Genomic DNA, 144179 nt, shown 5'->3' with positions numbered 1-144179 from the left:
TGGTGTAGCCTTTTCTCAGCCAGAGGATCTCTCAGTCCTATGATCCCAGACCTGGTCAAAGTGAAACAAACAATCCAGATGAAGTTGTTTAATGGACAGAGAGCTCAGCTTATGTTCTGTGTGATTTTAGCAGGGTGAGCAACTATGACCCTTGTAGTACTGTACACTTACCATTCTTCAAGCTGCTTTAAGACCTTTTGAGAAGCTTTTTCTCTGAAGACAATTTACCACATCCTCTTCTTTCACTCCTTTCAAGAGCATCACTTGGTCAAAACCCCTCATTTGGCTGATGAGATCCTGACTTCTCTCACAAATGTGTTTTAGTCTGTGCAGTGTAAGGCCTGGCTTCAAACCAATCAACTATCAATTCACAATTTATAACATAACATTTACAAAACAATGAGATAATGTCAATTGATGTTTATATCAACTAAACCAATTTCATGATACTTGTCTACTTTTAAAACAGGTGGTGTGTTTTTAAAAACATAATATTAAAAATGTCCAGTCACACTTTGCTAACATGCTGTAATTGTAATAGTATAAAACGAAATCAAGGCTGACATGACCAGCTCTGTGAGAGATCATCATAAAATGTTGTATAACACAGCATTGCTTCAACACACACATACCAGAGGACTTCTGTTTGTTTGAGCACAAGATGGCCATCTTCATTCCTCATCCTGAGCAAATCATTTCCTTGGTCTTCCTTCTCTTCTGTGAAACAAGATAATCTCTACTTACTCTGTGTGCAATTAATATTGCTCATTAAACATAATTGAGTTAATTTAAAGTAAGATTCAGACCAGAGCATTTGATGAGTAAATGTTGATTAAAAAATATTCTAAACAAATGTACCTGAGAAGAGCTGATCATGGCGAGATTCGCTGAGACTCAGTAATAGCTCTTTTAGTTTTTAGGAAGGTTTGTGAGGGTTGGCTCTTAAAATAGCTGTTGAGCTCGATATTTTAGACCTGAAAAAGAAGAACAGCATTATCTGCAAAAAATCCTGTAAGACAGAAAGAAGGAAATCTTATTAATTACGTGCAACTTGTACATTACACCTCTGTAAAGATGCTGTATAATTAAATGTTAAATGCATCCATTATTGAAACAAGTAATTAATAGCAAGCTATAGTCATATGAATTCTTTTGATAGTGTCAGATGAGACCGTCCTGGGGCTTGTACAATATCATACAAGTGTTAAACTGGATTATTAAGACTGTGATGTGCGACTGTGTTTAGGGATCATTTTTAAGACTTTGACCCTGTCCAGATACCCACACTTGCAGTCTTGGCCACTTGAGAGAGTGTGTACGTGACAGTGTGTGAACGAGACTGTCCCCGGTCTTAATAATGCAAAGAACAGCGTCCTTAACACACACTAAACCTCTCCAATACTGCTCCGGAGCGCTATACAAAGCTTAGTGTATCCCATCATGCATCATGTTTTGGAATGAATTGTCAGACTTTTTGCCGAGATCTCACAAGATGTCACGGAAAGCTGTCCAATGTACAGTATGTGAAATATTGATAATTAGATATTAAAAATCTCTGTAAACACATAAGTATCCCATAAGGTAGTAGCTCCCAATCCTGGTCCCGGAGAACCCCAAAACTGCACATTAGAGATGTCTCCCTGATCAAACACACCTGATTCAACTCATCAGCTCATCAGTGAAGACTCCAAGGCAGATAAGAGAGACACCAAAACAGTGCAGTGCTGGGGTTCTCCAGGATCGGGATTGGGAAACACAGTCATCAGGTCATGAAAAGTTCGACACACACTTGTGGTCATAATGCTCACTTGAACACTAGGCCAAATACAGGAAAGATGTCAAATAAGTAATCAAGTGGTCAAGTGCAAAAATGGCAAGTGTGGGTATTTGGACAGTGCAACAGTTTAAGAAACAACAAATGCTGTACAAATTATAACAGCAGGAATGTTTGGGACAAAGGGACAAACTATCACAGACTTACTGCTGCAAATGTCTGCCTCCGCAGCTTTCTGTCTTCTCCATTTCTGAAGGAATCCCTCTCCAGAAACACCACTGGGCTTCCTTTACGTCTTTTCAGCTAAAAATAAAAATAAAAATAATAAAAAAGGGGAGAGAAAATAAAATTGAATTATATAAAGAATGTTAATAATGATCTGTGAGCAAAATATTTAGATATAATAAATATATATATAAATATAAACTAGGGGTGTCACGATTCTCCAAATCCTCGATTCGATTGAATTTTCGATTCTAAGGTCACGGTTTGATTCGATTCTCGATTTTTACATTTATTCTTTTTAAAGCACAGATTGTCATTTTTAAAACTAGACTTTTATGTAATATAATATCTGACCTTTGTTTGCAATGTACCACATTACACTGTCAAATTTAAAACTTTTATTAACAACATAATGTAACAATAACTTATATCTTTAGTCAATTGAAAACTTAAAATAACTGCCATCCAGTTTCTTTTTTGTAAGTGCAGTCTTCTTCACAAAAGATGACATTCAAGTTCATAACAAAAAAAAAAAAAAAAAAAAAATGACTAAACTAACCTTCAAATATTACGATGTATCTATTTTAAAGATTAAAGATAAAACACTGGTTAAACACTTCACTGTCATTCATTTAGATTTATATATATATATATATATATATATATATATATATATATATATATATATATGTATATGTATATGTATGGGTGTATGTGTGTGTGTGTGTGTGCATCATAACAGTCTGTAAAATATGTGTATCTCTTATTACAAGACTGAAATCACTAGCAATCAGAAGAATTCCAGTTAATCAAGTATCTACAAAAGATCTACTCTATAAACAATGCATTAAATTACATTAAAGACAAAAATAAATTAAACAAGCAAAAGAAATGATTACATGTATCTGGTCCACTGATGAAGTCATGGGTCAAGTCAAGTGAATTATTAATCATTTTCTAACAGGCGTCGAATACTGACTTTAGGAAAAGGGGAATAACCAATGACATTTGAGATAACAACTAAAACAGCAAGCCCCGCCCCACGACTGACAAAAATAAAATTGTTCGCGCGAGCAGAGGTGAGATGATCGAGCACGAGGATATGGGGAATGAGCATGAGCATGCGCGCGAGGGCTTTTATTGCACGCAGAGTACATGTCACGCGCGTGCGAGAGTTTGAAATGAGCACGCGGGCTCCCGTTTCTTCGCATCCGATTCAGTTTTCCTCTCGCGGAAGCCATATAGCCATATAATTAAAAAAAAAAAAAAAAGTCTTGCAGTTAACAATTTATTTTTGCAACTGATTGGTCATAGTCCTCAGTGGATATTGTCAATATTGAATGATTAAATGATCTAACTAAAAAACACATGAGGTGCATGAGTTTTAAAAGTTTAAAAGTTTTAAATCAGTTCCAAAAAGAAAGAAAAACCTGTGCTAATTGGAAAATAAATTCAGGGATTCAAACAGATTCAAACAGAGTATTTTTTATATAATTAGGGAAATGCAAACAGATGATTTCAATCAGCAGAAGAAAAAAAATACCGGTTTATGTGAGAGATAAAAAAATGCAAAAAAAGAGGAAGAGACAAAAACTTGTCCGCCCTTGTCTATCATTTAAAAAAAAAAAAGAAAATTAAATGAAATAAGCAGAAGTGCAGCAAAAGACATTAGGAAGTTTAACCATGAGTTGAATGAAATGCCGGTATAGGAAGGCATGCTGGGCTGTGATAGCCTTCACATTCACTGCACATCCTGTTTGTTCAGCTACTCCGACTTAGTGACTTATTGCCTTTTTGTTCCTCAGAGGCATATAATGTAGATTTTACATTTTTATTATAATTTGTATTTTATTTATTTATTTATTATGTATTGGATGTTTGCCATTCATGTGGACAGCAAAGAAACTGAGAAGAGAAGGTATCTGAACTGGTATTCAAATTTTGTGCTTCTGCATGACTTAAATTCATTAGATGTCATTATGTAACAGATATGCATTTTTTTGCCTTTAATTTTTTGATAAATTTTTATTTTAAACAGTACTTGTGACTTATTGCAAATTAGAGATTATGCCCTCTGTCATTCCTCTCTGTATTGTCTACAGGTTCCCTAAAATATAGGAACAATTAAGATTAAACTGTATTTTTAAGCATTTCCGTCCTTCTACAACTAACCAGGCTAATTTCTGCTGTTCATTAGTGATGAATGGCTCCTGGGCCAGGGCCCTTTAGAGTGGGAGCCCTGGATCAGTGCACAAAACCTGAGGAGAGCTGAGAGATGCTGTGTGAAAAGCATCAGCCAAGTGGTTGGCTTTATTAGGGACTTCACTTTTCTAACAACACTCCTGACCAATGATGGTTAGACAATAGCACAGTACTGCACTGTCTGGGATCTGAGCCTTGACGTCAAGTGCATCTAGCCTGTCTAAAAATAATAATGCACCACAATCAGCAGATCCTTTGTAGAGATATATTATGCTCCGTTTCATCTTTCAGAGACTTTAACCAAAAATAAGAGTGATTTGCTAATGGTATACACACACACACACACACACACACATATATATATATATATATATATATATATATATATATATATATATGTACACAAACATACTGATGGTCCTTGAAATATTAAATTAAACCACCCAAGTTGAACTTTTGTATAATAGTCACAAATTAACAATTAAATAGTTTTTTTATTTTTATTTTGGTGAGCAGTGTGAAAAAGCAGCGGTACATGTTCAAAATATTTACATCAAGCCATTTTTCCACTTAGAATGTTTTTTGTTGTTGTTGTCTTCTTTTCTTTTACAACAGTTTGAAATGCAACATTTAGCAGTTGGAAGCAAATTTGAGGAATCTCAGATCAGCCATGCAAATGCTCTTATTTGCCAGCTTTACTTCCTGGGAGATTTGAGGTTTCATCATAGAGTCCTTCTAATTCCGCTTCAGTTATTCAAATGCTTTAAACAGATTACAGAGGCAATTGTTCGTTTATGTATAAGTGTGTGTGTGGCTGTGATGTGCTGGAGATTATTATATTAGCAAGCTTTGCATTATGCTAAGAAATTTTCAAATCAGTCTCATCTAAAATGATGACAACGTATTGCTCAGCCAATTAACTAAAAATGTTCACAAATATTGCCTGCTATGAACATATTTATTTCTCTAACTTCAGATAAATGTATTGTCCTATTTAAATTGGGTTTACATTTTATATATCTATATATATATATTTTTTTTTTAAGGTGTCATTATTACAGTGTAATTACATATCTAAGTACTTAGTAATTACTTAAGACTTTGACTTTCAAATTAATCTACAAAAATCAAAACTAAGAAATTAGCCGTTGTAAGAAAAACAAGTCAAATGACATTCTTACCACAAAATGCAATAAAGTACATAATTTAAAGTGACAATGTTTGACAAATCACCAGTGCACAATGTTTAACATTGTTATAGGACAATACTAGACATAAAACACTAGTGAGTGCGTAAAAAGTTTCTAAAAGCCTACAGAAGTAAAAAAAATCCCCCCATTTGAAGAGACACTCATACACAGATATGTCTTAATTTGTCACAAATCAACCACCTCCTATTACTTTCCCAAGGTCGGTGTAGCAATTAGCAATTTAAATGTCCCTTGTTAAACTAAATGTTGAGAGATTCCAATATTTCAATTCCAATATAAAATGCAAACCAGGTATTACCTGTTGTCAAAAAGGAGACCACCATTTCTTTTGGACAAGGTTACCTTTTGAAATGGAAGAGGAAATGATCAGGACAATAGCTTGAAAGTTCACCCTAAACTTCCAACTTCTACACCCGTCGAACCCCCATTGCCATGGCGCCCCAGCAGGACCTCTAAAGTGAATCTCAAGGAGCAAGAAGACCACCCTGCGGGCCTCATAATGTAGAAGCTCGCATTCCATTGGCAAGCTATTGAAACACAAACAGTTCATTTAAATTTGCTCCTTGATATGACCCGGACGGGTCCCCTTTTCAATCCAGACAGAGTTGGCTCATTAGGGTTAAGACGGGGGAACCGGTGGTGTTGTGCAGATTGGGGGGATGGTGCTGGTCTGAGGGAGGGGTGGACGGGAGGTGCACCATCTGGAGCACTGATAGGAGAACCTGATGGCATATGCGTATGCATGGATGTTTTCTCATTTTCGTGAACAGAGCACCAATCCCACAAACACTGGCTAATTGTTGAGTGTGTAATTGAGACAATGCGGGCTGAAGCATGCTTGCTGTTTAACAGTTCTGAAGGCCTGGGGTATTCAGGTATTTGAAACGTTTTAACCAAGTGTTGTCCCATTTAACGTCAGGCAGCCTCTTTGCATTCATTTGCACACTCTTTACTTACACATACTTATTACAATCAACACCACCAAACAGGGGATCTTTAGGCAAACGTGAGGATTTGTCTAAACCAGTGGTGTCCAAACTCTGTCCTAGAGGGCATAGTCCTGCAGAGTTTAGCTCCAACTTGCCTCAACACACCTGAATGGAAATTTCTAGTACGCCTTAGAGCTTGATTAGCTGTTCCAGGTGTGTTTAATTATGGTTAGAGCTAAACTCTGCAGGACACCGGCCCTCCATGACTGAGTTTGGACACCCCTGGTCTAAACCCTTGATAAAATCCTGTATGCATGCAGCCTTACCTTTGTTGTTGCTAATGAGTGTGAATTTCCTCATTTAAACAATCAATGGTCATTTGACAATGCAAATAAATCAGGATTTAGACAGCTTTAAAACATTCAGTCAAGCTCTTAAGTAAAAAGACTTCTATCTATCTGTTATATCTGCACTATGTGTAACAGAGCTTGGTAGTCTGTGTTAGCTTGTTAGAATTTTCAGCATCATTACTCCAGCCTTCAGAGTCAAATGTAACATCCAGTCTATCACATTTAGAAATCATTCTAATTCTAATATTCTGATTTATTATGAGTGTTGGAAAAAGTCACTTTTTATCAATTAAACACATCCTTGCTGAATAAAAGTATTGATTTTATTTAAAAAGAAGAATTACTGACCAGTAGTGTATATTGTTATTACAAAATATTTATATTTAAAAACATAGCTTCTTTTTTTTCACGTTCTGAAAAAATATTAAGTAGCAGAACTGTTTCCAACTTTGATAATGAATCGTAATATTAGAATGATTTCTAAAGGATCATGTGATAATGATACTAAAAACTCAGCTTTGCATCCCAGAAATAAATGATAATTTAAAGTATAATAAATTTCAAAACAATTATTATATACAGATTATTATATATCACAATATTATTATTTTTTTCTGTATTTTTGATCAAATAAATGCAGGCTTGATGAGCAGAAGAAACTTCTTTCACAAACATTAAAAATAGCGCAGTGGATAAGATGCATGCCTTTGGTGTGAGAGACTCGGGTTCGAATCCACTGTGAGGCACCAATGGTGTCCCTGAGCAAGACACTTAACCCCTAGTTGCGCCAGAGGCGTGTGACCTCTGACATATATAGCAATTGTAAGTCACTTTGGATATGATCTTGATCAAATATTGGACAAAATAATACCTTTAATTAGATAAAATGACTTTCTGTTAATACTAAACAGTAGACTTACAGTCTACTGTAAGTTCTTTATATCCAAAGAATGGAAATTTGAACTTCAGCCATCACCTACAGGTACTGGTTCATATGAATCATATGCCATTACTGTAACCCACCCTGTTAAAATTCACTTTGTGGTCATTTATCGTCCTCCAGGTCAACTGGGAAACTTCTTGGAGGAGTTGGATGTGCTGCTATCAAACTTTCCTGAAGATTGTACTCCTCTGGTACTGCTTGGTGACTTCAACATCCACTTAGATAAACCCCAGGCTGCTTACTTCAAAACTCTGCTCACCTCATCTGATCTCAAGCTAGTGTCCTCTACAGCGACTCACAAATCGGGCAACCAACTTGACCTCATCTACACGCGCTGTTGCTCTGTGGACACCTCTTCAGTTGCTCCACTGCACACCTCTGATCACTTCCTCATTACTGCTAACCTAGCACTTACTCCTGAAGTGGCGCACACTCCAACGCAGGTCACCTTTCGACGGAACCTACGCTCACTCTCTCCATCTCGCCTATCTGCTGTGGTTTCATCCTCTCTTCCACCATTCTCTCAGTTTTCTGCTCTGGACACAAACAGCGCTACGGACACTCTTTGCTCCACTTTAACATCTTGCTTAGACAACTTTTGCCCACTGTTGTCTAGACCATCTGCGCCCTGGCTGTCCGAGGTTCTCCGTGAACATCGCTCTAAACTCAGGGCTGCAGAGAGGAAATGGCAGAAATAAAAAAACTCTACTGACCTCAGTGTGTATCAATCTCTTCTCTCTTCCTTCTCTGCAAATGTCTTCACGGCTAAAACATCCTACTACCACAACAAAATTAACACCTGCTGTGACGCTCGGACACTCTTCAAGACTTTCTTTTCTCTTCTTAATGTGCCGCCTCCACCTCCTCCATCGACTCTTACAGCGGACGACTTTGCAGTTTTCTTCACAAATAAGACAAGATCCATCAGTGACCAATTCTCCACACCGCAGACTGAGGACAACTTCACAATGACCGACGCACACTCTTTATCCTCCTTCTCCCCACTCTCAGAGATGGACGCCTCCAAAATTCTCCTGTCCAATCATCCTACTACTTGTCCACTTGATCCGATCCCTACTCACCTCCTTCAAGCGATCTCTTCTTCAGTTATACCTTCGCTTACTCACATTATCAACTCCTCTCTTCACTCTGGAACATTTCCCTCAGCATTCAAGCAGGCTCGGGTAAGCCCACTGCTCAAGAAACCATCTCTAAATCCAGCGCTTCTTGAAAACTACAGACCGGTATCCCTTCTTCCATTCATTGCAAAGACACTTGAGCGAGCTGTGTACAACCAGCTTTCTATGTTCCTTGTACAGAACAACCTCCTGGACAGCAACCAATCTGGCTTCAAAAGTGGCCACTCAACTGAGACTGCTCTGCTCTCGGTTACTGAAGCCCTGCGACTAGCAAGAGCAGTTTCAAAATCCTCGGTGCTCATCTTAATGGACCTGTCTGCTGCTTTTGACACTGTTAATCACGAGATTCTCCTGTCCACCCTCAGAAAGATGGGCATCTCTGGAACTGCACTCCTGTGGGTTAAGTCCTACCTCTCTGACAGATCCTTCAGTGTGTCTTGGAGGGGTGATGTTTCAAAGTCACACCACCTTGCTACTGGGGTTCCTCAAGGCTCACTACTTGGACCACTTCTCTTCTCCATCTACATGACATCTTTAGGATCTGTCATTCAGAAGCATGGCTTTTCTTATCACTGGTATGCTGATGACACCCAACTCTACTTCTCATTCCAACCAGATGACCCGACAGTAGCTGCTTGCATTTCAGCCTGTCTGAGTGACATTTCTAGCTGGATGAATGACCATCACCTTCAGCTTAACCTTACGAAGACAGAACTCCTGGTGATTCCAGCTAACCCATTGCTTCATCACAACTTCTCTAAACAGCTGGGCTCGTCAACCATAACTCCTTTGAGGACAGCCAGAAACCTAGGAGTCATGATGGATCCGTTAAGCTTCACAGACCACATTGCTACAACGACCCGGTCCTGCAGGTTTGCCTTATACAACATTAGGAAGGTTAGACCCTTCCTGTCAGAGCAAGCAACCCAACTTCTTGCCAAGCTCTTGTTCTCTCCAGACTGGACTATTGTAATGGTCTCCTGGTGGGCCTTCCTGCATGTACTGTCAAGCCTCTGCAAATGATTCAGAATGCAGCAGCGAGGGTTGTCTTCAGTGAGCCAAAAAAGCTCACATTACTCCTCTCCTCATCAGGTTACACTGTCTACCAGTAGCCGCTGGCATCAAATTCAAGGTACTGATGCTTACCTACAAGATGACCACTGGCACGGCACCAACTTACCTAAACTCACTGGTAAAATCTTATGTGCCCTCCAGAAGTTTGCACTCTGCAAGTGAACGACGCCTTGTGGTGCCATCCCAAAGAAGTTCAAAATCACTCTCACGGACCTTTTTCCTGGACTGTGCCCAGCTCATTTTCAAGAAACATCTAAAGACTCATCTTTTTCTCCTGCACTTAACCAACTAACACTAGCACTTTTCCTTTTCTTGTCTTTTAATTTATAAAAAAAAAAAAAACCTGGCTATGCGTTCTATACTAGACTAACTGAGACTTGTCATGGCACTTGTATACTGTTGTTGTTCTCTTGTTGACCTGACAAGCTTTGGATAAAAGCGTCTGCTAAATGATTAAATGTAAATGCAAGTCTGTCTGCATACAGTATGCAGTTCACATTTTGATGCAAGATTAAAAGCCACCATAAAAATGTCCTTAAAGCAACACTATGTAAAAATTTTGACCTTAAAATAATGTTTCCAAAATCGTTTCAGTGGTTCATCAAGTTGTAACAGGGTGAAAGGCACTTGGAATGATACTAAGTCATTAACACAATGTTGCTTACCTTCTTCACTGGGACTCATCTGTTGTCAAGTCTGCTAAAAGGGGCATGGACAGTGATTTCATATGAATATCTTGCTAAACGTTTCCCTGCACTGATTAAATGTTGACAAAATTATTTTTATTTATAATTTTTTTTAAAGAAGCTTAATAAGACAAATACAATGGACATACAAATTAAACTACATTTTCAGATACTGTAGGTTTTTTCTTAACATGTATACATTTATTTAAAGTTTTTTTATTGGTTAAAATTAATGACATGAATTTAATTTGGAATGTTGTCCTTTTAAGACGGAAGGCATGCATTAAATACTGACACACGTTCAGTTAATCCATAACCTACTGTATTTACGTGAGATACTCTAGTCTACACAATAAACACTTGGAGTGTTGTGTTTGTATTTGAGCGCTGAGTGAGAACTGATCGCGCACTGTATGTGAGAACGGAGGAAGTGGAGCATGCGCGCACACTTCTATCCGCGTGATTCCGCTTATCCAGCCTTCACTAACTTTGTTAATCGACAACTAATTGTGACTCCCAGGAAACACGGGATGTCTTGCCACCTCATCCCTACCCCTTCGGGTGCTGAGGCCATTGTTTCATATCGCGTTATCTTATGCTGACTAGGTATGCAAACTGCCCTTAACCGTTCGCAATCCAATGACAGGTACGCACATTTAGAAAGACAATAGACTATAGGATGCATTTTGAATGTCAATAGTCCTCAAATAACATTATAGTCCAGTCTTGTTGAGATATTGAAAAGGCTGCACAAATTTCGTCATAATTTCGTCATCAGATATTATTTTCAACGTCTAGTCTTGTCTTAGTCACATAAAAAAATTTCATTAACAAATATTTTTCGTTGTTGTCTTCAGATAATTTTTATTTAAAGATTAACATTGCTAGCGCGCCTAGCATTGATTGACTGTCTGCAATTAACTAAACATCGTCACCAGTAGCGTAGCCAGAAAAGAGACTCTGGGTGTGCATATGAAAATCTGGGTGTGCCACATTTATTGTCAGATTACTGTGCATAATTATGGGATAGTATATTTGTTGCACTGCTTCTGTCCAACCATACTCCTAGTGGTAATTTGCAGGCCTTGTCAAAATGTAGTTAATTGTTAAATGATTCACTCACAGTCAGCTGCTGTTTGCTGATTGGTTGGCAGTCCAAATGTCGGCAGATATATTTTAACAAATATAATTTAAAATGTAAATTACATTTTAACATTTTGAGCATTATGGTACCATATATTGGATTCTTATTTCTGTGTCCCTGAGAGTATGATTTAGAATGTTCAGTTACGTCACAGAACTGTCGCGCGTTGGCTGGCACTGAGCCAGAGACGGACGCGCTCAGCGCTTGTCATATATCACAACTAATATGCAGTGTTTTCAACCACATAATGTTTATTTTAGGTTTCATACATTTAAATATACATAATCACTAGTAAAACAATACATAGTTTGTAAAATGCACACTGATGTCTATGGAAGCAGCAAAAACTATCTAATCAAATGTAATTTGCAGGCGTGTTTTATTCATATAGCCTATCAGACACATAGCAGAACAATAAAGTTTACTCTATTCTTCTTCCGGTTCAACAGCACTTACTTTCATGTATTTCGGGAGAAACTGTGGAATTCAAGTGCTGTTCGTTAAATCCGGCTGACAGGACTCTGAACTGCAGCGCTCATCTCGTTATAGATCAAGATAATTTATAAAGGTTTTTAAACGAAGAATCAGAATATCAGATAGTTGACATGGTAAGCAAGTTTTGTTTAATAAAAAAATGAAAAAATAAAATGAATACCGATACATCTGTTAGTGGCTGCGGTGTGTCACGTGACAATTATGATGCGTCGCCATTGAAACAAGTGCTCAGTTAAAAATATTTGTAATTTACGCGTGAAAAGGGTTGATTTAAATATATATATATATATATATATATATATATATTCTAAGTAAACAACAATAGCCCAAGTTTAGTAAACATTTTTTGAGACTATAAAAAATAATTCTGCATCTATTTTTAGGTGTGCCAGATGCCACTTTGGGTGGCACAGGCACACCCTGGCACACCTGTGGCTACGCCACTGATTGTCACTGATCATAGTAAAAAAAAGTAAAAAAAATGGATACAGCGACCCCATTGGATTCAACGGAGAAAAATGAAGTCAATTAAAAACATGCACTTCCTGGGGGTCGGGGTGTATTGTGCAGACTCAAACTGAGCTTGATGACGTGGTTTCATGTGAGCAACCTGTAAGTCTTCTAATCGCTGTGCCAAGAGAAACCTGAATCACCCACTGAATCTTGCAGAGAAGGCGAGCGTGAACAGGAGCAAATTTTGGTAAGTATTCTGAATAATTATCTCCCTTGACTTTATGCCTCCACGTCCCCCCGATAGCCTCATAGGAAGTAAAAGATTGCCTGCGAGCTTCTCCTCCTGTCCATATGGTAATTTCTCTACTGTTCGAGAGAGTCGCTGGTTATGACACAATCGTTAGCCTATTTTTTACAAAAACTGCTTCTACAGGACCATAACATAAGTTACATAACATAAATTTTCGTGTTTCTTTAGAAATAATTAATAGACAAATGGAGTCTTTAAACGCCTCAGATGTAAAGTTATTCACTGTCAAAGTGATGCCAATATGAATGGGAGTCAATGGAATGCTAACAGCAGGTGGGGGTCCGCTAGCCAATGGCAGCCCAGGTTGTGCATCAAAAAAATATGAAAGCCTGCCCCCGCAACTGATGAGTTCGCTAAGGCAAGACCAAACCATTTAATTCAGATACAGGGGGGCGGTCGTTCAATATGGATGTTTTATTTTCAGAATCAGAATGAGCTTTACTGAAAGGTATGTTCACACGAGGAATTTGTTTTCGTGACAGAAGCTCCGCAGTACAACATAATGACGGTCTGTCTAAGTGTTGCAGAACATAATGTAGTTCTATATTTACTGCATCGTCCACAGACCTGTTTGCTCTGTGGGCAAACTGAAAAGGATCCAGCAAGGGCACAGTGATGTCCTTCAGGTGGGCCAGCACCAGTTTTTCAAATGACTTCATGACTATGGATGTTAAAGCCACAGGCCTGTAGTCATTTGGTCCTGTAATTTTGGGTTTCTTTGGGATGGGGATGATGGTGGGACGCTTGAAGCATGAAGGGACTTTGCACAGCTCCAGGGATCTGTTGAAGATTTGTGTGAAGCTGGGGGCCAGCTGGTCAGCACAGGATTTCAGACAGGCTGGTGTAACACAATCTGGGCCTGGTGCTTTTTCCTTTTCTGCTTCCGGAAGATCCTGGTGCACCGCATCCTGATCTGGTGCACCGCATCCTGATCTGTATTGCAGGTGTGGGGGAGAGGGGGGATGCAGGAGGTGTGAATGGTGAGAGTGCTTGATTGGAGAGGTGTTCAGGATGGGTTGCAGGAGTTGTTAATGGTGTGAACGGTTGTTTGAAGAGGTGTTCAGGGCGGGTTGCAGGAGTTGTTATCGGTGTGAACGGTTGCCTTGAGAGGTGTCCAGGGCAGGTGATGGGTGTTCTTTTAAACCTGCAGTAAAACTCGTTCAGATCGTCTGCCAATTGTTGATTCTCCACAGTGCTGGGGGGATGTGTTCTGTAGTTGGTAATCTCTTTCAGACTTTTCCACACTGATGCCGAGTCGTTGGAAGTGCACAGAGTCCTTATTTTTCCAGAATAATTCCTCTTTTCCAGTCTGATCTCCTTTTCCAGTGTGTATTTAGCCTGTTTATACAAGACATTGTCCCCCTTCCTGTAAGCATCTTCTTTGGCCTGACAGAGCTGTCTCAGTTTTGCAGTGAACCACGGTTTGTCGTTGTAATTTAGTTGAGTCTTGGTAGGAATACACATATCCTCACAGAAACTGATATACAGTATTGTTCAAAATAATAGCAGTACAATGTGACTAACCAGAATAATCAAGGTTTTTAGTATATTTTTTATTGCTACGTGGCAAACAAGTTACCAGTAGGTTCAGTAGATTGTCAGAAAACAAACAAGACCCAGCATTCATGATATGCACGCTCTTAAGGCTGTGCAATTGGGCAATTAGTTGAAAGGGGTGTGTTCAAAAAAATAGCAGTGTCTACCTTTGACTGTACAAACTCAAAACTATTTTGTACAAACATTTTTTTTTTCTGGGATTTAGCAATCCTGTGAATCACTAAACTAATATTTAGTTGTATGACCACAGTTTTTTAAAACTGCTTGACATCTGTGTGGCATGGAGTCAACCAACTTGTGGCACCTCTCAGCTGTTATTCCACTCCATGATTCTTTAACAACATTCCACAATTCATTCACATTTCTTGGTTTTGCTTCAGAAACAGCATTTTTGATATCACCCCACAAGTTCTCAATTGGATTAAGGTCTGGAGATTGGGCTGGCCACTCCATAACATTAATTTTGTTGGTTTGGAACCAAGACTTTGCCCGTTTACTAGTGTGTTTTGGGTCATTGTCTTGTTGAAACAACCATTTCAAGGGCATGTCCTCTTCAGCATAGGGCAACATGACCTCTTCAAGTATTTTAACATATGCAAACTGATCCATGATCCCTGGTATGCGATAAATAGGCCCAACACCATAGTAGGAGAAACATGCCCAAATCATGATGCTTGCACCTCCATGCTTCACTGTCTTCACTGTGTACTGTGGCTTGAATTCAGAGTTTGGGGGTCGTCTCACAAACTGCCTGTGGCCCTTGGACCCAAAAAGAACAATTTTACTCTCATCAGTCCACAAAATGTTCCTCCATTTCTCTTTAGGCCAGTTGATGTGTTCTTTGGCAAATTGTAACCTCTTCTGCACATGCCTTTTTTTTAACAGAGGGACTTTGCGGGGGATTCTTGAAAATAGATTAGCTTCACACAGACGTCTTCTAACTGTCACAGTACTTACAGGTAACTCCAGACTGTCTTTGATCATCCTGGAGGTGATCATTGGCTGAGCCTTTGCCATTCTGGTTATTCTTCTATCCATTTTGATGGTTGTCTTCCGTTTTCTTCCACGTCTCTCTGGTTTTGCTCTCCATTTTAAGGCATTGGAGATCATTTTAGCTGAACAGCCTATCATTTTTTGCACCTCTTTATAGGTTTTCCCCTCTCTAATCAACTTTTTAATCAAAGTACGCTGTTCTTCGGAACAATGTCTTGAACGACCCATTTTCCTCAGCTTTCAAATGCATGTTCAACAAGTGTTGGCTTCATCCTTAAATAGGGGCCACCTGATTCACACCTGTTTCTTCACAAAATTGATGACCTCAGTGATTGAATGCCACACTGCTATTTTTTTGAACACACCCCTTTCAACTAATTCAACTAATTGCCCAATTGCACAGCCTTAAGAGCGTGCATATCATGAATGCTGGGTCTCATTTGTTTTCTGAGAATCTACTGAACCTACTGGTAACTTGTTTGCCACGTAGCAATAAAAAAATATACGAAAAACCTTGATTATTCTGGTTAGTCACATTGTACTGCTATTATTTTGAACAATACTGTAAGATGTTACGGTCTCTGTGAGTTCATCCAGATCGGTGGCAGCAGCTTCAAAAACACTCCAATCAGTGAGGTCAAAACAAGATTGTAATGAGCGCTCCCACTCACTTTCCCCGTTTGTGTGTCCTGAAGCGTTTGATTAGCACCGCTGCTCCTCCGATAACAACGTTCATTAAAACTTCTGAATAATTGAAATCTGGAAAAATATCTAATGGTGCGTCCTGCCGAATGTTCAGCAGTTAATCCCTGGTGAAACTGATTGCAGGAATATAACTAAAAACAGGACAAACTAACAAACACACAAAAGCAAAAGCAGAACACGTCACGGTGGCAGCCACCCTGTAACGTTTATTGCAGAAATAAGTAAAATCAAAGACATAATTAATTTTATTATTATTTGAAATATGCTCCATGATGATGGTTTATATAGTGTATAATATAATAAAAAAAAAAATTAGTTTTTACCTATTTGTTGGGGCCCCTACACTCTAAATATAAATAGACTAACGCACCAATAAAAACAAGTTTTTTAAAACAAATTTTTAATTAAGATGGGGATTTGGCAGTAACGAAATTAAGATAAAGCCTCCGCCGGATTTGCTTCGCCACCATCAGCTGAAATTTAATAAAAGAATAATGCCAACGTAAATACCCTGTCAACATTATGCATTTACTCAATGCATATTTACTTATCATTTGAAAAATCTCTACTTACAGAGATTAGACTAGCCTATATGTTTTTTTTAGGAAAATTATTGAATCCACTGTAGATGGCTTCAGCTCGTTACTGCGCTCACTGATGGTGCGTCATTATTCACTCATTATTTTCACTATAAACATGGTAAAAACTTTTCCACACCTCAGACTTTGCTTTAGTTGCTGGTGCAATCAAAACGTAATCTCCAGAGGCAAGCCTCTGTTTCAGCATCCATTTTCGCATCTTTCTCGTGCTAATCAAAACACATCACATGACCGCTCGTTCACAAACCGGAGCGCGAGCCCAGGCCCGGCCCGAGGCCGCGTAAGATGATATAAATTAAGCCCGAACCCATCGGGTCCCGTTGGGTTCAGGCAAAGATCTTCAGCTCTACTCTTTATTGGTTGATTTGTTCTTAATAAAAATAAATAGAAAAACTAATGCAATACGTTTTTTTTATTGCACAGTTACACGATGTGTGGGTTTTAAGTCTGATTTTCTATTCAGTTTAATGTACTTTATTGGCATAGATTGTGTATACATTAAAGCAAGTCACAAAATGAATAATTGTGATCATAGTCCTATACAAGGTAATAATATGAAATATTAAAGTTCCCAGACAGCAATATAGTGTTGGCCCAGATCCGGCCCACATCTGGCCTGCATGAAATTCATTCGGGCCAGATCTGGGCCGACACTGCTTGCTGTCTGGGTTGGGTCTGGGCTATATAAGGCTCAGGTGTGGCTCAAATTTGGGGATTCTGGTTTACTTAAGGCTGAGAATTGGCACCAAAAAATAAAACCTGTTTTGGCCCAGATCAGGGCCAGCTAAGGCTGATTAACTGGCTGAGATTTGTCCCAGTTATGGCCCATGTGTGGCCCGAGTCATTAATCCAGTTCTGGGCCACTTCCAGACCATCGTTCTTTGGGGTCTCAAGACCCTGCCAAAAAACGCCTTGACCCCCACTTGACCCAACCCCCCACTTGACCCAACCCCCCACCCTCTTTCTGATTAAAAAATATATACAGTACAAACCAAAAGTTTGGACACACCTTCTCATTCAAAGAGTTTTCTTAACAAAAAACTGAAGAAAAACTGAAATTATGTCATATTGTAGGCTCTTCAAAGTAGCCACCTTTTGCTTTGATTACTGCTTTGCACACTCTTGGCATTCTCTTGATGAGCTTCAAGAGGGAGTCACCTGAAATGGTTTTCCCTTCACAGGCGTGCCCTGTCAGGTTTAATAAGTGTGATTTCTTGCCTTAAAAATGGGGTTGGGACCATCAGTTGTGTTGTGCAGAAGTCAGTTGGATACACAGCTGATAGTCCTACTGAATAGACTGTTAGAATTTGTATTATGGCAAGAAAAAAGCAGCTAAGTACAGGAAAACAAGTGGCAATCATTACTTTAAGAAATGAAGGTCAGTCAGTCCGAAAAATTGGGAAACTTTGAAAGTGTCCACAAATGCAATCACAAAAACCATCAAGCGCTACAAAGAAACTGGCTCACATGCGGACCGCCTCAGGAAAGGAAGACCAAGAGTCACCTCTGCTGCGGAGGATAAGTTCATCCGAGTCACCAGGGTCAGAAATCGCAGGTTAACATCAGCTCAGATTAGAGACCAGGTCTAGCAGCAGACGCATCTCTAGAACAACTGTTAAGAGGAGACTGTGTGAATCAGGCCTTCATGGTAGAATATCTGCTAGGAAACCACTGCTAAAGAAAGGCAACAAGCATAAGAGACTTGTTTGGGCTAAAGAACACAAGGAATGGACATTGGACCAGTGGAAATCTGTGCTCTGGTCTGATGAGTCCAAATTTGAGATCTTTGGTCCCAACCACTGTCTTTGTGCGAAGCAGAAAAGGTTAATGGATGGACTCTACATGCCTGGTTCCCACTGTGAAGCATGGGGGAGGAGGTGTGATGGTGTCGGGCTGCTTTGCTGGTGACACTATTGGGGATTTATTCAAAATTGAAGACATACTGAACCAGCATGGCTACCACAGCAGCTTGCAGCGGCATGCTATTCCATCCGATTTGCGTTTAGTTGGACCATCATTTATTTCTCAACAGGACAATGACCACAAACACACCTCCAGGCTGTGTAAGGGCTATTTGACCAAGAAGGAGTGATGGGTGCTGCCCCAGATGACCTGGCCTCCACAGTCACCGGACCTGAACCCAATTCGAAATGGTTTGGGGTGAGCTGGACCGCAGAGTGTAGGCAAAAGGGCCAACAAGTGCTAAGCATCTCTGGGAACTCCTTCAAGACTGTTGGAAGACCATTTCAGGTGACTACCTCTAGAAGAGAATGCCAAGAGTGTGCAAAGCAGTAATCAAATCAAAAGGTGGCTACTTTGAATAACCTAAAATATGACATTTTCAGTTGTTTCACACTTTATGTATATAATTCCAGATGTGTTAATTCATAGTTTTGATGCCTTCAGTTTGAATCTACAATTTTCATAGTCATGAAAATAAAGAAGACTATTTCAATGAGAAGGTGTATCCAAACTTTTGGTCTGTACTGTATATCTAGGATAAATAAAAAAAATGTTTATTATGTAAATGTTAACCTGTTTATTGAATCGAACTGTCTGAAAGAACCGGTTCCCATCACTACTGGAGATCCGAAAACCGATGCAACTGGTTCTTGACTCGAGAACGGAGTCCATCGTTCATTCGTTATCTACACTGTTGGGAATGTTACTTTAAAAAAAGTAATTAGTTATAGTTATTCACTACTTGTTTCAAAAAGTAACTGAGTTAGTAACTGAATTACTCTATAATAAAAGTAACTCGTTACCAGGGAAAGTAACTATTTGCGTTACTGTAAAAAAAAAAAAAAGTTGCTATATGTCAGAAGAATTTGTACTTTTTTTTTGCAGTTTTCACAAGTCAGTTGAAATGAGTAGAACAGACAGGTGTTCGTACATAACTTTCGCTATTTATTGAACGTTAACAGACAGCAAGAGTTTTTTCCTGCACTTCAAGTATTATCTTTGTAAGAAAAGTGTTTTGGGCCACTAGCTTTGTAGATGCGTGTCACACATTACATGTACACATTACATGCACGTTCTTGCCTTTGACCTCAATGAATTTGAAGTAGTGGTTATATCTCCACCTTGAAAATCCCACTTTTCATCGGATTGCTCCTGACTCGCCATTTCTGCTGCTGCTGCGAATCTCTGTATAGCTGATTGTTGCGTGTGTGTGTGTTTTTGGCGCAGCTGGCGCTGCTGCGTGTGCCGACATGTGTGCAAAAACACTGGCTCTGATTGGCTACCATGAAACACATGACTCTGCCTTAGCCAATCATAATCGCTTATCTCGTCATTAACCCACCTGCTCACTCGCTGTGTTTTCTAATTACTCTGGGAGATTGGTTTATTTTAACTCAGAGGGAGTGTCAACCACATTAAAAAAAGTTAACAGCTTAAACACCGGCGGGGGGGTCTTGGGGGGTCTCAAGACCAGGCCAAAAAATGCCTTGACCCCCCCATCCTCTTCCTGATTAACAAAAAAAAATTAAAAAAAATAAAAGATTAAAAAATGTTTCTCTTCAAACTACACAGAACAATAATAAATAATTATTTAGACATTTATTCGTACAATGAACCGGGAACTGTTTCTGTCGAACGTGTCCGATTCGAGAAACGAGGAGCTGATGATACTGTGCATGTGTGATTCAGCCTGAAGCAGATCACAGCGCGTCTGTACCGAACTGGTTATTTTGGTGATTGATTCTGAACTGATTCTGTGCTAATGTTATAAGCCAATGACATTACATCGAGCGCAAAAGAACTGGTGAACCGTTATTTTTTTTTCAACTGGTTTATTGAATCGAACTGTCCGAAAGAACCGGTTCGCTTGAGCACCTGCCCCTTTGCCCCTTAAGTCCCCTTTTGTCAAAGCAAAATTTCCTCAAATTTTTTTTGTAATAACATGCCCTTTTGTGAATGCCTGCCCACGCCCAATATTAATATTATTACAATTAATTAATAATAATTTAGCCGTAAATAAAATGACCCACATGATGACCTTTCACCTGACGATGACGACCTCATCTGACCAGGACGATTCCTCACGCCGTACACAAATTTTTTAATTGCTAGAGGATATTTTCAACACCGCGGCAGCTGGTAGGTGGTGTTTCATTCTCAGCGAAGGGATTTTGATGTTTATTTACTTGTTATTATTTTACAAGAATGATGTGTTGTGAGAACATGCAGATATGTTGTTTATATTGCTGTGTGTGTAGCATGTAGTGTAGAAGTAACACTAGTGTGCTGTTTGAGGGAGAAAAGTTTCACAGCATCGAAGGGTCTGGTCTTTATGTTATTTGACTAAACTATTATTATATTAAAGTACTTATTTATTTTTTTAAATGTAGAGTGCCTTAAAATAATTATCATAACACTGGTAAGGCTTATTCAGATTTTCCCATTATCATTATAAAAATAAAAACAATTCAGAAATGAATTTAAATATATATGTGCAAATAAATTTTTTTTTTCTACAATAGCAACTATGTTGACAACAGCACGGCCCCTTTAGCCTGTAAACTCAATAATATCTCTCTGGAAATAAATGTAAAAATATCAGTGTCAATAAAAAATATACCTGACATCAAAGTACAGTGTGAAGGATATGAATAACAAATGTAGCCTGTCATTTGTTTACAATGCAAAGGTGTTCAATTTTAGACTACTACAAAGTAATAATAATATTAATCACTATATTCCTGTGAATAAGTTTTTTTTTTATGTTTTGTATCAATATTTAAGGTGGACTTATTGATTAGGTGCAAGAGTAGTAGTGATGGTTAAAATAATAGATTAATGCTGAAATAGTAAATTGAGCCTTGTTCATAGATGGACAGAGTGGAAAGTAATAGATCAAATGAGGAGATGGAGATAGAGGAAGAAAAAGAGGGAAATGTAAAGGCACAAATGACAGAAAGAGCAGGTAACAGCAAGCCAGGAGACCAGAGGCTCGTGAGAAAGAGGAAAATGTAGAGGAATGAGTGTTTTCTATAGTTTTTACTATAACCGCTGTTCTTAAATATTCTGTAGAACAGAGGGTAAAAAAAAAGCCACCAGGTTGGGACAATTTAAGACATTTCAGTTTCTAATCCAAGAGCTATATTATTATTTCAAACTTAAAATTGTCTTCTCTATTGTTTCTTTTTCAAAACTGCATCAAAGCATTTGCTGCTGTATCAATACATACTCATCAATATCGATAAGCGAATCAGCAAGGAATGCATCACAATATATTGCTGTATTGATATTTTGAACAGCGCCATTTAAAGCCTTGTTTCATGTGCCCCTTTTATACTTTGAGCACCTGCCCCTCCAAAGGTCCCTGCATGGCCCTGTACAGAGGGAGTGTCAGCCACATTAAAAAAGTTAACCGCTTAAGTCATTTGTGGATAAATGCTTATTGGAGACACAAACTGTTTCAAATGATTCAGTTCGATTTGGTGAACTGGTTCAAGAAGATCCGGTTAAATCAAATGATTCGTTCGCAAACCGGTGCAGTGCTGTGAACATGCTCATAACAGACACGGAAGAGAAGACAATGCTGAATAAAGTCGTAGTTTTTGCTATTTTTGGACCAAAATGTAATTCTAACTGACCCTCTGATGTCACATGGACTACTTTGAAGATGTTATTACTACCTTTCTGGACATGGACAGTATACCGTACGCACAGTTTCAATGGAGGGACTGAGAGCTCTCGGACTAAATCTAAAATATCTTAAACTGTGTTAAACTGAAGATGAACGGAGGTCTTATGAACGACAACAAGGTCATTAATGACATAATTTTAATTTTTGGTTGAACCAACCCTTTAAAGTTTGAGCATATTGTTTGCAAACTGCAACTGATTGATTAATTAAAAACAAAGTAGTTGATATGCTGTTGTTTTTGTTATTTAGTAGCAGTAATATGCAGTTATTAGCCGTGTCCACTGTATTTTTTGTTGGTTTTCATGAGACCCCCCTTGAAATGACCAAGACCCCCCATTGCCCCCCCAATCAAAATTGTCTGGAGCCGCCACTGAGCTTAAGTCATTTGTGGATTAATGTGTATTGGAGATGCGAACCGTTTCAAACGATTCAGTTCGATTCGGTGAACTGGTTCAAGAAGAACTGGTTAAATCGAAAGATTTGTACACGAAAACAAAGTAGTTGATATGCTGTGTTGTTTTTGTTGTTTAGTAGCAGTAATATGCACTTATTAGTCGTGTCCACTTTATTTTTTGTTGGTTTTCATGAGACCCCCTTTGATCAAAATTGTCTGGAGCCGTCACTGGGAGGAAGTAGTAAGAGCAATGCAAACACAGTCGTGCATATATAATTTTTAAACTCAGTATGATATAAAATCTACTGCCCGGTTTGCTCACTGAACCTTTTTCCAAAATTTTTAAATGTAACTTTTATGTTTCAATAGGGAAGAGATAACCTGAATGGAACCAAACCAGAAGATATACCCATCCCTCTTAAAGAAGTTCAAAATCCCTGCAGGACAGACTTTGGTTATCAAGATACATCCAGATCAACATGCAACCAGTCTATCCACTAGTCTTGGTTCTGACACTACTAAAGAAGTTATTATAATCAACCCCTTCGTAGACTGTCTAGTCATGTAGCACTGTTTTGGGGTATGCAAATTACATTTATAAAGAGCTGGCCTGTAGAGAAATTCTGTAAGAAAACACATTTGAGAGATTTTAGTTCAGAATTAGTGTTTTCAGAACTGTTGACTAAAAAAAGAAAGAAATAAAGGCATTTAATAATTGAAAAAAATACCACTTTTCTGCACAGTGCCATACTGTTCAGTCAAATGTATACAAATAAAAAATATTACATACATATAAATTCCATTCATTTAAACTGCATCATATTTAAAAGAGAGTATTTAATTGCATTAGAATTGTATTTATTTACAACATGTTTGCTTTATAGCTGTATGTAATATACATTTTACATTAATTTACTGAATATTCTGTTATAAAATGCAGTTTATAAATGCATGTCGGTTATAAAACTCTGTGTCATACTATAACACTGATGCTTTATTTGTATGTCTTTAAGCTGACGCTTGTGAAGATTGTAGTCAATGACCTCCTATCTAAAATCTCAGATACTTTAATTACTTTGTTTGTGGTTGATTTGTTTCTTTAGGATAAATCTGAACTGTGTAATTATTACTGTGGATGAGAGAGAGAGACAATGCAGAATTGTGTATAGCCAGGATACATTTTTTTTTAAGTATGCTTGACTTTCAACACATTGGGTTCTTCGCAATTCTTTTGTGCATCTTCATTTTCTTTCCTCTCTTCCTTTACTGGATGGAAGACTTGAATCAAAGAAATCAGTTAAATGATAACCACCTTTTTCTTCCCGTAAAAATTTATGCAACCATTTGGCAACCATATCAGGAAAAGACGATTATAATGACATACAAGAGCTGTAAATTTTTAGACACGTGTGTTATTATTAATGTAAAACAGTTGTGCAAATAAGCCTCTTGGTTACTGTAACAATATAAAAGCTTCATAATAACGGGAAGAAGGAGGCAGGAAACTGGCGAACATTATAATCAAACTTTAATAATAAAATAAATACAAAACAGCGCGACAGCCACTCATTTCCAATCACTCCACCGGCCTTGACCCGTTCCCACAGCTCTCTGCCCCGCCCCACTCATCACATACCCCCATCACCCCTCGCACCCTCCAGTGGGAACCGCTCTCAGTGGCCACGGGTACCTGGGGGTAAGGACAGACAGACAAGGTGAGAGAAAAAGAGACGGAACAATGAGGAGCGACAGAGATGAGAGAGGGGAGGGAGGAGAAAAAAATTGTTCTGGTTCCCAGACACACTGCTCCTCGGCCCTCCACCAGCTGGGTGAACTCTTACACGGTGCCTGGCGGCGGCACTGGATAGCCCTTGGTGGACGGCATGACACTCCTTCACCACCCATCAGGAGTCCCCTGTTCCCTGCTCCTCCCCATCATGGTGGACGGCAGCAGGCTCCGGCCAAACTACTGGGTGACAGGGATGCTGGAGTCTATCCCAGAGTCTCAGGCTGAATGCCATCATATCACTGAATAAATCAGTGATGACTTGAGATCATCATATTCATATATAACAGCATAAATCAGTGTTCACAGATTATTACAGTAATAGATCAGTAATAAATCTGTTCTACATGGATCTCGCAGCAAATCGCAGTACTGTCTGATGGTGGACCGCGCTGAATGGTCCGTGCGGAGAGCAAACTAGCGCTTTTTTGTTCCGCATTTCAGCCGTTTGTCTTTGAATGCAACTGGACACAACGAAACGCAAATGGGCAATGGCACAGTGATGTATATGCTAACAACAGAAATATTATGAAAATTTGTGGTGGCGGCAGTCCGAGCGCTAAACCGGCAGAAAATAAGCTCGCAATACGGCCACTATTTAATCGCAGCCTTTTTATAGTTTGGCAAACTATAAAATATAAAATAAATGGAAAAACAACATTTATTAGATTGTTTTAACTGGAGCCAGAAAGTTAACAGTGAGGTACGTTACATCTGTCTGGACTAGTTGGAACGGCTATTTAGGCTAACTTTCCAATGATGTTAAAACTTTGGTGGTGAAAATAACACAAATCTAAAAACAAATATGTACTATCATTAATAAAATAATATAAATTTATAGGATACATGAAAAAAGTTGTGGTCTTACCTTTTTACCTGCGATCTTCACTGGTATCACAGTGCTTGCAGCTGCTGTTTTTTTTTTTTTTTTAATTTGTAAGGGGTGTTACTGTTATTTTGGCGGACTCTGCAGGGTGCACATAGTGATGACATCATAAACGTTGATTGGCTGAGGCAGTTGTTGTCCCAGGGTCATCATAAAAAAATATTGGTCTCAGGCAGGTGGCAAGGAAGTCGACCGGAAGTTGAAGTCGGCTGCGTGCTGCCATCTTGTAGCAAAACTTCACTTGCGTTAGCATTCCCATTGACTCCCATTCATTTTGGCATCACTTTGACAGCGAATAACTTTACATCTGAGGCATTTAAAGACTCCGATTGTCCATTATTTATTTCTAAAGATACAAGACAATGTATAAAGGGCTCCATTACCTTCTATGTTACATTATGGCCCCGTAGAAACAGTTTTTGTAAAAAATAGGCTAACGATTGCTTCATAACCACTCGACTCTCTGTCGCATTAACGTACAGACAGGAGGAGAAGCTCGCAGGCAATTAACTTAGTATGGTGTACTGGCGTTACATTTTTAAAAACTATACAAAATAATGAATCAGAATACTTACTCCTGCTCACTCACGACAAAGAACTCCCCGCTCAAGCTCGCCGTCTCTGCAAGATTAACGATGGCAGTTTGCACGCACAGCCACTTAGAAGATTTACATCTGTCAGACAGGTTGCTGACGTCGTCAAGCTTCGTTTGAGTCTGCGCGTCAGAAACGGAAGTGCTAAAAAACGCAAAAAATGGGCTTCAATTGTCTCCGTTGAGTTCCAATGGGGTCGCTGTGTCCATTTCTTTTACTGTCTATGGTCTCAGGACAACAAGGACTTGGCAAAATCAGGATGTGCCAAGGGGCCCCTCACAAGTGTAGGCCTGTGGATTAATAGAGCATCACAGTCCCGCCCACAGCTGGTGCCGGAAGTAAAAATTCAATGCAATTTATGCATTGACATTTGGGAAATAAACCATAAAAACGTAACCATACATGGTAGACTTAAAAACAGCTACAGCTGTACTAAGCGATAGTATATGCTTATATAAACGCCAAAAGTTCATGGGGCACTAACCTTGTTTTGAGATAAATGCCTTTTATTCGCGATGTCTTGGATAAGTACTTCATTACCCAGAATCCTGAACAATCCCACAATCCCACAGTGATGCATCTGATTGGTGGAGCTCGTGTAACCGTCTGGTTAAACCCCGCGAATGACCATGAAGTGTTGGGTCCCGTGCGAGACAAGTGCAGTTCTCCCTTTTTCACGGAGTGAACACTGAAGATCATTAATAAAAAATAAAAAAAGTAAAATAAAAACCTGTGTTGCGTTTTTTGCATGGTAGACTTATCAGTGCAATCGTGGGCTCCTTGGGTGCCATGATGGCTTTTTCAAGGAGGAAAACAAGTGTTCAAATGGGTGAAAATCACTTTAGATAGGGTCATGTAACGGTAGTTGAGTGTAGCGTGTCCGAGGGTCAGCTTGTGGGTTTTGTAAGGGCCAGCATGAGGGACAAGACCTACAATGTTTTGGTGAGTTTTGCAGGGAGGTTGGTAACGTTAGTTAGCATTATCGTCCACTTTAGCTAGGCTACTGTAGCCTTCATATGGTATGAATCATATCAAGCATTTTATGATGCCACTGGCAAAACAATATTTAGACATACCGTTATGAGCATTTACTGAACATTTGTGTAATGGCAACGACGTGTTGACTACTGAGCGGTGATTGCAGTCAGGTACAAAGCACTGCACCATGTTGCTGACGTTATTGTTAACCACTTTCACACACGCACACAATATATAAAATACACGATGATAAATATACAAATCAATACACAATACCTATATAAAACACTATTTATTTACACGATTAATACTGAAAGAACTGCTATTACTGCACATTCACTATAAAAAATTTAATTCACTGGAGGAAAAAGTTCGCGCGGGCAGCCGCTATCAGATTTGGAAGTCGCTCAAAAGGCTCGCGGCTGTGGGCTTCAGTCGAATACAATGAGGCGCGGTGGTTTATGGATGAGTAGTTCCTTCGCTCGAAATGAAAATATGTACACAGTCTTGTACCTTTGACTTTTTTTTGGATTTTCTCGTACTTTTTTTCACTCAAAATGATATTTTATATGGTTATGAGTTCAGCCGTAGCTGGTTATTTTCAGACATGCTCTATAACTCTTTAGATACGGATTTTTCCGAAAGTCAATGGGAAAAATGAATGGGAAATTTACTTCCGGCACCAGAGCTCTCTCGGGCTGTGGGCGGGACTGTGATGCTCTATGTGCCCCTGATTATTAGCAAGGATGCAAACTAGTCAGCTTTCGCCAAAATTGCAGCTTTGAATTCAAAGTAGACCATATGTGTTAAGTTTTTAAAAACTCTTGCTACTTCATTCTTCAGTACTTTGACAAAAAAAAAATTATAGACTTTAAAATAATAGTGATATAATAGTGATTTTATTAAAAAATAAAATAAAAAAACTATATTATAAGTGGAACTGGTAAATGAGAAAATGAGTGCAGATCCTTCTCAAATCCTTCTGTATTACATTAACCAGTAGGGCCATCTACTGGTTAATGTGGGAATATCATGACATTTTCATTCTAATAGTGTTTATTTTCCACTAAGTGGTAGAAATATTCCTCTTAAGCATGGGAATAATAAGTATTATTATTTTTTTGAAATATATATATTTTTTACACATTTTATTGTTTTTTTTTTTCAAAGCTTTTAAATAATAGTATTTTGCATTTCACATACATATATCTGAAATACAGCCCATGCCTGTTAGCATATGACTTACTCTTTTACTTTTTGTGCCAAAGGATTTGTGTATCAACCATATAGCATTCTGCTCTATTTGTGTTAAGCTGTAGTAATATGAATGATAATATGATAATAGAACACGTGACTATAGGTGTGTCTTTTGAAACACCAGTAGCAGATTAGCATATTTGTTTTGTCTTTGACAACCACAGAAGAATACCAGATTACAATGTTTTCAGTGTAAACATGGTATTGTTCTCAGAGTCACAAATGAAAAAAAATAATCACGATGAACCCCTGGAGAGAGACGTGTTTTTAACATGTTCATGCACATAACACTAATAAGCAGTAGAATTTATTCTGCTTTCAAAATATCTTAGCATGACCTCATTATTTTTAATCACTATACTAACTTCATATGCTAGTTTTTAAGTCAATGAATGGCTTAGTGTAATTCAGATGATCTTCACAAATGTTTGAGGCGTATGTCATAAAAGTCACCATTGTTTCCTTGTTGAGGCAGTAAAGGGGTGGGACAGGTTATGTAAAAAAAAAAAAAAAAAGGTTTAACTCACTGTGTGCTTGATAATGCATATGAAGGTCTGTTAACAGCGGAAATATGGTGGAAGACTGTAAAAAACAAAGGTAAAGTACCAATGCTTCTGTTTTAATTTGTATAATATAGCTACTACCCCACCTTTTAGGACCTTTTAAGTTAATGTCTTTTTAGAAGTGGCATACAGATTAAGATAAGTCCAATTTGTTTCTATCCATCTGGTGCATGAGTTGCAAAACATATAACAGAAAATTTTAGATGTTTTTATTGGAACGGTTGTACTTTGACATTTATTCCTTGTACAGCACCACAGTGCGTAGTAATGATAACAAAGGTTTATTTAGCTAAATGTATCGATACATGTTATGACAAAAGACAGATCTAACATGGTTTCTCTTTTTAGTCAACACCAGTCAAAAAGTGGATGCATATCTCTTCGTTCATGTGTCACATTCACGGCTTTCCTGGTCCTGTTCCTGTGCTACTACATTGTCCCCAATGAATTCTCAGCATCTTGGGCTTTAACAGTTGGATTATTTCTTCCAGAGAAATATACAAGTCTAGCAATCAACTTTTCACTGAAAAGAGTGTCGGCAATATCTGCAGAATCATGGAAGACCCTGGAACCATATTATGTGGCTTACCCATACAAGTATAATTTTGTTTTGAATGAACCAGAGAAGTGCCAGAAGGAAAATTCATTTATTGTATTAATTGTACCAGTAGCTCCAGGCAATACAGCTGCTCGGGACGTCATTCGTTCAACTTGGGGATCACAGAGGTTAGTTGGTGACAAGACTGTGAGCACATTATTTATGTTGGGTCTACCCACTTCAGAAGAAAGAGAAACGATTCAAAGAGATTTGCTACAGGAAAGTACAAAGTATCGTGACCTTATACAAAGTGATTTCTGGGACAGTTACAAAAATCTCACAATTAAGACCATGGTAATGCTAGAATGGTTGACTGGTTACTGTCAGTATGCCTCCTACGCAATGAAAGTTGATTCAGATGTGTTTCTCAATGTGGAAAACTTAGTGAATATGCTTCTTTCTGCACCAAAGCATAACTATATGTCTGGACTTGTGGTTAGGAAAGCATTAGTACAGAGAGACCCCCAATCTAAATGGTATATTCCAAAAGATGTTTACGACCAACCTTTATATCCACCCTACGCTCTGGGTTTGGGATATGTTTTCTCTTTAGACTTGCCAGTGAAACTTGTTAAAACAGCACAACTTATCAAAGTGGTTTACCTAGAGGATGTATTTCTAGGTCTGTGTATGACACATTTAGGGATTGCTCTAACTGATCCACCTGATGGGAACTTGTTCAGTGTCTTTCCTGTAGAATACAACCGCTGCCGCTATTCAAAACTCATTGCCACAACAACACAAAGCTTGAGAGACCAAGTGGAGTTTTGGAAGGATTTACAGAGACCTGGTCCATATTGTTAAAAACAAACAGGTCACATGACTTACAGGAAACAAAGCTTGCCATAAATGTTTTGGTACAACCAAATAAGTGATTGAAGGCCAAGATTATTATTATTATTTTTTTAAACAGTTTCATAAAGTAAATAACTTGAACTAGACTAGCAACAGTTTTGAAGTAGAGACTCCATCTCTCCACCACCTAAGTTTGTTCTGCTGATTTCTGTATATACAAAGAAGGCTGACTTTCAGAAGCTTCTAAATCATCATCAAAAAATGTCATGGAGCTTTTATCCTTGAATGAACAGTTCTCTCTTCCACCCTCAATACCCCTTGGCTGAAGTGCCCTTGAGCAAGGCACCGAACCCCCAGTTGTTCTTTGGGCATGGTGTGTTCACTTCTCACTGCCTTGTGTGTGCACTTGGATGGGTTAAATGCAGAGCACCAATTCTGAGTATGGGTAACCATATTTGGAAAATGTCACAACTTTCACTTTCTAATGTTTTACAGTTAGTCATGCTCATGAAGAGCAGACACACGATTGTTTGGAACAGACACAGCAACAGCCAGATTGTCCTGCATGTGTTCCCCTGCTCTTGCTTCAAGGCTGTGTGGTTCAGAGAGCCGTTATCAAGTTCTTCCTCATCCTGTTGCTCAACAACATCCCCGTTGAGAAGAGTGAGTTTGTGAAGCACAGTGCACCAACCGAATCAGCACAGCTGTGTTGAGATGGCAGCAGGATGTTGGGTTCACCATCTGTAAATACTAGGGATGCACGATATTGGATTTTGGCCGATATTCGATATGCCGATATTTTCTAAATAATTTTGGCCGGTGCCGATACCGATATCGATATATATACAAATATATACTGATATATTTAAACTTTAATTTTACTGAAGAGAAATCCATGTATCTCTTCTGTACTGATTCTACCATCAATTTATTATTTTACAAATGTAGACAGACATTCACATCTGAAAAACAGGTCAATTATTTCACTTGGAGAATATCGGTTTGGCTCATCGGCAGAAATATTCATATCGGCCGATACCGATAAATGTCATTTTAAGCTTTTATCGGCCGATACCGATGTTGTGCCGATATTATCGTGCATCCCTAGTAAATACATGATTGTTAGAACAATATGAATATGAATTCTGAATGAAGCTTTGTTTCATGTGTTGTTGACTTGTACAGTATATGTATTTATTGTGATGCTAACTTTTATACATTATTTTAATCATTTATTCATGTTTCTTGTTGTCAGTAAATAAAATACAAATAATTTATTCATTCATGTATTAATTGCTTGACTGAAAATGTATCTATTCACATAGACCTCATTTGTTCAACTAGTGTATATTCATTTAATACTATGTCACAACAAAAATTTTAGTTTGCTTCTTTGACTAAATTGCCATTTAAAAAAAAAAGCAAATATTGGTTGCCATTTATCGTTATTATTGCATGTACTGTAAGTGTTGGAGTGGGCAAAATATTATGTGGTAATCTTAATTTTAAGTAGTAATGCTTACATTTTTAGAGTATAAATTCAACAGTCTTCTCCAAAGGCGAGATCTTCTAGCAGCTGATCGAAGTATCCTTTGTGTAGACATTGCAAAGTTGCTGAGGGAAACTGTACTAACTGTTGAGTTAGTGATGCGATAAGGTGTTAGTGCACCTGTTTCTCTTTTTTATTATTATTGCCGAACTTATAATTACATAAAAGTTCAGGGTAAGATGGTTGTATCAAGAACAATGAACAATCATAATGGCATAAAACAGTAAATAAAAATTTAATGTATTCATGATAGTATGAGATAATATATACAAAAACCATAGTGACAAGGTTAAATATCTTTGAATAATTCATCATGATGCTTTTTTAGAGCTCTGAGTGATGAAACAAAAATGTCAAACCACTGGACTCATTGTGTTTTGTTTATCCTCCCCATGTGTGCCATGTACCCTTTTAATTAGTCATTCCTAGTACCTGTATTTTTACCAGTTGTCCTGTGTTTATAAGCCCTAGTCCATTCAGTTTATGTTTGTTGGAGATTATACATCAACCTGTGTGTGTCCTGTGCACCTGTTGGCCCTGTGTATTCCCCTGAAGGTTTGATTAAAGTATTATTGTTCAGTGTATCCCTGGTTTCCTCATTCATCACTCCTCGCTTTAAATAGTGTATTAGCTACAGTATCTTTAAAACATTTGTCATTATGTGTAGAAAATGTAAATAAACAGATACATTTAATGGAAACTAAAATATTTTAAGGTTCATTCTTGAGTTAAATTCCTATTTAATGCTAATTGTAGACCAACATGCTTTCACAGGATGTAATGACTGACTGACCTTCACTTTTGACATTAACTGACATGGCATTAGCAGTTTCACTTTCAAGTGCATGCACATTGCTTACCATGGGTAATGGCTGTTCTCTATTTCTGTCCTTGTCATAGCTGTAATCATGAAGGCATATGGGATTTCATAATATGCATATATCACATGTGTCAACGACGACACTCTTTAGCACAGTGACCTAGTACCTAGTTTTAAACACTCTTAACAGAGTTTGTTATCTTTGACATAAACCCTTCTGTCTTTCAGAGACTTTTCCATGAGTTTTGGCACTTATGAAGTTGATGATTGTTATCAGTTGCTCTTCTAAGGTTCTTATTTTTTCCTTTTGTTGCCTTACTGTTTGCATCATCTTGTATTCAGCCTCTTTTGTACCCAGCTCTTGCATCATCTGCATGTTTGCTTGCTGTACATCAGAATTCTTTCTCTTTCTGCATCAAACTCACCATCTACAGTTGCCATTCTTTCATGCATCAACTTTTGAATGAAACTACAACAGTCCACTTTGAAAATAAAAAACTAACTGCGTAGCCTCTAACACTGGCCTATCATTGGCCATCCTCATCCTCATCCTCATCCCTCTCTCAAAACAATTTGCCCCCACTGTCATGTAACACACCGGGAAACTGCTTCGTGCGGTCTTTTGCGCTTATTTTTGTTGGCAAATGAGAGTGATTTGCGTGCTTCACCCGGGTTTCACCGCGGGGTTCACAGATGATGTTCACGTCACGTAATTACGTCACTTCATAAGGTTCCCATTGGGAAATAATGGCGATTTAGTCGTGTGAAGTAAATGCAACATTTTTCAACTTTCTGCTAATATATATGTGACTTATTTTGCAACGAAAATACAGGGATTATGAAATCATGCTACCCCCGCATATTTTGCTTCCTGAAATCAGTAATTTATGCAGCGAAAGTGCGGCGTATTTGAAAAAATGCGACCCCCACATAAATATGCGGCCTTTGGCTGATATTACAGCTCTTTCACTTGTGCGTAGGCTGCTTCGATGGGGTTTCAGACATTGGACAACAGAGAAGACATTTCTTTGCAGTAACTCAACATGTCATGCTCACACCCCTCTTTTTCTTCAACAACATCTGTGATAAAAGCTATTTAGTTAGTTAGTTAGTTAGTAAGTATCCCACTGTACACTGCAGAGCTGTGGTCTTGTCTCATGTTTTTCTCTCCAAATCACAACACTTTTTTTAGCTTTTTTTTGTCTCACAAGATAGCTTTCTACCCTTTGTCACTTCTAATTCCTATCATTGGTGTTTACTGGAATACTTCAATGGTGGAAAATACAACATTTATGTGTTAAATGAGGGAAAACACTTTGAAATATGAAATTTTGACGGAAATTTTTATAAAATAAAGCAATACCATGACTTAGGTGTCCTTGAGCAAGGCATCAAATCCCCAACTGCTCCCCGGGCGATGCAGCATAAATGGCTGCCCACTGCTCTGAGTGTGTGTTCACAGTGTGTGTGTGTGTTCACTGCTCTGTGTGTGTGCACTTCGGATGGGTCACATGCAGAGCACGAATTCTAAGTATGGGTCACCATACTTGGCTGAATGTCACGTCACTTTCTTCTTAGATGGCAGCTGTTGTTTACCCCCTTCCATTCCCATGAATGGTGGTTTACCAAAAAGAATTTCAAAAGGGCTCAGGTTCACTCTGAAGCGCTTTCTCATTCTCATGTACATGAGAATGATGGGGAGCACCTTAACCCATGTGAATCCAGTTTCCCAACAAACTGGATTTTTTTTTTTTATTATAGCATTCTCTCGTTTGTAAGGGAAACAGGTCAATTTAGCTCAAAGGGAATCATTTTAAAGGGAATTTGAACAGAATCACTGTTTCACGGCTGATCACTGAGACGCCCTGCGATTCAGTGAACTAGCCGTTTAACATCAAATCTGCGCTGGATATTAATATCCAAAGTATAGTGAAAACACTTTCAATTAGCACAGTAACAAGATCGGCAGTTTAAGACATTTACTTGTAAGCAAAAACACAAGATACTTCTCTTTTCAATATGAATAAGGCTTTATTAGATAAATCTAAGACATATAAACCAATCTAACACATAAACGCATGCACTCACACATTCACACAAGTTGCAGGAAGATCGAAAGTTAGGGAAAGATGAGTTTAAGAGAATGGCAATATGGAATCCCAAGTTTACAGCAATAGGTTAAATTGCATTGACATGAACAACCATCAATCACTTAATTAACCCTCGCATGGAGTTACTCAATGAGGTTAAAATTGTATTAGATACACCAGTACAAATCAGAGTCTGGAGGTAAGTACTTCCGTCTCCTGTGTAAAGAGAGTCCCCTTTGTTGTCGTTGAAAGGGGATTTTCCCGATGTCGCTGATTGGCTGGAAGTTCAGTAGTCGTTGAAGTGACGTCTTGGGAAGCCCTGGCTGGGCATTGGCTGAAGACGGAGATATGTGCAGGTTGAAGTTGAAACTCTACGTTACAAAACTTAACTCAGAACACGAAACTCTCAAACGGACAAGAAAAGAAGTAACGTTTGACGAGACTAGGTTGTGTTTCTTCTCATCATGGCTAAGTAGCAGCAGGCGTGCAGGCTGAAGCATGCTGAAACTGCGCTCAAAGAACAGAGATGACTAACAGCATGGCTAAAAGCTAAAGCTAAGAAGCAGGCATGACTGATAGCAAAAGCATAGCTAAAGACTAAGAGCAGACATGACTAATAGCAGAAGCATAGCTAGAGACTAAAAGCAAGATTTTAGGGTGTCCTAAGTATTTAAACTGGCCTGTTGGCCACAGATCAAATGTTGTCTTGACCAATCAGATATTGTCTTGGCTCGGGGGTATCATAAATCATATGTTTATCTTACCAAGCATGTGGTCCGAATTTTCCCGCTCTTGCAGGGTCTAATTTTGTACATGATTCCTATAACACGAATATGATATATTTGACAAATAATTGATTGTCTGGACTATTTCAAGCAAGCAGATTCAATTACATAGTTACTAGAAATGAATATGTATCCTTAAGCTATCCCATAGTTATTAAAAGACATACACAATAAGTGATTATAACATGATAGTCAAATGTGTGGGTTACACACAAATGAATATGGAGTTAAGTGATGGACTGATATTCATTTAGAAGTCATTTTGGAGTTCAAATTGGTCCATATATATGTACAAAAGACAGTTTCTTTGTAATTCTCTTGACAAACCAAAGTCTGGTTCTGCTTGGTGGGGGAAGTCAAGGGATCTGGTGTATAACTCTCATGGGTTTACATGTGATGTCCGACGTTGCTTATCAGTTACGAACAACAAATTTGACAAATCTCTTCTCCGAATTGAAATTGTCAATAATTGTTCTAGTGATGTTAATGTTGAAAGCTGTTCTGTGAAAGCGTTGGTTGGTTGGTTATCTTGCTTGGGACTTGTGGCACTAGAACTGATTAATGACTTCCTGAGGAATTCGGCTTGTGTTTCAAACACAGCCCTGATCGACTCTTTAATTTGTCTGGTTCGAGTCATTTCTGCTACACGTTACATGCTTCCGCCGGAAGCTGCTTGATAACTGCAATGCGTTATTATATAAATTCCCAGAAACTTCCCACTTGTTTTATTGGCTCATTTACAAAATGTGTTCCATTGTCTGAACTGATTTTTCATGGAATCCCCCATCTCGGGACTATTTCAGTCAGCAGAGCCTTTGCTCCTGCTGCTGCTTCTTGTTTGGATGTTGGGAAGACCTCTACCCAATTGGACCACATGTCCACAAATACCAAATAATTTTTTCTTCCCTTCACATGGGGAGAGTTCAATGAAGTCCATTTGCAGATATTTAAAAGGTCCTGTCGCGGCAGGCTGGGGATACCATAGACATTTTTATGCGTCTTGCATAAACATTATGTGTTTTACAAATGACACTACAAATGACACATCTTTTACAAAAATTTTCTGCCTAAATTTTGAACCCCTTTGTAAACCACAATTCTTTCATCTTGCATAATCATTCCCCCTTTCGATGCTTGGTCTTTCCCATGCATTGACTTTGCATAGTGAGGAAAGAAGTGTTTGGGTAAACAAGGGTTGCCATCTCTGTTCATCCATACTCTATTGGAGTACCTTAAGGCTCAGTACTAGGGCCGCAACTCTTCACGCTTTATATGTTACCCTTGGGAGATATCATCAGGAAACATGGTGTTACCTTTCACTGTTATGCTGATGATACTCAGCTCTATATTTCTTCACGGCCCGGTGAAACACGCCAATTTGAAAAACTAATGGAATGCATAGTCGATATAAAAAACTGGATGACGAGTAATTTCTTCCTGCTAAATTCTGAAAAAACAGAGGTGTTAATTATAGGACCTAAAAACTCTGCTTGTAATAACCTAGAACACTGTCTAAGACTTGATGGTTGCTCTGTCAATTCTTCGTCATCAGTTATGAATCTAGGTGTGCTATTCGATCGCAATCTTTTCTCAAAATGCTAAGTTTCTCCTTTTTCTCCCTCAAACCAGTCTTTTTCATACTGGTCATCTTGTTCCACTAAGACATGTGACGTGCAATGCAATTTGTCAGGCAACATAATTTCTCTGTCAAATGGTTTTGTTTGATTTTTAGTCAGTTCACACATAATTTCAGCCCAAACAGAATTTATGATGTGCCATTCATATGCCCATTTTGATTCTGCTTGCAGACAGGAAAAACTGCTCTCTCTCTGCTATTCGGACACCCCCAGAGTCTGCAACCAGTGTCAAATTTAGTTTGCATAATAAATCTATCCTCATTAAAGCCACTAGACATGCTGAAGTGTAAAGAAAAGCATGTCTCAGCACCTCACCCCCTTTTTTTACACAATTCAGAGGCACTGTGAATCTAACCTTCTTTGCAAAGAATAAAAGCTTTCTTTTTAATTATAACTGAGAGTGAGCCTTTCTCTTATGGTGATGAGAGTTGATTTAATTTTGCCCCAACAGAGGAGAGATGGCTAACAAGATCATACTGCAGGATTTGTTCCTCAACATATCCTGAGCTCATTTATCAAATATCTGATCTTCATTTACACAGCATGTCTGTGATCACAAAATCTAAATTTAAATTGGAATGCGAGCGCTAATTCAACATAGATTTAAATACTCTGTATATATTGATACTCCCTGATGCGAATAAGAAAACAGTCTGGCGCAGGGCTCAAAAAAAAAATCCCAGCTGGATGCATTTTTCAAAAAGAGGAAATATCTGGGAAAAAGAGGATTGGAGCGAGCGGCCATCCTCCCCCATTTCTTCAGACAGACTTGCCGATGAGTGATGGGCCTTTCACACAGGACGCAGCGGTGCGCATCGTTTGCGTGCTTGCGCGCACGCCGCGGTCAAAGTTCAAAATAGTTCAACTTTTGCCACTGCGCTCTGTGACGATTACCAGCACGACCAATAGAATCGGGGGATCCAAACAAGCACGGAAATCAAAATGGATGAACGGCTAGTACTGTGTGTGTCAGAATTTCCTGAGCTGTACGATACAAGTTTGAGGTCGTACCCACATAGCCTCTTCTTCCTTGCTTCTCTCTTAATTCTCATCAGCAGGACTAGCTCTATCGCTCGCTTCTTACAACGGGACAGATACATTTTTGCTGCTGACCGAAAGGAGGAACAACAGACTATGAAAGAGCTCCCTCTAAAAGTTTTTAAAACTCCGCCTACGCCATAGCGCAGCACAGCGCAAATCGCGTTGTATTTGAAGGGCAATACTGAACCCAGCGGCAAGCGGCGCGCAGACCACGTCCTGTGTGAAAGGCCCATGACACATCCAAACTTTCCTCCAAAAGTAGCATGTCCATAACTCACATGCTAGCTTTAGCTCTTGTTTTTTTTAGAAAGGCTAATCCCACCACCACACCTCTAACCAATCAGAAGAGATTGTGTGGTTCAGAGCCAGCTGTTTCGGTGGAATGACAGATTTTAATTGAAATTAATAGCTGAGCCAGCAGAACAACAACAACAACTATGAACTACACATTTCATTTACCCATTTTTTTTTTCAAATTGACTGCACTAATGCCAGTGACAAAAAACATCTTATTCATTAAATATAGTTTATATAAATATGTACATATGTAAATAAGTTACATTTAGTAATTTATGAGCTGAAAAAAGGAAATATAAATATAGCCCAAGCAGCCGCCGCTTAGTTCGATTATGCCTCGGGCCGGCCCTGTTGATCAGTATTTATTTATTTCTCTGTTGAACTGTGAGCTGAACTATATTCTCTTATCTCTTATCTTAAACATCAATCCTCTGAATTTTATTTTAAAAAATTAGAAATGGATTCCTATGTATTTGAGACATCACATTTTCTGCTGTTTCTTTCTCTAAAATTTATATTGTCCTGTGTTATTTGCGGTGTTATGTTTCCTTCTGTGCAATGTGCAATAGGACCTATTTTTCAGAACTTAGGTCTGTAGATTATAGGATCCTTTATTCTATTTCTTTCTGCTATTTCACTATAATGACAGCTGGTAACTATTCCCCTTTGATTAATGCTAATCAAACTAACGCTGAAGTTACGGTGCCAATGAACACAGACATAATGGAAGCAATTGCGAAATTAAGCAGATCCTTTGACAGAAAGTTTGATGGCATTTCATCTACTTTAGTAGAGCTGAACGCATCTATTGCAAACATTTCTTTCCGAGTGACAGCAACTGAAGAGGTGCACGAAAGCTCATGAAACCCACACTGAGTCACTGGAGAAACGAGGTGCGTTCCATTCGGCCGTGGAAGTGGACTTCACAGGGTATTCCACCATCTTAAGTGAGATTCCAATCCGAAGGGAGCAAACATGTTTATGTCACGGGGCAGGCCAATCAGGCTGCACCCACCCCTAAGACCCGTACCTCCCTTGGGGAGTCGGACAGAGGCCAGGCGAGGAAGACAGACAAGGCTTCAAGTAACACAGTATTTTATTAAATATAAAAAGGGAATCTAAAATGGTGTGTCTTCTGGGCAGGGTCGTTCCGTCCTGCGGACCCGCCGGAGGCACACAGAGTGTGATATCAGGGGGTGCTCTGGTAAGTGGCTTTGCTGTCTTCCAATGAGAAGTCAGGACTCACAACTGGGAGGAGGCTACTGTGGGACCGTTCAGCTGCGTATTTCGGGTGATGTACTCCCTTCTTCTACAGATGACAGGCAGAGGACTGACGGCTGAGGAGCTCCATTACCAAGCAGTCCGGTAAGTATTCAGGTATGAAATCCTCTGGAAGGGGCTGGCAGACACAGTGCTTACAAGAGGAGAAGTTCACTGCAAAGCAGACAGGTGAATACACAGATACGTAATCCTCTTCTTCAGCAATGACAGACAAAGAACTTACAGCTGGAGGAGCTTCACTGCAAAGCAGTCAGGTGAGTATTCCAGTAGGAAATCCTCTTGAAGGGCTGGCAGACACAGAGCTTACAATAGGAGGGGTTCACTGCAAAGCAGACAGGTGAATACACAGATACGTAATCCTCTTCTTCCGCAATGACCGACAGAGAACTTACAGCTGGAGGAGCTTCACTGCAAAGCAGCCAGGTGAGTATTCCAGTATGAAATCCTCTTGAAGGGCTGTCAGATAGTACACTCAAATATCTGTAGATTACAACAGTGTTAGCCTCTTCTTACGTCTTAGAACGTGACAGAAAACTCAGGTAAGTAGTGGACGTCCGGCGGGTTTAAGTTCACACTTCACACATCAAAACAGTGCATCACATCACTTCATCACTGCAATTCAACACTCAGTGGGAAATACATATATAGATGGCCGTCGCCCATTTTCTGACCTGGCATTCATGTCAGGGAGTCCCATAAACAAGAGCGAGGATGGAGATCGATTGAACTAACGTTACTCACAGTCTCTCACAAACGATCTTACTGTCCAGCAATTTCCTCCTTCCGGTTGAGTCGGCGTGCTCTTTCTCCCAAACTCACAATGCCGTGCCCGTTTGCCAGCCCCACTTCCTCTTCTCCACCGTTCACGCTTCCTCCGAGATTCTCAGTGCCCAAACACAGCCTCTCTTTGGTGCATCCTCTCTCCTTTTATCCTACCCTAATGGCAACGTGTCCCAACGTGCACAGCTGCCGGCGATTTCCGCTGATCATCTCATTCGTGGGGATTTTGCGCTAACCCGGAACTAGCCCGGTGTTCCATTGTTATTGGTCCGGCGGGAGGCAATCACGGCGAACATTATTTCCGCCTTGACAGTTGGAATTTTGTCACCTCGTGACATTTAGTTCGAAGGGCACTGCACACGGCTAAGGGAAGAAGGGAACATCGATACATCACTTCACAGGAAGTGTAGAGCGATTATCCCCCAACTGTCATTGCACACAGCACGTCATAACCAGTCAAAACAGTAAACTAATGATGGACAAGTTTATAAATATTTATATAGTTTAATCCCTTACGAGAATTAACCAAAATTTTACTACAAATAAAACCAAAAAAAACATTAATTAAAACCACAAATTAACCATGTTTTTGCTAAATAAACCATAGTTTAACTATGGTATTTGTAGTTAATACCATGCGTAGGGTCCCTGTCGAATGGAACGCACCTACGGTGTGCACACCTGGAGGCCAAATGTGGAAAAACATAAGGAAAAAACCTGCGACTTAGAGTCAAGATCTCGGTGACAAAATATTCTAATTTTCAGAATAAAAGAAGGCACTGAAAGCTGTAAACCTACTGAGTTTGTGACAAGTCTTCTGGCGTATGTGCTGGGCAAAGAGAACTTTGACTGTCCAATTCAGATGGACATGGCACTCCGTTCACTGCAACTTCTATACGAGATGGCTGCTCTAGGGCATTTATTGCCCATATCCATCACTACCAAGTGAAGGAACATATTTTGCGCCTGGCAAGATTGAAACCTCTGCAATACGATGGAAAGGTGATACGTATTTTTCCAGATCTTGCCGCTGACGTCTTAAAACAGAGGCAGAAGTTTGACAACATATGAAAGAAATGCTGGGAGCATGAAGTGAGATTCGTTTTCCTTCCAAGCTTATTGTGACTGTGAGGGACAAAGAAACTAAGGGTGTACTCACACTAGCCAATTTGAACCGTGCCCGAGTGCGTTTGACCAACAGAGCGCGGTTCGTTTGACTAGTGTGAGTGCTCCAAACCGTGCCCGGGCGCGGCTCGATTAGCCGGCCCTGGCCCGCTTGGAAGAGGTGGGCCAGGGCACGGTTCAGTTGGACTCGGGCGCGGTTCGCATGCAGTGTGAGCGCTAACCGTGCCGGAGCACGGAAAAGGATGCGTTGCGTCAAGGTTTTGCGACGCTCCAAAACCAACATGGCAGGGAAAGGGTCGCTTTGGTCTACGGCAGAGGTGCAAAACGCATAAAAACTAAAAACTGCAAAGTCCTTGCTGCACTTCAGCTATTTGATACCTTGCAAACATCCTCATACGAGCAGCACGATTACGTGAAAATTTTCGCGCCACTAAGGCGACACATCTGTTTAACAACAGGCTGTGAGAGGGCTGTGGACCAAACGACACAAAATTATCCACAAAGAAAACAGAGCGATGGACTCCATTGTGTTCAGAGAGTGCCGCTCTTCTTGTTTATCCCAAAACCGTCGCACCATAATGACGTAAGCGTGCTCCGGCACGAATGCTGAAACCCTATATGTGTGTGCAGGCCAGAGGGGGAGTTGGGAGGGGGGACAATCGTACTCGGGCCCGGTTCATGGCAACCGTGCCTAGTGTGAGTACACCCTAAGACCTTTGATTCAACTGAGCTTGCTGAAGTGTATCTACGAGGTGCGGTTGAGAGCTGGTGAAATGTTCAAATTGATGCGCTTGATAATGGTGTCAGAAAATACTTGTGTTTTTGTAACGAAATTCTTTGATATGGAAATACTGCAAGGTGTAATTTTTGTTTATTTTGTAAGATAAGTGGGGGCTGTACTAAAGAAAGAATGTCAGGCGGGTGAGTTGAACAATGCAAATTTAATTTTTTCTTGGGTGAGCATCCATAATGTTCGCATGGGATGCAATTTTTTGGGGGGAGGGGGGTACAGTGTATATTAATGTTAATGTTAATATAATTAATATAATAATGTTGACATGTGGGATGTGTGTTTAAGAAATATACATCCATGTTTTGTAAATGCTAGACATAATCTGATTCAGTTCAAGATAATTCATAGGCTTCATTATTCTAAATCAAAACTTTATAAAATTTATCCCACAATCTCTCCACTCTGTAATAAATGTAAAACATTAGAAGGTACCTTATTTCATTAAGATTCAGTCATTTTGGAAATGTATATTTAAATTTCTTTCTGAAGTTTATTCCGTTGACATGGAACCTGAGCCCTGTATTGGACTTTTAGGTGCAGAGAATGCCTTTTATAGTAAATATCGAACACAGGCCATTTCGCTTTGCACGTTGCTTGCTAAAAAGCTGATTTTACAGATGTGGAAAGCAGATTCTGTTCCTACATTTGAGATGTGGGCAAGGGAACTAGTAAATATGTTACCTCTGGAGGAATTGAGATGTATATTAAAAGATAAACTATCCATTTTTATCAAGATCTGGAAACCAGTAAAACTGTTCTTACATGCAGTCTGATAGGTGTTGTCGTCCATCAAGACAAAAGTTTATATATTAACACTCTATTGCTCATGTATAACATTCCTGGTGGTAAAGCACTTGAAGTTACCTTTCTTGTTTTGTTTTTGTTTTGTTTGGTTGTTGTTGTTTTTTTTGTTTGTTTTTTTTTTTTGGGGGGGGGGGGGGGGGGGGGGTTAAAATAAAGCTTTACATTTCTTGGCTTCAAAGTAATGTATAGTATACAGCTAAGGGTGTTTGATGTTGCATTTTTCTTGTATAGTACCTACTTGGAGACATTTTATATGTTACTATGTTTAAGTGAAAGTAAACAGTTGAGAAAGAAATCAGAATTGTATCATTATACTGAATGTATTGTCTCTTAAATTGACCACATACACCCGGGGTCCTGCAAACCCCAGCTACGGCCCTGGGTGGACGTCAGCTGTGGGTAAAGAACTGGTTGCTTATGGTTGACATCTAGTCAGTGAAGCATCTGGTGTCACTGTAGATTGTATTGCAGATTTAGTTTTAGTAGTAGACTAGCTTGGTAGGAAGGATGTTAATGTGTTAGTGTCTGTTACATCTCTGACATAGAGAAGTGGTTAGTAGGAGGGGAAATTTGTTGAAAAGCAGAAATTGAGGTTAAGAGGAGGAGTCAGTGGTGAGCATAAGGCTCAAAAAAGCATGACAAAACTGAAAAAAAAGAAATGGTCTTAGAGATGTGCAGTCATGTCACGTGTTAGGATGAGGTCTAATTCTTTGCCTGCTTTGTGTATTGCAGGTGCGCACTCATGAGGTCAAATGAGATTGGAAGAGTTAGGAAGTTAGTCACTTGAGGTTTGTCTAGGTAGATGTTAAAGGGGTCATATGATGCGATTTAAATTTTTATTTTCTCTTTGGAGTGTTACAAGCACTTGATGCATAAGTTGCAAAGATTAAAGTCTCTGGCTCAATCTAAGCCCCCCCCCCCCCCCCCCCACGACACACAAACACACACACAGACCTCCATATTTCTATGTCACAACGTGGGAAGATTGGCATAACACCGACCAAATGTTCAATCAAAGAAAGAAGGCGTGACTTTTATTCTCGCTGTTGCATTGTTGCTGCCAAGTTGTGGAAACGCTGTGTGTTTCCTTGTGAAAGCGAAACTACTTTGTTTGGTCTTCCAAAAGAGGACATAACAAAAAATCAGTGGTTAAGTAGTATGTGGCAGGGGGGGGCGTGGTTTAGCGAAGTCTGCAGCGGGAGAGAGAATCAGGAGACGAGCGGTAAGTGAGTGGTTTGGGCAAAAACTATCAACACCTGTTTCTTGTTTCAGTAATTGGCGCGGAGAAAGTATAAAACGCCAGGAGATAGAAACAGTTGAGAGAGAGACGGACAGCTGACGTAAACCGGAAATGGAACCGTAATGAGTAAACCGGAAGTGTTGTGCGATCATGTCTGTGTTGATGTCAGTGTAAAAGTCACCACTGGTGTTTATAAAGTTTAAGTTTTATTTTGAGTTAATAAATTCGTCAGCAGTCCAGCCGACCCCTATGTCCTCTTCCTTTCCTCTCACGAACATACTACACTGGTGCCGAAACCCGGGAAAGGAAGAAGGAGTGCCGCCGCTATGCAGAGTCCTTCCTCTACGCCATTTGCGGATCATTCAGCGGGTCGGCCCGGACCCCAGAGCAGCACCGCCAGTGCTTCTGTTCCCCTGGACCTGGGGAATCCGGTCAGCCCTTCGCGATGGCCCAGCAGCTCCGGGACTCCTGCCGCAAGTGGCTACTGGCCGAGGGAAGTGACGTGGAACACATCATCGACCTCATGGTACTGGAGCAGTTCATCGCTTGGCTTCCCAGGAAAACAGCCGAGTGGGTCCAGTGCCCCCGTCCCACGTCACTGGACTCGGCCATCCATCTAGCAGAGGACCACATGGTGGCGTGCCCAGGGGACAGCGAACCATTAACATCTCTCTCTCTCTCCCTCTCTTTCCCTCTCTCTCCTCCCCGTCTCTCTCCCGACCTGTCCCTCTCCCTAGGTCCCATCCACCCGGCCCTTCTCGTGTCCTGCCCGCAGGTGGTGCGCGTCTTGTCCGGAATGTCAGTTGGTGAACCCACTGGCCGCCCCAAAAGTGCCTTTGCACCCTCTTCCCTTCAGCGTTAATTTCGTTGACGAAGACTATGACGAAAAATATTCGTCAACTAACCTTTTTCATGACAAAACTCCACACGTTGGGGCGGCTATCAATGAAGAATTTGTAACAAGCCCAGGACCACCAGAGTGAGCTGTATAACAGGGGAACTAGATTATGCAAATTTGCACTGAGAGAGAAAGTGAAAGAGAAATCTGTATTACTACCAACGTCGAGCTCTAAATTAATGGCTAAGTGGCAGGGACCGGTTGAGGTCGCACTACAAGTCCCATCAGATCTATCACCTCAACGAAATGAGGCGGAATCATTGATGTTGGCAACGGTGATTGGTGGGGAGGATGATCTTGGACCAGAGGCGAATGTCAAACCACAATCCCTCGCCCTGGCCCCAGGGGGAGATCACCTCTCGCCGTCCCAACTCACTGATTTAACGTAATTACAGGCAGAGTTTGCCAACGTCTTCTCACCCCTACTGGGCCGTACTAACCTGATTCAGCACCATATAGAGACCGAGCCGGCCGTGGTAGTTCGCAGCCGGCTGTATCGCTTACCTGAGCACAAGAAAAAGGTAGTTCAGGCTGAATTAGGCGCAATGCTTGACATGTGGGTAATAGAAGAGTCCAATAGTAAATGGGCGAGCCCGATAGTTTTAGTTCCAAAAACGGACGGCTCCGTTTGGTTCTGTGTGGATTACCGCAAGGTGAATGCTGTGTCGAAATTCGACACGTATCCAATGCCGCGGGTTGACGAGTTGCTTGATCGGCTAGGCACGGCTCATTTTTATTCGACATTGGACTTAACAAAGGGTTATTGGCAGATCCCCTTGTCTCCATTATCCAAAGAAAAGACAGCTTTCACAACGCCTTTTGGATTACACCAGTTTGTTACCCTTCCATTTGGGTTGTTCGGGGCACTGGCTACCTTTCAGCGCCTCATGGATAAGATTCTGCGGCCCCATGCTGCATATGTGGCTGCCTACCTGGATGATATCATTATATTTAGTAATGATTGGCAGCGGCATATGCAGTATCTGAGGGCTGTCCTGAGAGCACTGAGGAGGGCGGGACTCACGGCCAACCCAAAGAAGTGTGCGATTGGGCGTGTGGAAGTAAGGTATCTGGGGTTCCACTTGGGGCATGGACAGGTGCGTCCCCAAATTGATAAGACAGCCGCTATTGCGACCTGCCCACGTCCCAAGACCAAAAAAGGAGGTAAGGCAGTTCTTGGGGCTGGCGGGATATTATAGATGGTTTATTCCTAATTATTCATACCTCACCAGCCCTTTGACTGACCTTACTAAATAGGAGGTGCCAGATACGGTCCAGTAGACGGAGCCGTGTCAGCAGGCATTTACCCAGGTCAAGGCTGCCCGGTGTGGCGGGCCGTTGTTACACTCTCCTGATTTTTCTCTCCCTTTTCTGTTGCAGACAGATGCGTCGGACAGGGGGCTAGGTGCAGTCCTGTCCCAGGAGATAGAGGGGGAGGAACGGCCGGTGCTGTACATTAGCCGGAAGCTCTCGAAGAGAGAAAATATTCAGATGTGTTCGGCGCATTTTATGGATTTATTTTATGTTTCTTTTACTGATTTTTTATACAGGATCTGAGAGAGAAGACTACAATGCTGGCTGTTCTTACTCACAGCCTGTGAGTACATTTACATATTTAAAGGATTTCCCACCGATGATTCAAATGCATGTTTTGAGCAGTGTAGAGTAGCAACTTGTTGTTTGTCGTTTCTCTGATCACAAATGCAGACATGGTTTTATGTTTACGTGGCTCGTTGTGATGAAAAAAAAAAGACATGTAAGTCAACAGTTCTCAATTCCAGTCCTCACGCCCTCTTGCTCTGCACATTTTGTTTCTCTTATCCATCACAGGATATTCTCCCATGATTCCAAACAAACTTATATGTTCCATTCAAAGTGCACTGAAGTGTGCGAGATGTGAATTTAAACTGTATTTCTTTACAGAGGTATATGATGTCACACTTGTCTTTGTATGAAGATGTTGTTTAGCGCAAATCTGTGAATGAATATTACGAATTGAAGTAAACTTCAACAGATATTCCCTGCTCAGGGAGTTAGGGGGCAAGGAACACTGTGTAGGGACCATGTCAATCAGAACACAGTTCATGCAGGGAGCTCACTTCTAACAAGCTGATTATCTGAAGGTGAGTTAACAAAAAGAGACATGCAAAATATGCAGAGCTGGGGGGCGCATGGACTGGATTTGAGAACCGCTGGCATTGTCATTATAATCCATGGTTATGTCCTCACTGGATGCAACAAATACCTCATTTATAACGTTTTTAATGTTTTTGTCTCTGCGCTCCGGGACACACGGCACTGGACAGCTGGCCAATAAGAGAACACCTTGCTTTTCAGAACAATGAGCTTTGTAAAAATCTACACTTTAGAGGAAAAACAATAATGGATAGTATGTGGAAAATAATGTGTTTATCATAAAGCCATTTCATTACATAAAATAATGTTCTTTTTAGCAGCATCATTTGACCCCTTTAAAAGCCCTATTCGGATGACAATTATTTCATATGCTATTTTCAACATTTATCCAAGCCATCCAAATCCAGAATATCTCAGTTTTTTTTCTCCCACCACCCATGTAAAAATCACCAAGGTATTTGTAGTAAATTAGTTGCTGTCTGAATCCATATCACTAGGTTTAAATGTACATTTATTTTTACAGACATCCACATGAGAAAAAAATGACCATCCGAATAGGGCTCAAGTCATAAAGAACCAACAGTGGAGTGATATTCATTGAAAAAGAGGACAGCAGCACATCTCAGTCTTGCAGGAAGTTACCCAATTGACCTGGTGGATGGTGCGTGACAAGATGATGAAATGTAGCAGGTTTAGTGACAGTGGTGGCATTTATTGATAAAATGCAGACTATCCAGTGTTATTTTGTATTTTATGACTTAATTCAAATTCTGTAGAATTTCTGCACCTTGGAGCACTCGTTTCTCTCTTAACTGTGACTCAACTCTCACAGAAGTTGCACAGGAAATCTAAACCTGATTGTAAACCACTTATTTTAAGCAGGCTATGAAGCTCACCGGATAAGAAGTGCCACACATGTTCTCACACTCGTGGCAACAGTCCAAAATCTTCTCACTGAATATAATCACCTTCTTCTTCTTTAGGGTTTATTGGCAGTTGGCAATCAATGAACTGGTGCAATACCACTGGCGCATGGGCAGTCTACAATAGAATGGAATCCAATACGTTGGAATGGAAGCGTGCAATATCTGACATCACGGAAGCTTGCAATTGCATGCAAATGCTTTCCTATGCGTGCTGGTTTCCAGTGTTTCTTTCACTTTTGATTTTGATCATGCTCAGCAGAGCTTGTTCGGAGGTGCATGGCTTGCAGATGCCCCCTCTTGGTCGGATCTGCCATTTAATTTTCTTTGATCCAAATATGATCCACAAATATACTACTGTGAGCCCTATCATTTATTTTCTACAGTGAACACACACACAGAGAGCAGTGGTGCCGCCAGTCCTTATATTTACTGCATGTTTTTCCCCCTATGAGAAATATTTATGTAATGTTACTTGTTTCTGTATTATGGACATATCTTGTGAACATTATTTGCCATGATATAAGAAATGTATCTTGTTTCAGATATATTCACGAAAAACACATTACAACAAATATAGTATAATTCTCTGTATAGAGAAATACGCAGTGCAAGAAGATAATAGGTAGCAAAGGGTAACAAGGTCTCATTTAATTACAGTTAAAGGGTAAGTTCACCCAATTAGCAAAATTATGTCATTAATAACTTACCCTCATGTTGTTCTAAACCCTCCAAAGCTCTCAGTCCCTCCATTGAAGCTGTGTAAACGGTATACTGTCCATGTCCAGAAAGGTAAGAAAAACATAATCAAAGTAGTCCATGTGACATCACAAGGTCAGTTAGAATTTTTTGAAGCATCGAAAATACATTTTGGTACAAAAATAGCAAAAACTACGACTTTATTCAGCATTGTCTTCTCTTCCAGGTCTGTTGTGAGAGAGAGTTCAAAACAAAGCAGTTTGTGATATCTGGTTCGCAAACGAATCATTTGATGTAACCGGATCTTTTTTAACCTGTTCACCAAATCGAACTGAATCGTTTTAAACTGTTCACATATCTAATACGCATTAATCCACAAATGACTTAGGCTGTTAACTTTTTTATAGGGCCGGGACTTTAACGCGTTAATTAAGATTAATTAATTACACAAAAAATAACGCGTTAATTAAGATTAATTAATTACAGAAAAAATTTTCCCGCATTTTTAATAACTTATTTTTGCACCGCGGAACGTTTCTCACTGGATGAGTTTCGGCGGGACCGATAATACTGGAGCACCAACTAGCGTTCGCATATCACCGCAGCACATGATCGAACCTCAAGTATCACCTAAACGCAAAACATATAGCAGCTAGCATGGACTTTACACTTTATGTTGAACTATGTATTATTTTGTTGGTGCAACAGTTTATGTTGAACTCTTTATTGTTTTGGCAAAGGTTTTTGAGTGTTGAACTTAGTATGTTATGGCCTCTGAATTAACAGAGAAATGTTTTCTAATAGTCAGTGTTTCCAATGTTCTGAATGTAATTGACAGTATTGTGTTTTACTTAAAAAACACTTTACAGAAGGTTCCAGCACCTATAAGCTTCCTGAATTTCTGAAATGTACTATTTCTAAATTGTTTCTAAATATGCTATTGCTACACTTCATGGCAAAAATTGCACTTGTCTGCTGAACTTGGGTGAACAAAAATAAACAATATTTTGTTGCTTAAGCTTATGTATTCAGTCATTATTCAATGGTATACTATAAATCCATGTGAAAAAAAATTACTTCTCACTGTTCTCAGGTCAAATATTTATATGCGATTAAAATGCGATTAATTTCGATTAATTAATTACAAAGCCTCTAATTAATTAGATTAATTTTTTTAATCGAGTCCCGGCCCTACTTTTTTAATGTGGCTGACACTCCCTCTGAGTTCAACAGGAATTATGCCACCAAAACCTGTACAACTCATTAGGGGGACAACAGTTGCTAGAACTGCTCTAACCTATACAGAGAGGGAAGATGGTGATGGTCAAATAACAGAAATAAGGAAAAGGTCAAATGAAAATGTCCTAATAGCTTAAGGAAACTAAAAGGAATGATAAAGATAAACAAATTGATTTTATTAAATCTCAGATTTAATTATAATCAACTTAGCTGAATCTGCACCTTCAAGCTAAAATAAATAAATAAATGAAATGGAATCACAGCGAGGTAGAATAAAGTCAAAATAAAAATAACACAAATAGAACCAACAAATGTGAGGAGGGGCAATCCTGGGTCTAAACAGGTTTTAGCACAAACAGGAAGTGAAACCAAGAATGAGAGGGAGAGAGAAAGAGTGAGTAAAAGAGAGAGAGGAGTCTTTTGAAAGTTACACTTTACATCCAAACCTAAGTGTCAGTTAGATGCTGACAGCTAGCAGTTGAGGTAAAGGGCTTAGTTTAGCCTTTATGGCTGCTAAAAGAGTTAGCTGTGTCTACACGCAGTTCTTTGTTTACACAAAGGTCTGTAAAGTGAGTGCTGTTATCAGATTAATCCAGAAGAGTCTGTTCACACTTAAGGGGTTGCATGTTGGTAGGAGACCAATGCAAGCCCACATAACAGTCCAAGCGGAACAGCAATTGATCTGTGCTGTCAGCATGCAAAGGAAACTCACATGTGGTCAGATGAGGTGGACTCAGTCATGACATCACATGCAACTCATTCACAAATCAAAACAGCATGTTCACTTCATAGTGAATTCATAGTTAGCTACGCTAGAATAACACCATTAATTTGACGTAAATGTTTCACATGAGCGGGTCACTATGAATAAAATCATACGTAGCACATAATAAGGCTTTAAATCGGTGAAATTAGGAGCATTGCTCAGATCACCATAACAGTGCTGAGGGTGGGGATTTCTTTGCCCAAGATCCGACTGATTTATTCCGGTACCATTTATATGGGCTGCTAATCTGAGATTTCTGAGAAAAGTCTCACCCTCTACTAACACATAAATTAGTGTTTCTTCGCTAAAATCAGGTTAATTTCTTATTTTACGATTTAAACACATTATAACACTGAAAACGTTCTACTGCTTGTAGGAAGGCACATTCAAGTTATAGTTTTATCTGATTTTAATCAGAAACTGGTGCACGCATGTATAAGAAGTTACTAAAACTTATGAGACAGACGCATAAGACTGATTTCTGGGTCTGCTTGCAAGCAATGTTTAAAATGATGTCACCATTCTAAATTACTGCTCGTACTACATAAAGTAGGTAAACTATTATTTTCCTGGTCATGTGAATGCTGGGATGTTCCTGGCTAGCTTGTCAAGGTCTCTGGGGGTCACATCATGCACTGCTGCTGGGATGCTTGGAAGGTACCACCTCCTCTCTATGGTTGCTGGTGGTATTATGGTTCTGTCTGCTAAGATGTTGAGCAGAAAGTGCTGGCTTGTCCCTCGTAGTTTGGCTCGTCCCTCATAGCAAGCCTGAGGAATTTGCACTGCTGAGCAAGGGTGGGGGAGTAGGGTATCTCTCCCACTGTGGTTCCTTTTGCAGCCTATAAGACTACCTGTGTTCTCTCTGGATAGGTCAAGCTCATCTTGAGTTTTGTACAGCTTTTTCAGATCCTTTCAGGCTGCCTTTCCCAGCTGCTCTTGTTGTTCAGCAGCTTTCAGAGCCTTTTGAAGTCTATTGGTTTCCTCCTGCAACTCCATTCAGCAGGGGTCCTTGTAGGATCTGTGATCTGTTGCTTGAGATACTTTACCTCCTGTTTCAGACTAATCTTGTTGATCTCTCTGTAGTCATAACTCTGGCTTGAGTCATGAGTCAGTAGTACCCTTGTTGTGTAGTTGCTTTCGGCTCTGGTGCAGTAGGTTGTCTGCAGATGCTAAGATACGTTTGGGTCAGGATATGTTTGCTGAAAGGGGCATAAGCAGAGTTATAATTGATGACTTAAAGGGTTAGTTCGCCCAAAAATGAAAATTATTTCATTAATAACTCACCCTTATGCTGTTCCAAACATGTAAGACCTCATTTTATCTTCGGAACACAGTTCAATCAATCAATCAATCACCTTTATTTATATAGTGCTTTAAACAAAATACATTGCGTCAAAGCACTGAACAACATTCATTAGGAAAACAGTGTCTCAATAATGCAAAATTATAGTTAAAGGCAGTTCATCATTGAATTCAGTTATGTCATCTCTGTTCAGTTGAAATAGTGTCTGTTTTTATTTGCAATCAAGTCAATGATATCGCTGTAGATGAAGTGACCCCAACTAAGCAAGCCAGAGGCGACAGCGGCAAGGAACCGAAACTCCATCGGTGACAGAATGGAGAAAAAAACCTTGGGAGAAACCAGGCTCAGTTGGGGGGTCAGTTCTCCTCTGACCAGACGAAAACCAGTAGTTCAATTCCAGGCTGCAGCAAAGTCAGATTGTGCAGAAGAATCATCTGTTTCCTGTGGTCTTGTCCTGGTGCTCCTCTGAGACAAGGTCTTTACAGGGGATCTGTATCTGGGCTCTAGTTGTCCTGGTCTCCGCTGTCTTTCAGGGCAGTAGAGGTCCTTTCTAGGTGCTGATCCACCATCTGGTCTAGACACGTACTGGATCCGGGCGACTGCAGTGACCCTCTGATCTGGATACAGACTGGATCTCATGGCCACGGTGACCTCGGAACAAGAGAGAAACAGACAAATATTAGCGTAGATGCCATTCTTCTAATGATGTAGAAAGTACGGTGTTATGTGAAGTGTTTCCGGTTCCGGTTTACCTAATTAATGCAGCCTAAAAATCCTTTAACGGATTTGGATATTAAAAGCATATTAGTATGTTATGTGTATGCCAGGTTAAAGAGATGGGTCTTTAATCTAGATTTAAACTGCAAGAGTGTGTCTGCCTCCCGAACAATGTTAGGTAGGTTATTCCAGAGTTTAGGCGCCAAATAGGAAAAGGATCTGCCGCCCGCAGTTGATTTTGATATTCTAGGTATTATCAAATTGCCTGAGTTTTGAGAACGTAGCGGACGTAGAGGAGTATAATGTAAAAGGAGCTCATTCAAATACTGAGGTGCTAAACCATTCAGGGCTTTATAAGTAATAAGCAATATTTTAAAATCTATACGATGTTTGATAGGGAGCCAGTGCAGTGTGGACAGGACCGGGCTAATATGGTCATACTTCCTGGTTCTAGTAAGAACTCTTGCTGCTGCATTTTGGACTAGCTGTAGTTTGTTTACCAAGCGTGCAGAACAACCACCCAATAAAGCATTACAATAGTCTAACCTTGAAGTCATAAATGCATGGATTAACATTTCTGCATTTGACATTGAGAGCATAGGCCGTAATTTAGATATATTTTTGAGATGGAAAAATGCAGTTTTACAAATGCTAGAAACGTGGCTTTCTAAGGAAAGATTGCGATCAAGTAGCACACCTAGGTTCCTAACTGATGACGAAGAATTGACAGAGCAACCATCAAGTCTTAGACAGTGTTCTAGTTTATTATAAGCAGAGTTTTTAGGCCCTATGATTAACACCTCTGTTTTTTCTGAATTTAGCAGTAAGAAGTTACTCGTCATCCAATTTTTTATATCGACTATGCATTCCATTAGTTTTTCAAATTGGTGTGTTTCACCAGGCTGCGAGGAAATATAGAGCTGCGTATCATCAGCATAACAGTGAAAACTAACACCATGTTTCCTGATGATATCTCCCAAGGGTAACATATAAAGCGTGAAGAGTAGCGGCCCTAGTACTGAGCCTTGAGGTACTCCATACTGCACTTGTGATCGATATGATACATCTTCATTCACTGCTACGAACTGATGGCGGTCATATAAGTACGATTTAAACCATGCTAATGCACTTCCACTGATGCCAACAAAGTGTTCAAGTCTATGCAAAAGAATGTTGTGGTCAATTGTGTCAAACGCAGCACTAAGATCCAATAAAACTAATAGAGAGATACACCCACGATCAGATGATAAGAGCAGATCATTTGTAACTCTAAGGAGAGCAGTCTCAGTACCATGATACGGTCTAAATCCTGACTGGAAATTCTCACATATACCATTATTCTCTAAGAAGGAATATAATTGTGAGGATACCACCTTTTCTAGTATCTTGGACAGAAAAGGGAGATTCGAGATTGGTCTATAATTAACAAGTTCTCTGGGGTCAAGTTGTGGCTTTTTTATGAGAGGCTTAATAACAGCCAGTTTGAAGGTTTTGGGGACATATCCTAATGACAATGAGGAATTAATAATAGTCAGAAGAGGACCTATGACTTCTGGAAGCACCTCTTTTAGGAGCTTAGATGGTATAGGGTCTAACATACATGTTGTTGGTTTAGATGATTTAACAAGTTTATACAATTCTTCCTCTCCTATAGTAGAGAATGAGTGGAACTGTTCCTCAGGGGGTCTATAGTGCACTGTCTGATATGATACGGTAGCTGACGGCTGAATGGTTGCAATTTTATCTCTAATAGTATCGATTTTAGAAGTAAAGTAGTTCATAAAGTCATTACTGTTGTGGTGTTGGGAAATGTCAACACTTGTTGAGGCTTTATTTTTCGTTAATTTAGCCACTGTATTGAATAAATACCTGGGGTTATGTTTGTTTTCTTCTAAAAGAGAAGAAAAGTAATCAGATCTAGCAGTTTTTAATGCTTTTCTATAGGATATGCTACTTTCCCGCCAAGCAATACGAAATACCTCTAGTTTTGTTTTCCTCCAGCTGCGCTCCATTTTTCGGGCTGCTCTCTTTAGGGTGCGAGTATGCTCATTATACCATGGTGTCAAACTGTTTTCCTTAACCTTCCTTAAGCGTAAAGGAGCAACTGTATTTAAAGTGCTAGAAAAGAGAGAGTCCATAGTTTCTGTTACATCATCAAGTTGTTCTGAGGTTTTGGATGTGCTAAGAAATTCGGATACATCAGGAAGATAACTTAAAAAGCAGTCTTTTGTGGTAGAAGTGATGGTTCTTCGATACTTGTAACAAGAAGTAGAATTTACAATTTTGGCTATATGAAGTTTACACAGAACTAAATAATGATCTGAGATATCATCACTTGGCTGAATAATTTCAACACTATCAACATCAATTCCATGTGACAGTATTAAATCTAGAGTATGATTTCGACAATGAGTAGGTCCTGAAACATGTTGTCTAACACCAATAGAGTTCAGAATGTCTATAAATGCTGATCCCAATGCATCTTTTTCATTATCGACATGGATATTAAAATCACCAACTATTAAGACTTTATCTGCAGCCAGAACTAACTCGGATGTAAAATCACCAAACTCTTTAATAAAGTCTGTATGGTGCCCTGGTGGCCTGTATACAGTAGAGTTGAAGATATTTTAGATTTAGTCCGAAAGCTCTCAGTCCCTCCATTGAAGCTGTGTGTACGGTATACTGTCCATGTCCAGAAAGGTAAGAAAAACATCATCAAAGTAGTCCATGTGACATCAGAGGGTCAGTTGGAATTTTTTGAAGCATCGAAAATACATTTTGGTCCAAAAATAGCAAAAACTACGAGCAGTTCAGTCAGTGTACTGTTTGAGTGCATGCATTACTCCGGGATATTGGTTTGTTTGAACTCAGATGGAGTGTCAGCCACATTAAAAATGTTAACACCTTAAGTAATTTGTGGATTAATGCGTATTAGAGATGTGAACCGTTTAAAACGTTTCAGTTCGATTTGGTGAACTGAATGATTCGTTCGCGAACCGGATATCCAGACTGCTTTGATTTGAACTCTTTCTCACAACAGACATGGAAGAGAAGACGATGCTGAATAAAGTCGTCGTTTTTGCTATTTTTGGACCAAAATGTATTTTTGATGCTTCAAAAAATTCCAATGGACCCTCTGATGTCACATGGACTACTTTGATGATGTTTTTCTTACCTTTCTGGACATGGACAGTATACCGTACACACACTTTCAATGGAGGGACTGAGAGCTCTCGGACTAAATCTAAAATATCTTAAACTGTGTTCCGGAGATAAAAGGAGGTCTAACATGTTTGGAACAGCATAAGGGTGAGTTATTAATGACATAATTTTCATTTTTGGTCGAACTAACCCTTTAAGACTGTTCTTATTGTTACATTATCACTCAGAACTTAACTGATAGTTCAGAACAGGCTCGATCTCTGAGGAAGTGCAGTAGAGGAAGGAAAAGGAAGAGGAAAGCATTCCTATTCAGATCATGCTTATTACTTGGTGCTCAGGACTATAATTATAAATTCAAATTATTTCACACTGCATACACTCGATGGGCCCTATCTTGCACCCAACGCAATTGACTTTGTACACCGATGCATGTGTCATTCCTATTTTGCACCCGCGCAAAGCGCGCTTTTCCCTCCACAGAAGCATGTCGCTAAACTAGTGAATGAACTTGCACTCCCTGGGCAGTTCAGCGCAAAAAAGGAGGCATGTTCCGGCGCAAACAATCCCTGGTGCTATTTTGCTGTTCCATTAAACAATTGCGCCACTGACCAGAAAAAACCTAGTCTAAAGTCAGTGGCGCGTTGCGCGTTGTTCATTATGCTATTTTAAGGGCGCATGCTTGACCATAATGTATAGCGTGCACAACGCGCATACACTTTGCTCATGTAATCTACACAGATGCAACAGTTATTTTTGCAAATCATAAATTGTTACACTAAAAAAATATTAACAAATGAGATGACGAAAATCATTGTGGTGTGCCACGAAGATGTGAAAAAAAATAGGCATAAATCTAGCTTACAAATTATTCAGGCTAATTATTCTCCCATCGCCATTACAAATTATTCAGGCTAATTATTCTCCCATCCCCATACAACACAACTTCTCTGTCTTTCACTGCTCTTACAAGAACATCAGTCTCCTCGGCTGTGAACCGCTCCTAGCGTGCGCCTGGTAAATACGCCATAATAATAGCAATCCATAATGGAACTTGCGCACCTGCTTTTAAAGGGAATGTTGGATGACACTCTGATTGACGCTTTGACACTTGCGTTTCAGATCGTTAAAATAGGGCCCATGATGTATTTAAAAGCTTTAAGTAAAGAATGTTAACCCCTAATTGTTAAAGCTATTCGGTAACTTAGCCTAAGATTAAACAATGCTAAGTCATGTTAGCACAGCCATTTAAGGTGGTCTGTTTACAACATGGCGTACAACATTCAAACAGTTTAGTGTCTGCCTATTTCAAAGAAGTTGCCCACAGTTTTGGTGTGTTCAGTCCTTTAAGACTTGTTGAATTAAATTAGCACTTCTGTGAGTGCTTCTCTAATTTCATTACTTGTTCTATAAACTTCATGTACTTGTTTAAAGAATAACACAACAGGTTTGTTAAAGCCAGTTCAAACATATATGCAGTTATGTGTGTCTCACACATGTATACTGAAGTACAATATTACACTTTTAGTTTTGAAGTACAGTATTACACTGTTAGTTTCACTCAGCGAGCGCCCCTTTTCTTCCCCGGAATATCAAGCACACACACTTTTAGGCTGACAGTGTTTTAAGCTCACAATCTTTGTTTTATTATGCCCGCATTCTCCACTATTAATGTAATGCATCAGCTCAAATGGGAAATATGAATAATCAATGAATAATCAATCATAACTATTTATGAGTAGTTATAAATATTTAGATCCGCTGTATTTACTTGACCTCTCAGTGTTGTTGGGGCAAAATTAAATCAACTCTTATCAGCATAAGAGAAAGGCTCACTCTCAGTTATAAATAAAAATAAAGATTTTATTATTTGCAAAGAAGGTCAGACAGTCATACAGTAACACAAGTTCCTGCAGAGTGCGGCAAGAGGGGAGGGCAGTCCTCCGCCTTATATCCCCTTGCTGCATCAAGGTTACAAAAAGTCTTTAACAACTGTACTTTTCCATGGAAAAAATAAAACACACTCTTCTGTGAGCTGTTCCTCACACATTTAGGACTTAAAGTAGGTGACCCCCCCCAGGTCATCTTCAGGCATTGTCCCCCCTTTCTATGGCCCAATGACCCTCTCAGGTCATTCTCAGACATCTGTTACCCCCCAGGTGTCACCCTTCTGCACCCACATGGCTTCGTGAACCACCTGCTTGCCATTACTATTAGGCCCTAAACCCATCTCACGGTGTCCATACAGCAATTCTAATAAAACACACGCATATATGGGCATGCAGAAGCAATGTAAATGAATTATTCCACAGTGTCAACTGTCTGTCAATTCTAAGAATGTTAATTTCCTGGTTAAGCATGTAGCAAAAATTTGCATGATTAGGGACTTCAGTTATGAGCATACAATGAACAAACTCAAGTGTGATAAGAGTGAGACTTTATTAACTACATAAACACTTAAACTAATCTAACACACACACACATGCATACAGTTGGCATAAGAAAAAATGCTAAAGCTTAAGCAGTAAAAAAAAAAAAAAATATGGAGCTATGGTACAATTTGGTATTCAGCAGCTCTACAGCCTGAAGGAAACACCAGTTTCTTAAAAGGTGAATATGATACTTAATGTATCAATTAATAAGACTAAGTTTGATACTTGCAAGTCTCGCCTGTTTGATAAAGAGTCCTGTTGCACTTTGTGTTACAAGTTGGGTAGTGCTAAACGAAAGGCTAAAGAACTAGAGGAGGATGTTGATCAAAATGAGGAGTTTACTAGAAAACGAAGGAGGTTACAGACTATATACAGCACAAACATTAACTTCAGTATACATAGATGCACATTCAGTTACAAATACATTCAAATAGTGTTAATACAATCACAGACCAGGGAGAACTGAACAGACCGGGTATTTAAACACACAGGAGGTAATGAGGGAACTGGAGACAGGTGGGGAATAATCAATTAACCAAAACAAGAAAAGGAAGGTGACCAAATAAGGGAACAGAAAGTTCATAAATGTAACAGTTCACCACCTCCCGGAAAGGTGCATCCTCACATCGCTAGAGGAATACCAGCGGAGGGAGGGTGGGGGTTCTGGAGGCGGGCAAGGAGCAGGTGAAGAGGGAGCATAGAGGTAGGGACCAGGGCGGAGTGGATGGAGGGAGGAGCCAGGAGCAGGAGGAGCCAGATGGTCCTCCAGAGACCAGCCAGGATGGAGATCCATGGTGGAGTCGACGGGGGGAGGAGCCATGGTGGAGAATGGGCCGACGACACCAGGGGGCCGACAGGCGGAGACTGCACCGGTGGGTGAGGAACCCAAGTTGGAGCAGCACAGCCGCAGAGCCAGGGTGACGTCGAGGATCCAGAGGGCCTAAGTGACGTCGAGGATCCAGAGGGCCTAAGTGGAGCAGAGGGCTCAGGCGACCAAGGCAGAGAAGAACTGGAAGACCGCTGTGGAGCCGGAGTGACTGAGGATGGAGGTGGAACCAGAGGGAAGGAGGAGCCCGACAGAGCCGGAGGGATGGAGTGATGAGGTGAAGCCAGAGGAATGGAGTCCCGAGGCGGCGGATGGTCGACGACTGACCAAGGTGGAGCCAGAGGGACGAGGGAGCCCGGTGGAGCATGTGGGATGCCAGGCCATGGTGGAGACGAGGGAGCTAAGAGCCAAGGCGGAGCCACTGGGTCGAAGGACCGAGGAGGAGTCCAGGGCTCGGAGGCTCGGAGGCTGGAGGTCCTTAACACGCCAAGGCGGAGCTGGGTACTGGCAGTCCAGCGGTGAACCATCGCGCCCAGATGGCGCGGACTGAGGGTGAGCTGCGGGACAGACTGGCACCAGCAGAGATGACGTCGAGGAACTGGCTAGTCTAGGAGGAGGAGAGAGAGGAAGGATGGGAGGAAACAAAGGAGGATCTGGGCTGGACGGAACCAGCGGAAGTGGAGCAGGGGAACTGGCAGGTCTAGGAGGAGGTGGGAGAGGGAGGCTGGGAGGGAATACAGGAGACACAGGAAATTCACGGCTGGGCAGAACCAGCGGAGACACAGGAAATTCAGAGCTCGGCGGAACCGGCGGAGACACAGGAAATTCAGAGCTGGGCGGAACCAGTGGAGAAACAGAAAATTCAGAGCTGGGCGGAACCAGCGGAGACACAGGAGATTCAGAGTTGGGCGGAACCAGTAGAGACACAGGAAACTCAGGGCTGGGCGGAACCAGGCGGCAAGGAACTCGACCAGAAGTTGAAGTCGGGTGGGGGCTGCCATCTTTTAGCAGAACTTCACTTGTGTTAGCATTCCCATTGACTCCCATTCATTTTGGCGTCACTTTGACAGCGAATAACTTTACATCTGAGGCGTTTAAAGACTCCGTTTGTCCATTATTTATTTCTAAAGATACACGACAATGTATAAAGGACTCCATTACCTTCTATGTTACATTATGGCCCCGTATAAACAGTTTTTGTAAAAAATAGGCTAACGATTGCGTCATAACCACTGGACTCTCTGTTGCATTACCGTACAGACAGGAGGAGAAGCTCGCAGGCAATTAACTTAATATGGCGTACTGGAGTTACATTTTAAAATACTATACAAAATAATTAATCAGAATACTTCTGCTCACTCACGCCAAAGAACTCCCCGCTCAAGCTCGCCGTCTCTGCAAGATTAATGATGGCAGTTTGCACGCACAGCCACTTAGAAGATTTACATCTGTCAGACAGGTTGCTGACATCCTCAAGCTTCGTTTGAGTCTGCGCGTCAGAAACGGAAGTGCTAAAAAACGATAAAAATGGGCTTCACTTGTCTCAATCGAGTTCCAATGGGGTCGCTGTGTCCATTTCTTTTACTGTCTATGGGCGGAACCAGCGGAGAAACAGAAAACTCAGGGCTGGGCGGAACCAGCGGAGAAACAGAAAATTCAGGGCTGGGCGGAACCAGCAGAGAAACAGAAAATTCAGGGCTGGGCGGAACCAGCAGAGAAACAGGAAATTCAGGGCTGGGCGAAACCAGCAGAGAAACAGAAAATTCAGGGCTGGGCGGAACCAGCGGAAATGGAGCATAGGAACTGACTGGAGGAGGTAGGAGTAGGAGACTGAGAGGGTATAAAGGGGGATCAGGGCTGGACGGAACCAGCAGAAAAACAGGGGATTCAGGAATTACCTCCATAGACCAGTCCATTAGATCCATAAGTTGCTCCATATTTCCCGAGACCGAATACAGCTCACCCTCAGTCGCGGGCGTGTGGGAAGGGCTTTCCTCCACGCCCTCGATCTCCACTAAGACTCAAACAATGCACGGTGTTGCCAGCTCACACACCTGGTCAGTCACGCTCTCGAGGTCCTGCACCCTGTCGTGATTGGCTCAGGCTCTGCGGAAATTTGAAAAATAATCCACAGTGATGAGATCGTGAGTCACGATTGTTGAATACAAACAGATCTGTGCCCACCTTGGACCATGGTCTTTCAGGCAGTTTGTGTTGGAAAAGAGACTCTTTCTGTTGTTTTGTTTCCAGGGATCTACACATCTCACACTTTTCAATGTATCTCTTTATCTGTGCACTCATTCCAGGGCAATGGAGGCATTCCCTTGCTCTCCTCAAGCATCCTTCAATACCAAGGTGTGCAGAGTGAATTCGGTGTATCATGTCGTTTCTGAGTGCATCTGGTATCACAGTTCTTTTACCTTTAAACACAATACCATCCTGCACAGATACCTCATCCTGGATTGAGTAGTAGTGAGCTATTTTTTTTGGTATGATTCTCTTCTTCGTTGGCCATCCTTCTTTTATTATCTTTATCAGTATCTGGAGTGTCTCATTTGCTGCTGTCTCATCTCTGATTACTTTGAGTCTCTCTTCAGATATTGGGAGATACTGAATCATGTTAAAACTTTCTATCTCTTTCTCTACTGATCCTTCCTGTGCAGTGTCCTCCAGGTACGCCGGAATCTGCTAACAGCAGCTCTTTTCCTGGAACAAAGTTAATGATAAAATCATATTTCTGGAGTCTCATTAACATCCTTTGAAGTCTCTTGGGTGCATGCAGCAATGATTTCTTAACAATACTCTCAAGAGGCTTGTGGTCCAACTGCACGAACACTTTCCGTCCATATGTGTATTGATGGAATTTCTCCATGCCGTACACTATGGCTAGGCACTCTTTTTCTATTTGGGCATAACTCTGTTCAGTCAGTGATAATGCGTGGCTACCAAAAGCAACAAGCTCTCCACTCTGCAACAATGCCACACCCAGGCCTGTCTCAGATGCATTACACTGTAGGACTAACTGTTCTTTGAGGCTGTAGTAACGCAGTACAAGTGCCCTGGTTATGATGTCTTTTATACTCTGGAATGCTTGATCGTGCACCTCAGACAAGTCCCACAAACTATCCTTTTGTGTCAGCTGCCTGAGCACTTCACAGTGATCTGAAAGATGTCTGCAAAATCTAGACAGATAATTCACCATGCCTAGAATTCTCTGTACCCCTTTCACATCAGTTGGTCTTGGCATCTCATTAACATTTACATTTACATTTATTCATTTAGCAGATGCTTTTATCCAAAGCGACTTACAAATGAGGACAGTGGAAGCTATAAAAAACAACAAAAAGAGCAATGATATATAAGTGCTATAACAAGTCTCAGTTAGGTTAACACAGTACACGCGTAGCATGAGCTTTTAAATAATATAATAAATAAGGAAACAGAATGAAAAAGAATAGAGCAAGCTAGTGTTAGAGGTCTTTACACACAAACACACACCCACACACACACACAAAACACACACACACTGGAGAAATGGCTTGAAGGAGATGAGATGGAATAGAATCAAGCGGGCAAGTAGTAGGGTGATTAGAAAGGATGAGTTTGGAGACTTCTGCAACATAGAGAGTGAAGAGAAAGATGTAAATGAGTGAATGTTTTCAGGTGATATGAGCTTGACTGATTGTGGTGTGGAAAATTGTGCACTGACGTGTTTAATTGTATTGATGAAAAATTTGGCAAAGTCGTCAGCTATTAGAGATGAAGCGGGGGGGGGGGGGACAAAGAGCTAGACAAATTGTTAATTTTGTTATGGTAGTATGTCATTTTAGCGGTGGAGACATTAGCAGAGAAGGAAGACTGATACACATAAAGGTCAGTAGTATTTTTGGATTTGGGCCACACCCTTTCAGCCGCTCTTAGCTTAGAACAGTGTTCGCATAGAACATCAGATAACCAAGGGGCAGGAGGGGTGTTACAAGCATAGCCTGGAAGATAAGGGGCAAACAGTGTCTAGACAAGATGTAAGAGTGGAGCAGAAAGTATCAGTAGCACTGTTAGTATCAAAAGATTCTAACAGTTTAGGGGAAGGAAGTGAAATTGAAACCATTGCAGATAGCCAGGATGGTGAAAGTGTGCATAGGTTACATCGAAAGATGACATGTGGAAGGGTTAGTGATGTGTCAGGGACCATTTTGAGGTTAAGAGTAAGGAGGAAGTGATCCAACATGTGCAGTGGAGTAACCAGAACATGATCAGTAGAGCAGTGTCACAAATAAAAAAGGTCCATTTGGTTGCCGGATTTTTGAGTAGCAGTAGCTGACACCAGTAGTTAGCAGTGGTTGAGATCAAAAGAGGCAAGCAGAGTGTGGAAATCAGTATACAGAGTTTTATCTAGGTGGATGTTGAAATCTCCAAGCATAACTAGGAGAGTACCATCCTCAGGAAAGGTTGAGAGCAACACTTCTAAGTCATCCAAAAATTTACCTAGCGGTCCTGTGGGTCGATAGAAAACTACAAAATGTATTTTAAGAGGGTAGGTAAAGGTAACAGTAGCTGAATGAGATTCAAAGGAGCTGTTGATACCCAAAGATGGTAAAGGATTAAATTTCCAATCATTAGAGATGAGCAGACCAGTACCTCCACTTCTTCCAAATGGGGTGAGGGGGAAATGAGAAATTATTGGAGAGTCCTGCATTGTAGCAGTGTCCTCTGGTTTGATCCAGGTCCCTTTTAGGGCCGTGAGATTAAGCTTTGAATGACTAATAATAGAAGTAATGAAATTGGCTTTGTTTACAGCAGACTGGCTATTCCAGACACCAATAGAAAAAAAAGGAGTGTATTAGCAGATATAGGCAAAGTGCGCAGTTTGTTAATATTGTGCTGCCTACATTGTGTGATGTGTGGGTTGCGAGTGGTAGTGATAGTAGTGATCTGGAAAAACATAGTATTTATGTTTATGGCCCGTACTTTCTCTGGATCTACTTTTAGACCTTCAGATGTGAGCAGATGTACAATACATGGTAATTCACTTTTCCTGAGTCTGAATTTGTCTTTGTTCAGCTTGATATTTCTGTCTTTGCATCTCTCAAGGAACAATATCAGTTTTTTATCATGGTCTATTCTTTGACATTTCTAGTGTTTCACCTTCCCTAGTTATTAGCATGTCATGCGATTATGTGTATGCCTTGAAGTCCTTCTATTGCCTGTGTAGCAGTACGATCTGCCCTCCCCTGATGTCATCTAGTAAATTGAGGGCGTGTCTGGTTAGGGTTGTTTACCTGCCTATAAAATCGTTTCCGTTTGTGCTATGCGTGTGCGTTCGTCCGGTGTAAGCGAGCGAGCCATCGTACTTCCGGGCTCTTGTGTGCATGGTGACGAGGTGGACTGAGGAGCTTTTCGGGAAGTCCTTTAACCGCGGTCCGTTATTGAGACAGTCGTTTTGTACAGTTACATCTGTGCTTCGTGAGTCGCAGTACAGGTATGTGTGACGCAATTTTATTATCAATTTTAAATAAGTTTTCATGGTCGGCTGATTAAAGTAAAGTGTGTTTTCCTTATTTAAGGTGCAGGTCAATGTGCAAGGGACGTCGCAGTGGGCTGCTGTAGTGAGCTTGTCGTTTGCTGTGTGGCTTTTCTGCACTGTGCATCGTTTAATAGTTTTGATGTTTCGCCGACTAACTGTTACCTGTTCTATCTAACTACGGCTGCTTCACGCTGTGTCTAATTTGTTTGCTTCGCTTTGCTCAGCTGCGCATCTCATTCCATACATTTGGTCTTTGGAACTGCGTTCTTCCATCTGCTTTCATGCGGCTGTATTTACAGCGGATTGATATTGACGTTAATATAACGTTGTTGGGTGACGACTGCGTATTGCTGCATCAACTGAGAACTTGCAGGATCAGCTGGTCCGCCGTCTGGACTCGGGGTATGGCGTTTATTTCCCACCAGTACTGTGAGTAACTGATTGAAACGTGGTGTGCAACAGGGTAATTGCTACCTAACTGTCACTAGCATTGTTTTCTTTTGTCTGGGGTTATTGTGTTTGATGTAATTGTTTATTTTGTATTATTCTCCTTTGTTTATTATAATCTTTCATGATTTTGTTTTTTTAGTTTTAGTTTTTTTTGTTATTTGTTTGACTTTGTAGTACGTCTTTTGGTTTTTGATCAATCCAGTGAATTTATTATATTATTGTTCCTTTTTGTGTACCTGTGCTCGGTGGTTCTTTGTACCGGCGTTCTGCTTCTTTCTGCCTTCTGGTAACCCAGTAGCTGGGCCACTTTATGGAACCAGTAGTTTTGGATGTGACTGTTGAGAACCAGGTTGCTGTATGTGATGCTTGTTTCAATTTATGTGTTTTTAAACTGTGATTCTGTTTTTTTTTTCCTTCAGGAGTGGGGTGGCTGCCGGCCGCAGTGTAGCCTCTTGTGGTGGTGGGCCCTTACCTATTTGCAGTGATCACATTGAAGTGTGCTGTGCCTTGGTGTGTGTGTGTGTGCCCGTGTGAGTGCTATCTCCTCTGCTCAAAGGACGCCAGGCCTTCCCCCTCCTTGAAGTGGGACGTTTTGTGTGTTTCTAATTATTTGATATAGTGAATAAAATTTGAATCTATTTTAAATAAAGTTGTAATAAAGTTAAATAAAGTTGCGTAGTCGGCAGGGTCTTTCGACTGGTTATCAGATTCAGACTTTGAGGGGAGTTGTTTTTTATTTTTATTTTTTTTATTTTTTTCTCCTTTTGCAGTATCCTTGTGGCAGAGTAGTGGTTGGTGAGTACCTTTTGTGGCACGCCATGGATAGTGAAGTGCAGGAGATGCGGGATTTGATAGCCCAATTACGGATAGATAATGAGAGGTTGCGACAGGAGCGTGTGGCAGTTGAGGTTCCCGATCCTGGCGCACCTTCTGTTGGTGCAGCATGCCCATCTACACCACGATCAGCTGATGTAAGTGCTGGTACAGTTGAAAGATTTGTATTTATTCCGAGGGACCGACGCTGCCCAAATTTTAATGGCAGGTCTGGTATCAGTATCGACGATTGGCTTGAGGAGGCCCAAGCATGTATGTGAGTTTGGAATATGACCTCTGTGGAGCAGGCGTTTTTCTTGTATGATCATCTTGACAGAGAGGCCCGCAACGAGATTAAATACCGTTCTAGTGCTGAGAAAAGCAATCCAGATAAAATTATTGCAGCACTGCGTGAGGTGTATGGTTGTGCTGAGTCATACATCGCACTGCAAGAAGCATTTTTCTCTCGCCGGCAGCACGAAGGAGAAACATTATTGGAGTTCTCCTTGGTGTTATTGAGTTTGTTTGAGAAGGTAAAAAGCCAATCGCCACGCAAAGTTTTAAATGGTGACTTAATTGTGAGGGATCAATTTGTTGAATGTGTGTCGGATAATGCACTTCGTCGAGAATTAAAACAATTAATATGTCGTCAGAGTCCTGAGATAGGTTGTGCTCAAGGGAGGCGTACATCTGAGTTAAGCGAGCTAAGAGAAATGCTGCATCGGCAGCAACAGCAGCTAGATTTACTTACGCAAACTATCGCCCGGAATCAGACTACCTTTTCCCATGGTCGTACTCCTCGTCCAGCTCAATTGATCTGTCGACGTTGTCAGCAACCGGGTCATTTTGCACGGGAGTGCGATGGTTCTATGGTGTCAACAATCACTGATACTTGTTTCCGGTTGAGGTTTGAGCCATGGGGCCAGGATCGGTTGCAATCCTGTCACTGGCTGCAGCTCCGAGCAGCGAACGGATTGGAAATTCCGTATATTGGGTATCTTGAATTGGATATTGAACTGTGTGGTAATAAAATCCCTAAATGTGGAGTGTTAGTGGTCTGTGATCCTCCGGGCAGTGGCATAGATACTCCCGGTATTTTAGGCATGAATGTGCTTAGCCGCTGTTATCGAGAGTTGTTTGGTCGTCACGGTTCCGCTTTATTTGAGCTGCCAAGTTTAGCCGAGGATACAAATATGACCCAGGTACTTCAAAATTGTCAACAATTCGTTCATGCTACTGACCGTAAGAATAATGTAAAGGTAAGGGGGCGCAGGGTGTGTCGCATTTCTGGCGGTACTTTGACATTTGTTACAGCTACCTGCTCCTCCTTGCTTGCAGGTAAGACCGTGTTGTTTGAGCCCATTGAGACTGGTTTGCCCGTGGGATTATTGGCCTCGCCTTTGTTAGTACCGGTGGAAGGGGGTACTGTTTTGGTCCCTGTCATAAATGTCGGTACCGTTGACATAGTGCTGTATCCTACTACAGTGGTAGGAACGTTAAGGGAGGTATATCTAGTGGGGTTACCAAATGGACTGACCGAAGTCGCCACTGTGACTGCACGGGTAGCCTCTGGTGACGTGTCGGATATATTAGAGCAGATCGAGTCGGTTTATTTGTTAGGATTGTCAGCCGAGGAACAGAAGCAGGTTAGGGCTCTCCTTTGGGAGTATCAAAGTGTGTTTTCGACACACGAAGGAGATCTGGGTTGCACCAACCTGCTTTCCCACGAGATCCCCTTAACCAATGACATTCCAGTTCGGCAGCGGTATCGACGTATCCCACCGTCCGAGTATGAAGTGGTCAAGAACCATATCAGTCAGTTGTTAGACGCACAAATTATCTGGGAGAGTTGCAGCCCATATGCCTCCCCCGTCGTGTTAGTTAAAAAGAAGGACGGTAGTTTACGCATGTGTGTAGACTACCGTCAACTCAATTCTAAAATGCGCAAGGATGCGTTTCCGTTACCTCGGATTGAGGAGACATTGGATTCACTGACAGGTGCCCACTGGTTTTCTACGTTAGATCTAGCTAGTGGGTATTGTAGCAGAAATGAGTCGAATCAGACAAATCAAAGAGTCTATCAGAGCTGTGTGCATTGAAACGAGAGCCGAATTCCTCAGGAAGTCATAAATCAGTTCTAGTGCCACAAGAACCAAGCAAGATAACCAACCAACCAACTTGTTCACACAACAGCTTTCAACATTAACACCAATATAACAATTATTGACAATTTTAATTCGAAGAAGAGATTGTCAAATTTATTGTTCGTGATTGGAATGCAACGCTGGACATCACATGTAAACCCAGGAGATCAAGTTAAATACTTGCATTGACTCCCCCCCCAGCCAGTGAAACCAGACTGAAATTCCTAAGGGGGGAAGGGCTTTAAACCTTTGTCTTCACAGAAAAGTCCCTTTGCCAGAGAATGGCAAAGAAACTTCTTTTTATACATTATGTATGGACCAGAATGAACTCAAAAAGACTTGTAAATGAATCGTTCCATTGCTTGCTTCCAATGCCATTCCATATTCATTTATGTGTAACCCACACATTTGACTATTATGTATAATCACTTATTGTGTATGTCTTTTTATAACTATAGGATACATAGTCATGTCTAGTATTGACATAATCGAATTTTCTTGCTTGATATTGTCCTGACAATCATTTATTTGTAAAATATATCATAATCATGTTATAGGAATCATGTCCAAAATTAGACCCTGTGAGGCAAGAACCACATGCTTGGTAAGATAAACAAATGATTTATGATACCCAAGACTCAAGACCATATCTGATTGGTCAAGGCAACATTTGAGGGGTGGCCAACAAGGAAGTTTTAAATACTTTGGACCCCATGAAATTTTGCTTTTAGTTCTAGTCTAGCTGCTGCTATTAGCCATGTCGGCTTTTAGTTCTAGCATTGCTTGTGCTATCAGTCATGCCTTGCTTTTAGTCTGCTTTTAGTCCCTAGCTGCTGCTATTAGCCACGTCGGCTTTTAGTTCCAGCCTTGCTCGTGCTATCAGTCATGCCTGCTCTTAGCTTTTAGCTTGTAGCTTTAGCTTGTAGCATCTAGCCATGCGGTTAGTCATCATTGTTCTTTGAGCGCGGTTCCAGCGTGCCTGCCTGCTGCTACTATGCCACGATGAGAAAGAAAACAACCTAGTCTCGTCAAAATTTATTTCTTTTCTTTTCCGTTTGAGAGTTTCGTGTTCTGAGTTAAGTTTTGTAATGTCCATTCAACTTCAACCAGCGAACACGACTCTGCACTTTCAGCCAACGCCCAAGCACGGGCTCCCCAAGACGTCACTTCAGCCACTACTGAACTTCCAGCCAATCAGCGACACCGGGATACCCCTTTCAACTGGAGTCCCTTTCACAGCAAACGAAGGCAACGTATTCCCAGATATTTGTTGTGCTGGTGTAAATGAATCGTTCCATTGCTTGCTTCCAATGCCATTCCATATTCATTTATGTGTAACCCACACATTTGACTATTATGTATAATCACTTATTGTGTATGTCTTTTTATAACTATAGGATACATAGTCATGTCTAGTATTGACATAATCAAATTTTCTTGCTTGATATTGTCCTGACAATCATTTATTTGTAAAATATATCATAATCATGTTATAGGAATCATGTCCAAAATTAGACCCTGTGAGGCAAGAACCACATGCTTGGTAAGATAAACAAATGATTTATGATACCCAAGACTCAAGACCATATCTGATTGGTCAAGGCAACATTTGAGGGGTGGCCAACAAGGAAGTTTTAAATACTTTGGACCCCATGAAATTTTGCTTTTAGTTCTAGTCTAGCTGCTGCTATTAGCCATGTCGGCTTTTAGTTCTAGCATTGCTTGTGCTATCAGTCATGCCTTGCTTTTAGTCTGCTTTTAGTCCCTAGCTGCTGCTATTAGCCACGTCGGCTTTTAGTTCCAGCCTTGCTCGTGCTATCAGTCATGCCTGCTCTTAGCTTTTAGCTTGTAGCTTTAGCTTGTAGCATCTAGCCATGCGGTTAGTCATCATTGTTCTTTGAGCGCGGTTCCAGCGTGCCTGCCTGCTGCTACTATGCCACGATGAGAAAGAAAACAACCTAGTCTCATCAAAATTTATTTCTTTTCTTTTCCGTTTGAGAGTTTCGTGTTCTGAGTTAAGTTTTGTAATGTCCATTCAACTTCAACCAGCGAACACGACTCTGCACTTTCAGCCAACGCCCAAGCACGGGCTCCCCAAGACGTCACTTCAGCCACTACTGAACTTCCAGCCAATCAGCGACACCGGGATACCCCTTTCAACTGGAGTCCCTTTCACAGCAAACGAAGGCAACGTATTCCCAGATATTTGTTGTGCTGGTGTATCTAATATAATTTTAACCCCATTGAGGAACTCAATGCGAGCGCTAATAACGTGATTGATGGTTGTTCATGTCTATGCAATTTAATGTATTGCTGTAAACTTGGGATTCCATATTTCCATTCTCTTAAACTCATATCTTTCCCTAACTTTCGACCTTCCTGCAACTTGTATGAATGTGTGTGTGCGTGTGTTTATGTGTTAGATTAGTTTATATGTCTTAGATTTATCTAATAAAGCCTTATTCATATTGAAAAGAGAAGTATCTTGTGTTTTGTGCTTACAAGTTAATGTCTTAAACTGCCGATCTTGTTACTGTGCTAATTGATAGTGTTTTCACTATAGTTTGGATATTAGTATCCAGCGCAGATTTGATATTAAACGGCTCGTTCACTGAACCGCAGGAGCGTCTCCGTGAACAGCCGTGAAACAGTGATTCTGTTCAAATTCCCTTTAAAATCTTAAATGATTCCCTTTGAGCTAAATTGACCTGTTTCCCTTACAGTATAATCAAGTTCCTGTATCTGGTGGCAGAGCTAACGCGAGGTAAGGTAGGTAGGCGCAGTCTAGAGTTGGCAGCAGCTTGGTCCCCACAATGTGAGGACTCATTCCAAATGTTGAAGCGAAAGCTGACTACTGCGCCAGTCTTAGCATATGCAGATTTCACACGGCCTTTTATACTGGAGGTCGACGCATGTTATGCAGGGCTCGGTGCTGTGTTGTCATAGGAGGTCGAAGGCAAGGTTAGACCCATTGCGTACGCTAGCCGCGGTCTTCGGCCTGCAGAACGGAATACGGCCACTTCTAGTTCCATGAGGCTCGAATTTTTGGCTCTTAAATGGGCCATGGCTGAGAAATTTTGTGAATACCTTTTGGGACATAAGTGTGTCGTATGCACTGATAATAACCCGTTGAGTCATCTGGCTACAGCCAAGTTAGGTGCTACTGAGCAAAGGTGGGCTGCTGAGTTAGCTGCCTTTGATTTTGTGATTCAGGATCGGGCGGGTAGAACCAACCAAAATGCTGATGCACTGTCCCGATTAACTATGGTGCAATCTGAGGTCAGTGGTAATGGGCAATTGGCGGCTGTCGTACACGAGCTGTTACGGCGAGTGACGGTAGGGCCAGCAGAGGTCACCACTTCGCATGCGATGCAGGCTTGGCCTAGTCACTCGGCACCTGATATTAGCACTTTACAGCAGGCGGACCGAGTGGTAGGGGAAGCCTTGAGGTTCTGACATCAAGGGCAGCAGCCAGGCCCACAGGAGCGACAGACTTTGGCTAAGCCAGTGATCATGCTCCTCCGACAATGGGACCGGTTGGTAGAGCAAGAGGGCATATTATACCGACGGTCTTTCCGGCCTGATGGAGGGGAGACAGTGTTTCAGGTAGTCCTACCGGTTGTCTTGCAGCCAGAGGTACTAACTCTTTTACATCAGCAGCATGGACACCAGGGTGTTGAACACACCTTGGAACTTGTGCGACAGCGCTGCTACTGGCCAGGCATGTCTGCAGATGTGGCTCGTTGGGTACAGGAGTGCGAGCGGTGTCAGCAAGCTAAAGATGTGGCACCAGTCCCTCGAAGTTACATGGGGCATTTATTGGCCTCCCGTCCAAATGATATCGTGGCTATTGATTTTACGGTGTTGGAGCCATCTCAGGCAGGGCAAGAAAGTGTGCTTGTAATGACCGATGTGTTTAGTAAGTTTACGGTGGCAATTCCCACCTGGGATCAGCAGGCTAGTACTGTGGCCAGGGTTCTGGTGGAGGAGTGGTTTTTCAAATTTGGGGTTCCTGGGCGCATTCACTCCGACCAGGGCCGTAATTTTGAGTCCAGCCTGATTCAACAGTTGTGTAGCCTGTATGGGGTGGGAAGGTCACGCAGCACTCCCTACCACCCGGCCGGTAATGGCCAGTGTGAGAGGTTCAATAGGACCTTACACAACTTGTTGCGGACCTTGCCCACAGATCGGAAGAGAGATTGGGCATCTTGCCTAGCACAGGTGGTGTTTTGTTATAATACCACCCCTCACCAAGCTACTGGGGAGTCGCCCTTCTTTTTGATGTTTGGGCAAGAGCCAAGGTTGCCCATAGACTTTTTGCTCGGTCAGGTACGAGAGCCAGTGTCAGGTCGAATCCACCATTGGATTGAGGAGCATCAAGCACGACTGCAGATGGCGGTTGATGGTGCCCGAGAGCGGCTGCAGGCTGCAGCAAGTCGGCGTAAAGCAGGACATGATCAACGGGTAAGAGAGATGCTGTTACGGGAGGGCCAGCGGGTCTATCTGCGAGATTATGGGGTCCGGGATCGACATAAGGTTCATGACCTGTGGAGCTCTACTGTATATCAGGTAGTAAAAGCCCCTCTGTCTGGTGGTTCAGTGTATACAGTGGCTCCGGTTAACGATCTGACTCAAGTCCGGCATGTCCATCGGTCAGCATTGAAACCTCGAGTCCAAGGGGAGGCAGTAGCGGAGGACCTCTCCGAAAGTTCAGTCGATTTACCCGTGTCCTCAGAACCTGAGGAAGAATTGGAAGATGGGGACTTGGCATATGTGGTTTCCGAAGTCCCATCATCAGCTCCTGGAGGGAGCACTTTGAGACCAGGTCTATCTGGAACAATGCTGGTTGATGATCTCCCAGCATCCACAGAAGCATCCAATGGGGAGTTGGTATCTGAAGAGAGAACCCTCCCCTTGGAGTCTCCTAATCCATTAGAGGTGGTTCCACGCCGGACGGGACGAGTAGGGGCAGGTCAACATTCTAATGTGTACCGTTTACCACGGGCGATAGGAGCTGGAAATGTGAATCCTCCAGCCTGTGGGGACAATGCAGTTATGGCATGGTTTAGGCCTTGGAAGTAGGGTCTCGTGTTTTAAATATTTCACCGTCGGGACGACGATGAAGAAGGAGGGGGGATAGAATGTAGCAGTACGATCTGCCCTCCCCTGATGTCATCTAGTAAATTGAGGGCGTGTCTGGTTAGGGTTGTTTACCTGCCTATAAAATCGTTTCCGTTTGTGCTATGCGTGTGCATTTGTCCGGTGTAAGCGAGCGAGCCACCGTACTTCCGGGTTCTTGTGTGCATGGTGACGAGGTGGACTGAGGAGCTTTTCGGGAAGTCCTTTAACCGCGGTCCGTTATTGAGACAGTCGTTTTGTACAGTCACATCTGTGCTTCGTGAGTCGCAGTACAGGTATGTGTGACGCAATTTTATTATCAATTTTAAATAAGTTTTCATGGTCGGCTGATTAAAGTAAAGTCTGTTTTCCTTATTTAAGGTGCGGGTCAATGTGCAAGGGACGTCGCAGTGGGCTGCTGTAGTGAGCTAGTCATTTGCTGTGTGGCTTTTCTGCAGTAACTGTTACCTGTTCTATCCAACTACGGCTGCTTCACGCTGTGTCTAATTTGTTTGCTTCGCTTTGCTCAGCTGCGCGTCTCATTCCATACATTTGGTCTTTGGAACTGCGTTCTTCCATCTGCTTTCATGCGGCTGTATTAACAGCGGAATGATATTGACGTTAATATCAAGGACTCGGGGTATGGCATTTATTTCCCACCAGTACTGTGAGTAACTGATTAAAACGTGGCGTGCAACAGGGTAATTGCTACCTAACTGTCACTAGCATTGTTTTCTTTTGTCTGGGGTTATTGTTTTTGATGTAATTGTTTATTTTGTATTATTCTCCTTTGTTTATTATAATCTTTCATGATTTTGTTTTTTTTGTTATTTGTTTGACTTTGTAGTATGTCTTTTGGTTTTTAATCAATCCAGTGAATTTATTATTATATTATTGTTCCTTTTTGTGTACCTGTGTTCGGTGGTTCTTTGTACCGGCGTTCTGCTTCTTTCTGCCTGCTGGTAACCCAGTAGCTGGGCCACTTTGTGGAACCAGTAGTTTTGGATGTGACTGTTGAGAACCAGGTTGCTGTATGTGATGCTTGTTTCAATTTATGTGTTTTTAAACTGTGATTCTGTTTTTTTTTTTTCTTCAGGAGTGGGGTGGCCACCGGCAGCAGTGTAGCCTCTTGTGGTGGTGGGCCCTTACCTATTTGCAGTGATCACAGTGAAGTGTGCTGTGCCGTGGTGTGTGTGCACGTGTGAGTGCTATCTCCTCTGCTCAAAGGACGCCAGGCCTTCCCCCTCCTTGAAGTGAGAAGTTTTGTGTGTTTCTAATTATTTGATATAGTGAATACAATTTGAATCTATTTTAAATAAAGTTGTCCCAACTTAACTCTGGCCTGATACCTGACCCAGTCGTGACGAACCTTTGTGCTTTAAAGTTAAGGGCAGTCCCGGATATAGCCCCCGGGTGGCGTAGTCTGTAGAACTTACCAGTTCGTACCGCCACACCTGGTTTAGCATTCTCTGAAAAACCTCAGGTGCTGGGCTTATTCCCATAGGCATTCTCAGCAAATTGTATCTCCCATAAGGTGTTGCAAACGTGGTGAGATAACTTGATGGATCATCCAATTGGACATGCCAGAAGCCATTTTTAACATCACAGACTGTGAACACTCTTGCTTTTGACAGCTCCGGCAAAATATTATCAATCATGGTGAAAACATCTCACTTGCTATTTGTTCCATTCTCCATTGCTCGCTTGTGTCATCACTGTGTGTCTTTGTCACAACATTATCCACAATCAGGATATTCTCAGATTGTACTTTAACCAGTTTCATCTAGGGGTGTGCACGTATAGTCGAACATTCGAATATTCATTCTGCTCTAATTATTCTATAAATAAAAATGATATTCGAATTTCGTAAAAAATAAATAAAAAAAGGTTCACAATAAAACCTTATTTGGTCACTTTCTGTGATTCTCCATGGCATTTTGAAGAGATATGCAAGCAAAAAAATAATTAAACAATGAATTAGGGGCCGTTCACATATCCCGCCAAAAAACACGTGGAAAACGCTAGGCGCGACGCTTTCTCCTTCTTTCCAAAGCGCTCGGGCAGAAGCGTTCCTGAGGTGTCTGCCATTGCTAAACAACGACGCGCTCTCTCCATTAAGACGAGGAAATTTCAGCAAAGGATAAATGGATTTGCAGCACTGAAAATCGCTTGGAGTAACTCTGCTACTAAATTTATTTCAAAATGGCAATTCATATACAGCTATGATCAGCTGTTCCTTCATCTTGGCTGAGCTTTCAATGTTGTTACGGGAAAGGATGAAGCTGAATGTTTAGTTCTTGTCACATGACCCGCGGTGCGCTTGCAGCATTCTGAAAAGTTGAGATGTTTTTAACTTGATGCGGTGCGGACGCACCTGGAAAAAACAGGCGTGTCGCACCGCATGCGCATCGCGACATCGTCGCTTCCATTATGAGCGCGCATGCCGCGCGCCTACATTGGAAATAACGAACTTGAGCACGCAAAAGACGCAATATGTGAACGGACCCTAAGAACTGTCTTCTACAATACTTCAAATATGCCGTGGAGAATCACAGAAAGTGACCGAATTCAAGAACATTGTTGCGGCATCTCTCAAGCAACTAATAAACACCGATAACTTGGAGAATACAGTGAAAACTCCTCTTCTTGCGTCCGCCCTAGACCCTCAGCACAAACCTCTCAGGTTTCTCGATGAAAACATGAGAGAAGTAAGAAAAAAAAATGTTTTTTGAACATTATCAGAACATTTTCCCTGATGCGAGTGCTGCGCCATCAACGATGAAGAGGATGCAATGCCCACTCATCGGAAAAGGCTGAGCCAGTTCTTCAGCGATGATTACAGAGAGTCCAGCCAAGACGAGTGGGAACAGTTCTTGCTGGAGCCATGTATTCCACCGGATGAGCATTCCATTCAGTCGTGAAAGGAAAACACGAAGCGCTTCACAAAACTTATTCGCTTAGCACACAGTTATTTGTGAGTCCCGACAACGTCTTTTCCGTCAGAGCGAGTTTTCTCTGCGGCCGGCCTTATTGTTAACAAACTAAGGAGCCGACTTTCCTCCGATCATGTTTACATGCTTGCATTTCTTAACAAGAACATGTAAAACAATAGAAAAAAAGCAAAAAAGATTTGCTGACAGTTTAAAAGTTTTAAAGTTAAATGTAGGCTGCGTTCTACAATATCCTAATTGCTGCAGGCTGCTTACGTTTTTTATTTGTTCACTTTTTTTTTCTTGGTTCACTTGTTTGTTTGTTTTTGCTTTTAATCTTTACTTTTGTTTGTTTGCACGCATTGTTAAAGGTTTTCAGCTACAAAACACGATGTGTAATGTTCAATCTTATTGTGTGTAATCACCATCATCATCATCATAATTTCTCTTCATCCCCTATGGGACATAAGGCTTCAATGAGCACTCTCCATTGTATTCGGTCACTGGTAGCATGTTGGGCCTCTCCCCATGACAGGTTCATCTGTTCCAGCTCTTGTGTCACAGTTCTGCGCCAGGTGGTTTTTGGTCTCCCTGGTTTTATTTTACCAGGTGGTGTCCATCTTAGGGCGACTTTTGAGATGCTGTCCTGCTCCATCCTTAACACGTGTCCTAGCCATCTCAAGCATCTTCGTTTAAATCTCCTTGGTGATACTCCAGGTTCCCATTTTCTTGTACAATTCATTGTTGGAGATCTTATTAGGCCAAAAAATCTAACATATTCATCGGAGGCATCCATTATTGAACACTTCCATTCTCCTCATGTCAGTTATGATAACTGGCCAGCTCTCTGAACCATACAGCAGAACAGACTACATGGTGTGTACAAGCTTTTATTGTGTGTACAATAAATAAATGTTGCTGAAAAATAACGTTGGTCTCATTAAACTTAATTTAAATAAATGAATATTCGAATATTAATTTTTTTTAGCTCAAATATTCGAATGTGATATTTGCGGAAAACGCCCATCCCTAGTTTCATCTCCTGGACTGCTTTGTTTTCTAGTAACGGTACTTTAACCAGTTTCATCCCCTGGACTGCTTTGTTTCCTAGTAACGGTACTGCAGAGTGTGCATCAACAACCATAAACTCCAGTCTGTACAGCCTTTTGTTAAGTGGGTTTCTCAGCTTCAAATGGCACTTACCTACTGGTTTCAGTGTACTTTTATGTTACATAAAACTTTTATGTTACCTGGTTACACGTTGCACCACAGTCCAACTTAAATTTGACTAGGTTTTTTCCAAGCAGCATACCTGCAAACAGTTGAGATGGCTGTCCGTCCAGGCTCTTTGTAACTTTGTTCACTGACTCCGTTGTAATGCTCCAGATATCCTCATACTGCTCACTCTCAGTTTCTGTTACATTATTCACAACCTTTCCACATTCACGTTTGGACTTGCACAACGCAGCAAAATGATTGGCTTTTCCACATTAACTACATGTTTTCCCATAAGCTGGACATTTTTGTTTATTTCTTTCTTGTCTCTTTCCACAAAATTTGCAGGTAATGTCAGTTTTCCGCTTGTCATCCTTTAGTCTCTTGTGTGTCGGTACTGCTTTCAAAGCGTGAATTTCCTCCACCACTTTACCCTCTATGGTTTTGCTGTTCTCTCTGGACAACTCGGTAGCCCTGCAAATCTGGACACAAAATTAGTTTGCGGACTATTTGTACCGCAAACAATCCTGTCACGGATTAGTGAGTCTGTTATGTAACCAAAATGACATGTGCTAGCGAGCATGTTCAGTTACATATTTGTCAAACCCTTCATCAGCCACTTGATTTCTCATAAAGAAACAATATCTCTCAACTGTTTCATTTAGCTTTGGGTTGCAGTGTTGATCAAATGCTTCCAACAATAGCTTTATAGTCCTGTACTCCATTGATGAGCCCACCAAAGTTTCACACAACTCTCTACCGGTTTTTTCCTACCAGATAGTAGAAAAGTTTCACCTTCGTGCCTTCCGACGCCTCTGTTAAAGTCAGATCAAGATACAGCTGAAATTCTTCTTTCCATGACTTCCATGTGTTTGCCATATTGCTCGAGTACTGCATCAATGTCAGCGGTGGTTTTAATCCAAGTGTGCTGTCCATTTTATCTGTTGAGGCTCATGTTGGCGCAACAGGGCTCGCTTTTTGCTAGCATTTTATCTTCCCGCGGCTTACTTCACAAATCACATTTAAGCACTAAAACAAAACTTTTTCGCCGGCAGCAAAACAAAACTGCTGCCACAATGTTTCACTCTCATTCTTTCTCTAGAGTGAATAAAAAACTCAGACCACTGCTAGATGCCCGTGACCATGCTTTTACTGAACAGCATTCACTTCCTCAAGTGCAACATACAAAAAGGTCCATGCTGCAACACGTGCTGAGTGTGTGCTCTCCTGAAGTCAACAACAATCTCCTTTTGCTTCTCCACGTTCAGAGAGAGATTGTTTTCACTGCACCATGCGTCTCATCTCTGTTGCTAATGAGACCCACCACAGTCGTGTCATCTGCAAACTTAATGAAGAGGTTGGAGTTGTGTGATGTTGTGCAGTCGTGGGTCAGCAGAGTGAAGAGGAGGGGGCTCAGCACACATCCTTGGGGGGCCCCAGTGTTCAGTGTGATGGTGCTGGATGTGTTGTTACCGACCCGTACTGCCTGAGGTTTTCCAATCAGAAAGTCCAACAGCCAGTTGCACAGTGAAGTATTGAGCCCCAGCTGGATCAATTTATAAATGAGCTGTTGAGGGATGATTGTGTTGAATGCTGAACTGAAGTCTATGAACAACATTCTAATGTATGAGTCCTTTTTGACCAAATGTGTGAGTGCTGAGTGGACGGCAGTGGAGATGGCATCATTGGTCGACCGGTTGGACCAATATGCAAACTGGAAGGGGTCCAGGGAGGGGGGAGGGCAGACTTGATGTGGTGCATGACTAGCCGTTCAAAGCACTTCATGAGGATGAGAGTAAATGCAATAGAACTGTAGTAATTGAATCAGTATGGAGATGGCTTCTTCGGACCTGGAATGATGGTGGTAGTTTTAAAACATGTGGGAACAACAGCCTAAGTGAGATGTTGAAAATTCCTGTGTAGACATCAGTGAGTTCTGCTGCACAGTCTCTCAGTACATGCCCAGGGATGTTATCAGGACCAGGAGCTTTGCGTGCATTGATCCTGCTGAAGGATCTCCTCACACTGTCTGGGGTCAGCATCATCACCTGGTCGCTGGGAGGATGTGGAGTCTTCTGTGCAGTGGTGCTGTTTTGTTTCTCAAAGCAAGCGAAGAAGGTGTTCAGCTCTTTCAGCAGAGAGATGTTGCTGTCACAGGTCTGCGGTGGGGGCTTGTAGTCTGTAATGGCCTGTATCCCCTGCAACCGTCTCTGCTGTCACTGAATTGATGGGCTATCCTCCCGGAGTGCTTTCTCTTAGCTTCTCTGATGCCACGGGACAGGTTGGCCCTGGCTGTTCTCAGGTCCACCTCATCTCCAACTCTGAAGGCAGCATTCTGTGTCTTCAGGAGTCTGTAGACCTCCCCTGTCATTCACAGCTTCTGATGTAAAGATGGTTCGATCAGGGTAGAGGAAGGAGACCAGAGTCGGCGTACGGGGCTCGTGAGAGGCTTTATTCTTTACAAACAGAAACAACAAAATAAACAAGCACGTCAGGTGCCTGCACTCTCTAAAAGCACTTCGGCCACGATTACTGCATCTGTCTGGCTCGACCGCTCTCCAACTTCACGCGCTCACGAGTCCCCGTCTCTCTCGCATTTCGCAGCCCCCACCCCCATTCCTGGAGAGGAAATCGGCCACAGCCATCTGCGCCCCCGGCCTGTGAATCACCTTGAACTTAAATGGCGGTAAAGCTAGATACCAACGGGTGATTCGCGCGTTGGTATCCTTCATGCGGTGGACCCACTGGAGGGGCGCGTGGTCCGAGCAGAGGGTGAACTCCCGTCCCAGGAGGTAGTAACGAAGGGTGAGAACCGCCCACCTGATGGCCAAACACTCCTTCTCTATAGTGCTGTACTTAGTCTCTCTCTTGGAGAGCTTCCGACTAATGTACAGCACCAGGCGGTCCCCCCCCCCCCCACCTCCTGGGACAGGACCGCGCCAAGCCCCCTGTCCGACGCGTCGGTCTGCAAAAAAAAGGGAGAGCAAAGTTAGGAGAGTGCAGGAGCGGCCCGCCACACAGGGCAGCTTTAACTCGGGTAAAGGCCCATTGGCACGGCTCCTCATCACTCCGCGGCATTGGATAAGCATAAAATTTGGAAATTGCATTCACCCTGTGATAGTCTACACAGAACCGTACCGAGCTGTCCGATTGGGCTCGCCCAATCGCTGTGTGACTCCTCGATTACTCCCATCCCCAGCATAGCCTCTAATTCGGTCTGAACTACCTTTTTTTTGTGTTCAGGCAATCTATATGGCCGGCTGCGAATTACGACACCCGGCTCTGTCTCAATGTGGTGCTGAATCAGGTCCGTACGGCCGAGTAGGGGCGAAAACACGTCCGCAAATTCTACCTGCAACTGCGCGATGTCAGTGAGCTGCGAGGGCGAGAGGTGGTCCCCTCCTAGAGCCAGTGCGAGGGGTTTTCCTTTAATAATCGCCTCTGGCCCGAGATCCTCCTCCCCACTCACTACCGTCGCTAGCAACACTGACTCCTCCCTGCTCCATTTTTTAAAGAGGTTGAGGTGGTAGATTTGCCGTGAGTCGCCTCTATCTGTCTGTACTACCTCATAATTGAGATCTCCTATCCGCCGTGTGACCTCAAAGGGTAACAATTTGGAGCTAGAGGTTGGCAGTAAAACAAGCACTTTATCTCCCGGTGCAAATTCTCGCAGCTTAGTTCTCCGGTTATATAGCTGGCTTTGTCTGCCCTGGGCCTGAAGCAAATTCTCCATAGAGAGCCGCCCCAGTGTATGGAGTTTTGCGCGCAGGTCCAGGACATATTGAATTTCATTTTTGCTATCTGAGTGTCCGTCCTCCCAAGTTTCTCTCAGGACGTCTAGCACCCCCCTGGGCTGACGTCCATAGAGAAGCTCGAAGGTGGAAAACCCCGTGGAGGCTTGGGGGACTTCGCGCACAGCAAATAAAAGAGGGGTTCTAGCCAACGGTCTTCGCGTCTTCATGTACGAATTTCCGGATCATGGTTTTTAATGTGCGATTAAACCGTTCGACCAGACCGTCCGTTTGTGGGTGATAGACGCTGGTACGCACCGCTTTAATGCCCAATAATCTGTACAATTCGTTTAACGTGCGCAACATAAACGCGGTGCCCTGGTCCATGAGAATCTCTTTTGGGATTCCCACGCGGGAGATTAAACGAAACAAGGCATCCGCCACACTTTTGGCTGAGATGTTGCGGAGCGCCACTGCTTCCGGATACCGTGTCGCGTAATCCACTAAGACTAATGCGAAACGGTGTCCCCATGCGGATCGCTCTAACGGCCCCATCAGGTCCATACCAATTCGCTCGAAGGGGACCTGCACTAGAGGAATAGGGCGCAAAGGCGCTTTTGGAACGGCCGGTGGGTTTACCAGCTTACATTCCCGATAAGACGCGCACCACCTGCGCATGTTCTCGTGAATGCCCGGCCAAAAGAATCAGATCGTTAGACGATTTAGTGTTGCTGCTACTGCCATAGGATTACAATGTGCCCTGCCATAGGATTTCAATGCGTCGTCTGGAAAAGCATTTCCAGACGGCTCCGCGGTACTAACAGCTGGGTTGTATCTTCATTTGTCTGAGCGTCGTGGGTCACTCGATACAACCTGTCTTTAATAACGGCAAAATACGGGTGGGATAGCAGACGCTTAGGGTGGCGGCTCCCGCTGTCAAACACCCTAGTAAATGCTGAAACGCTGGCCAATTCGTCCCCAAAATTAGCGGATTCCGGACTAACGGCCACCTCCACACTATGCTTATGGCCCCGAAATTTAATGCCTATGGCTTTTAATGGATATTCCCTTATATCCCCGTGCACACACCTCACCTTAACCATGCGGCCCGTATCCAATGCCCCGGATTGTATCAGGCTTTGATGGATGGAGGTCTGGTTACAACCTGAATCCACCAGAGCCTGATAGGTACCCCCCTTAATACTCACGGGTATTTGGTACAGCCCGGCTTGATTGGGGGCAGCCTGTGGGTCGTCCGGGATCCGGACCAGTGTCCCCACCTCCATCATCGGGCACCTGTCCACAAAGTGGCCCGGATCCCTGCAACGCCAGCAGGCTGGCCCGGGTCTCCCCGCTGCCCTAGTGGCGGGAAGTGGCTCAGGGGATTGACGTGGGGAAGCAGCCGGAGGGTCTTCACTCCCCCGTCACTGGGGAGCGGCCACCGTGTTGATGATGGATTCGGCGTCGCCGTCCCCAGCCAAAAGTCATTTGCGGCATGAGTCCTGGAGCTGCTGCGTCAACACAAAGGGTCGGCCCGCCTCGGCCAGCTCCAGCGACCGGAAGCGCTGGCGATGTTGTTCTGGGCTGAGGCCCACCCTCTGGAGGATGGCTCATCTGAGGTCGGCGTAGACCAGGAGGTTCGGGACGGGTAGTTGTTGGGCCGCCTTCTGGGCCTCCCCCGACAGCAGGGGGATCACCCGTACGGGCCAGCTGTCCACCGGCCACCCACATGCCTCCGCCGTCCGCTCGAACAAGTTGAGGAAAGCCTCCGGGTCGTCAGCGGGTCCCATCTTGGTGAGCAGCATGTGAGGGGGCAGGGCGCTGGGGGAGGCCGTCCCCATCCGACCCTCCCGGTCCAGCAAGCTCCGGACCAGCTCGCGGTCCTCCTGCTGGACCCACATCATCGCTTGGAACTGGTGGTCTTGGTCGGCCTGCAGGTCCAGCAGGGCCTGGTGGTGTTCTTGGTGCTGGCCCGCGAGCGATGAGGTGATGTCCGCAAATGGCGAGGCTGATGTAACTGACGGAGTCTGCATGGCGAACGCTCTCCTTCCTCCCGGGTTTCGGCACCAGTGTAATGATGGTTCGATCAGGGTAGAGGAAGAGACCAGAGTCGGCGTACGGGGCTCGTGAGAGGCTTTATTCTTTACAAAACAGAAACAACAAAATAAACAAGCGCGGCAGGTGCGCGCACTCTCTAAAAGCACTTCGGCCACGATTACTGCGTCTGTCTGGCTCGACCGCTCTCCAGCTTCACGCGCTCACGAGTCCCCGTCTCTCTCACATTTCGCCGGCTGTCGCGCTCCTTAAATGCAGGTTCCCCACGCCAATCACTGAAACGAGATCCAGGTGTTACTTGTTTCTCACCTGAACCACTTATCGCCGCTCGTCTCTTCACTCGCTCTCCCGTTGCAGACTTCGCTGAACCATGTCTCCGCCACAATAACATCAACTAGTTGCTGATCCTATAGAGGGTGCAACAGGATTAGAAATATTTGAAGTCTTCCACTTTTAAGCTCAGTTTCTTAACAGTTAAAATAAACAAATGTATACTCCGAAAGCTCCACAAGACATGTGTGATTATATTACTGGATGCTTGAAATTGAACAGGAGAACGCACATTCTAAACAGCTTATTGTATAGGTTGCTGTTCTCATCACGCGCACAAAATCATTCAGCGTGGAAATGTACTGTCAACACTGTTCTGTGGTTTCTCAATAAAATAGCTTAGAAACTGAAAGGTTCAAGCATGTATTTCTTAATAATTAAATCCCACAGCGTCTCTACTACTAGACGCTGCCATGTAGAATTAATTCACACAAGCAATCGCTCTCATTAAAGCATTCATATAAATGTAATCTTTACTGTGCTACTTTATCTATATCTGATTTAGAACAAGCAGAAAACTGTGAAGAAATAAAACGACCCAAAAGCAAAAAAACTGATAAAAATGAGCTTTTATATGGGCAATAGTCATTTGGGCAGGGCCATCGCTATAGTGGGGTGAAAGGTGGTGCAGTTATAGGGACTCACGGATGAGGGGTGGCTAAATCTTATCACTTACACATGTTTTTAAGCCTTGCCCATTTAAACATTTTAAAGAGTTTAAAGCATTCAAACACAATACTCTGAAAAACTCAACTGAGTACTCGCATGCCGGCAGAGCCGTGTCTCATAGACAGCAACACCAAACCAAGCTCTCCTTCACCTGAATGAACAAATATAATTCGCAGTTTAAACAAGCAAGCAAACAGAAAAAGAGGTGAAAGAGCCCACATCAGGTCTCGTGTGCGTTGTTCTGTGCTCACAGGGCACATGCAGAGAGACGCGTCTCAAAGTGCTTCAACACCAAAATTTGTCTCTTCTTGCTCTTGTAAAGACAAATACATACAAAATTATGTCAAAATACGTCTTGGATTTATTGTCATTTTTTGACATATTGCATGCTTATTTCTAGTGATTATTAGAAACAACTAGTAATGTATTGTTCTTTATGCTTTAATAGAAAACTACAACATCTCTATATTGTAGATACCACGCACTTGCCCACTTATAATGATAAATCATTGTTGACAGTAAACGGGTTATCCCCAAAATACAATAGTCTTTTTGCTGCAGATATTTATTATTAATCTAATAATAATCATTCATTATTTATTTTCATTTTCAAGTAAATATCTGAACAAGTTTAAGTGTCACACAATACCAACAGCTAAATATATCCACTGTATACAGATAAAAAGGAAGACATATTATATTTTTCATATTAAAACACTCATTGACCACAAACTACAATTGCAAACTGGTGCAGCCTTATTGTCAAAGTATGACACCTAGTGCTTTTAAATAAAACAACACTCAACTCTAAATGTCCCAAAAAAAAAAAAAAAAAAAAAAAAATCTTTCTAAATACAATCATAATTGGCCAGGCCTTTTTTTTTTATTCAGTAGCTGTTCTACTTTTGCATTTTTCTCCTTACTCTCAAAAACGACATTATTAACACACACAGTTTTTCCTTCTCAAGTAAATGTACCTTATTTTAATTTAAATTTTACAGGAAACACAGAAAAACAAATATTCTAATATGTGTGTAGACTTATTTGCAGTGCTGTGCTGTGCGCTTTTCACCTAACTATAAATGGCTATGCTGGGTTTGTTTAATTAAAGATTGACTTTTATTGTCATTAACAGCCATGTGAGACAAATGTAAGATGAATTCTAGTAGGATCTAATTAAAAATGTGTATATAGGTTGCCAAATAATTACAGTGCAAATAAGCCAATGCACCACAAACATACTAACCATTTATGCCACAACTTTGGGTCTTTGGCTTCTTTCCTTCTTTCCGCTGTGCATCACTAAAACACGCCTCTCAGGAACAACGTCATGCAAACTCATCATTTCACCCACAAAGAGAAGTCATCAGAAAACTAATAAGAAATAAATCACTGGAACATGCGCGATCACACAGGAACATGATAAAAGCGACCATTTATTTGCATGCTTTTCTAAATATTCAAATTTAAAAGCATTGATGTTTTAACTATAGAATAAGTGAGAGGGGGTTCAGCGAAAAATCGGCAGCTGTCAGCAGGAAGTGGCTGTCACTGGCAGCAGGAAGTGGCTGCCAATAAAACCGGATGGCAGCTGTCGCTAATACCCGGAAATTGGAGGAGGCTGCCGGCGGCAACAAGACAAATAAATAATTATATACACTTATGATTATGTTTAATACTTTTTTAAATAAGTATAAAAGGTCAGTATTGTATATTATTTAATTTAAAATATTGATCAAATATAAACAAAGAAATAAGATCATTTTGCTAAACGTTAATTTCCAGCTGAATGTTTATGCATGTATCATTGTTTGTGTGAAATAAAACGATTTATATTTATATACGAGAGTGGCACTTACTGGGTGTATGTTGTATATTTATTATAGGCTATATACACAAATGACTGAAAAGAGAGAAGTCTCTCAGAGACCTTTATTTAAAATCATAATTTGCGGTTATATTTGTAGTATTTCAAGAAACAACTATATATATATATATATAGTATAAAGTAGCTGTTAAATTTGTAACTGGGTTAGTAAGTTGTCAAAGTCAGTGCTTTACAATGTAAACCGTATAAAATATATCCAGTAAGCAAGCAGACTAAAATATCAATCAGAACCACTAACAACAATCCGGAGGTATTTTCAAGACTCTTAGATCAGAACTGATGAGGTATACAGAGTTACTTCTCCAGCATCTTGCACCAATCACTGTAAAACCCAGGGTGGATGTGCATCTCCCCTCATTTTCCTCTTGCAACATGGTCAAGTCAAGCATCGTTTATTTATATAGTGCTTTAATTAATACAGCTCAAAGCAAAGCAACTTTACAGTATTAAATAGGAAAATAGTGTGTCAGTCAATAATGCAGAAGGACATTAGTAAACTCAGTTTGTAGTCAGTTTAAAAGGCAGTTTATCATTCAGTTCAGTGATGTCATCCTTGAGCTCGGTTCAGTTTAAATGGTATCTGTGGAATCATTTGCAATCATGTCAATGATATCACTGTAAATGAAGTGACCACAACGAAGCAAGCCAGAGGCGACAAGGAACCAAAACTCCACCGGTGACAAAATGGAGAAAAAACAAGGTCTTTACAGGGGATCTGTATCTGGGGCTCTAGTTGTCCTGGTCTCCGCTGTCTTTCAGGGCTGTAGAGGTCCTTTCTAGGTGCGATCCACCATCTGGTCTGGATACGTACTGGATCCGGGTGACTGCAGTGACCTTCGAATAAGAAAGAAACAGATTAATATAATTGAAGATGTTAATATCTATACGATGTTTGATAGGGAGCCAGTACAGGGTTTACAGAACTGGGCTAATCCGGTCATACTTCCTGATTCTAGGAAGAACTCTAGCTGCTGCATTTTACTATTCATAAGAAATTGGTGACTTTAATACCTAAATTGCTTTATTAACAGTAGACATGCATGCACAGCCATATTAATGATTATTCCCATTGCATCTTGTCATCATGTACAGAGCAGTGATTACATTTTCATGCATAATTTGCACACCTGGTAAGCAGTTGTTGTAAACCTCCTCGCAGTGTCTGCACGGTGTACATTTTGTTGAATTCCTGACATGGCTTAGACTTGTTCTCCATTTTGTTCCACCTGTATATTGAGATGAGGAGCATGAAAACAGCATTATTACAAAGATAAACATTCAGACATGGCAACTGAGAAATGTAATGTTATGGCACCTTTTTAAACCTCTAATCAAATCTGTAAAAGAAGATACTCAGTCAAGCCAGCTGGATTGTGCCCTCTTTCGAAAGGAGTCTGTATACAGTACAGCAGACTTCTGAATTTGGAACAAACCAAAGACGGACTTCGTAATGTAGCATCACCCCTCCTCCAGGATCACGTAAAGAAGAATTTTCAACAGGACAGCATCTGGCAACTATTGGGTATTACAAAAAAAATAAAAAAAAGGTGTCAGTGCCATGGTTTTGTCTCAAGATGCACATCAGTAATGTGTTTTCTTTCTTTCTAAATGCATGTTTACATAAGCTACTTCAATGTTCTAAATTTAACTACAGCCTAATCCTGGCTTAATCCAAGCCCTGTCTGTGAAACTAGACCTAAAAGTTATAAGGAATTATGAACCGGTCCATTATATTTTGTATAGATAACAATAAAAAATTTTTTTTTAAAATAATTGTTTTGCATTCACATGCTTACAACTTCAACTGGTACACAGAACAGTTCTGCACATGCATAGTATTAGAGAAAACACACCTCAATAGTGCAAAAAAAAAAAACTTATTTTAAGAACTCTTAAGTTAATGTATATCACACAATCTCCTGAAAGACTTAACATGCAAAAATATATGGTTAGTGTTGCAAATGTATCTTCTATCATTCCAGTCAAACAACATTCTTTTATATTATTCAATAGACTGTTAACACGCTAACAAACGTTAATATTTAATGGTACGTCAAACGTAATTTGAAGTTAATGGTAGGCCCCTAACAAGGTACACAAACAACGTTGCTACCACTAATTAGATTTCATTGAACAATTAAACCAAAGTAGACACCAAGTCTACCAAGTCGTTCACCAAGATACCAATTAAAATCAAACTTACAACGCAAAAAAACATTAATTACTCCGATGACCAATTTCTGAACTTACCGTTTGATCAATCGCAACCATTACTGAAGCGTTTGGGTGCAGTTATATCTGATTGGTTGCGCCCACGTTGGTCGATACTGATTGGCTCCCACAGAATGGCAGGTCCCGCCTACCATCCGGCTGACAGGTACTGCCTTCCGGCTGTCAGTTACTGCCTTCCGGCTGTCAATGGCAGCCACTTCCTGCTGCCAGCTGCCGATTTTTTATCTGAACCCCTGCTGGAATAAGTGATACATTGATCATAATGATTTCATTTATCAGGATTCAAAATTAATCACACATAAATACACTTATTTTATTTATTTATTTATTTTTAACGCTTACGAAAATAGCCTGCTTATTCATTCGAGTCTGTTTCTGTTTATTTGTAGCCACAGTAGCCTATACGTCACATTTAGAATGAATGATAATTTCTCTATTTTTATAAAAGCTCCCGAACAAAAACATTATTATATTTGTTTATTATAGGCAACGTGGAACTAAACTCTAGAGACGAGACTTGTGACAGATACTGTATGAATACACGTATGAATATAATATGAAAAATTAATACATATATGAATATAAGTTACTGAATGAATACACGATTGTGATAAAGAATAAGAAGCTGACGTCTGATTTCTTCAAGCGGTCATATTTACCATGTTTAATATGGTAACATGTTTAGCGTGCATAATCTTTTACATGGCTTATAAAGATTTCGGCCTTGTTTAGTGATTGGAATCTACATCGGATCAAGTTATTTCAAACACTCGCTGCTGAGTAAGAATGATTTTTGAACTCAACTGATTTTAAAAAGTCTTTAATGTTAAAGTTATATAACTGTTATCTTTCTGAAATTATCTGCAGCACTGATGCTGTCCAGACGCGGAGAAACTCTGCCTTTGTTCATAACCCCTCCTCTAGCCCCAGCTGGCCCGCTTTGGCCCAAGGTTTTCGTCGGGCCAATAAACCCTGGCTGTTGGCCCCGAGGAAGCCCCGATGAGGCACGATCAAGCCCCGGAAGTAACAGTGGAAACGCGACTGGCCCTGGCACGCACTAGCACGCCCGGTTTAAGCTCGACAGTGGAAACGCAGCTAATGGCACAATTTAACTCCATGTGGCTCAGCTTACCCCTCACATTGGGTAAGTTGAGCCAAGAGACCACATTTCTATTTATTTACTTACTTACTTCCTTACTCACTTACTTATTGGAAAGCCATATTTTGAAAGTTTATTTTATATCCAAACTGACTGTTCCCAAGTATCCACCACATCCTAAAATGTATGTACATATTAAGTTGGACACATTACTGTTATGTTCTCACTGTTGTGTGTCCTAAAAGCCATTTCTGTTGTCTCAGTTCTCTAGAGCTGTAATTTGCAAGGCAAGAAATGTGAGAAACTTGTGAGTTTGCATCTCGGAATTCTGAATTTATATCTTGCGATTCTGACTCATTTTCTGTGAATTCTGAGTTTACATGTTGCAATTCAGTTTAATTTTTCTGCTATGGAATAAAAGAAGTAATTTGTGACTTTTTTTTTTGCAATTGAGTGTTTATATCTCACAGTTTGGCATTTGTATTGTAATTCTCAGAATTGCAAGAAAAAAGACTTTTCTTTTTTTTCTGCAGCCGAAGATTGTTTTTAAAAATGTCTCTAAAATTTCAGTCCAATTTTAACATTAAGTAGCATGGATTGCGTGAATCAGTCAAAAATAATGCACTATACACTATATGCACTTATACTGTACACTATGTACTTAACTGTGTAGTAAATTAATTTTATAAGGTTATTCTGTCATTTAGCTGTCATTAGCCTTCGAGTATGTAATTAAAGGTCTAATAGTTCAGTGCATGAAGCATCCAACATTACACGTTTTGTTTTCTCAGTTAATTAAGTGCATCATCTGGGTATTTAAACTCCACTTTTTCTTTTTTTTAATTTTCAGTGTAAACACACTACTTGTACTTTTTTCTTCTGCAAAATGACATAATATAGTGCATAAGTATGCAAATTGGGATGCACCTAATGTACTTATGTGATTTAGCAAATGTTTATGATGGCATCTTTGAGAAATACAGTTTTTAACTGTTATTAATAAAACTTATACCAGTTGAAATGTCGATTACAAACAAATTATGTGTTTTTATTACAACCAGACCAAAGCTAAATAAAGCTAAAGGATCCAGATAATCATTCAAAGAATATTTAGCAAAATGAAGGAGTTTTAGGTAAAATATGCTTAAGTTAAGATAATACTAATTATAACATCAGCATGTCATTTATGACATCCTACCGGCAAAAAAAAAAAAAAAAAAAAAATTGTGAGACTATTTAAACTTAATAAACATAAAATTTTTACTGATGTCATATGTTGTTTTACTCATGTTCAAAATTATAACCAACATATATATTCATAAATATATATGTGTGTGTGTGTGTGTATGTAACTATTTCTTTGTTTTGGACGTTTTCCATTGTTTATCTCAATCTCAATGTTTTTTTTTTTTTTTTTTTTGTATTATTTATTCTTTGTATAAATAAACGTATTCTTTTAAAATAATTGAAATAGCAGCTGTTGGGTAAATAGCCTAAGTAAACACTATGATATATGAAATAACAGATAGTATGTCGCAAATCTTTCAAATCAGTGACAACGTTTGTGTATTCTTCTTGGGGCAATGTTCAACAGCTTTAAGTTTATGTATCTACAGAGAAACGGGCTTAAAAAAACTAGGCTGTCTGATAAACATTTACTATAATTAAATTCCCTTACGCTTTGGATGCCAACTGAAGAAGTCCCTTACGTGCTTACGCACACTGACAGCAAGGCGTCGCGACGTGAAGCGGTCATTCACATGCGCCAGCGCGTCATTTGCTGCAACGCAATCTCAGCCATCCCGAACTCCCAGTATTCCCGGCGTCATGTAGCCTGCCGTTATTCCTCCATATCAGCCGTTTCACCCACTAACGGAAGTTGAAGAACAGCTGCTGATATTATGGACGGAATTCCAACATGAACTGAAGTTAATTTATTTGATAAGAAGCGCTGCGTGGTATGTGTTACGTCTTTTATACATTGCTTTGTTTGTTAAAAGTGGCTCATTCGGGGTGAATCGGCAGCGTATTGTCAAGAGCTGTTGATGCCATGCATCTGTTACATGACAACATAAATTTCTTTAAGCAATAGCCTCACTTTATTATTTTTAATATCAGTCAGAAATAGGAATCATATTGAAATTTCCATACCGAGTTGGATTCTTTTTATTTTATTATTATTATTTTTTTTACGTGCTTAAAACGAGACAGTTCAAAGCACATATTTCCCAGTAATTGTATTATAATTGCTAACGGGATAAATACCCTTTAATGACATTTGAAAAAAAAAAATATATTATTGTTAAATATCAAGACCGTATCCCAATAAAGATGGTACAGTATTCAGTCTTACCTTTTTCCTTTTTCTTTTTTAATATAGTGTAATAGTAAATAAATAAATAAAACCTGAAGGAATGAAAAACTCCTGAAAGAATCCTACTATATAAAGTGCAGTTCACACATTAGGATTCTTTGAGGATTCATTCAGGATGTTTTGACAAGTTTTTAAACTTATCACGAGATATATATATATATATATATATTATTTACTATATATTTTAAATGTCCCTGTTGTATGTCAGATGCATTTCTAAAATTACAAATATTCACATGTAGTCTCTAAATTAATATGTTATAAATCTGCATGCATAATAATTATAAGAATCAACCAAATTCTAGATAATAAAAATTCATTTTCATTAATTCATTTGGAGTATAGCAAGATGTGCCAGCTTTACAGGTTTAAGTATTTTTAGTCAATTCAAAATTGTTTGTTTGAATAAAGAGTTTTGAATCCTTATATTTAAAATCATTTGAAGCAGACTGTTTTTATGGACCGTTGAATCAGATATTGGAGGAATGTTTTTCTGTTCAGGTGGGCAGCATTGGTGGACAGAGGCGTGGATGTAGCGATGGTGCTGGATCTAGGTGAGAACTGTATGGAGCAGGCTGATGGAGGCAGGCTCTCAAAGAATGTCTCAGAAATGTTAGAACCAGAGCCGAGCACAGAGAAATCCAAACCAGTCAGAGCCAGGACCAGCAGTATCACACAAAGAGACAAATCTCATGCGCAGCCTTGTACCACTTGGGATGGCTGCTCCCAAGTTCAGCGAAGGCTCCAGAAGACGGAAGGAAGAAATAAAGATGAAACTGTGCAGCCAAGGGAACCTTCCAAACCGCCGCTTTATCGAAGGCCACTTAGTCTGGAAATAAAACCACAGCGAATTAGAGCAACGCAGCCAGTGCAGAAGGTGATACAGCCACCTTGGCGTAGTGGTGGCCCTTCTCCACCCATGCGAAGCCTGACAAGCCTTAGTTTGGGGTCAGGGAACTGGCTTCGCCGAAGTGAGAGCACATGCACAGTTAACTCCACGACACCCCCACGTGCAGGCAGGGGTCAAATGAGACCTGCAACCTCCTTGCCACATATTGCCAGGGGTATGGCACCACTTCCTTCGCCTTCAACACCTCGTGGGCCATGCCTGCTTGTGGCTCTTCGTCCCATAAACCTGGAACAGGAGCGTCAGACCTTTTTTCAGTCTAACTATCTGTATGAGCCCCAGTTTGAGTACGCCTCCCCAGAGCCCGTCAGTGTTTTGGAGAAGTACAGAGAGGGCTCCAGCCTCTTTCTGTCCCAGGTATGTTTTATGTTGAAAATACAAAAATTCATTGTGTTTCAATGTCCAGTGAACTGCCTTACTGTTAACAGCCTCCGTAAGCAAACGCCTTCTAAAGGTGCAGTGCCATTTACACTGTTCTGTGAATTTGTCATTTCAGTAAGAAAACGTGAGTTGGAGTTTTATGTGAGGGATTTTGTATTGCAGATTCGCCACGTTGACCAACAGAAAGCAGCTTGGTTTGAAAGTGACTTCTGTGTGAGCAGTGCTTCATACTTCTCTACACTATTTACAATAGACAATGAACCTTTTTCGCCTCCTAATTTTTGCTGAAGTTTCAGTAATGTGACTGCGCCTTAATGGAAATAGAAACCTCATAAGTTACCGATTTGAAACACTCAATGTAGGGAGAAACTCTGTGTGTATAAATAGCGCATGAGAGACTCCAATTACAGTTGGTTCCTGTAGAGTTTAATGTTTGCACGTTGCAAAGCTAATGATTTAGTATTCAAATACGTTTGAAATGCGTAAGTAAAAACTGCATTTTTAATTAGTTTGATATTTTCAGTTTGAAATTAAATCAGTATTTTTATGATCAACATTTCAGTATCCGTTTTAGTCGGCTTGTCATTCTGGGATTGCAAAAGAAACATACAGTGCTGCCTTAGGTTTTGAATAAAACAGGCTACCTTAGATATGCAAAATATGTAAATATGCTGTCTATGTTGGGAGCAAAGTTATGGTGGCTTAAAATGTTGCTTACGCTGACAGCTTGCTAGGTTTGAGAATCAGTGTTACTTTAGAATCATTGAGACACTATTATAGTTTTATTAATAGTTTGAATTAGTTTTTATTTGTATGTGTGGTTTTGTAATTTTCATTAGTTTTCTCTTTTTTTATATGTATAATAGTTTTTATATATTTTTTTATTTTAGTATTAGTTATTTTAGTACATCAAGTTAAATTAAATGCTTGCTTAGCAACCAGCTGAAAAAAAATAAGTTTACTTTTTCAAAATATTTTATTTCAGTTAATGTCTATTTATTTCAAGTAGCAAAAATATGGTTTTATCTTTTTGGTTTTCATTTTAATTCACTAGAGTTTGGCTGTTTGGAACACAGCCATAATGTTAAGTCCTGAATCTATTGCCATTTGTCTCACCTCGTGCCTTTTTTCTAGGCAGTTGGGATTATGGAGTGCGTGTTGAAGAGGTATGAGACCTATGAAAACTTTGAAGAAGTCACAGGGGGCAGCTTGCTACCGAAGAGTCAAGTGTGGGCAGCCACACGCAAGTACCTACAGAAGGAGGGCTGTGTTGGTGAGGTGTGTGGATATCAGAGTTTAAGTGTCGAGGCATTAGTGTTTTATCAAATAACAAAAGAATAGTCATTTCAAATTCTGTCACCAGGTGGTTGTAAGTCTCTCTGATGAGCTTCTGTCCCAAGCAGTAATGATGGTGGAGAGATGTCGACCAACTCTAACTATTAACTTGTCAGGAGCAAGGCAACACTGGCTTGAGGGCATGCTTAGACATGAGATTGGTATGAACTTTAACACACTTCAAACTATAAATTAAACACTAAATGTTGTAAATGTTTTGTCCAGTCAAATAACAAACGTTATTCAGTCATCTCATTCGTATTGCTGTTGATTTAGTACTATGTAGCCCTGCATATAGTAAAATCTAATTGGTACAAAATCCTGCTTGACATAATAAAGTGCTGCTGTGATGATGTTTTTTGTAGGCCAGCCCAGATGTTAGCATCACCCTGTTTTCCGTGAGAAAAACCCAATAAGAGTTTCCACTGGCTTTTAGTTTATGTCAGAAAATGAGCTCTGTGACCAACAAAAGTTTATGATTCGTACACGTTCAAAGCTAAATGTAGACCATAAACATGCTGCGTTATGGTTGACCACCATTAAACTTCTGAAAACTCTATGTCTTTATTTATAAAACATATTCCCTCAAAGTACGAGTTAGCAAGAATGTGATTATAAATAAGAGGCTGTGAAACTAGTGGGTAGTTGAGTTTTCCTGTTTAACAAGACGGCGTTTAATGTCCCAGACAACCTCTGTAGTCCCATTTTAGCTACTAGTACTCAACTACCATATTAAAGAAGAGTTAAGGCTTAAACAAAACTCAAGGGTGTATTACTGATTTATTTCATGTGGTAGAATAAAATGTAAAAACACTGATTGTAGGATGATAGATTTTCGTGATCTGGCCTGCAAAAATATGTCATACCTGCAGAACTCTAAATTGTATATTAAATATAATTTATGTTCTGATTGGCTGTTATTGTGTCACATTATGTAGCATTTTTGCATTTGGTCTAGGTGGGCAAAGCACTTGTTTTTGCTGGGTCACAGTTGGTTACAACATTGATCTTGCTATACAAGAAATATCGTATTGACATTCTTCTGTGTTGAATCTAGTTGGTAACTGACTATTCTTGATGTTAATTTTATAGTCTTTTGTCTGCAAAACCTGTCCTTCCAGCAATTTTATGACTTTCACTCCCAGGCACACATTACTTACGGGGTGTGAATAACTGCATGCAGCCATGGGCCACTTCTGTTGGGAGAAAGCAGTTTGGACTGAAACCAGCTAATCCTACTGAAGAGGGGCTTGCTAGTCTTCACAGTGTGTTGCTACGGAAACAGCCCTTCCTGTGGCGAGCTGCTCTGCTATACTATACTGTATACCATGCCACAAACATGAGCTTCAGCCAACTGTTCAGCCATATTGCTCGCTTTGTCCAAGATCCTGCTGTACGCTGGGAATACTGCCTCCGCGCCAAACGAGGACAGACAGATACCTCGAAACCAGGTGAACTAAATCACAAAGAATAGAACTGAGAAATATTTTTAATATGTGATGTCATTTTATTATGTTGACTTGAGAAAGCCAGCATTCTCATCTATCTGGTTAACTGACAGACTCTATGTCCTGAAAACCTTAAAGCTTTTAAAACCGCTTTTAAAACCTCTTTTAAGATATTAAAGGTCCCGTTTTTCACGCTTTTTTGAAGCTTTGATTGTGTTTACAGTGTGCAATATAACGTGTTCATGTTTCGCGTGTAAAAAAAACACAGTATTTTTCTCACAATTCAACTATCTATATACCGCTGTTTTCACGGTCATAAAAACGGGCTGATGACTTCCTTGTTCTATAAAGTCCCTCCTTCAGAAATACGTAACTAGTTCTGATTGGGCCAGCGGTTCCTGTGTTGTGATTCGACAGCAGCTTAGAGCAGGCTGACCTCCTGGAAATGTGATTGGACTAGAACACACGTGCTGGAGATGTACTTATAATCACAGGAGCGTTTTTACTGACGAGATGCGCATGAAAATCGCATTCAATTTTTTTTTGCACATCCCTAACATCTAGTTAACAAAGCTAAACAACGTTGCCCTTTGTGTAATAAGTTACAGAAACTGTTAAACGCAACTTAACAACTTAAATAATAAAATACACTTACCGGTTGTGGTCCATAAACAACGCCTTCTCCAAACAAAGAGGGAACTGCTCCATCTTTCAGGAATAATCTTTGTGCGAATCTGGCATTAAAGGTCCCATTTTACGCGCTTTTTGGAAGCTTTGATTGTGTTTACAGTGTGCAATATAACATGTGTTCATGTTTCTCGTGTAAAAAAAAACAGTATTTTTCACACAATGCACCTATCTGTATACCGCTGTTTTCACTGTCACAAAAACGGCTGATAACTTCCTTGTTCTATGAAGCCTCTCCTTCAGAAATATGTAACGGGTTCTGATTGGGCCAGCGGTACCCGTGTTGTGATTTGACAGCAGCTGAGAGCAGGCTGCCCTCCTGGTAACGTGATTGGGCTAGAACGCAGGTGCTGGAGATGTATTTATAGTCACAGGAGCGTTTTTACTGACGAGATGTGCATGAAAATCGCATTTGTTTTTTTGCACAGCCCTAACATCTAGTTAACAAAGCTAAACAGCATTACCCTTTGTGTAATAAACTGTTAAACGCACCAACTTAAATAATAAAATACACTTACCAGTTGTGGTCCATAAACAACGCCTTCTCCAGACAAAGAGGGAACTGCTCCATCTTTCAAGAATAATCTTTGTGCGAATCCGGCATTAAACTGATTGAGATTGAGGAAGCTGTCCTCAGCTAAATGAGCTGCACATAGTTTTACATGTGGCTTATAATTTTCGGGAACCAAGATAAACTTAAATTGTAACCATTAATCTCAAAGTACAGCGTTTCTGGGAAGCCCAAACAAAGATGATTGGACTCCAAGAAAAAAAAAAACAGCGTTTCAACGACATGGCAAAAAACAAACAGCTCTTCCTTCTTCTCCGTCGGAGCGAAACAAGGCCACGCCCCCTGTTTGTGAATTCATGTGGGCGGTGGTTAGTCAAAAAAACTGTTTTAGTGACGTCATTAGTACAGGAACTAGAGGGCTGTAGTCCAAACGGGTCGTTTTTTGTAGGCGAATTCTGTTAAATCAAATATCTCGCTTGGCATTGAACTTTGAGCTTTAGAATTTTACAGATATTATTTATACTCTAACAACAACATTACACAATAACTAAAGTTTAAAACATGGGATCACGAAGAACGGGACCTTTAAATATACTTAAAACTTTCTGGCCAGGATTTCTCAAGCCAACAACATTGTTTGTCTTCTCAAACTTTATTATCTAGTTTTATATTGCCTTTCTGTGTTTGTACTATATGTTTTTGCATATGTGTGTGTACAGGTTGCTTCAGTAAAGATCAGGTCTACCTTGATGGAATTTTAAGGATTTTACGCCACAGGAGAAACATTGATTTTAAGATATTAACCGCTCTTGGCAAGGCAGGTCCTATTCACACTTACTGTTTTTAAAGTAATATTCTTTCTTTTTTTTTTTATCAGTGAAACAGTTCCTTTGATTATGTATATTCATACCAATTTATATTATTCCAATTTTTAGGTTTCCTATGAAGATGTGGACAGACTTCGGGATTTGGCTGTATTAAATGGAACTAGGATTCCTCACTTCATGCAGGATGAAGAACGATATCTTCAACACCTCGACCACATAGTCGAAGTGAATGAACTGAGTGATACAGAGCTTCAAGAGCTCATTCCATGAAGAGTTGCAAAAAAAAAAAAAAAAATCTAAACCATTTTTTTTTTCCCAGGCCAAAACAAAAATTGATTTTTCAAAGATCTGATTGATATAATTTTGGATGGTTTTTCATGAAAACGTGATGTTTGATAATCATCCATAGAAAGTAATACATGCAGCATGGTTGTGTCCAATGATTGATGTAGTAGTATGCTACATTAAATGCCATATTACTCAGTAAGTCTGTTTACAAATCCAATGATTGTCCGTTTTAAAACCATATGACTCTCAGGCATGAAAGACATGTTTAGATTCTTGCAAACCTAAGGTATGTTCGGAATGGCATACTACCAATCTCATACAATTTTTTAGTATACTGTGCACTATGCACATTTTTAAAACATATATATGATGTTGAACATTATGCCAAAGTGTGCAGTACTGTAATGCCGTGGCCTTGACTTGAACTAGTGTTTCCAATATTATGAGCAAACCAAAAGATTTCTTTCTTAATTCATTAGTTGATTAGATGGAACAAAATATGATATAAATCCAAAACAGTTGTAATTATTTCAGTTGACAATTGGATGTCACGTGTTAATTTAAACGTGCATCGTAAGACAACAGAAAATGGCCTTGCATACTGTTTTTAAAAAAAACTACATTGTATGCAGTAACTAGTATTCCGTTCCGAACACTACCATAGTCATGAGAAGCTGAAAGATGGTCATGTAGCATTTTAACTGCACTCATAATGTAATGGGCACATCCCAACATGCTAGTTATTGATATCTGACACAAGGCAGAACTATGTGAGCACTTAATCAAATGATTTACCCTGACAGTGTTTATATGAGAATTCACACGCACTTCATTTAGATTGCTGTTAGATTTTTCTACTAGTTTTTAATTTTCTCTATTTATTGTTTACCTCTTGTATTAATGTTAACTGAATGTCTGTGGTATTAGCTTTATGCACAAGTAGCAAATGTGTTTTTTTTTCTTCAACTTAGCATAGCAAGCAATGCAAAAAGACACCAAGGCTGACTCATTTTAACAAAACATTAATTGAGAACTTTATAATAAAGAAATTACCCCAATGAAAAAAAAAAATCTGGCCCCTTTGACAATTTTACTTTTTCCTCATCAGGGCTTATGAAATGTCAGTATTCTATCTAGAAATAATCAGTGTTCTTCTGCGAGCACCCTTGGTGGTCTTCTTTCCCCATGCTAATGTGATGCGACACCTTTGTGGGAGAGTTGCCAGTGCAACCTCTGCTTTTCGTACCCGTTTAAAGCAGTCCAGCTGGCCAGCTTCCTCAATGTACATATTAAGATTGTGACGGACTCAGGAAGAAAAAAAAAAAAAGGAGGTCATATGGATGTGCCTTATATGGGTTCAAAACTCATGCGTCATGTCATAGCTCCATGTTATATGCTTGAAATCACATATCCATTTGTATTTATCATTGTCAGTACTGCACGAAAATTGCACACTTCATGATAAGTTGCTGTTATCTTATTAAAACTGTACACTGAAGTCCCTAGAATCATTGTCTGAGTGCTAAATAAAAAAAAAAAAATTTTATATATATATATATTAGAGTGGCGCGCAATGTTGTAATTAAACCTAAATATGACTTTGCTGAAAATAGTCTTAGGCCATCTAAGATGTAGCAGTCTTTGTTTCTTCATCAGAAGAGATTTGAAGAAATTTTACATTACAGCACTTGCTTAATGGATCTTCTTTCATTGAATGGATGCCATCAGAATGAGTTTTCCAACAGCTGATAAAAACATCACAATAACCCACAAGTAATTCACATGACTCCAGTCCATTAATTAACATCCTAACTACATAACATTCAAAACCATTGCCTCAGACTAAAATACTAGTCGTATATCCATAATGCTTTTTTCAGTGAAATATCTCATCTGAATCAGGAGAGAAATGTGCACGGATAAAGCACAATTTACAAGCAAAGACAGTTTAAACAAGTTCTGATAAAACAGTTTCAAATATATTGGTGGATTTTATTTATAACAAACGCACAGGTTTTCACTTTACATGATTATAATTGATGAACTGGAATCGTGAATTATGTGATGCATTTCATTTACTTGTTATGTTTCTGCAAATATATTCTGATAAAGAAACAAACGTATCAGCGAATTTTAATCTTTGGGTGTACTATTCCTTTAAATTGTCACTGTATATTAATAAATTTTATGTATGAATTATTAACAATATATATTAATATTTCTTTAATTAAATTGACAAACTCATATCAATAAAGTAATTCATAATTCAAATATATATGTACCATTCGCCACCAATTATCGCATTGAAATTGGTGGTGGAAAACATGAGACCGATTAAAAACAAGTTTCATTTAATATATCTTATTTTCAATAAATTGCAGTAAAGCCTCCATACCTGACAATACTATAGTTTATAATCTGAGCTCATATCAGCAGGGCAAGTCACTGAACAACACAATCTTCCAGTATATAACGCAACCAGGATCGGGAGCCCCCATCAGTCATCTACAGCCTGAGAATCATGGGGAAAGAGCAGGCATTCTTTCCCAGTCATAATATCATAGCTTAATTCAGTGTTGTTCCAAAAATGAAATGGAGATGTCCAACTCAAAATTGGGGAGATGGGGGAAAAACAAGCAGCACTAATACAAAGTGAATGTAGGAGAGGGACTACAGCCCATTGTGTTCATTCTGTACAAGTCTTGTGTTGCTTAATAACTTCTTGCTCCAGTAAAATGAAGCTTCACACCTGAAAGGCAGCATGTCTCTGCACGACATGTTGAGGTAAAAAGGTTTTCCTAGAAGAAAGATTCAAAAAGGAATTGATGAAAATTTTCAAAAAGATAATTTTAGATTAATCAAAAATACAGCGTACTGACTGTACATGACATCCTGTACCTGCTTTTAGCCCATCATGTTGTGGTTGAGCTTCTTATTGCCAGAGCACCTTCTGAATTTGACAGAGACTGTCCCTTCAGCACAGGATCTACAGAAGAATGTCAGATGCCATGTCATATGATTTCACTTAGAATGGGATGTATATTACCAGTCAAAGACTTTATTTTATCTTTTTGAAAGAAGTCTCTTATGCTCACCAAGGTTTTTTTTTTTTTGTTTAGTTTTTTTTACTATTTTCTATTTGGTTATATTTACAAATGTTATTCATTCCTGTGATGCAAAGCTGAATTTTCAGCTCCATTACTCCAGTCTTCAGTGTGACATGATCCTTCAAAAATCATTTAATATGCTGATTTGGTGCTCAATAATTAATACTGGTTATTACAAGTGGGTTTTTTTGCCTTAATATTTTGTGAAAACCATGATTGATGAATATAATTTTTTTGAAATGGTAACATAAATAGATATATTTCGGGACATGATTCATAAAATGTCTTTACTGCCACTTTTGATAAATTTAATGTTACTTACCCCAAACCTTTGAGTTATCACAGTCCACAACAATATTAAGCAGCAATACCAATTTATTTATTGCACAAGTCATACATAACTTCATTCATTCATTGCGTGCATGAACGAATAAAAAAAAAAAAAAGAAAAAAAAAATAATAATCACACAACAAAAAACGGAACAGAAAGAAGAAAATCTTTTGGTGCACTGGGATAATGGGACACTGAAGACTAGAGTAATGGCTGATGAAAATTCAGCTTTAAGAACTTCATCCCAAAATATATTCAAGTAATTTTATTAAAGTAGAAAATGGTTCTTTTAAACTGTAATTTTATTTCACCATTATTGATTTTATGGTATTTTTGATCAAATGAATGCAGTCTTGGTGAGACTTCTTTCAAAACCATTAAAAACATTAATATTGTAATGGTAGTATTTTATAATAAACAATAACTTGACAAATCAATGAATCAAAGCAGATAAGGAAAGCTGGCTTACAAAAGTATGGGTGTTCCATGGCTTCTTGGGCAGTCAATCTCTGTTGATGATCGTAACGCAGGAGTTTATCCAGCAAATCCAGAGCTTCTGGGCTCACCAAGTGCTGATTCTCTGGCTGAACAAAGTTCTCCCAGCGCTTACGTGTCTGCCTGAAGATGTTTGCAATTTCTAGATTAAAACACTAGCTATTTAAAATCAATATGTAGAATTAACTACTGGAAATCCACTACAAAGCACCATGTATATTGTTTGCCAAAAGCATTAAACATTTTTTTTTTTTTTACTGTAGATCTAAAGATGAAAACAAGATTGGTTAACATAGGGATACTGTGCACCGCTAGCAACTTTGTACAAAGATCCTTAAAAACTGACCAATGTGAAAATCTGTCAATAAATTCCCACTCACTGGCCGAGCAGATCTTTGAAACGTGTGTCCAGCTCAATGTGATACTTGTTCAGGTAGCTGAATAGCTCTTCTGTTCCAAGAACCTTGGCAATTCTGACCAACTGTAGGAAAGATTCTGCTGTTAGCATACTGAGTATTTTAAGACTAGATATTGTAAAAATGTTCATAGAAGAATGACAAGTCATACCTGGTCATAGTTGTCTTGACCATGAAAAAATGGCTCTTTCTGGAAGATCATACTGGCTAACATACAGCCTAAGCTCCACATGTCCAAACTGTAGTCATACATCTGCAAATTATTTAAGAATTATTTATTTAGCAAATTATTTATTCATTATTTAACTGCAACATCTGATGGTAATATAGGAATAAGTTAACTCTGTGTGCAACTTGATCCTGAAATCTGTTCAATAAAAAAAAAAAAATTGGACGGCAAGTGTTTCTCAGGGGAACGTCTATAAAAAGAAATCTGCATGGCACCTCAGTGATAAAAGTCCTGCATTCATGATGATTTGTTCACAGTGGAAGAGTAAGTTCTGTGATCCTGCAATAATGGGAACACTGCTCATTTAACGGTCAGTCACATGATTGTCTTCTGTAAACAGCTGTCTGTTTTTGCTTGGAGAATTAATACATATTCATAATATCCTATTTATTATTTTTATTAAATAAATATTCTTCTATTTAAAAACAGGAAAACTGACACTATTCACAAAAGGTAAACAATTCACCTAGCTACTTGTTTGACTAGTAAAATGTGTTTTCCCAGTGCAACTAATAGTATCCATCCAAGTGAAATATATAAAATCAGCTTGTCATAAAAAAAAAAAAAAACAACTTCACAGAGTCAGAAAAGGAACAATCGCTTTTGTCATTATTTTGTTGAACCACTTTTTGCTTTAGACTTTACAATATTTGCCCACTCTTCTTTGCAGAACTACTCAAGTTCAGTTCAATTTGATGGTAACCTTTTGTGGACTGAGGTTAAGTCTGAGCTCTGACGAGGCCATTCAAGGACATTCAACCTTTTCCTCCTCAAACCACTGTGTCAGTCTAACCTTCTTTCCACTGACAACTTTCCGGCAGAGGGCAGCAGATTTTTCTCAAGAATTTGATGGTATTTTGCCTCATCCATGTTTTTTTTTTTTTTTTTTTTTGTATCCATCTCCTGACTTGTGCCTACCCAGTACTTTATCCTTTAACTTCAACGTTTGTATATGTGTATGTATACACACACACACAGACACAGTCATATACACACAAACAAACACTCACTCTATATATAAACATATATAGTTAACATTTTAAAAATGTATTGTAAGACTATTCCAGATTCCAGCATTTCAGTAATAAAAGTCCATATTTCAAAATCGTGTACTTTACCACAAAGTGCAACAGTTAAGGTACGGTGCTTGGCAGTGGTCAAAAAGTATCAAAACTTACTAAATGACTTTTGGATTGATCATCTTCTTGTGGATTTAGGCGGCAATTAAATTACCACACAACCTTGGGGTTTTCAAAAATTTGGACAGGAATTTTTAAATGGGTGGTTGGAAGAAAATAAATACAGTATTTCCCGGACTATAAGTCTCACTTTTTTTTATATTTTGGCTGGTCCTGCGACTTATAGTCAGGTGCGACTTATTTATCAAAATTAATTTGACATGAACCAAGAAAAATGAACCAAGAGAAAACATTACCGTCTAAAGCCACGAGAGAGTCATGTGCGACTTATAGTCCAAAAAATATGGTAAATGAAATTCTGGATGGCAATAAAACCCCTGATTTGCCCCTTTAAATGTTGAAATTCCCTGTGAGAAACAATTAATTTCTGAATAGGGATAAACACTTAATAAATATGTGATGTTTATTTAAGGGAAACATTTTAGGAGCTATTCATGTACAAATCCACAAAGTTTTTTCCCGAAAACAGTATGAAAAGGCCATGAACATAAAAGACATAACATACCTGATAGTCAACCAGCAGCTCTGGTCCCTTATATGATCTTGAGGCGACTCTTACATTGTATTCCTGTGCAGGATGGTAGAACTCAGCAAGACCCCAATCTATAAGCCGCAACTACACCAGTTAACCAAAAAAAAAAAACATATACAAGAGGTCATATAATATACAGCACTGATCTGTAGTCACGAACAAGGGACACATCCAAAAACAAATCCACAGTACTGTTATCAAACTTCACCTTTCTCATCTGGTGGTCTATCATGACATTATGAGGTTTGACATCCCGATGCATGATGCCCATGCTGTGAGAGTAGTCCAGTGCCTTCAAAGAAACAAAGCACATGCACATAATGCACTCTCCTGTTCAAAATAAAAAGTAAAAAATGAAAGTGTAATCTTTATTTCAGCTAAATTACAGTGTTCTTACCTTGAGAAGTTCATACAAGTAGAACCGGATATCAAAGTCTGTAAGTCTCTGATAGAGATCCTACGAATCAGATATGCAAGATATTTAATGTTGGCCATTTTGGTTTAACTCCTTTCATTGATCAGACAAAACTAGTTTATATATAAAGTAAATAAATGTAAATGTGGTACCTTGAAATCTGTGTTATTGATGTACTCAAACACAAGGGCTGGCGTTCTAGACTGTGGAATACCAAAAGAAAGAAAAAAGCATTTAAAAAGTGCATACAAATACAACAAATACAAAGATGGAATGCATACATAGTAGGGGTGTAACAATCCATCGCTATGGATCGATAAATTGATCATTGATATTTAAAATATTTTAAATTGTTTCTTTTTTTGTTGTTTCTTAAGGAGGATTTACACTATTTTACACTATTTAAGCACAGAAGCCCATAATACTTTCTTAACTGTTGACGTTTTTTTTTTTTATATAAAAAAAAAAAAGAAAAAAAAGTGTAGGCCTATTTTTTTGATGTGGAAATTTCAGATCAATGATCAGGTTATATGTTTTGGTTGCATTTGCATGTTAATAAAAATTTAGATGGTATACAACGTTTCTTTATGGGCCTGCTAATAGGTAATATTATAATATGTTAAGACTAATTTAGCAAAAACAGCATTGTGTAGAAAACCACTGCATATACTTTTACAGCTAAATTTACCACAGGGTCCTTCACTGTGTCTACAAGACGAATGATGTTGGTTCCTCCTCTTAAGTTCTCCAAAATTTTGATCTCACGCTTAATCTTCTTCTTCTTAACAGGCTGCAAGAGTAAAGAAAAAAATAATAATGAAAGAATAGCTCAGCTAAAAATGAAAACTTTAAAGGGGTCATATGATGCTTTTTTAAGTTTCATAATTATTTGGTGTAACAGAATATGTTGACATGCTTTAACATAAAAAAACAAAAAATACTGCACATTATTGTTGGTCCTCTATGCCCCGCCTCTCTCAAACACGTCGTTTTCTACAAAGTCACTCCTTCCGACAAGCACAGTCTGCTCCGATTGGCCACCTGACCCAGCGCATTGTGATTGGTCAACCACCGCAAGCACTCGTCAGAAATGTAACACCCCTTTCCATAATCACAAACTTCATCTTTCAAAATCAATGTAAAGACAGTACATAATGACCTAAGTTTTACCATCAGTTCAAGCTCAAAGGGGGAACGGAGTTGTGTGAGAGACACAGTGATGAAGCTCGTATGTGTCTGCAGTACACAAGCCACGGACGGTTAAGACAGCTGACAACACTGTGTGACCCAGTCTCTCTCTCTGTCTTTTTTTCTTTGCGTGAACATTTGGGTGGCATCACGTGAATATTTCCACTTGACATAGACATGTAGGGGTGTGTTAGAATGAGCCGTTTTAGGGGGGCGTGGCAGTGTCTTAACTTTGATAAATAATATCTCTGTGGATTTGAGACTTCCGTTGTTGCAACTTTACAGATCTTCTTCATGCAACAAGAGCTTGTAACCCTCCAAAGAGAAAGGAAATTTTTAAATCGCATCATATGACCCCTTTAATATCGTCTCATCATTTCAGTTCAAAGACTGGATGTCTATGTAATCAAAAGATACTGTAAAGTTATCCATGTGAACCGAGTAGTGTCATCCAAAGTCTTCCAAAAACAAAGAGACAATCACTACATAAGACAAATACATGTAAGCTTTTATTCACATCAATTATACATTCATAAAGCACATTAAATACGGTAAACTCAATTGTGCATCCTTGCTTCACAACACCAAACATCATCAGCTCCTGCACCTCAAGCAAGCATGCCTTAGCCTCTGTTGATCTTACTTAGTGTGCTTTATGTTCATTGGAGATGAAGAACAATCTTTTTTTATTTTTATGGATGGGGTTTTGAATGACATGACGATGAGTAAATTATGAAAAAAATATAATTTATGGGTGAACGCTCTCATTAAGAAACTGCTTCTACCTAATGGTCAGACAATGAGAGACCAGGCATTCTTACCTTCAGTATTTTAACAACTACTCTGTCGTTGCTGTTGATGTTGATGGCCTCAAACACTTCACTGTATTTGCCTCTTCCGAGCTTTCGTACAAGCTGGTAGTCATCCTGGTTGCTGAATAAGACAGAGTAAGCTACAAATACATAAAACTGTGCAAAAAGGTTTATCCAAGTACTGTGGTAAGACTTGGATGACATTTTTTTTTTTTTTTTTTTTTTACATACTACTACCATGCTTTAGCATCCTGAGTTGGCATGTACTCTACAGTCAAGTACCATTCTAGTTCCATTGGAACACTGTATTATTGTTCAACCAATGTACTTTTTCTCAACGGAACCATGCTAAAATAATCTCTGTAGGGGCTAATCAACTGTGTACCTCCAGCTAGGCACATGTGCTTCATAGTCCCAGTACTCCTTGCTCTTCACAGTGTTGGCATCAGCATAAACCCGTGCTTTGCTGCTCACGGGACCGGGCATGGCGGGCTCGGCCAGTCGATCCGCCTTCCCTCCACCTGCTACTACGAGACTCTCCAAGCGGAAGCGACAAGTCGACCGTCTCTGTTGTGAAATACTGCAGAAAGTGTTGTGGTGCCGCAAAACAATGTAACAAGCCGCTTCAATGCGATCTCTCGCGAGCAATTGTGATTGACAGCTGCTCAGCGGCGGCGCGCATGACCTCGCGCTGACGCTCGCGCCACTCAAAGCCAAAGCAAAAAGCAATGGGCGTCTGAAATGCTGCAGAAACCAGCTTATTTTCTGACAGACCGCCAGCTTATTAAATAATTAAAAGTCAGGATTCAATGATGCGCATCGAGGCAGCCTAATAAGATGTGTCCGTTTGTAAACAAATGTAAAAAATTGAGTAACAGCTTTAAAGTGATCGTAGTATATGCGATTGTCTGTAGCAGCCCTCGTATTTTGCATCTAAATAAACAGTGATGCAAATATTTAATTGAAGCACAGACCTGTCAAACCCCCTGAATGTTGCTACGCGGTAAAACTGAACATAAATAACGTGAAGCAGCCGAAATTTCGAGTTGATCGATTGTCTCGGGGCGTGAACAGCGTTTGATCACCACTGTTTACTATAATATTCATTACAGCGGTTTATCAGCCCTGGTTTAAAAGCGTTCCCTGCCGATAAACGCGCTAAGCTAGCGATCTCTACGGATCGGTTTAATTAAATTAGCCCCAAAAACTTCGACACACACAACTCCAGATTTTCGATTACTCTTTAAATGGAGTGTCTCAATTATTCCCAGTGATCCAACAATTAGATTCAGAAAGCGACAGAGAGATCCGCTGGCAAGAAGGCGGATTTCACCCCGAAGATAGCACTTCTGCCGATTTTTGCGATAGCATAGATGGAGTCACCGGAAATACAGTATGTACTTCAGGTACCTTTTTCAAAATAAAAGCCCCCGAATTGAGTCGCATGAAGCTGCAACGCAACTGAATTTGCAACTGAAACAGCAGTTTTTCTGCTTTAACAATTATTTTTATTTATATAATTTGTTTGTTGTGATTTTAAGATGTATATGTACCCAATAACGATAACAGGTGTTCAAGTTACAATTGTTAAAAAATAAAAACAAATTTAGGATAGCTAAGTAATGTTCCCATTATATTGTTCTCTTTAACACATTTACTAGACTAAAAAGTTACACTTTTATAGTAAAAAAAAAACCTTGGTCTTAGTCATTTTACCATTTGGTTCACAAATAATACAACAGCTGTTTACAAACATTTAATTTTAAAATGCCTTGTAGTTATGACATGCCACACCTTTGTGAGAATGGAAGAAACACACAAACGGCATATTTACAATTTGAGTTTCTTCACTACCTTATCTAGAAACAAAGACATTTAAAGGACTGGATTGGGTGACATACAGGAGGAAACGCTAGATGGTGAGATAACCTCTATTTTTGCTGGAAAAAAAAACGTATTTATTCAACCCGCTAATAGACTCGACATCAAAAATATTGCTTCACAAGCAACGACACCATTCAGTCCCTGCATTTAATGCACATGAAAATAGGAGTACACAAATCTGTAACAGAACAAACAATACTGACACATAAGCCATTAATGTTACAAAGGCTTACATTTGCATCGAAAGGGGCAAAGAAATGTTTACAAATTTACATTCAAGCTGTTAGGAACATAGAATGTATAATTAATATGGATTCAATTAATATGCTTAGAGATTTATACACTTCATTTTAAGAGGTTTACTATTTAATACTGTGTTTTTATGTTCTTTTAAACATATCACGTTATTGTACTCTTGAATTTGTTTAAAATGTTTGTTTTTTTATAATTACAAAAGCAGCTGTGCAATTTGCACATCTTCCTGTGGTTCAGTATTTTAACCCAAAATGAAGGTTCTACTGTTAATGGATCCAATTAGGAAAGCACAAAATGAACTACCAAATGATTCATGGCATTTTGTTTCTAAAACAGAAAGCAAAGAAAGAATCTGTGGCCAAGAAACTGAACAAGTAGTCTATGGCAAAATAATAATCCACCAAAACAGAACCAACATATCCTCACAAGAGGAAACAATCACATGCACAGTCTACAGTATGATGATGATACACAAACAGATACTAAATCCTAGAACTGTACTTATGTTGAAGCGATACAAAACATCCATGTACAGATAACTAACAAATTCTACAGCGTTGTTTAGCTAACGCAACAGCACCTTTTTGCAATTTTCAAACAAAAATACTTCACTGTTGTTCTGTTGCCTGGCAGTTAAAATAGAACCGTAAATCGTTGTACTACTGTAAATTCACTCTTGGAACTGCTTGCAAACTATTGCCCCATTGTTAGAGATCAGTCAAAATTCTCTAGAGAAAAAGAATGGCTAATATATATATATATATATATATATATATATATATATATATATATATATATATATATATATATATAATTTTTTTTCTCTTGTAGTCCTTTGCCTAGAAGTTAACATCGCAGTTTGCACTAATGACAGATTACAACCAACTAAATAAATTATTTAGGCTATTCATGCATACATGTACCCTGTTACAGTATGGGTTAGGTGATGGGAGTTATACATTACGAATACATACAATCACTACTGTATATTGTCCAGATGGCCATACAGTGTTCAAGTTCCATAGCTAACATGGAAGCATGAGATGGAGATACAGGAAGGCAGTTAATTTAAAAGTTACAAGGCCAAATAATTATAAAATAATAATAATAATAATAATAATAATAAACAAAATCCATGCAATGAAACATCTAGTTGTGGTCAATCGTATGAAGACCAAAAAGCAGACCCAGGTTGTTAACATCTTGCATACCAATTTATGTCATTCTGGAAAAGCTGTTACTGGTAGCTGTACTACTGCATTTACTTCTTGTTTTAGATAGACTGAATTTAGATATAAAGCAGAATTCAAACTAAATATTTAGTTCTTTTAAAAACTGATCAGCTTTTCCTTTGTTGGAAACACCAGTCTTAAGCATATAGAGTTGCACATGGAACAAAATTGTTCCTTTTTACAAGCTTATTATTGTGTAGCAACCATTTACGTGTGGTTATGTTCGTCTGTGTGTCTGGTACAGAACTGAGGCAAGTTTCTGTCTGTGGAGTAAACCCAATGTTGCCAATATCTACCCAGAGGTACACTGAGACTTCTACAAGCTGACACTTTATGTAGTTCCTTACCAGTCCAACAAGTACTGCAATGCTTGTGGGATGTATAAAATGCACAATTTCACTTAATATATGCAAGTAAATTGCAATGTTGCTAAAGCAAGCAGAGTACATTTTCGCTTGGTAAGACTGTAACTACTCTATGCACGAGGACGCAGGATAGCCCCCTCCTTCTGCAGTGTGTTGAACTGTATGTTCTTGAAGGGCTCCAAGCTCTCCAAAACACTCTCCACACCAGACACACTTGAACTGGGCTTCACGGGAGTGGACAATTCCATGTTTAGCCAAGTGTTCCCGCTGTTTGAATCCCTTGTCACAGGTGGGACACTTGAAGGGTTTCTCTCCTGTATGGACTCTTCGATGTCTCTGCAACTCGGATGAGTATTTAAAGCGCCTCTCGCAGTCCGCGCATTTCATCGGCTTCTCCCGAGCAGGGTCGCATCGGTGCTGCACAAAATCAGACGAGGACTGGAAGCGGCGGCCGCAGAGCGAGCACTTCAGCGGCTTTTCGGTGCAATGGGAGTTCTGGTGCCTCTGTAACGTTGACGACTTTTTGTAGCCCTTCCCACACACGTCGCACTTGTACGGCTTCTCCACGGCATTCGATCCGGAGTTCGATTCTGTACACTTGTGCCTGAGAAGTTCCCCGGATTGTCTGAAGCCCTTTTGACAAGCGGCACATTTGAACAGACTCTCGATGCCGTGGACATGCTGGTGGTAGAGTAGGTGGGAAGGCTGCAGGAAACCTTTGTCACACTGATTGCACTTGAAAGGGCGATCTGCCGGGTTTTTGTGCGTACGGCGGTGGCGAACAAGTGCGTACTGCTGCTTAAAACTCATCTGACAGTCCTCACACTGGAAAGGCCGCTCTTCGGAGTGGGTGCGCTCGTGCTGCCTCAGGTCTGAGGGCCGCTTGAAGCTTTTCCCGCATGCTGTGCAGCGGAAGGGTCGCTCTCCAGCTGGCTGGCACTGGTGGTGCAGCAGTTCGGACGACTCCTTGAAATGAAGCTCGCAGAGGTTACACTTGAAAAGGTGCTCACCAGAGTGAGCGTACATGTGCCGTACCAGGTGCTGCCTGTGCTTGAAGGTCTTCTCGCAAACGGCACATTTATACGGGCGATCAGCACTGTGAGTGCGCTGGTGGTGCGCCAGATGAGAAGCCTGACTAAAACTCTTCTCACAAGTGTCACACTTGTAGGGTTTCTCGCCCGTGTGCACTCTTTCATGACGTGAGAGTTCCGAAAGGTGACGAAATGCCTTATTGCACACAGAGCACTTATATGGACGGTCAGAGTCCTGGAAAGCTGTAGAGGAAGAGGAACCCATGGCTGCCCCATCACTGGACGTCTCAGCAGTAGAGGGCTGCTGAGGGTTAGAAGAGGAGTCTGGGCGGTATGTTTTTTCACAAATAGAGCACTTCATTGGATTGTTTCCAGTGGTGTGCTCATTATGATGTTGTGCCAAAGACGTAAGAAGGGAGAATCCCATTTTGCACACACCACACACAAATGGCTTCTGCTCAACCTGGACACACTGATGCTCTAGAAGATCCGTTGCTTGGTTGAAGATCTTCATGCACTGGGTGCACTGGAAGGAACGGTCCTGATTGACCATGCACTGGTGCTCATGTGGATTGGCCAAGTGCGAAATATCATGGCCACACGCACCGCATTTGTGGCCACCTTCACCTCCCACCTGCAGCTGAGGCTGCTGAGCTGGCAACGGGTGCTGCTGTGCATGCTGGCTGAGCTGTGGCTGCTGTAAAGCAGGGTCTGCCTGTAGGACAATACCATATGCAGCACTGCCCAAAGCATTCTCTGCCCCTTGTAAAAGGGGATGCCCAACAGGAGGAGGGGCCACTGCATGTTGCTGTTGCCATGCTTCTGTCATTCTTCCACTGTACATGTATAAATTCAGCTTTCAGGGATCAGCACTTTGGGACCTGATTGCACAAAAATGTTCCAACAAGTGATGGTCAGTTCATTGGAAAGGTAACAAATGAAACTAACAGTCTTGTAGAGAGGTTCAAGACTTTTGGGTAAACTTGTTCATGGTGTGTGTGTTAAACAAGGTGAATTTTTACATTAAATACCAATCCCAAGGGGAGGTGTCTGAAATTTCCTCCAGTAAACGGCAAAGAGTAGTCTCCAAATGCATACCTGCAATAAGAAAAACAGTGGTTTATTACACAAAGCAGCTCATTTACGCAATAATTACTCAGGCCTTCCACATCCTTTGGGAGGGAAAAAAAAAAATCATAATAGAATTAGTATGTTGTTCTTCAGCTCAACTTCCAAAAGGGACACAAGGTCAATTCAAAATAAACTTTTTTTTAATTTTTTTATTATAATTAATGTAATTAAAATCATATTTATTTGGTTTCCCTCAACAAAACTTTTTTTTATTTGAGAATAGTTTTTGAAACTGAAATTTCACAAAACTAAATTAAGCATGCAGAAGTGTGGTTAAAAAAGTTTAGAACCACGGCCTTATTTAGATCTCACTGAGAAAAGGCTCATTCTAGCGGATAAAATAATGAGTCAAAAAAAAAAAAAAAAACCTTTACTTATACATTTTCCATGACTTTTCACAGTCTTAATAATTTATCTGATATATTGTGGGAACCCGGAGTTCTTTCAATAATGATTTTAAATAAACACCCTTAATGACATAGAAACTACTACACCAATCACACGCATTTCTCAGATATGGTCCAATCTATAATTGAATCCAAATCCAAATCCAAATCCAAACGATCATTACAACATGCTCACACACACCAGACAAGAAAAACTTAAATAAGGTTTAAAAAAACAATATTTATACAAGAAAAAATAATAATTGCATGCAATATACACAATAAGTTTAAATATACGAACTGTAAAGCCGACTGACTGCTAGCCTGAAAAAAGGGAGAAATCTGGAATTTCCTTTGATGACCTTAATGCTTTGACTGGTGCAGAAAATAAGCCATGTTTCGGATATTAGAGATCCGTATGCAAAGCCATTTCGTTAGGCCTGGCTTAAAACGGTTTCCTTGCTTTTTATTCGCAGTTTGTGTGCAGGAAAACTTTAGCTAGCTTTTGACCAATGCACACTTGCAGCCAAGGCTAGCCAGCCTTGCTAATGCTCTTCAATCTGCCCGTCTTGCAATGGCTACATTTTATGTGACTCACAAATCACACATGCAATAAATGCATTATTTGCAACAATTCATAACGCGTCTGCAGAACTGCATGCAAACGATATGTAAAGCCCCATGCAAGTGTGTTTACCAGTAACAGTTACGCTAAACTGTAGCTATTGCGTTAAAAGAGGCATCAGCCGCCCCCTCACTGGCTTTAACCTACTTTGCGTCGCGTTTTTCCTTTGGTACCTTGTTTTCCCGAAGATCCACGCTTGGAATAAATATATACAGGACGTTTTTAAGGCAGGGAGGGGAAAAAATCGGGCGCTTCCCTGCCAGTGGGATGCAGAAGGCCCAAATAAACGTGACGCATCGGACCTCTACGACCAGCCCCTCGAACAAGGCGGACACCCCGATGATATGGGCGGAATCAAGAAGATGGAAAATCACTGATTTATTTTCATGTATAAGCGAATCGCTAAAATCGTTCGTTCTGTCTGACGATCATGTGTCATGTAAAAATATGTTTAAAAATAATCAAATAATGAAATAAGTGTGTCCTCACAATGGTTTTGCAACGTTTATATATGGAATGGCTTTAGAGTAGTATGTGCAATTTAGATACTCTGTATAATGAAATAGCCTACATATTTTTTGTCTACAGTTTTGTTCGGCCCCAGTTATTCTTACACATACTCTGTAAACAAATCCTAAAGGAATTAGTGGATTCTTATATTAGGAGTTATTGCAAATTATATTAGAAAAACCATAAACACTCTTTCTGGGATTATGTATGTTTAGGCTAATGGTTAAAATGTTATTTATTAATGTTAAAACTGACGTTTTATTCTGGGTGTATTAGGATGTTGATCAGTGAATCCCATAACCTACACTTTGTGGTGGTGGGTGAAATCAGTCCATATTTACAGAAAGACAAAACACAGTAGTCTAATAAAATCAAGGATCTAACCCAAATATTCAAGATGTAAGGTTATATATTACAAACTCTTTAATATTCAAAAGCACTCAAGGTGGTTACAGCCCTGATGAGTCCTTTCAAATACATATTTCAAAGGCAAGACTAATTTTATTTTAAAAAATTAAAAGAGAAAAAGAAGGGAGAAAAAAAACAAGTGTCAAAATCAAACAACATAGAAAACCAACTGTTCAGAGTATCTGCACAGCATCACTCGAATGCTACAGAGCAAAAATAAGTATTTAAGCTATTGAAAGCATCCAGTGAGAGGCTCTGATGTTCAAATGTAGACTGTTCCAGAGCTTTGGGGTAATTACAGAGAAGGCTTGATCAACTTTTGATTTACAAATCAAAATTACAAAAATGGTGTGTCTTAAATCACATAAAACGTTACATTAATCTTTAGGCTAGTTTAGCTAATGTACGCTAGAATAAACAAACATAAGACTGGCTCTTTTAACTGTAAGGTGGGACTTTCAGTCCTACAGCCACCATGCTGGGCATTGTGATGCTGCTTCCAACAATAGTTTTGCACTGTTATAATGTAGGACTACAAACTCCAGATTTAGCATTTCAATTTCTTCTATTCATGCTTGAATGAGTGGCTCATCTCCTCGTAACGTATTTGTTGATTGCCAAATCAACATCTGATTTAAAAATTGAAGATAGTGTTTTTTGTGTGAATGTTTTCTTTGACAAAAATAAGAAACAACATAACCTCAAACATTTTATTAATTTCCACATAACTTGGAAACAATCTCATAAATCATTGCGTAAGAAAGGGCATGCTTAGGCATGCGATGATCTCACAACTTGATATCACTGGATGAGTAGTATAAAATGTACAATAGCACTTTATCATTCATTAATTTAGATAATGTCAGTCAGGTCCCACTGAGAAACATAAGCTGGTATTTTTACACTGCTTTCAGTCCCAGTTTGTTATCTAAGTTGCTGGACAGAGTGACAGGCAGAAAATCACACAGAGTAACAGCAGAAGAGAACAGGCTTACAAACATGCTGTAAAAATCTCCACAGGCTTAGGCTCAGTTCTTAAGCCAACTTGATTTGTTCAAAGGTGGGGTGGGAGACCATTTCATGTGACCACTGTCATCAGTACATAACCTGCTCACAAGGATGGTTTCTCAATTAAAAAAGGCACTCAGCATATCAATGATATCTTGCGAACCTGTTAAAATATGTTAACTGTTCAGTAATATAGAATAATATATATTGAAAGCAGTGGTCATAAGGTAACAGTCTCAGACTTTATCGAGTATGAGCCGAAATACTCAGCCACTGCTTCACCTCTCTTGTACTTTTATGTCCTATAAGCAGATGTGACATCATGTGGTGTACAAGAAAACACAGAATGTTCTTTAGAAGTGAGCTTGGCATAGCAGTGTTTCAATGGTGATTGTGTTATTGGTGAGTCAAAACAAACTACATGACTGGATTGTGCTGAAATTCAGTGAGGCGGGATTCATAAGTGTGGAAAGAATTCTGCAGGCTTATCCGATTCAAACTGTTTGAGTTTAATGGGAATGCACTATGATGAAGCCCTTTAAGGTAGCTGTTACCACAGACTTACAGGTGCGTCAAATCTGGGTAGATGAGAGAGTTGATTTCTATGGATGACATAATGAGCGTCTGCAGCGATTATACAGGGCTGTACCCTGGAATACAGTTAGGGGGGGAAGGGCATGTAGTCTTGATTATAAGTGTGAATCCCATCTTACATCAACTATATCATAGTACATAAAACCACATGACTATCTTTGCACATTAATCTTCAGAGTCCCGTTACTCAGTAATGTCTCTGGCCTTATGTGCATTTAAAAAAAAAGTGTGAAATAATCTTTTGTAACTGTTAAATATGTAGTAAAACATATCAGACGAGCTGTATATTAAAAAAAAAAAAAACCTAAATGTGTGTAATACTTCAGTTCTACAGAATACTGTAAATGGACCTTTCTTATGAATGGAGGAAAAAGTAAGCAAAGTTAAATAATGGATTATAATGGAGTTATACAATAAATTGAACCATAAAGAAGTTTACAATTTACATGGACTTGCCCAGCTTACACAGACATTTACTATTGTGATTTGTGGGTTCCTTACTGTATTAAGAAGTGGTGCTAAGTGTGCATTGTGTGCATATCTTACTCTTGATGATGATCAATGCTGTTATTGACATTCTATAGGCCATATGATTAAATAAAGAAATGAATAAACAAAATGGCTACACCAATGTTGAGTAATATTACCATGACCACCAGGAGAGAGCTGGAGCCCTGTAGAAAGATTAAAGTTATGTTATTAAAAACACTGTGGCACATTAAAAAGTATTGCAAATTTAAACGTATACTGGGCTCAAACCATTAAAAAGTATTATATTATTATATGTCTTTGTGCTGCTAAATGTAACATATTAAGAAAGATCAGTTTACAGATCCTTATTAGACACTCTTTTTGCATTTTCCTAGTGTTACCAAATGCAAAATACACTATGTAGCATTTTACACATCAAACAGAGCCCACAGTGACCCTAAGAGTGCCCACTTTTTCAGTGGCCTGGATTCCAGTATTTATCCATTCCATGAAGCCCTGCTATTATTGTAAAACATTTAATTAGTAGCTTAATAGTCAGACTGATTATAATTTGCAGTGCTTAATGGGAATGAGTGGTCACTTCTGAGCTTATCTGGAGTGACTATGTTTCCATTGTAACTGTAACTTCTCTGATTGGTAGATCTCTTTTCTGAATAATGGGTATTGTAGTTCTACAACTACGTAGTTGAGCTACTATATAAAACACAATTTTATTCACATTTCCTTGCGGCTTATAAGCATATCTCATCAATTAAAGGGATAGTTCATCCAAAAATTAAAATTACCCCATGATTTACTCACTCTCACGCCATCCTCGGTGTATATGACATTCTTCTTTCAGACGAATACAGTCAGAGTTATATTAAATAATGTCCAGGCTAATCCATGCTTTATAATGGGAGTGGATGGTAGCAAGTCCAAAAAATTGCACCCATCCATTATAAAAGAAGTCCTAACAGCTCCAGGGGGTTAATAAAGGCCTTCTGAATGTCTAGCTTCCGCTAACTGTCATACATGAGTTCACAGGAGAGTGGCATCCAGCAGATGAAATAGGACATAGGTAAACTCCGGTGAGAATATGCTAGTTTCCTGAGAAGCAAGTTTTGTTTACAGCAAAGGAAAACTAGTGTCCAATTGGCTTATATCGAAATCCTCAGATATTTTTCTGTACAAATCCTTGTTTTGTACTTCTAATTCATGATCAGTGGTTTGTTTTGCTCTCTGCTCTCTACTCTGTGATTCCACGTTTGTAATTTTGCCTAAAGGGGCGGATGAACTAGACTTTGAATGTGCAATTTTTTTTTTTTCGGACACCGCTGTGAATATGAGCAGGAGCAGTATATAATATCAGGTACCAAGGTTTTCCTTCAGTTATCACAACATTGATTCCGATGTGCTTGTACTGTGTCTTTTGCAACGGTGTCAAAAGCGTCTTATTATATTGTACTCTCTCTCTCTCTCTCTCTCTCTCTCTCTCTCTCTCTCTCTCTATATATATATATATATATATATATATATATATATAAATATACACTCAGGAAAAAAAAATGTGTCCGCATTCAAATGTACCATCTGTTCCTGTTTCCACTGACATCACGAACCATGCAGCTTCTTTTTTTATTAGATTTTTATAATATTTCAAAGATTTATTATATAAAATAGGATGCTGCGTAAAGGCTTAAATTAGCGCTTCATCCATTTTTGAATTTCTTTACAGATAGGTCATGCAGTTACGTATCGATCCTCTACTGGTAACATGTCTTCACGTGATGCGAATTCATAGGTTAGAGTTCACCAAACTTGAACTTAGGAGTGCAGCCGAATGCAAGTTTTTTTGCACAGGCGTGCATTTCCTGTCTGACGCATTCGCATGCGTATGAATAGAAGTCAGTGAAATGAAAAGTGCAGTATGACTGCCCCTTAAGTCCTGCGTTATCCACTGAACCCCAGTCTCTTGTGAAACAACAGTTAGAAGAAGCTAGAGATTAAGATTTATAAAGTTAAATATGGATATGGATATTTTTCTTACACAATAAATATGGATATTTTTCTTACACAAATGCATCGCTTTGCTTCAGAAGGCCTTTATTCACTCCCCCAGAGCCAGATGGACTCCTTTTATAATGGATGGGTGCCATTTTCTGGACTTTTTATATTTATTCAATAGAACTCAGATTGTATTTGTCTGAAAGAAAAATGTCATATACACCTAGGATGGATTGAGAGTAAGTAAATCATGGGGTAATTTTCCATGAACTATACCTTTAAACACATCAGAGGTAGGTTTGTCTCGAAAGGTTTAAACTTTGTCTTTAGAAATCAGTTTTTCTATGTGGAATGTGATTTTACTACCAGAACCAAAATGTTGTGTTTCACTAAATGATAGCATAAGGTTAGAGAACACTGTCACCTTTCATGCTGTTTACTTACTGAGTTTGTCTTTATCAGGTTCAGACGCTCTCCTTCTTGTTCCAGTGGTTCTGGTGAAGACATTAAAGGGGGTGAAAGAGTTATGTCCCTGTTCAAAGGCCATTCCTCCACGTCAACCCCAACATTCAAGCTGTCGAGCATCTGCACAGAGTCCATGGACCCCTCCCTGGCTGCAAGACCCCATTCTTTGCCTTCATGGTTTCGCTGACGTAGTCTCTGCAAATTGTGCCCCTGGAGACCCGAGCATTTCATGCCAGAGCCAAAGTTGTGATGGGAAACAGAGTCTTGGGGCTGGAACCTCATTTCAACCCGATAATCATTTCCCCCTTCTTTCTCCTGCAGATGTGAATGGGAAGAGATCCACTGGGAATTGTTTTCAACAGTCCATTCCAGAGTGGAATTGTTGGCTCCACGGTCTGACAGCTGGTATGCATTCAAGCTAGACTCACCAATCGTATGATTGGTAAAGGACTTGCTTGGCTTGTGATTGGAGTAGACATGCTCTTGGGGGTTATAATAGTAAGAAACATGTGGTTTCTCGTGTGCAGAAATAAACTCCTTTGGTTTGTGATTGGTGGAAGCATGCTCATTAGTCTTGTGATTGGATAAATTATGACCTGCTGACTTGTGATTGGAATATATGTGCACCTGTGGTTTGAACTTGGAAGAGTCGCAATCAACAGATTTGTGATTGGATGGTTTATGCTCCCGGTCTCGTTCCCTGGAAACTGTATGTTCCCTGGATTTTTTATTTAAGGAAACATGCTTCCGGGGCTTTTGATTGGAGGACATTTGATCCCACACCTTCTCGGGGGCCATATGCTCGATAGGCTTGTGATTAGAGGAGCCGTTCTCCCATGGGTGATGAGTTGAGGAATTCTCATGTCCATTAACGTGACCGATCTCCTCTTCAAGCAGGGATGGAGTTGTGGAGCGACTGCTTTCCCCTTTGCTTCCTCTTCTGTGAGGATACATCTCAGCAGTCCAACTGTTGGCCCCACCTCTCTTGGTGTCCATGCCTCTACCTTCAACTAGAACTTGAATTTCTGCCCCTCCTTGTTCATCCACAGCACTCTGCCTCATGAAACAAGCATTCCTAGTGCGATGAGTAGGTGGGCTGCAGGGGGGTGAGGAGGGGCTGCTCAAAACTGGGCTCAGGTCAGGTGTTTGGGCTGGGGGTGTTGTGTCTGGTGTGCAGAGTTCAAGGCTGTCTGTGCCAGTCGAGACCACCTCTAGGTCTTTTTCTTTCCTGTCTTGATGCTTTGGTCTCTGGCACTCCAGTCCTAGTAAACAGAAATATAAAGACATTGTCACATTAAGTAATTCATTATAAAATCATATCATGATCACGAAAGATGGAATTTGAATTGACCACTGCTGATGTTAATTAAATGGAATACATTTTGTAAATAACAGTTACATTCTTCTATGCATTACAGACACTGTCTAGTGCTTGATGATTCTGGGGTAGTATGTGACTTAATTTCTTTAGAATTGGATTGATAGTTTTAATACTTATTTAATACTTATTTTATTTAGTATTTTTATTTGTCACTGACCATTCCCATAGAGATGGAAAGAGGGGGAAAGTTCTTTGGCTATAGCCCTGGCCAGACGACACTCCTCCAGGGCTCTCTGTGCGACTCCATCTGCAGCTTCGGCCTTTCCTCTAGCATGGCTCATTCTGAAAAAAAGTAAGTAAGTTTGGTTCAGTAGCAAGAAAGAGTTTTGTTCAGTGGTAAGAAAGTTGGGCTCTTGTTTGATATTGATTATCCTTTCCTTCAATTTTTACCCATAAGTAAGCTGGTTTTCAGTTTTATTCAGTTGTGTCCTCCTCAAATGGTCATCTCTCTAATTTCTGCATCATCCCTAATTGGGATTGTGCTCTTAAGTGAGATCTCTTTTATGACTTACCTGGACAATGCAATCTCAGCCTTCTGCTTTGCTATGTCTGCAGCTTTCTCGGCAGCTTCCACAGAACGATCCACCTTTTCACGGATTTTGCTGGTACGGAGTGGTATTAGGTTTTTCCGCTTTCCACTCACCAGAACATTCTGCTTGTATTTTCCCTCCTCCTTGGTTCCATCAGGAAAGGTGGTGCAGCCATAGCCATGTCGCTTGTTCGCAAACCACTCACCTTCATAGTGAAGTCCATCTGAACGATGACTTACGCCCCAGCCTGATCGCATGTCATTCCTCCATTCGCCAGCATATGTTTCGGTTACAGTGGCATCCACACTGCCCCCTGCCTCCACTTCAACTAAGCTGACATTGGAGTTGATGTCTGAGGCAGCTGAGCTGACTGTGCTCATACCTGCCTCGCTGCAGAAGGAACTCTGCTTGCTTAACTGGCTGGCCAGAGAGCTCTTGGACTCAGACCTCCGCAACTTTAAACCACTCAGTATGGACTGTCGGAAGCGGCCTTTCCTCTTCCTGTGCCTGTCTGCTTCACTGTGAGCACAAAGTACAAAGCCACTACGCCCCACTGGGCTGCCAGATAACCCACTGACACCAGAGCCATCTTCTGGAGTGGGGGCCCCTTCGCTGTGATCGGATCGTAGGGAGTTTATGGAGGTGCACATAGGGGAGAAGATGATGGCTGCCATGCCATAAGGCACACTCTGTCGCACTCCATAGCCATGACGCATACCACTCAACCACTGGCCCTGGTAAGTGCCTGCAAGGGGAACAGGGATAGAGCAAAATTCATGTCATTATTCACATCACTTGTACAATGGGTGCAAAAGGCTCTCTTTGTTTAATTTAATTCCAAAACAGTAAATGACAACAAATAAACCCCACTACACTTTCATAAAAAGGTGAGATCATGTTTTCGAACAAATGTGAAGCTGTATGTTGTTACAGTGACGGTTTGAAATGCTCCGTAGCGATAGTAACTGTCCAGGGTGCTGAAATGTTTTGACACGCGTATCTCGCTAATGTTGGGAGGTTCTTTAAAATATTACAGTCCTGTTTAGTTAACGAGCGAAGGGTAAAGGACAGAATACATATCCAGCGCATTCATTTTTGGATTTAAATCTAACCCGGTCTATAAATGGGGACGTCTGTCGTGTGATGCTAACATGTACGTTTATTTATTTTTTCCAAAATAATACGCTCGAATGTATAAGGGCACGATGCATGACCAAATCACAGTGACACTGTTTAATCTCCGTGGAACATCAGGAAGCGGATTACACAAGAATGTGAAACAGCCAATCAGCGAGCAAAGCGAAGAGTCTCTAGTGACACAATGACCCGCTGTCGGTCGGTTTCCATGGTAATTTACTGTACAGAGGCGTCTGTGCTTTAGATGCGCGTGGTAAATTAGTTCATATGGTGAAGTTTTATCCTTTAAAGCACGTTATTGAGCATGTTTCAATATTTTTTACTACTAATTACGTTTTTCTGTAAATCTAAAATGTGTTTCAGAACTTAGAATGCCACTGAAGTACAGCAGTCTCACTATTAGTCTACAGTATTATAGTGGAAGTTGTTTAAAAATAAATAAACAAAAACCCTTCTTAATTCCATTTTCTATGTATGTTATATAATAGACTAATTCTAATTCTTGTTGTCTCCGATGACTATGCGATTGCTGTTTCTTGTCTTGCCGTTTACAGATGGAATAATATGTGAGTTGCTCATGTTACTTGTAAAGATCAGTGGTTTTCACTGCTTTGGCTTCAGGCATCTGTCTAATTTAACAAGCTTCCACCAAATCACAGATGAATGAGTGCCAAAATATCGTAGTCTTTATTGGAAGCAACAGAACACCTTTCAAAAGATATTGGAAGCATTTTAAAAGCAGATAGTCTTATTAATTCTATATGGTTAGTTAGTGATTTAGCATTGGTTCTTTCCTGCTGTTCATGACCTTATCAGAACTCAGCAAATACTATTAGAATCTTACCTCCATCCGAATAGGTCTCTGAGCCATATCCATCCTGTAAACCGTTGCTCCAGGTGCCTTCATAACGGGAACCGCTGCTAGTGCTTTCCAACTTCCCATACCTGCCTTTGAACCCTTGTGTCCATTCCCCCTTGTACTCCCACCTCCCTTTGCTCTCCACGCCAATGCCATGCCTCTTGCCCTGTGCCCAAGTTCCTTTGTAACTGTTGCCACTGGGCCATGTGTAAACTCCAAGAACTTCGAATCCATGGCTCCATGCCCCCGCATACTCCCCCTGGCCCTGAGGCCCTGTGCAGATCCCTCGGCCATGCACCTTGCCTTGTTCCCACCCTCCACAGTACGACCCCCCATCATCAAAGTCAAACCTGCCTCCAGTGGACATGCATGAAACAGGTTTTGGCAAATATTCAGAACGTCAAGTGGAAAAATTGCAATTGGTGAGCAAAAAAGGAAGACAGTGATAAACTTGACAGGAAGTGTTACAGCAGTACTCCCCCCGTCCTTCAAGTAGATATGGAACGCATAGAATAAAACAGTGCTTGTAAGTTCAGATGATTTAAAGGGGTGAAGAAGAATCTACCAGGCTACTGTCCTGGTGTTACAGCTCCTGCCTGTTTGTGCATGGCCTTTGGTAATGGATGTCTTTATTGTGCATGCTACTTCCAACAGGCATGCAGATGATGAGCTTCTCCCTTCCTCTCTGCACAGTCCCAACAGGCTGAGGCACACAGCCGCGTCCCGCGTTCCCTGCGTGGAGATCAGCAGGCAAACAAGGCCTAGTTTTTTTCCACAGCCAAAGAGATCCACACAGCAGCAGCATTGATACACTCAGTCAGACATTACACGGCCCCCAAACATACCGCGCCGGCTCACAAAAATGCAGAAATACAGGACGACATCCATAGCCTCAAAGCAAGGATGATGTTAAATCCTTCCTCTAGATCATATTTTCCAAATGAAATGACAGTATTTCCTTGCTTATGTGTTAAATGAGATCAATCTGGCAGAGCATTTTTCCTAACACTGCTCCCACTCGCTCTCTCTTTTCCCTTCTGCGCTCCTGCTGTGGTGTATAGGTGAAGCTTCTTTCCTGGAAGACTGGTTAAAAGCATCGAAAATCGGTTTAGTCCTGCTCTTTGGTCCTCTCCTCCTTCATGTTTACGTGCATATTTAAAGGTGGGTATCCATGATGGTCTGAAGCCATATGATGCTGAGTGTCTCTAGAATCATTACAGGACTGTTCCACCCCAACCCATTCCCCTCCCCCACCAATGCCTCTTCTTGTTGTTCTTAAAGGGATAGAGGCTAAGAATATCATATGCATACAATGGCTTCTCTAATTATCCATTTCTCTTATGATATCCTCTAATTGTATCTGCATAATTGCATTACACTATTTTTAGGGGGCTTCAATGAATATTACATTAGAAATGCAAGTAAATTATAGAATATTATGGCAGTTAAAATTTAATAACCAGTGAAATGCATAAATATCCTTTGTAAATAAAATTGATAAAAATAACAACAACAATGAAATGTATTCTTGCATCAGTTTTTTAATGTATGCACATGGGAACAAATGTTGAAAGGCCCTCCCTCTTTAAAAGTTATGCAATATGCCTAAACAACACTAAAATTAAGATAATAAGCTAAGATCAATAATCATTAAACAGCTTTTAAAATGCCATTGTGGGTCCTGCCAGAATGCTGTTCTTCACTGGTAATGTATGAGAACATGAGAAGCACTGTTTACATGAGAAAAAAAATCTGATTATTTGACAAATCGAAATCGTGCTTTCAATCAATGTATTTTTCCCTATTTTGGCTTTTATATACTATGCCTGGGAGAGCATTTATATGGATGAGACCTAGTAATTGAAGTGGTGTTATATATGTAAGTATTAGGGTTTGAAAATATTTGACATGCAGGCAGATGGATGCAGATAGCTTGGTAGTAATCTTATTTTTGTTATTAAAAATTTGAAAATATCATTATATAGCTTGTTCATTTATTTTGTTAGGTACATTTACCATTTTGTAGTAGTTTGTTAAGCCTACTGCTTTGGAAACAGCACTGCTAACGATATTATAATAATTGTAGATCCAAGTTCACATTTTCACCATTGGCAAGTAACATCTGTACTTCTTGTTTATTTTTTTATTTTTTTGTATGTCCAGAGACTGTGCATATGTGGTCTGTGCATTTGCATCCTTTTACTGGAATGAGCACTTACAAAAACTGTAATTCAGGATTATTTAGGTGTAATAAGGCAAATGCAAAGGAAATGCATGTTTGATTGTTAAAAAGTTCTGTAAATGCTAATGTCATCTATAGAATTTTTTTTTTCCATAAGTTAAAGTATGATAACTTAATGAGCTGGAAACACTGACCATCCAGCTTATTAAGACTAAAACAAACTTTTTTTTTTTTTTTTTTTGCATAACTATCCCTTTAAGAAAAAAATAAAATCTGCAGCTGCTCCATCTGGTGTTGTAGAAGGGGATTTACAAGCTCCAGTTGCAAAACAATAATGTATTGCAGGTTTCTTATAAGGCTACCTAGGCACAGCTTTTGATGCCGCCATCAAGAGTATCACTACATGGTTACCTCAACCATGCTGAATACAATATTGAAACTCTTTACTGAAACCAATTGTTCTCCGCTCTTGGTATTTTAGTCATTTTAAGACCACTAATGGGGGTTGGGAAAAATGATCAAATATTTATCACAATTCTCTCAATAATGAAATACATTACAGACACAGAAACTGAAAAAGTAATAAAATAATAATGATAATAATAATAAGAGCACAGTCTATTACACATTTCATGGATTGTATTTTATTTGGACAGTTATGTACATCGAACTGAAACAAATGTATAAATGAAATCATTTACACAAATGAATCACTCAGAAAGACTTATGAACTCACAAGATTTTATTGTGAATCAATCTAACAAATCTTTCACTTTACTAACAGAATAAATTCTTCATAAACTGCTCAAAATCTGTCTCACATATGATAACTATTTACTAATGTCAATACACGCAAGAACTGTACATTTGGCATGGCACATCAATTGCATTTTTTTTATTAATTTGTTTTTTTTTTTATTAAAAAAATATATTATATATTTTTTCTTTAATTTTTTTATTCTCCATGCATCACAGATGCAATTAACAAAATGCAGGAAATGAATTTACTGTTCACACAAAAATTTGTTCTGATTTCCACATGTGATTTATCTTTGCAGACTAATGTGTTCAACAGGCTAAATGAAAATGCTAATTCACTCTCTGACAGTAGAGAGCACTAACAGAGAAGCAAAAATACAGATTTCCCTGGTGCACAACTGGAACATTGAACCTGACATGGAAAAGAAAGGTCCAATAGTATATACAGTTTTGAAACACGAGTTCACTCTTGTAGGTTACTCCCGTTTCTCGTTATCAAACAAATTGTTGAAAAAAGTGTACATTAACTATGCTATTTACAATCATTTCGCAAAATTACCAATTAGTAGTTTATGTAACAGCAGTGGCTCTGGGCATGTGACCAGAAGTGCAGTTCTTGTTGGCAGGTTTTCTTCACAGCGCAATGGAAAACAGACTACAACACCTGTCCTTAAAAATTGTTGCATGGACTGCATGCTAATGTTCATGTTAGTCTAAACAGATGCATTCAAACTGATATGTTTATTGCACTGAACATCTGTCTTGGTCTGAACGGGACTTATTCCCACTTCTCTTGGAGATATTTCATTGTCAGATTGATAAGAATTTCACACAAATTGCTTGGAACCCAAAGCCTGAATGTTAGACACTGTAACCACTTGTGGAAAGTGCTTTTCTACTGTATATATTCTTTCATGTTTTACCAGGTTCCTAGACTCAGTGAAACCCTTTCCACAATGTGAGCACTCCAAAGGTTTTTCACCATTATTGATTATTTCATGCCGCTCCAAGTCTCTGGCTTTCACGAAGGAATTTCCACACTCACAAACACATGAGACTTCACGCTGCTATGTATTTTTTGGTGCTGTTTAAAATAGTCAAGGAATAGAAACATTTTCCCACAAACAGAGCACAAATAAGGCTGCTTGTTTAAATGTGTCCTTGGGTGTCTTTTCAGCAGTGACTCCAAAACTAATTTTTGACCACACTCATCACAGCCAAATGGCCTTTCTCCAGAGTGAAACTGCAGGTGAAATATGAGGCTTTGGGCCTGTGTCAAACCTTTACTACACAAATGGCATGGAAAAGGCCTCTGATCTGTGTGAATTCTTATGTGATGCTTCAGATGTCCTTTAGTTGGGAAACCCTTCCACACTGAGGGCATGTGTAAAGACTCTCTCTAGTGTGGCCTTTTATGTGAATATATTTTTTTCCTTTACGTGTAAAATACTTTCCTCGTCGAGAACATGCAAAAGGCCTCTCACCAGTGTGAGTTCCTATCTGTTATTTAAGGTGTACTTTACATATGTAAGTATTTCCACACTCCAGGCCTCTCTCGGGTGTGAGTTTTAATGCAAATATTAAGGTTTTCTTTACTCATGAAGCCCTTTCCACACTGAGGTCATATGAATGGCCTCTCACCTGTAGGAGTTATTATATGATCCCTAAGGTGGCCTTTTTGTGTGAAAGACTGCTCACACTGAGGGCACTTGTAAAGTAATTCACCAGTATGAATACTTATGTGATACTTCAGGGGTCCTTTTTGTGCAAAAGTCTTTCCACAATGGTGGTATGCAAAAGCATTTTTGGCTTATGTGCTTTCTTGAGAGAAACCCTCCTTAATTTGTGAACCACTAAAAGAGTTCTCTCCAGTTATGGAACTGGGAGCTTCCTGATTCTCCTCTTCTTTCTGTGCTTCCTTGACATTGCTTGTTCAATCACTTTTAAAATAAACATAGTAACACATCCAAAGTCAATTCAAGAGAAACAAACTTTAAATTAAAGGACATTTAAAGGACAAATCTGATAAACATAGGTGGAGAGTGAACCAACTCCATGTTAAGGCTAAAATCAGCCAAATCTATTAACTACAAACATCACAAACCTTTCTTTTTAGGCAAGAACCAGACATGGGTGTCATGTATAAGCTAATAAAATATGTTTAATGGGACTGAATTTGCATTTAATGTGATTATAATTTAATTAAAACATTATGTGTAAAAAACTTAACCATTGGTGTGAAACAGGCGCAATGTTGTTTGCACCTTGTGCAATGTGGAATTAGTTTACAGCTTTTTCAAGCACTTTGTGATGCATTTTGGAAACAGGAGATGAGCTTCTTTTCTAATGCACCACCTAGCTTGATAAACCCCTTCTCAAAGACTTACTGTTTGTCAATTTTATGTGGGTAACACACATATTCTGAATGCCTTCGGCAGAATTCGAATGAGCCATTTTAATATAGATTAATTTAGATTAATCTAGATTAATTTCAAGATCACAGTGAGATTAATCTAGTTTAAAAAAATTAATTCATGCCCACTTGTGATGTGCTGTGGGAGTGACTTCACTGAAGATTGGGACCAAACCTGTGAAAATAAACAACCAAATCTTTTTTTGTACTGCCAACTGTTAATACACAGTAGGGTGGCAATTATATAAATCCCATGTCTGATTCACAGGCTTAAAGACAGGGCATATGCTATGTGCATCTTTTGTGAATCACTAACAGGTGTACCCTGCACTCAGCAATTTCCAAGTCCACACAGCATACAGGTAGCTGCCACATACTGTATACTTAGACATAATAACTGAAAGAACAAGCAGATCAGATGTGTCAGTGACTAGTGGCGCATTATGTTCCCTCAGTGAGTTAAATAGCAAATGTGAGATCTACATCAACCCTTCCTAAACTCTCCCAGATCTGTAGTTATATTGGAGGGGGGATTCTCCTTTACCCCACGTGAAGACGTTATCTATGTTTATGACACCTGGCATATGTGTTATTCAGATGGAGGGCAGATGCAACCTTCTCAATACTAACATCTTTTGCAGGTAACATCCTCACTGACTTGTACATCATAGTCATATTGTAAATCCTGGTAAGAACAGGCAGCTTCTATCGAAGTGGAAATGTAAATATTGTGTTGTGAGTTTATTAAAGCGCAAAATTCTACAATTTGAATAACTACAGAAAGTGTGACCTACATGCACTACAGATTTAAAGCAGGGGTGTCCAGTACTATACTCCTGAAGAGTCACTACCTCTGCAGGAACCTAACACTGCAGGGGTAGAACAGGACACCAGTAATATTTCTTCTCAACCATTCCCAGCCCAGAATTAGCTAACCTGCTGGCGGATCACCTGTAGTGACATGGTAAAGGTTTTGTAATATAGCTCAAAGTTTCAAGATCACAAGAAAACTGAGTCGTGATAACGAGAAAACAACTTCTGTTATGTCGAGATCACAAGGTAATTAAATCATGATCACGAGAAAACAACTTCTGTCGAGATCACAAGATAATTAAGTCGTTATCACGTCAAAACAAGAAAGAAAGAAAACAAATAATCGTTGGCCTCATAGGACTTCCATACTTAATAGATGATTTCTTTTTAGCATTTAATGCTGAGGAAGACTCTAGCCTCGAAGCCTCAGAAGGACTCGTTAATGAAAGACCCAGACTCAATAGAAGGCCACTTGTGATTGGATCACCAAAAATGCATTTAATACCAAGTGAAAACAGGGCCTAAAGGGTTAAAAGTAATGCATACCACTAATGCACCAATCAAGCCATATGTTCTCTTATTAGGCCTAAATACCATTCTATGGAAAAAGAGATATGTGAACAATTAAACACCTGGAATAAAGAGATCCAACACATTAAAATGATTTGAAAATGTAATGTAAAGTAAAAATCTTTTTCCCTCATGTGTGAATGTCCTTTACTAAAATATTAATGTTTGAGCCATGTAAAAAGGAATATTAGAACTGCACCTGGACATGATGCAATACAATATTACTTCCACACATTTAACATTTCTAACATAAAATTGTGTCCGTAATATTGCGAGCACATTTGTAAAAACTTTCAAACGTGTAAATGTTTTTATCGATTCATGCACCTAAAAACCACTGAAAAACACACCTCAATAACTTCCTCGGACTGATGGACTGAAGATTGATGGACAGTCCGCGGTGCATCTGTAGTGGCGTCACACCACGATCGGCCATGAAAGCAAACTTAAAGTCCGGCTTTTATTCAGCTTATATAGACAAACTCATACAATGCATAAGAAATAGTTAAGGTGCCAATTCGGGTATGTTTTGGTAAAATACAAATATTTAACTTTATCAAATCTACTGATGGAAGAGCATGCAAGATTCTGCCTGAAAGTCACGGTGTAGCTATTAGGCTAGATCTATATACATATATCTCAGTTCATGACCTATCTACCCATACTACCCTATGAATATATTTGCATACATACTTCACATTGAAGGAAATTAGACATTTAATACATTTAATGTATATTTTTGACTATTTTGTATATATTTTGTTAATTGTAATCCATCAACAAGAATGAAAAAAGCTGTCGTAAGAATCCAATTGTAAGTAATATAATAATTACGCATAAAAACCTTGAAATAAAATTAGTTCAACATAATTATTTTTTTAAAAGCCTATAATTACCACAAGATAGTGATGTTTTATCGATACAATATACTTTAATGCATGCATTCATTAGAATGAATTGACATTTCGCGTTTTTCTTTTGTCACATAATTTGATGTTAACTCGATATGTCTGTTACTGTAATAAGTCAGCCACCAGTCTGACTCTGGTTGTTCCTGCATGTTTTGGTTTACTACTGCAAATTAGCCGAAATAATGTATGTTTTTGACAAAGTAGGAGCTATAGCCAGAATGCATGATGCTGTACTTAAAAACGGGTCTAAATGTGTGCCGTTGTAATCCTTGTGAAAAAGAGTACTGTCTACTACTCAAAGTATCTTCTTGTTATTGAAATTGTCATTAAGTTTCTGCAACACATTCATGTTATAAATGCCAATGTCATTACTGACAATCGTGGTGTTCTGCACAGTTTGAATATACACTTTGAAGAATTACTGTTTCTGTGCTGAAAATAATGTGTCTTTATGTTTTTAAGTTAAAATATCTAAACATACTTAAAGAATGTGCATGCATGCTATATTTTTGATGTGTGCAAAGTGTCATGGTGCAGGGTGCCGTCTTAGCTTCCCCTGCGGTCTGTGTTGTCCTGTCTGTTCGGTAGCTCGTGGTCTGGGCAATCAGCGCTGATCGTGGCGGGGTTGTGCAGATCACGAGCTGATTCTTCCCCACCTGTCGCTCGTTCCCCCACTCCCTTATATGTCTCTGCTTTTCTGTCTGTTGTCGTCTGTCTGTTGTATGGTTCTTAGTATCAGTCTCACCTTCTGTTTTTCTGTCAAAGGATCCGTAGTTCGGAGATCTGGCAGCACGAGTGGTCCGCAGTGTGCCGGCCAGCTCGGAGATCTCTGTGTGCGCCAGAGCATTTTATTATTGTTTATGTTATTTTGTTTTTTGTGGTGTGAATCAAGATTCTCCTTTTCTCTACTCTGCATCTGAGTCCTCTGTCAAGTATGCACCCTGACAGAATTTACTCACCATAAATGGATTCAGCAGAGGAAACGGAGCTGCGCCGAGCTCTTCAACAGCAATAGTCTCTTCTGGGTCGACAGCAGGAGGAAATCGCAGCTTCTCGTCGCGCCTACTCGGAGATCGCTCTCCAACTCAACCGGCTAGCTGTACGGCTTGACCAGCTGCAGGCCAGCCCTTCGGCTGCCCCGTCTGTCCCACCTGCTCCTCGCCACGCGGAACCGCGACTCAATCCACCCGCTCCATACTTGGGTGAGCCCAACTCATGTCGGTCATTTCTGTCCCAGTGCTCACTGACTTTCACTCTCCAGCCTTCCTGTTTCCCCACGGAGCAATCCAGGGTGGCGTTCGTCATCACTCTCCTAGTTGGTCAAGCGAAAGAGTGGGGAACGGCTATGTGTGACAGCAAGCATGACTGTTGTGCGTCGTTTGAGGCATTCTCAAGGGAGCTGCGCAAGGTGTTTGACCGCTCTGTATGCGGTATTGAAGCAGCACGAGCATTGATGCTACTTCAGCAGAGAGAGCAGTCAGTGTCTGGTTACTCCATTCAGTTCCGCACACTCGCCGCGTCCTGCGGCTGGAATGAGAAGGCTCTCTTGGATCACTTCCTCCACAGCCTGGCTGAGCAGGTGAAGGACGAGATCTATTCACTAGAGCTGCTCCCTGGCTTGTATGGGCTTATCGATCTCGCCATTCAGGTCGACGACCGGATTACTCTCCGTTCTTGGCACCGTAGAAAGGGGATTCCCCATGAACACGTCACCGGGGTCCCATATGGAACAGCATGTGACACGATGTCTCAACGCTGCATCCTCCAGGAGGAGGAGCCTATGCAGATTGAGAGAGCATGGCTGACAATAGGAGGGCAACACCATCGCTTGGATTATCAGCTCTGTCTGTACTGTGGTGAGGCGGGTCACGTGGTATTACGTGCCCTGTGGCAGGGGGACACTTTTCACGCAAGGGAGAGTGCATGGTGAGTGTCACTACAACTCGACTGCCACCTGGTGGCGGTTCAGAGTTCCAAGCTTCAGTAGAGTTTGGGGGAGCTGTTTTCCAGGTTTCGGCACTGATTGACTCTGGAGTGGAGGGCGACTTCATGGATTCCAGACTGGCAACTCATCTGGGGATTTTGGCCGTTGCACTGGCAGAACCCTTTGTGGCACCCATCTCACTAATATTACTCACACCACGTAGTTTGTCACATTAACTTTGTCTGGTAATCATGCTGAGGAGATTAGATTTCACCTCATTCACTCGCCCACCGCTCCAGTGGTGTTGGGTCACACCTGGTTGGTTAAACATAACCCTCTTATTGATTCGGCCTGTGGTTCTATTTTGGCTTGGATCCCTTTCTGTTTAGCTCAGTGTTTGGGTGCTGCTTTTCCCCCTGTCTTGTCTCATTCTGTGTTGCAGGAGGAGCTGATTAACTTGGTGGATGTACCGGAGGCTTACCATGATTTGAGAGCGGTTTTCAGTAGGTCCCGAGCTTCATCTCTACCTCCACACCGCCCCTACGACTGTGCGATTGACCTGCTTCCTGGCACTTCTCCACCTAAGGGGCGCCATTACTCTCTGTTGGGTCGGGAGCGGGAGGCCATGGAGAGGTATATACATGATTCTCTGGTAGCAGCCATTATCCGTCCCTCATCCTCTCCAGCCAAGGTGGGGTTCTTCTTCGTGGAGAAGAAGGATGGTTCGTTGCGCCCCTGTATTGACTATCGGGGGTTGAATGACATCATGGTAAAGAATCATTATCCTTTGCCTTTGATGTTATCAGCCTTCGAGCTCCTTCAGGGGGCAACCATCTTTACGAAGTTGGACCTTCACAGTGCTTATCACTTGGTTCGGATTATGTAGGGGGACGAATGGAAGACCACCTTTAACACCCATACAGGGCACTTTGAGTATTTAGTTATGCCGTTTGGGCTTTCCAACTCCCCGGCGGTCTTTCAAGCCCACGTCAACGACATGCTCTGAGACATGGTCGATCAGTTTGTTTTTGTTTATATCGACGACATCCTGAATTTTTTCCCAGAATGAGCGCAATCATGTCCAGCACGTCAGGCGAGTGCTCCAGCGGCTGCTGGAGAATCGTTTATTCGTTAAGTTGGAGAAGTGTGAGTTTCATGCACAGTCAGTTCCGTTCCTGGGTTTTATTCTCTCGCCTGAAGGTATCCGAATGGATCTCGCCAATGTAAAGGCAGTTGCTGATTGGACCACCCCAGATAGTACTAGAGCGGTCCAGCGCTTTCTGGGGTTTGCCAATTTTTACAGGCGGTTAATTGGGGCAGTTTTGTCTCAAAGATCAACTTCGGATGAGAAAATACATCCCTGCGCCTTCTTTTCTTATCGTTTAACCTCCGCGGAACGGAACTATGACATTGGGAATAGGGAGTAACTAGCTGTCAAGGTGGCCCTGGAGGAGTGGCGTCACTGGTTAGAGGGAGCGCGATTTCCGTTTATCGTTTGGACTGATCATAAGAATCTTGAGTACATTCGCACCGCCAGGAGAATAAATTCTAGGCAGGCTCACTGGGCATTATTTTTTGGACATTTCAGGTTTACCATTTCTTATTGCCCGGGCTCTAAGAATGTCAAACCTGACGCGCTGTCGCAGGTTTTTGAGGCTAGTCCCACCCTCCCGGTGGCCATTTTGCATCACGAACGGGTTGTGGCTGTGGTCACCTGGGGGTGGAGTCCAAGGTCCGTGCGGCACTACGCCATGCTTCTGTTCCCACTGGATGCCCAGAGGGTCTGCTCTTTGTACCTGAGTCAGTCCGAACTAGCGTACTTCAGTGGGGCCACTTTTCTAGTTTAGCTTGCCACCCTGGAGTGACTCGTACTTGTAGGTTAATCAAGCAGCGGTTTTGGTGGCCGTCCGTAGTGCAGGATGCTCGACGGTTTGTGTCGGCCTGTCCGATTTGGGCTTCTGGTAATATTATCACATATCCCTCATGCACTGAAGGGTGGTGTATTTCTTTCAGAATTCCTTTATTGTCCATAAAAGTATTTTTATTTATTTTTATATTTTTTTAGTAATGATCCAATTGAATCCTAGAAATGTCTAAGTGAATTGAACTTTGGTTAAACATTTTGACCTGATAGAGCTGCCTTTATAAGATGTGGTGGTGTAAGAGGGCTGTTCGGAAGAGGCCATGGCAATGTTCACCAACAGACTCTGGATGACATTGCAGAAAATATCAGAGAACATAAGTTCAAAAGAATTGTGGTGATGCTATCAGCACACCCAGTGGAATCCCAGACTTCAGGTAAAGAAGGACTTATAAGGGAGGTTGTCCCCTAATCAACTTCTGAGATGGTTGCAACTTTCCTCAAATCTTATTTCTCCCACAGAACACCTGGCAGTGGACTTTATGATAACCTTCAACAGTATAATCTGCCCTATGCTGAGGCAATATTTAAAACAAATTACTTTCACAATCCAAACCCTTTTTTTGCTCTTGCCAAAGAACTTTATCCTGGTAATTATCAACCCAATCTGACACACTACTTCATTCGCCTGCTTCATGATAAGGGACAACTGCTCAGGATGTACACAAAGAACATTGATGGACTCCAGCTAAGTGAGTCAAGTTCTTTTGCCTCACGTAACTAATGGTTAAAATGTGTTTGCATTGAAAAATGATTAATGATTAATGATTAGTGAAAAGTAGGGATTTTTATATGTAAATAACTTTCAGAAACTGCATTTCAAATGAATAAGGATCAAAAAAGAAATACTGATACAAAAGTAAATATAAGGATTGACATTTATTTCTTATGAATTATTTTATTTGACATGCACAACATGGACAGATGCAAACAGAGGCACGCTGTTTAAGTCAGGTTTGTGTTAAAAAGCCAATAACAAATTTATTTATTTGCATGATGCAAAAATATTAAGTAGTAAAAGAGGTGTAACCTATTACCCCTTTTAAAAGGGTCATATATTTTGTGTATTTGGTGTAACAGTATATGTTGACATGGTTTAATGTTCAAAAAACGTATTACTTTTCAAATACTGTACATTATTGTAGGTCCTTTATGCCCCGCCTCTCTCAAACACATAGTTTTCTACAAAGTCCCTCCTTCCGACAAGCTCAATTTGCTCTAATTGGCCAACTGACCCAGTGCATTGTGATTGACAGATCATCACAAGCACTCATCGGAAATGAAATGGCCCTTTCCATATTCGCGAGCTACATCTTTCAAAATAAATGTAAAGACAGTTAATAATGTCCTTAGTTTTACCATCAGTTCAAGTGGCACGACAGACACAGTGATGAAGCTCTTATGTGTTTGCAGTACACAAGCCACGGGCGGTTAAGACAGCTGACTCCACTGTTTGACTGTCTCTCTCTCTCTCACACACACACACACGCGCAACATTGAAAACACAGCATTTGAACATTCAATAGCAAATACTTAAACCAAAAACAAAGCATACTTCCAGTAGCTGATTCAGAAGCGTCAGATTGTTTGTAACAAAGTCAGAATGGCCTCCTCCCCTAGGTTTACGAAACATTCTTCCATAAAATGTGTTGCTGTTCTGTTGTAAGTAATCTTAAAGATTCTTAAATGCATCTACTTTCTGAATGCCAAACACAGTGTTTTTGCTTTTGCCTAGAAACACACAGCATCTCCCTGACATGGCTGCTTCAACACTGACTGCGATTACTGAAACCACATCTTGTTTCTTTGCGTGAACATTTGGGGCGGCAATACCCAAATATTTCCACATAATGACATAGACATGTGGAGCGTGTTTGAATGAGCCGTTTTATGGGGGTGTGGCAGAGTCTTAACTTTGATAAAGAATATCTCTTTGTATTTGAGACTTTAGTTTTTGCAACTTTACAGATCTTCTTTATGCACCAAGAACTTGTATCACTCCAAAGAGAAAGGAAAATTTTAAATCGCATCATATAACCCCTTTAATGAAAACTTGTTGTGACGTGCAGAGCTGGTGCAGCCGAACCCAAGTTCATATAATAATTAGGCTATTTTAATTAAATCTGTTTCTTGTTATTATCAAAAAAAGTCCAGCAGAATCAAAGTTTGTTTAAATCACTTGTAAATGTAATTGACCTTTCATTGAATTCAGTGGCTGGCATTCCCCCAAAGATGTTGTTGAGGTACATGGAACATTTACTATGGCCACATGCACAGTTTGCAGAAGAGATTACAAGGGAGGGGAACTCCATGCAAGTACAGTATGTGTCATTGAACTATGATATTTACTATTTTTCCCCTGGAACTTCACATTTGCTCTGCTTGTAAAGGAATCATCAAGCCTGACATTGTATTATTTGGTGAAGATCTCCCTCAGCAATTGTTTAGCTACCTTACAGAGTTCCCGATAGCAGACTTGCACATTGTCATGGGAACATCACTGGAGGTGAGGAAAAGCTGCTGGATCTGTTAATGGACTATTTGTAAATCTTAGCTCTGGATTTTTACAAACTGAACAAATGAAGTATGAGACCAAGCCCATATAATACATTTAAACCAGTATTTTTAAATGTCAGTATCAGTATTTTCAACAATAATCGTCAATAATCAATAACAAATTAGATTATTGTGTCTGTGTGCTGTGCTCTGAAAACATTGTCCAATCAAATCACTCTACAGTACTTAATAATAACACATTACTATGGACAAATTTCATCAGGAAAATAGTGGAGGACAGGTAGTGAGCTGCTGTGGGAAAAGAGCACCACCCAAGTTGTCCTAAACAAAAGCACACAGTTTAACACAGCTTGCCCAGGTTCTTTGACAAATAGACCTATGTGTGCATTTGCAAAAATAGACCTTGTGTTATGGAACAACATCCCCAGCAGATGTCAGTGTTGGGTTATCTGGTGAGTGCTTTTAAAAAGGCCTATTTTCTGAATTTTTGATTGAATCCTTTGCCAGATTTATCCTTTTTGATAAATCTAGATCTTGTGGGGCCAATTGCTTGGGGGTCCCAACGTCACAATGACGTGGCTGAGCTGGGTGACGTAGTTAGTGGGGTAAAAAATGCTGGTGGAGCTCCTTTGTTGGAAGCAAGAATTAGAAGCCTTTAATGAATGTTGGCGGAGACAAGGTAAGTTTTAATCATTCTCTGTTCTTACATATATAAATCATTTGAGTAGATGCATGTAGATTAGTCTGCTGTACTCAGCAGAACATCCATAAAATTTTGTATTCTACAAGAGTTATGGAGAAATACATTTTTTATGCACCTCTTGCTTGATTATCTGTCCTTTCAAAAAACTCATTTGCCAGAATGTTCTTCATGACTTTAATTTTAAAGACTGATCCAATTTAATAACCGTAATAATATTGACAAAACAGCTTGAAAATGCTTAACTTGACTTTAACTGCGTTTAATGTTTCTAATAAAAATTTGTGTTTTCATTTCAAAGCCACCCAAAATAGAGGTGTCTGAAGTTTTCACATCTTTTTCTATAGACTTAAGTGAACGAGGAGTGAGCAACCAAATTTCATCTTGACATGGCTTTTGAAGATCCAGAATGGGACTGATTGTTGGTCGGCCCTTTGTAAAGCCTAGTCATTGAGTTCTGTCTCAGTAGTGAGCAATGTGTAATTGAATATACTGGGTTGAGCATGAAGAGCTAGAACTAAATAACTAGGTCACCTCTATGTGCTGTAGGGAAAGTAGTAACTCATTTGCAAAACTCATTTGTTTAAAATAATGAATACTTTAATGTAGCTGACAATTAAAGAAGCAATGGTGGTTCCAGGATAAAGTGAGTAGTATTCTGGTCAGTGAGGTGGCCTGTATGAGGAAAAGCCACCCTGATGAACAATACAAGCTTTTTCTAGTCTATGAGTGGAGTCTTTATCTTATTTGAGTGTACATTTTTATTGTACTTGCCAAATGTACTATTCAATTCCTTGGAAAAATATAACTTTAAATAGAATACTATCAAAGGACCTTTCAATAAAATGCATACGGAAAAGTTTGGAGACTCTTGACTTTAAATACTTTACCCAGAGTGATGCAAGGATGTTTTCAATGAAGCTCACTGCTTAATTGCTTAAATTGTGTAGGTAGTGTCACAACAAAACAAAATCTAGACTATAAGAATATTACATATATGGTCTAAAATACACTATCAAATCGGCATTACTGGCTTTTGAAAGGTACTTATGTGGGAAAAAATTTATGGATGTCAAAGTGGCATTAACAAACACAAAAATAAATTTGATAGACCTACTCTTTAGTGGAGATTAAAAAACAGATATTAACATTTTCTGGAAGTCAGTATAGCGGAACACGTCCATAATTGATGTGGTGAACTACACCTGTGGTTACTATTTTTGAGGGGACAGTCATATGTAGTGGTGTTTGAAATCATAGTGGACATTTTGAGTGCACTCATTCAGTCCCATAACACAGTAACAAATGCACAACTGATGTGCACCCATAGCCTATAGACAATACTCATGTACTGTGAGGTTTGCACTAAAATAATTCCCTTGTCTCTGTTGAAGATGGTTTCCACTCGCCACTTTGTTTCCGAACTCACAGTTTCATTTTTATTCTCTGCTTCAATATAGTGCACTATATTAGTGGAGTAATTTCAATAGTGAGTAGGGTGTGATTTTGGACACAGACTTAAAATATTACTAAGAATTACCTTATGCCAGTTGGTAACTTCAAAAAAGGAATTACGTATGAAATCAGCTTTGCGCATGCGCTGGTCAGAAATGATGCACGTGGAAGTACAAAACAAGGATTTGTAAAGAAGAAAGTCGATATAAGCCAAGAGGAGAGGTTTTAAAGAGACATTTCTGAAAAACACCAGAAGAAAGATACCCAGGGTTCCTGATCACCCGTGTGAGCATGCCATAGTCCTGAGGAATGCAGATTAGATAGAGCAATAAACTGGAACGTCTGTAATGTAAGATGCATAAAACAGTGCTAAAGGGAGACAGGAAGGACAGCCGATTGTCCTTGCAGTGGTAAACCACATGTAACCATGTGTCGCCCCAGATGTGTTTGAAAACTTGCAGGTGGCTTGGTGGAAGAGTAGAGTAACATCTCACAGCAAGAACTGGCAAACATGATGTAGAACATGAAGGTGAGTTACACTTCTTAAAGCAGCTGGTGGACATGCACAATACCCACTGTAACTTTTGATAGTGTTCAGGGACTCATGTTCATCAGATGCCTGTGAAACCTGTTCAGTTTGTCTCAGTTGACCTTTTTGTGAATGCAAATATTTAAACATTAAGAAATTTGCTACAAGTAAAAGCAGTGCTGAATGTGCTTTTTTATATATGTTTTTATCTTTGCATTGAAATATACTGTTACAGGTTATACACTTACCTCAAGTTACTGACGCGCCATTTTTCCAGTAAAAAATGTCATGATTCTGCCTTCATGTCCTGACTTTTCTCTAGTCTTGAGGCAGGATCATGACAGACCCGTGTTTTGTGTACAAGCACATGGCCTTGTCTTTGGGCCATGTGCTTGTGTTGTCTCGTTCCCTTGCCCCGCCCTCCTTGTTATCCTAGTCTTGTCGTGATTGCCGTATCTGTGCCACCTGTTGTGTCTTAATTAGTTCTCCTATTTAGATCCCCTAGTGTGCTCTGTCTTTTGTCGGTTCATTGTTCCACACTGAGATTGTTCCTACTTGAGATTGTCTCCTTATATGTGTTTCTACTTGTCAGCCTCGTGAGAGAGTGTATCCTTGTCACCCCTTTGAGAAGTCTTTGTATATCCGTGAGTGTTTATTTGTAGTTAGTGTTCTAGTGTTTTGAGTCTTTGTTTATCGTGTCAACATGGTCCTGTTAAGTTATTTTGAATCTGCCCTAGTCCTTGTTTTCCCCCTCGTGGGTTTTGTTTTCCCCTTTTTGTGTTTAATAAACCCTTCGTGATGTGATTCCTGTCTGCATTTGAGTTCCTCCTTGCCAAACCCGTGACAGAATGAACCGACCAACAAGGAACTCAGCAGACAGGAGGGCCTCCGAGCTTCAGTGACAATCGGAGTTCCGGAGGCAATGCTGGATGTCATCCCCCACCGACAGGAAGTGGGTCACCCTCCCATACTCGTCCCAGGGTGAGTGGGTTCTTCGGAACTATGCCCGGCTATGGGAGTATCTCCCAGGGAGAGCCGCAGGTTCCCCCCTCGAGGTCCCCACCGTCGGCCCAGCTGCCAGCGATCCCGGAGGGTTGTGTCATGGCCGTGGCAACCCTGGGGGAACAGGCAGATCCCTCCCAGAGTCCTGAGGCGCCTTCCACACCCATCAGTCTCCCCAGGAAGCGAGGGAGACGGTTTTCGTGGGAGTCAGCCTCGGAATCGTCTGCCTCAGAGTCTGCCCTGCCTGAGACCGAACTCCCCCAACCCGTCTCTGTCCCAGCTGTGTCCTCTACACCGCGGCCAAAGAGGAAGAGGAAGAAGGGGTCTTCCGGTCCTGCGACTCTGTCTCCTCCTGAGTCGGCGAGGCCTCCCGAGCCAGCAGCAGTGAGCGCTGGCGTGCCCGAGCCAGCAACGGCGAGCCTTGACCCCGAACCGGCGACTAAGAGAACTGTTTCCAAGTCCGCAGTCGTGAGGGCGGAGGAGAGAGCCGCGGCCGACTCTACAGCAGAAGCATTACTTCAGTCTGTCTCATCTCGTAAGGAGATGCCTGTTGTTATAGCTGCCAAGACTCTGTCTAATTATTTGTCCCGTCTTGTCCAGATCCTTGAAGCCCCCACCAGTCCTGTCTTGTCCCCAGACCCTGTCCCCAGAGATCCCGAGCCTGCCGCAGTTAGCGCAGTTCCTGACCCAGTTTCTGTCTCCACTGATGTCTCCCCGTGTCCAGCTGATGTCTCCCCGTGTCCTGTAGATGTTGTCCTGTGACTTCTCCTGTCATGTCCTCTGTCAGTTGTCCAGAGACCACTCCCCACCCAGACCTGCCCGGACCCCTCGTTGTCAGCCTTCGTCCCGTCCTTCTAAGACTCCTGCCCCACCCACCCACCCTGGTCTGTCCCCCATGAAATTTGTCCCGCCTCCTCCCCTTCCCTGTTTTTTTTATTTTTTATTTGTCACTCTAACCCTGCCGTTGTGCATTCATATTTGCCTTTGTTATTTGTCATGTCTTGTTGGTTTTTGTTTCTGTCCCAGTCAGTCATGTCCCGCGTTTGGAAGCCGCTCTTTAAGGGAGGGGTCCTGTCATGATTCTGCCTTCATGTCCTGACTTTTCTCTAGTCTTGAGGCAGGATCATGACAGACCCGTGTTTTGTGTACAAGCACATGGCCTTGTCTTTGGGCCATGTGCTTGTGTTGTCTCGTTCCCTTGCCCCGTCCTCCTTGTTACCCTGGTCTTGTCGTGATTGCCGTATCTGTGCCACCTGTTGTGTCTTAATTAGTTCTCCTATTTAGATCCCCTTGTGTGCTCTGTCTTTTGTTGGTTCATTGTTCCACACTGAGATTGTTCCTACTTGAGATTGTCTCCTTATATGTGTTTCTACTTGTCAGCCTCGTGAGAGAGTGTATCCTTGTCATCCCTTTGAGAAGTCTATGTATATCCGTGAGTGTTTATTTGTAGTTAGTGTTCTAGTGTTTTGAGTCTTTGTTTATAGTGTCAACATAGTCCTGTTAAGTTATTTTGAATCTGCCCTAGTCCTTGTTTTTCCCCTCGTGGGTTTTGTTTTCCCCTTTTTGTGTTTAATAAACCCTTCGTGATGTGATTCCTGTCTGCACTTGAGTTCCTCCTTGCCAAACACGTGACAAAAAAATAGCAATGCATTTTCTAGTTTGGTTTATCATGCCATGTAACTTCTTGACAGTGTGTTGACATTGTTGGAGTGAAAGAAAAGCAAAAGCTCTTTGCTCGTCACACTCATAAACTGCAATTAATTTTCACACAATAAGAAAACTATCTGCAGGCTGATAATGCAGAGTATTCATTGTTTGTCTTTTTTGTCTGTTGAGAAGTTGAACTGCTCAGTTCATTGTGTCACAGTTGCTGAGTACACCAGACACTACCTCTCTGTCTAATTCAGTTCAGCCTGCTTGCTATTCTGCTGCTTTGTACCATACAGGGTCTGAATGGATAAAGCAAAACAATACCCTCAATTATCTGACAATTCAAGATGTCTAATGGAAGAAAGAAAAATCCAAGAAGCACATCATATGACATGATGGGACAGACGAACTGTGAAAAGACCAGAGCAGAATGGTGACATGAAAGAATCTCTGGAGGTTAATAAAACATCAAGCAGTATTTTAGTAGTATTTTACATGCTCTAACCAGGGGACATACAGAACATGCAGGTTGTGGATGACATAGAGGAAGTGACAGTAGTCGAGCCATTAGATTGGTTTAAGAATTGCCTTATTTTTTAACCAAAACTGAGAATGAAGCAGATGGACCTATATCACAGTTGTCAGATTGTTATCCAAAATGTGATTATCACACACACGAAAGTTTATATATAGTGTTCTTGAGCTGCCTAGTTCTTCATGTGTGTTCTTGGAAGTGCAAGTACATACAGTAGATGGTTCTCTAAAGAACCCTAGAACTAAAACAGTTCTCCATTGGCATCATGGCAAATTAAAAAGTTCTCCTTTGGCATGAGACCATTTTTTAAAACTTAATCTTTAAGAGTGGAGTGTGACACCATGCATTTGAACACAACCAAATAAATTAACAGTGAGACCATCAACTGAGATAGAGGTAGGTTATGATTATAAAAAATAAATAAATCTCCATTTTTTTTTTTGATTAGGCTATGTAATATGGATAGATGGATAGGAAACAGCTGATTTCAAGTTCCCCCTCAAGGGAACTTCGAACTGCGTCCTCTGAAGGGACACTATGGGGAACACCTCGTCGTGACCCGTGTCTGAAGCATACTTTGAAAAAACGCCAACTCATTGGCCGGCGACAGCGTCTGACGTCACTACCGGCGCGACTATAAATAAGCGACCGGAGAGCACGTCATTTATCTTCTTCGTCTTCATTTGACTGTTTTGTTTGAAGTG

The 144179-nt window shown here is 40.4% G+C and overlaps 5 protein-coding genes and 2 long non-coding RNA genes across 15 annotated transcripts; 3 read left to right on the top strand and 4 right to left on the bottom strand.

The window, feature by feature from the left end:
• The first annotated feature begins 28816 nt into the window (after window positions 1–28816).
• On the top strand, window positions 28817–32425 carry LOC128016567 (beta-1,3-galactosyltransferase 2). The gene is made up of 2 exons (XM_052601192.1): window positions 28817–28933; window positions 29248–32425. Exons 1-2 carry the CDS (start codon window positions 28908–28910, stop codon window positions 30299–30301), a joined length of 1080 nt encoding a protein of 359 aa, XP_052457152.1. The 5' UTR covers window positions 28817–28907; the 3' UTR covers window positions 30302–32425.
• Window positions 32426–64747: 32322 nt separating this feature from the next.
• On the top strand, window positions 64748–91005 carry LOC128016571 (uncharacterized). 2 transcript variants are annotated; one of them, XR_008184208.1, is made up of 4 exons: window positions 64748–65114; window positions 65200–65561; window positions 74781–74937; window positions 89602–91005. It is a non-coding gene; the product is annotated as an uncharacterized LOC128016571 (long non-coding RNA). The 2 variants fall into 2 exon arrangements; XR_008184207.1 differs by having other exon boundaries at window positions 64750–65114; window positions 65200–65588.
• Window positions 86519–88970, bottom strand: LOC128016570 (uncharacterized). 2 transcript variants are annotated; one of them, XR_008184206.1, is made up of 4 exons: window positions 88753–88970; window positions 87818–88017; window positions 87630–87728; window positions 86519–87336 (listed from the first exon to the last, which is right to left on the bottom strand). It is a non-coding gene; the product is annotated as an uncharacterized LOC128016570 (long non-coding RNA). The 2 variants fall into 2 exon arrangements; XR_008184205.1 differs by having other exon boundaries at window positions 87630–88017.
• Window positions 91006–91542: 537 nt separating the features above from the next.
• Window positions 91543–100099, top strand: LOC128016564 (microtubule-associated tyrosine carboxypeptidase). Of its 5 annotated transcripts, XM_052601176.1 has the most exons (8): window positions 91543–91791; window positions 92709–93471; window positions 93658–93708; window positions 94630–94773; window positions 94859–94991; window positions 95976–96281; window positions 98196–98293; window positions 98412–100099. In XM_052601176.1, exons 2-8 carry the CDS (start codon window positions 92746–92748, stop codon window positions 98571–98573), a joined length of 1620 nt encoding a protein of 539 aa, XP_052457136.1. In that variant the 5' UTR covers window positions 91543–91791; window positions 92709–92745; the 3' UTR covers window positions 98574–100099. The 5 variants fall into 5 exon arrangements, with proteins under 5 accessions (XP_052457136.1, XP_052457137.1, XP_052457141.1 ...); XM_052601177.1 differs by lacking the exon at window positions 93658–93708 and having other exon boundaries at window positions 91552–91791; XM_052601181.1 differs by lacking the exon at window positions 91543–91791 and having other exon boundaries at window positions 93349–93471; window positions 93611–93708; window positions 94634–94773.
• Window positions 100100–100925: 826 nt separating this feature from the next.
• LOC128016565 (casein kinase II subunit alpha'-like) lies at window positions 100926–108698 on the bottom strand. The gene is made up of 12 exons (XM_052601182.1): window positions 107701–108698; window positions 107325–107436; window positions 106004–106105; window positions 105468–105518; window positions 105298–105357; window positions 105109–105192; window positions 104874–104984; window positions 103092–103193; window positions 102905–103005; window positions 102499–102647; window positions 101490–101577; window positions 100926–101389 (listed from the first exon to the last, which is right to left on the bottom strand). Exons 1-11 carry the CDS (start codon window positions 107799–107801, stop codon window positions 101504–101506), a joined length of 1047 nt encoding a protein of 348 aa, XP_052457142.1. The 5' UTR covers window positions 107802–108698; the 3' UTR covers window positions 100926–101389; window positions 101490–101503.
• Window positions 108699–109058: 360 nt separating this feature from the next.
• Window positions 109059–114547, bottom strand: LOC128016562 (zinc finger protein 319-like). 3 transcript variants are annotated; one of them, XM_052601175.1, is made up of 3 exons: window positions 114398–114547; window positions 113105–113180; window positions 109059–112963 (listed from the first exon to the last, which is right to left on the bottom strand). In XM_052601175.1, the coding sequence occupies exon 3, from the start codon at window positions 112924–112926 to the stop codon at window positions 111157–111159; it is 1770 nt and encodes a 589-aa protein (XP_052457135.1). In that variant the 5' UTR covers window positions 112927–112963; window positions 113105–113180; window positions 114398–114547; the 3' UTR covers window positions 109059–111156. The 3 variants fall into 3 exon arrangements, with proteins under 3 accessions (XP_052457135.1, XP_052457134.1, XP_052457133.1); XM_052601174.1 differs by having other exon boundaries at window positions 114372–114538; XM_052601173.1 differs by having other exon boundaries at window positions 109059–113180; window positions 114372–114538.
• A 1291-nt stretch (window positions 114548–115838) lies between these two features.
• Window positions 115839–124820, bottom strand: LOC128016561 (junctophilin-3-like). Its single transcript, XM_052601172.1, has 5 exons — window positions 123580–124820; window positions 121581–122343; window positions 121226–121350; window positions 119667–120949; window positions 115839–117418 (listed from the first exon to the last, which is right to left on the bottom strand). The coding sequence occupies exons 1-5, from the start codon at window positions 123959–123961 to the stop codon at window positions 117338–117340; spliced, it is 2634 nt and encodes an 877-aa protein (XP_052457132.1). The 5' UTR covers window positions 123962–124820; the 3' UTR covers window positions 115839–117337.
• Window positions 124821–144179: the final 19359 nt, after the last annotated feature.

Source organism: Carassius gibelio, chromosome A7, assembly GCF_023724105.1.
Source record: "Carassius gibelio isolate Cgi1373 ecotype wild population from Czech Republic chromosome A7, carGib1.2-hapl.c, whole genome shotgun sequence".
Lineage (NCBI taxonomy): Eukaryota > Metazoa > Chordata > Actinopteri > Cypriniformes > Cyprinidae > Carassius > Carassius gibelio.
This window is presented reverse-complemented; position numbering and strand designations above follow the sequence as displayed.

What these genes read in the sequence shown, in the direction of transcription:
- LOC128016567 (XM_052601192.1), top strand. Translation starts at nt 28,908, where the DNA reads ATGGTGGAAGACTGTAAAAAACAAAG. An exon ending in GAAGACTGTAAAAAACAAAG is followed by an intron (nt 28,934 to 29,247) that starts GTAAAGTACCAA and finishes TTCTCTTTTTAG; the next exon opens with TCAACACCAGTCAAAAAGTG.
- LOC128016564 (XM_052601176.1), top strand. Translation starts at nt 92,746, where the DNA reads ATGGTGCTGGATCTAGGTGAGAACTGTATGGAGCAGGCTGATGGAGGC. An exon ending in CCAGCCTCTTTCTGTCCCAG is followed by an intron (nt 93,472 to 93,657) that starts GTATGTTTTATG and finishes TTTGTATTGCAG; the next exon opens with ATTCGCCACGTTGACCAACA. An exon ending in GACAGATACCTCGAAACCAG is followed by an intron (nt 96,282 to 98,195) that starts GTGAACTAAATC and finishes GTGTGTGTACAG; the next exon opens with GTTGCTTCAGTAAAGATCAG.
- LOC128016565 (XM_052601182.1), bottom strand. Translation starts at nt 107,801, where the DNA reads ATGCCCGGTCCCGTGAGCAGCAAAGCACGGGTTTATGCTGATGCCAAC. An exon ending in ACTTGTATGAACTTCTCAAG is followed by an intron (nt 105,193 to 105,297) that starts GTAAGAACACTG and finishes GTTTCTTTGAAG; the next exon opens with GCACTGGACTACTCTCACAG. An exon ending in GTCAAGACAACTATGACCAG is followed by an intron (nt 103,006 to 103,091) that starts GTATGACTTGTC and finishes TCTTTCCTACAG; the next exon opens with TTGGTCAGAATTGCCAAGGT.
- LOC128016562 (XM_052601175.1), bottom strand. Translation starts at nt 112,926, where the DNA reads ATGTACAGTGGAAGAATGACAGAAGCATGGCAACAGCAACATGCAGTG.
- LOC128016561 (XM_052601172.1), bottom strand. Translation starts at nt 123,961, where the DNA reads ATGTCCACTGGAGGCAGGTTTGACTTTGATGATGGGGGGTCGTACTGT. An exon ending in AGAGACCTATTCGGATGGAG is followed by an intron (nt 122,344 to 123,579) that starts GTAAGATTCTAA and finishes TTCCCCTTGCAG; the next exon opens with GCACTTACCAGGGCCAGTGG. An exon ending in TTTCCATCTCTATGGGAATG is followed by an intron (nt 120,950 to 121,225) that starts GTCAGTGACAAA and finishes TCTGTTTACTAG; the next exon opens with GACTGGAGTGCCAGAGACCA.